We start from the raw sequence: 144,179 nt of genomic DNA on the forward strand, positions 1-144,179 counted from the left end.
GTTTGAAAATACCACTTTTAGAAAGTGAGCATTTTCTTGCTTAAACCATTCTGTGACTCTGCCTTGTTTGTGGATTCCCTGTCTGGGTCAGTTTGACAGTTGGTTGTTTTTCACCTCACACCAGACAGTGACACAAAGGGAGCTGGGGTGTAACCTGCATTTCCTGATTAGGCATCTCTGCTAGGAGGGAGGGGTGGAGTGGTCACTCTCATCTGAAAGGACTGTGCCTGCCTCTAACAATGCCGGCTCCAACCCCCTGGTGTGTGTCTGAGGCCTTGCCTGGGCAAGGCAGGATTTCACAAGTAGGTGTGAGTCCCCTTTGAAGAAAGGTGACTTCAAAGACTAAAATGGGTATAAGAAGGGCACCCAAATCTACAGACTTGAGAAACACTTCTGGAACCAAGAGGAACCTCTGCCTGGAGAAGAGCTGAATAGCTGAGGAAGAAGAGCTGCCCTGCCTGTGACTGTGCTTTGTGGAGCTATCCTGCAGTTGCTGCTTCTGCCAGAGTAAGAGGGCAAAGACTGGACTTTGTGTGCCTTCCATCTTGAGAAGAAATCTTCAAGGGCTTGATCTAGAGCTTGCCTCCTGTTGTTTGAAGTCTCAGGGACAGCAAAGACTTCTCTCTGCCAGCACCTGGAGTCTCTGGAGAGACTCCTGCTCTGCCCTGTGGTGCCCATCCAGTTCCTGGGACCCTGAAAGGAGAAGCTGGCAGCCTAAAGACAAGAAAATCAACGCACAGAGCGCCGTGCGGGGAAAAGATTGACGCGAATCCGATCTGCGGCTGAAAAAACGGCGCCCTGCCGGCTCCGCAGCTGAGAAACGACGCTCGCAGGAAACGCGACCGAAAAATCAACGCACGGAGCCTGAGAAACGACGCGCAGCATCGCTGACGGAGGCTGGGAGATCGCAACCTGGGCGGCGGGATTTTCGGATCATCGTGCGGCTGGATTTTCGACTCGCGTACCGCCGTGCGGAGTTATTTTTGACGCACACCCGCCCGTGCGGGGTTATTTTTGACGCGCACCAGGTACATTTTCACTCTAGCAGCGCTAGTGTGTTTTTAAAACTACTTAAAGACTCTTTTTGATTTTTAATTAATAACTTGACTTGTGTATGGTGGATTTTTGTCGTTTTGGTCTTGTTTTGTTTAGATAAATATTTCCTATTTTTCTAAGCTGGTGTTGTGTCATTTTGTAGTGTTTTCATTAAGTTACTGTGTGTGTTGGTACAAATACTTTACACCTAGCACTCTGAGGTTAAGCCTACTGCTCTGCCAAGCTACCAAGGGGGTAAGCAGGGGTTAGCTGAGGGTGATTCTCTTTTACCCTGACTAGAGTGAGGGTCTTTGCTTGAACAGGGGGTAACCTGACTGTCAACCAAAGACCCCATTTCTAACATTGGTGATCAGCGGTTGGGATTTGGACTTGTATTTGTGCTTGACATACAGTGATTAAGTGTACACTACTGTTTGAGTTCAGACCACTACGTGACCACATACTACTAGTCTTGTGATTTTAGTTTTTTTCTATTTGGACTGTTTTTGCTCTGCATTCAGTTTCTTTTTTCGCTGATCCGGTGATTGACTTTTCTGGAACTTCATTTGCGAACTTGCTTTTCTGCATTTGGAACTTTGCACTCTTTTAACCTTTTATCATGTCTCTACTTGGAGATGCATCAGTTGAAGCTGTTTTTGACCTGAAGCAATTGGATAGTTATAACAAGGCTCAGCTAAAGCAGTTTTGTAAAAAATTTGGTTGTCCCATTAAGAGCTCTTCCAAGAAGGATGAGCTGAAAAAGGCGCTGAGGGCCTGGGTGACAACCAGAAGCACTGGAGGGCACACTGAGGATGAGGAGGAGGATGAGGATGAGGAGGGAGAGCAATCAGTACATAATGGTATAGTGGGGGGACCTGTTATTCCCAGGGAAAGAGTCTCTAGGGCAAGTAGCAGTGTATCCTCCAAGGGTCTGACACCTGAAGAGTTACAGGACAGACAGGCAGAGAGGGAGTACCAATTGGAGCTGAAAAAGCTCAGTCTAGAGATGGAACAGAGAAGGCTGGCCATTGAGGAAAGGAAGTTAGCAATGGCTCATGAGCTCAGTTTAAAAGAGATAGATCAGAGGAGTCAGCCCAGTAGGGATGGTGGCAGCAATCCTACAGTGCAGCCTGAGAGAAGGGTACACATCCCAAAAGACCTTGTGAGAGATTATAAGAGGGATGATGATATCTACTTGTGGTTCAAGGGTTATGAGTCAGCTCTCCACATGAACCTGGTCCCTGAAGCTCATTGGGGGGCAGCCCTGTGGAAGCATTTTGAGGCAGAGGGGAGGGACACACTGACAGCCTTAGGGGATGCTCAGGATCTCACCTACCCTGTCATGAAGGAGGCCTTACTTACCAGGTATGGTCTCACCCCTGAGCAGTACAAGGAGAAGTTTAGATCCTAGAAGAGAAAGGAATCCCAAACATGGTTGGAATGTGTTGATTCTTTTTGCAGGTCACTGGATGGTTGGGTGAAGGGCAGTAAGGTAAACACGTATGAGGGGCTTTACAATTTAATTGCTTGGGAGCACTTGTACAGTTTATGTTTTCCAGAGCTGCGCCAGCACCTCATTGACAGCAAGCTGACTGACCCCAGGAAGCTTGCACAGGAAGCGGACCGCTGGGAGAGCACCAGGGTCCAAAGGAGGTATGGGGGAGACCACGCCAAGGGTGGGCAGGGTCCCTCTCAGAAGAAAGGGGGGGTTAAGGGCAAACAGGGGGAGTTCTCTAAAGGGCCCCAAACTGATTCCCAGGGTAAGGATTCCCAACCCCCCAGTGAAAAGAAGCCATGGTTGTCCAAAGGGAAGCCAGTGGCAGGTGGTCCCCCACGTAAGTGCTATGCATGTGACCAGGTGGGTCATGTGAGGGGGGACCCCAAATGCCCCAAAAGTACACCGGCACCCACTGGTGCACCGTCCCAGGGTTTGGCCAGCGTAGCGCTTGGGGAGGAGTTGGTTTCAGGTGGGTGGGAACCAGCAGAAATGACCCTTGTCTCACTAGGGGACAGTGAGATGGTCCAGAGAAACCTAGTGCCTGATAACACTAAGAAGTACAGGCAATGGGTGACCATCAATGGACAGAGGGTGGAGGCTCTGAGAGACACAGGAGCCAGTGTGACTACAGTGAGGAGTCACCTGGTGTCTGAAGAGCAGATTGATCCCCGGGTACTTCACCAAGTAGTTGCGGTAGACAACTCTGAGCGCCTCTGCAGAGTGGCGCAGGTTCCCTTTGAATGGGAGGGGGGGTCTCAGGTTCCTGGAAAGTAGCTGTGAGTCCAACCATGCCTGTTGATTGTTTGCTAGGTAACGACCTGGAGGATTCCCCTTGGAAGGAGGTGGAACACAGGTCTCACTTGGAGATGTTGGGTCTGCCTGGGTGGGTATGCGTATCCACCCGGTCTATGGCAGCCAATCAGGGTAGTCAAGAGCCCCTGGAGCCTGAAACAGTGGCCCAGGGGACCGCCAAGAAGAGGAAGGGCAGGGGGCGCGGGAAACTGGCCCCTGAGGTTCCCACGGTCCGGGAGGAGGCGGAGCCTGAGGGTGACGCCCCGGAACCTACAGGGGAGCAGGTGGCTGAACTGGGGGAGGTCCCTGAGCTGTCGCACTGGCAGCAGGAAGGGGGACCCACCAGGGAAGCATTCTGCACAGCGCAGAAGGAGTGCCCTACTCTTGAGGGGCTGCGGCAGCAGGCTGCAGCCCAGGCGGCTGGCGAGGCGCCAGGTACTCACCTGATTTATTGGGAGGATGGCCTCCTGTTCAGTGAGCCTAAGGTTCCTGAGCCTGGGTCAGCTCGTATGCTGGTGGTACCCCAGTGCTTCAGGGCCTTCCTACTGGGTTTGGCTCATGATGTGCCTTTGGCAGGACATCTAGGGCAGGACAAGACCTATAAGAGGCTTGTCTCCCACTTTTACTGGCCCTTGATGCACAAGCAGTCAGCTGCTTATTGTAGGTCTTGTCAGACTTGTCAGGCAAGTGGCAAGAGTGGGGGGAAATGCAAAGCTCCCCTCCAACCTTTACCTGTAGTCAGTACTCCCTTTGAAAGGGTAGGAATTGACATTGTGGGGCCTCTGGATCCCAAGACAGCCATGGGCAACAGGCTCATCCTGGTCTTGGTGGACCATGCCACTCGGTACCCAGAAGCCATTCCTCTAAGGACGGTCACTGCCCCCGTGGTGGGACGTGCCTTGATGGGAGTTTTTACCTGCATGGGGTTCCCCAAGGAAGTGGTATCCGATAGAGGTACAAACTTCATATCCACTTATCTGAAGTCTCTGTGGAAGGTGTGTGGGGTAACGTACAAGTTCACCACACCTTACCACCCCCAAAGTAATGGTCTGGTTGAGAGATTCAACCGCACCTTGAAAGGCATGATTCAGGGCCTGTCAGAGCCCTTGAGGCATAAATGGGACGTCCTCTTGCCATGCCTTCTGTTTGCTTACAGGGAGGTGCCTCAAAAGGGACTTGGCTTTAGCCCCTTTGAGCTCATCTATGGCCACCCTGTGAGGGGACCGCTCAGTCTGGTGAAGGAGGCTTTGGAGAAAGCTCCTAGTAAACCACCCCAGGATGTATTTAGCTACATGCTGGCACTAAGAAACCAGACTGCCCGCTTCAGGAGTCTCTTTCAGGAGAACCTGGAAGCAAGCCAGGAGGATATGAAACGGTGGTACGACCAGAATGCCACTCTGGTTGAGTTTCAGCCTGGACAAAAAGTGTGGGTCATGGCACCAGTGGAGCCTAGGGCTCTCCAAGATAAGTGGACTGGGCCTTTTGAGGTGGTGGAAAGAAAGAGCGAGGTCACCTATCTGGTAGATTTGCAATCCCCCAGGAACCCTTTGCGGGTCCTACATGTCAACCGCCTCAAACCACACTTTGAGCGAACTGAGCTATCCATGCTCCTAGCGACAGATGACGGGGTGGAGGGAGAGAGCGAGCCTCTTCCTGACCTCCTGTCTGCAGGAGAGAAAGATGGGTCTGTGGAGGGAGTGATCCTCTCCCCCTCCTTGACTGAGGAACAGCAGAGGGACTGTCGCCACGTGTTGGGACAGTTCGCCTCGCTGTTTTCCCTGATCCCAGGAGTCACACACCTGTGCACACATGATGTGGACACTGGGGACAGTACACCTGTTAAACATAAGGTTTACAGAGTGACTGACAGGGTCAGGGCTTGCATCAAGGAGGAAGTCTCCAAAATGTTAACCCTAAGGCTTATTGAGCACTCCAGCAGTCCTTGGGCCAGCCCAGTGGTATTGGTCCCAAAGGCTGCTGCTCCTGGTGCCACTCCAGAACTTAGGTTCTGTGTGGACTACCGGGGTCTCAATGCGGTCAGCAAGACTGACGCACACCCCATCCCCCGAGCTGATGAGCTCATTGATCGGTTAGGAGCTGCCAAGTACCTCAGTACGTTTGATTTAACATCTGGGTACTGGCAGATTGCCTTAACTGAGGGAACAAAGGAGAGGTCAGCATTCTCTACCCCAGATGGGCACTTCTACTTCAACGTGATGCCCTTTGGGATGAAGAATGCCCCTGCCACCTTTCAGAGCTTGGTCAGCCAGGTGTTGGCAGGACTGGATGAGTTCAGTGCCGCCTACCTGGATGACATTGCTGTGTTTAGTTCCACATGGGAGGAACACCTGCAACACCTCTGGAGAGTGTTAGAGGCCCTGCAGAAGGCAGGCCTCACTATTAAGGCGAGCAAGTGCCAAATAGGGCAGGGTTCTGTGGTGTACTTAGGACACCAGGTGGGGAGTGGCCAGGTGGCACCCCTACAGCCTAAGATTGACACGATTCTGGCTTGGGAGCCTCCCAAGACCCAGACTGAAGTGAGAGCCTTTTTAGGTCTCACAGGATATTACAGGAGGTTTGTTACCCCCTTAACTGAGTTGACTTCTAAGAAGCAACCCAAGAAAGTGATCTGGACAGAGGCTTGCCAGAGCGCTTTTGATGCCCTGAAGGCTGCCATGTGCACAGCACCTGTGCTGAAGGCACCTGACTACTCCAAGGAGTTTGTTGTGCAAACAGACGCCTCAGAGCATGGTATTGTAGCAGTAATGAAGAGGGCCTAGATCAACCCGTAGCCTTCATTAGCAGGAGGTTACTACCCAGGGAACGTAGGTGGAGTGCCATAGAACGTGAAGCGTTTGCTGTGGTCTGGGCACTGAAGAAGCTAAGACCCTACTTGTTTGGGACTCACTTCTGAGTTCAGACCAACCACAGGCCCCTCAGATGGTTAATGCAGATGAGGGGTGAGAATCCGAAACTGTTGAGGTGGTCCATTTCCCTACAGGGGATGGACTTTACGGTGGAACACCGTCCTGGTACAGAGCACGCCAATGCTGATGGTCTGTCCAGGTTCTTCCGCCTTAGTGATGAGAACTCCCATGAGGTTGGGTAGTTGCTCCCCACTTTTAGCTGGGGGGGACACATGTTAGACTTTTCATCCTTGGCGTGGTCTCCCTTAACTTTTTGCCTCTGTTCCCCAGGTTGTTAATGTGTGCTGGACTCTGATTTTACTGTTTTTGTTACTCTGGGCACTTTACCGCTGCTAACCAGTGCTAAAGTGCAAGGGCTCCTGTTTAAAATATGTACATAATTGGTTCTCCATGATTGGCATATTTGTTTTACTGTTAAGTCCCTAGTAAAGTGCACTAGAGGTGCCCAGGGCCTGTAAATCAAATGTTACTGGTGGGCCTGCAGCACTGGTTGTGCCACCCACACAAGTAACCCTGTAATCATGTCTCAGACCTGCCACTGCAGTGTCTGTGTGTGTATTTTTACTCTATAAATTCGAATTGGCAAGTGTACCCACTTGCCAGGCCTAAACCTTCCCTTTTCTTACATGTAAGGCACCCCTAAGGTAGGCCGTAGGTAGCCCCAAGGGCAGGGTGCAGTGTATGGTTAAGGTAGGACATATAGTAATGTGGTTTATATGTCCTGACAGTGAAATATTGTTAAATTTGTTTTTCACTGTTGCAAGGACTGTCTCTCTCATAGGATAATATGGGGGCTACCTTTAAATATGATTAAAGCGTAGATTCCCCTAGAGAGTAGATGGACATGTGGAGTTTGGGGTCCCTGAACTCACAATTTAAAAATACATCTTTTAGTAAAGTTGATTTTCAGCTTGTGCGTTTGAAAATGCCACTTTTAGAAAGTGAGCATTTTCTTGCTTAAACCATTCTGTGACTCTGCCTTGTTTGTGGATTCCCTGTCTGGGTCAGTTTGACAGTTGGTTGTTTTTCACCTCACACCAGACAGTGACACAAAGGGAGCTGGGGTGTAACCTGCATTTCCTGATTAGCCATCTCTGCTAGGAGGGAGGGGTGGAGTGGTCACTCTCATCTGAAAGGACTGTGCCTGCCTCTAACAATGCCAGCTCCAACCCCCTGGTGTGTGTCTGAGGCCTTGCCTTGGCAAGGCAGGATTTCACAAGTAGGTGTGAGTCCCCTTTGAAGAAAGGTGACTTCAAAGACTAAAATGGGTATAAGAAGGGCACCCAAATCTACAGACTTGAGAAACACTTCTGGAACCAAGAGGAACCTCTGCCTTGAGAAGAGCTGAATAGCTGAGGAAGAAGAGCTGCCCTGCCTGTGACTGTGCTTTGTGGAGCTATCCTGCAGTTGCTGCTTCTGCCAGAGTAAGAGGGCAAAGACTGGACTTTTTGTGCCTTCCATCTTGAGAAGAAATCTTCAAGGGCTTGATCTAGAGCTTGCCTCCTGTTGTTTGAAGTCTCAGGGACAGCAAAGACTTCTCTCTGCCAGCACCTGGAGTCTCTGGAGAGACTCCTGCTCTGCCCTGTGGTGCCCATCCAGTTCCTGGGACCCTGAAAGGAGAAGCTGGCAGCCTAAAGACAAGAAAATCCACGCACAGAGCGCCGTGCGGGGAAAAGATTGACGCGAATCCGATCTGCGGCTGAAAAAACGACGCGCCGCCGGCTCCGCAGCTGAGAAACGACGCTCGCAGGAAACGCGACCAAAAAATCAACGCACGGAGCAGGAGAAACGATTTTCGGATCATCGTGCGGCTGGATTTTCGACTCGCGTACCGCCGTGCGGAGTTATTTTTGACGCACACGCGCCCGTGCGGGGTTATTTTTGACGCGCACCAGGTACATTTTCAATCTAGCAGCGCTAGTGTGTTTTTAAAACTACTTAAAGACTCTTTTTGATTTTTAATTAATAACGACTTGTGTATGGTGGATTTTTGTCGTTTTGGTCTTGTTTTGTTTAGATAAATATTTCCTATTGTTCTAAACTGGTGTTGTGTCATTTTCTAGTGTTTTCATTAAGTTACTGTGTGTGTTGATACAAATACTTTACACCTAGCACTCTGAGGTTAAGCCTACTGCTCTGCCAAGCTACCAAGGGGGTAAGCAGGGGTTAGCTGAGGGTGATTCTCTTTTACCCTGACTAGAGTGAGGGTCTTTGCTTGAACAGGGGGTAACCTGACTGTCAACCAAAGACCCCATTTCTAACAATTCTTCTCTAGTACTATACTTTTTCTGAGGGACAATTTGCATTATTCCTGGAGAAAATCATAGAGCTTCTACGCATCCATAGTTTCTGCTTTCTGCACACACACACACTCCCTGCACTGCATCTACCCACAGTTCTGTTCAGAATGATTGTGCCATGTCATATTGTTGCATACGTATTGCATATCCGTGGCATTTATGAAGAGGTACTTTGGTATGACAGAAATACAGAAAAGTAGCAATGCTGAAGGCATAATGTGACTGCTTGTGCAGTTTGCATTGGGCTTCATTAATGAGTGAGAGTGAAAGGAGTATTGTAAGAGTGTGCCTCCAGTTTGTATGTAAAGATAAGTTGGGTGCTGTGAGAAAAAGACTCAACCATGAAAGGATTTGAACCCTCAATCTTCTGATTCGAAGTCAGACGCCTTATCCATTAGGCCACATGGTCACTGACTGTGGTATGTTTGGGTGTTTAGGGTTAGGTGGTATGAATGGATGTGGCACATATCAATTACAGTTGCGCAGGACAGGATCCCATACCGTTCTTCATCTTCTTTCCATCAAAATGAGTTTTTTCAAACAATATCTTGATAATTTCCAAAGTTTCATATCTTATGATGTGCTTTTTTGCAGTTAATCCTCCTTTCTTCTTTTATGGAATACTCTTTTTTATGCTGCAATGGTATTTTTGGATTATTTGAAAAGAGAATGAAACTGCTTTGACAGTAGTTCACACTTCCCATTTCTTGACTTGCTAATTTGCTCCCTTAATTAGCTTATACAAGTGACATGAACAGGGCCTTGACCAAAGCACGTACCTGAAAGCCTGTCACCACCTCTAGAAATAAAATTCACAGCAGCTCAAATCAATCATTTTGAAAGAGAATATTTCAAGTGAGTCCAAGTTTAATTTCAATAAAGAAAGCTGTATAAAATGACACGCTGCACATTTGGTTAACCAGCATGACTCTTTTCAGTGAAGAAGTGGAATGGTTCTGTTGCAATATACTATCACCCTGGTAAGCTGCTACGAGGAAGAGTAAACAATATGATTAGGTTTCAGCAAAAAAGTATTAGTTCAGAGTGTGCACCTCAGATAGACTTAAACTTACACACCCTGGTCTGTGAGAGTAGTGCCCTATCCATTGCGGCATTGAGGGTAATCTGCAAGACAGAGTTCCAAAATCATCCTTTCATCTCAGTTCATGGCCACATAGACTATTTCCGTAGTCATTCGTTTCACTTTTCTGTCTTTAATTAAACAGACCATTTTAAACCTCCACCACCCACCACTTCAATGTTACCGTTTTTATGTTATAGTAGGGCCTGGAACTTTTGGCAAGTGGACAGAAGCAATCAGAGAACCACATGACAATACATACTCCTTTGCCTGATACGTTTCACAAGAAACTGCTCTTGGAAAAAGACGTTAACCGGTCCTTGCTCTCAGACAGACACAGAAAGCCCATCACCACCTCTACTAACATACTTCAACCAAACCAATATATATCATTCAAACAATTATGCCTCTGTATCAATATAACTACAACTCGAGACAGAAAGGAATTTACAAAACAATCTGCCCATTTGAATAACCAGCATGGTTTTAAGGACGTACAAATTGGAATGTGACAATTTCAGAGTTCCTCATTCATAAGAAGTCTGTGAGATAGTATCTCAGAAAGATCTCAAGTTTTTAGAAAAAATGGTTCTAAGGGTAATTTTTACCACACAATTGCAACTAGGTGCCTCAATCTGCAAGAGACCAGTCCTTGACAGATTACACAACTGGGGCAACAGCAAAGGCAGCAATTGTGTCAATCCTTTATGATTCTTCTCTAGTACTATACTTTTTCTGAGGGACAATTTGCATTATTCCTGGAGAAAATCATAGAGCTTCTACGCATGCATAGTTTCTGCTTTCTGCACGCACACACACTCCCTGCACTGAATCTACCCAAAGTTCTGTTCAGAATGATTGTGCCATGTCATATTGTTGCATACGTATTGCAGATCCGTAGCGTTTATGAAGAGGTACTTTGGTATGGCAGAAAGACAGAAAAGTAGCAATGCTGAAGGCATAACGTGACTGATTGTGCAGTTTGCATTGGGCTTTCTTAATGAGTGAGAGTGAAAGGAGTATTGTAAGAGTGTGCCTCCAGTTTGTATGTAAAGATAAGTTGGGTGCTGTGAGAAAAAGGCTCAACCATGAAGGGACTTGAACCCTCAATCTTCTGATTCAAAGTCAGATGCCTTACCCATTAGAACACATGGTCACTGACAAAACTAAAATTGGGTGTTTGGGGTTAGGTGGTATGAATAGATGTGGAACATATCAATTACAGTCGTGCAGGTCAGTATCACATACCGCTCTTCATCTTCTTTCCTGCAAAGGACTTTTTTCAAACAATATCTTCATAATTTCCAAAGTTTCATATCTTATAACGTGCTTTTTTGCCGTTAATCCTCCTTTCTTCTTTTATTGAATACTCTGTTTTATGCCGCAATGGTATTTTTGGATTATTTGAAAAGATAATGAAACTGCTTTGACAGTAGTTCTGAGTTCCCATTTCTTGACTTGCTAATTTGCTCCCTGAATTAGCTTATACAAGTGACATGAACAGGGCCTTGACCTAAGCACGTACCTGAAAGCCTGTCACCACCTTACAGCAAAATTCACAGCAGCTCAAAACATTCATTTTGAAAGAGAATATTTCAAGTGAGTCCAAGTTTAATTTCAATAAAGAAAGCTGTATAAAATGACACGCTGCACATTTGGGTAACCAGCATGACTCTTTTCAGTGAAGAAGTAGAATGGTTCTGTTGCAATATACTATCACCCTGGCAAGCTGCTACGAGGAAGAGTAAACAATATGATTAGGTTTCAGCAAAAATGTATTAGTTCAGGGTGTGCACCTCAGATAGACTTAAACTTACACACCCTGGTCTGTGAGAGTAGTGCCCTATCCATTGCTGCATTGAGGGTAATCGGCAAGACAGAGTTCCAAAATCATCCTTTCATCTCAGTTCATGGCCACATAGAGTATTTCTGCAGTCATTCGTTTCACTTTTCTGTCTTTAATTAAACTGACCATTTTAAACCTCCACCACCCACCACTTCAATGTTACAGTTTTTATGTTATAATAGGGCCTTGGAACTTTTGGCAAGTGGACAGAAGCAGTCAGAGAACCACACGACAATACATACTCCTTTGCCTAATACCTTTCACAACAAACTGCTCTTGGAAAAAGACGTTAACCGGTCCTTGCTCTCAGACAGACACAGAAAGCCTATCACCACATCTACTAACATACTTCAACCAAACCAATATATATCATTCAAACAATTATGCCTCTGTATCAATATAGCTACAACTCGAGACAGAAAGGAATTTACAAAACAATCTGCCCATTTGAATAACCAGCATGGTTTTAAGGACGTACAAATTGGAATTTGACAATTTCAGAGTTCCTCATTCATAAGAAGTCTGTGAGATAGTATCTCAGAAAGATCTCAAGTTTATAGCAAAAATGGTTGTAAGGGTGATTTTTACCACACAATTGCAACTAGGTGCCTCAATCTGCAAGAGACCAGTCCTTGACAGATTGCACAATTGGGGCAACAGCAAAGGCAGCAATTGTGTCAATCCTTTATGATTCTTCTCCAGTACTATATTTTTTCTGAGGGACAATTTGCATTATTCCTGGAGAAAATCATAGAGCTTCTATGCATGCATAGTTTCTGATTACTGCACGCACACATTCCCTGCACTGCATCTACCCACAGTTCTGTTAAGAATGATTGTGCCGTGTCATATTGTTGCATACGTATTGCATATCCGTGGCATTTATGAAGAGGTACTTTGGTATGGCAGAAAGACAGAAAAGTAGCAATGCTGAAGGCATAACGTGACTGATTGTGCAGTTTGTATTGGGCTTTCTTAATGAGTGAGAGTGAAAGGAGTATTGTAAGAGTGTGCCTCCAGTTTGCATGTAAAGATAAAATGGGTGCTGTGAGAAAAAGACTCAACCACGAAGGGACTCGAACCCTGTATCTTCTGATCCAAAGTCAGACGCCTTATCCATTAGGCCACATGGTCACTGACTGCAGTATGTTTGGGTGTTTAGGGTTAGGTGGTATGAATGGATGTGGAACATATCAATTACAGTTGCGCAGGACAGGATCCCATACCGTTCTTCATCTTCTTTCCATCAAAGGAGTTTTTTCAAACAATATCTTGATAATTTCCAAAGTTTCATATCTTATGATGTGCTTTTTTGTCGTTAATCCTCCTTTCTTCTTTTATTGAATACTCTGTTTTATGCTGCAATGGTATTTTTGGATTATTTGAAAAGAGAATGAAACTGCTTTGACAGTAGTTCAGACTTCCCATTTCTTGACTTGCTAATTTGCTCCATGAATTAGCTTATACAAGTGACATGAATAGGGCCTTGACCTAAGCACGTACCTGAAAGCCTGTCACCACCTGTAGAAATAAAATTCACAGCAGCTCAAAACAATCATTTTGATAGAGAATGTTTCAAGTGAGTCTAAGTTTAATTTCAATAAAGAAAGCTGTATAAAATGACACGCTGCACATTTGGGTAACCAGCATGACTCTTTTCAGTGAAGAAGTGGAATGATTCTGTTGCAATATACTATCACCCTGACAAGCTCTTACGAGGAAGAGTAAACAATATGATTAGGTTTCAGCAAAAATGTATTAGTTCATGGTGTGCACCTCAGATAGACTTAAACTTACACACCCTGGTCTGTGAGAGTAGTGCCCTATCCATTGCGGCATTGAGGGTAATCTGCAAAAACAGAGTTCCAAAATCATCCTTTCATCTCAGTTCATGGCCACATAGAGTATTTCTGCAGTCATTTGTTTCACTTTTCTGTCTTTAATTAAACTGACCATTTTAAACCTCCACCACCCACCACTTCAATGTTACAGTTTTTATGTTATAATAGGGCCTTGGAACTTTTGGCAAGTGGACAGAAGCAGTCAGAGAACCACACGACAATACATACTCCTTTGCCTAATACCTTTCACAACAAACTGCTCTTGGAAAAAGACGTTAACCGGTCCTTGCTCTCAGACAGACACAGAAAGCCTATCACCACCTCTACTAACATACTTCAACCAAACCAATATATATCATTCAAACAATTATGCCTCTGTATCAATATAGCTACAACTCGAGACAGAAAGGAATTTACAAAACAATCTGCCCATTTGAATAACCAGCATGATTTTAAGGACGTACAAATTGGAATGTGACAATTTCAGAGTTCCTCATTCATAAGAAGTCTGTGAGATAGTATCTCAGAAAGATCTCAAGTTTATAGCAAAAATGGTTGTAAGGGTGATTTTTACCACACAATTGCAACTAGGTGCCTCAATCTGCAAGAGACTAGTCCTTGACAGATTGCACAATTGGGGCAACAGCAAAGGCAGCAATTGTGTCAATCGTTTATGATTCTTCTCCAGTACTATACTTTTTCTGAGGGACAATTTGCATTATTCCTGGAGAAAATCACAGAGCTTCTACGCATGCATAGTTTCTGATTTCTGTACGCACACACTCCCTGCACTGCATCTACCCACAGTTCTGTTAAGAATGATTGGGCCGTGTCATATTGTTGCATACGTATTGCATATCCGTGGCATTTATGAAGAGGTACTTTGGTATGGCAGAAAGACAGAAAAGTAGCAATGCTGAAGGCATAATGTGACTGATTGTGCAGTTTGCATTGGGCTTTATTAATGAGTGAGAGTGAAACGAATATTGTAAGAGTGTGCCTCCAGTTTGTATGTAAAGATAAGTTGGGTGCTGTGAGAAAAAGACTCAACCATGAAGGGACTTGAACCCTCAATCTTCTGATTTGAAGTCAGATGCCTTACCCATTAGTCCACATGGTCACTGACTGCAGTATGTTTGGGTGTTTAGGGTTAGGTGGTATGATTGGATGTGGAACATTTCAATTACAGGAGTTCAGGACAGGATCCCATACCGTTCTTCATCTTCTTTCCATCAAAGGAGTTTTTTCAAACAATATCTAGATAATTTCCAAAGTTTCATATCTTATGACGTGCATTTTTGCCGTTAATCCTCCTTTCTTCATTTATTGAATACTCTGTTTTATGCTGCAATGGTATTTTTGTATTATTTGAAAAGAGAATGAAACTGCTTTGACAGTAGTTCAGACTTCCCATTTGTTCACTTGCTAATTTGCTCCCTGAATTAGTTTATACAAGTGACATGAACAGGGCCATGACCTAAGCACGTACCTGAAAGCCTGTCACCACCTGTAGAAATAAAATTCACAGCAGCTCAAAACAATCATTTTGATAGAGAATATTTCAAGTGAGTCTAAGTTTAATTTCAATAAAGAAAGCTGTATAAAATGGCACGCTGCACATTTGGGTAACCAGCATGACTCTTTTCAGTGAAGAAGTGGAATGGTTCTGTTGCAATATACTATCACCCTGGCAAGCTCCTACGGGGAAGAGTAAACAATATGATTAGGTTTCAGCAAAAATGTATTAGTTCAGGGTGTGCACCTCAGATAGACTTAAACTTACACACCCTGGTCTGTGAGAGTAGTGCCCTATCCATTGCGGCATTGAGGGTAATCTGCAAGACAGAGTTCCAAACTCATCCTTTCATCTCAGTTCATGGCCACATAGAGTATTTCTGCAGTCATTCGTTTCACTTTTCTGTCTTTAATTAAACTGACCATTTTAAACCTCCACCACCCACCACTTCAATGTTACCGTTTTTATGTTATAATAGGGCCTTGGAACTTTTGGCAAGTGGACAGAAGCAGTCAGAGAACCTCATGACAATACATACTCCTTTGCCTGATACCTTTCACAACAAACTGTTCTTTGAAAAAGACGTTAACCGGTCCTTGCTCTCAGACAGACACAGAAAGCCTATCACCACCTCTACGAACATATTTCAATCAAACCAATATATATCATTCAACAATTATGCCTCTGTATCAATATAACTACAACTCGAGACAGAAAGGAATTTAAAAAACAATCTGCCCATTTGAATAACCAGCATAGTTTTAAGGACGTACAAATTGGAATGTGACAATTTCAGAGTTCCTCATTCATAAGAAGTCTGTGAGATAGTATCTCAGAAAGATCTTAAGTTTATAGCAAAAATGGTTGTAAGGGTGATTTTTACCACACAATTGCAACTAGGTGCTTCAGTCTGCAAGAGACCAGTCTTTGACAGATTACACAACTGGGGCAACAGCAAAGGCAGCAATTGTGTCAATCCTTTATGATTCTTCTCTAGTACTATACTTTTTCTGAGGGACAATTTGCATTATTCCTGGAGAAAATCATAGAGCTTCTACCCATGCATAGTTTCTGCTTTCTGCACGCACACACTCCCTGCACTGAATCTACCCACAGTTCTGTTCGGAATGATTGTGCCATGTCATATTGTTGTATACGTATTGCATATCCGTAGCGTTTATGAAGAGGTACTTTGGTATGGCAGAAAGACAGAAAAGTAGCAATGCTGAAGGCATAACGTGACTGATTGTGCAGTTTGCATTGGGCTTTCTTAATGAGTGAGAGTGAAAGGAGAATTGTAAGAGTGTGTTTCCAGTTTGTATGTAAAGATAAGTTGGGTGCTGTGAGAAAAAGACTCAACCATGAAGACACTCAAACCCTCAATCTTCCGATCCGAAGTCAGACACCTTACCCATTAGGCCAAATGATTACTGACTGCAATATGTTTGGGTGTTTAAGGTTAGGTGGTATGAATGGATGTGGAACATATCAATTACAGTTGCGCAGGACAGGATCCCATACCGTTCTTCATCTTCTTTCCATCAAAGGAGTTTTTTCAAACAATATCTAGATAATTTCCAAAGTTTCATATCTTATAACGTGCTTTTTTGCCGTTAATCCTCCTTTCTTCTTTTATTGAATACTCTGTTTTATGCTGCAATGGTATTTTTGGATTATTTGAAAAGAGAATGAAACTGCTTTGACAGTAGTTCAAACTTCCCATTACTTGACTTGCTAATTTGCTCCCTGAATTAGCTTATACAAGTGACATGAACAGGGCCTTGACCTAAGCACGTACCTGAAAGCCTGTCACCACCTCTAGAAATAAAATTCACAGCAGCTCAAAACATTCATTTTGAAAGAGAATATTTCAAGTGAGTCCAAGTTTAATTTCAATAAAGAAAGCTGTATAAAATGACACGCTGCACATTTGGGTAACCAGCATGACTCTTTTCAGTGAAGAAGTGGAATGGTTCTGTTGCAATATACTATCACCCTGGCAAGCTGCTATGAGGAAGAGTAAACAATATGATTAGGTTTCAGCAAAAATGTATTAGTTCAGGGTGTGCACCTCAGATAGACTTAAACTTACACACCCTGGTCTGTGAGAGTAGTGCCCTATCCATTGCGGCATTGAGGGTAATCTGCAAGACAGAGTTCCAAAATCATCCTTTCATCTCAGTTCATGGCCACATACAGTATTTCTGCAGTCATTCGTTTCACTTTTCTGTCTTTAATTAAACTGACCATTTTAAACCTCCGGCACCCACCACTTCAATCTTACCGTTTTTGTGCTATCATAGGGCCTTGGAACTTTTGGCAAGTGGACAGAAGCAGTCAGAGAACCACATCACAATACATACTCCTTTGCCTGATACCTTTCACAACAAACTGCTCTTGGAAAAAGACGTTAACCGGTCCTTGCTCTCAGACAGACACAGAAAGCCTATCACCACCTCTACGAACATATTTCAATCAAACCAATATATATCATTCAACAATTATGCCTCTGTATCAATATAACTACAACTCGAGACAGAAAGGAATTTAAAAAACAATCTGCCCATTTGAATAACCAGCATAGTTTTAAGGACGTACAAATTGGAATGTGACAATTTCAGAGTTCCTCATTCATAAGAAGTCTGTGAGATAGTATCTCAGAAAGATCTCAAGTTTATAGCAAAAATGGTTGTAAGGGTGATTTTTACCACACAATTGCAACTAGGTGCCTCAATCTGCAAGAGACCAGTCCTTGACAGATTACACAACTGCGGCAACAGCAAAGGCAGCAATTGTGTCAATCCTTTATGATTCTTCTCTAGTACTATACTTTTTCTGAGGGACAATTTGCATTATTCCTGGAGAAAATCATAGAGCTTCTACCCATGCATAGTTTCTGCTTTCTGCACGCACACACTCCCTGCACTGAATCTACCCACAGTTCTGTTCAGAATGATTGTGCCATGTCATATTGTTGTATACGTATTGGATATCCGTGGCATTTATGAAGAGGTACTTTGGTATGGCAGAAAGACAGAAAAGTAGCAATGCTGAAGGTATAACGTGACTGATTGTATTGGGCTTTCTTAATGAGTGAGAGTGAAAGGAGTATTGTAAGAGTGTGCCTCCAGTTTGTATGTAAAGATAAGTTGGGTGCTGTGAGAAAACGACTCAACCACGAAGGGATTCAAACCCTCAATCTTCTGAGCCAAAGTCAGACACCTTATCCATTAGGCGACATGGTCACTGACTGCAATATGTTTGGGTTTTTAGGGTTAGGTGTATGATTGGATGTGGAACATATCAATTACAGGTGCGCAGGACAGGATCCCATACCGTTCTTCATCTTCTTTCCATCAAAGGAGTTTTTTCAAACAATATCTAGATAATTTCCAAAGTTTCATATCTTATGATGTGCTTTTTTGCCGTTAATCCTCCTTTCTTCTTTTATTGAATACTCTGTTTTATGCTGCAATGGTATTTTTGGATTATTTGAAAAGAGAATGAAACTGCTTTGACAGTAGTTCAGACTTCCCATTTCTTGACTTGCTAATTTGCTCCCTGAATTAGCTTATACAAGTGACATGAACAGGGCCTTGACCTAAGCACGTACCTGAAAGCCTGTCACCACCTCTAGAAATAAAATTCACAGCAGCTCAAAACATTCATTTTGAAAGAGAATATTTCAAGTGAGTCCAAGTTTAATTTCAATAAAGAAAGCTGTATAAAATGACACGCTGCACATTTGGGTAACCAGCATGACTCTTTTCAGTGAAGAAGTGGAATGGTTCTGTTGCAATATACTATCACCCTGGCAAGCTGCTACGAGGAAGAGTAAACAATATGATTAGGTTTCAGCAAAAATGTATTAGTTCAGGGTGTGCACCTCAGATAGACTTAAACTTACACACCCTGGTCTGTGAGAGTAGTGCCCTATCCATTGTGGCATTAAGGGAATCTGCAAGACAGAGTTCCAAAATCATCCTTTCATCTCAGTTCATGGCCACATACAGTATTTCTGCAGTCATTCGTTTCACTTTTCTGTCTTTAATTAAACTGACCATTTTAAACCTCCGGCACCCACCACTTCAATCTTACCGTTTTTGTGCTATCATAGGGCCTTGGAACTTTTGGCAAGTGGACAGAAGCAGTCAGAGAACCACATCACAATACATACTCCTTTGCCTGATACCTTTCACAACAAACTGCTCTTGGAAAAAGACGTTAACCGGTCCTTGCTCTCAGACAGACACAGAAAGCCTATCACCACCTCTACGAACATATTTCAATCAAACCAATATATATCATTCAACAATTATGCCTCTGTATCAATATAACTACAACTAGAGACAGAAAGGAATTTAAAAAACAATCTGCCCATTTGAATAACCAGCATAGTTTTAAGGACGTACAAATTGGAATGTGACAATTTCAGAGTTCCTCATTCATAAGAAGTCTGTGAGATAGTATCTCAGAAAGATCTCAAGTTTATAGCAAAAATGGTAGTAAGGGTGATTTATACCACACAATTGCAACTAGGTGCCTCAATCTGCAAGAGACCAGTCCTTGACAGATTACACAATTGGGGCAACAGCAAAGGCAGCAATTGTGTCAATCCTTTATGATTCTTCTCCAGTACTATATTTTTTCTGAGGGACAATTTGCATTATTCCTGGAGAAAATCATAGAGCTTCTAACCATGCATAGTTTCTGCTTTCTGCGCGCACACACTCCCTGCACTGAACCTACCCACAGTTCTGTTCAGAATGATTGTGCCATGTCATATTGTTGTATACATGTTGCATATCCGTGGCATTTATGAAGAGGTACTTTGGTATGGCAGAAAGACAGAAAAGTAGCAATGCTGCAGGCATAACGTGACTGACTGTGCAGTTTGTATTGGGCTTTCTTAATGAGTGAGAGTGAAAGGAGTATTGTAAGAGTGTGTTTCCAGTTTGTATGTGAAGATAAGTTGGGTGCTGTGAGAAAAAGACTCAACCATGAAGGGACTCAAACCCTCAATCTTCTGATCCAAAGTCAGACGCCTTACCCATTAGGCCACATGGTCACTTACTGCAATATGTTTGGGTGTTTAGGGTTAGGTGGCATGAATGGAAGTGGAATTATCATTTACAGGTGCGCAGGACAGGATCCCATACCGTTCTTCATCTTCTTTCCATCAAAGGAGTTTTTTCAAACAATATCTAGATAATTTCCAAAGTTTCATATCTTATGATGTGCTTTTTTGCCGTTAATCCTCCTTTCTTCTTTTATTGAATACTCTGTTTTATGCTGCAATGGTATTTTTGGATTATTTGAAAATAGAATGAAACTGCTTTGACAGTAGTTTAGACTTCCCATTTCTTGACTTGCTAATTTGCTCCCTGAATTAGCTTATACAAGTGACATGAACAGGGCCTTGACCTAAGCACGCACCTGAAAGCCTGTCACCACCTCTAGAAATAAAATTCACAGCAGCTCAAAACATTCATTTTGAAAGAGAATATTTGAAGTGAGTCCAAGTTTAATTTCAATAAAGAAAGCTGTATAAAATGACACGCTGGACATTTGGGTAACCAGCATGACTCTTTTCAGTGAAGAAGTGGAATGGTTCTGTTGCAATATACTATCACCCTGGCAAGCTGCTACGAGGAAGAGTAAACAATATGATTAGGTTTCAGCAAAAATGTATTAGTTCAGGGTGTGCACCTCAGATAGACTTAAACTTACACACCCTGGTCTGTGAGAGTAGTGCCCTATCCATTGCGGCATTGAGGGTAATCTGCAAGACAGAGTTCCAAAATCATCCTTTCATCTCAGTTCATGGCCACATACAGTATTTCTGCAGTCATTCGTTTCACTTTTCTGTCTTTAATTAAACTGACCATTTTAAACCTCCGGCACCCACCACTTCAATCTTACCGTGTTTGTGCTATCATAGGGCCTTGGAACTTTTGGCAAGTGGACAGAAGCAGTCAGAGAACCACATCACAATACATACTCCTTTGCCTGATACCTTTCACAACAAACTGCTCTTGGAAAAAGACGTTAACCGGTCCTTGCTCTCAGACAGACACAGAAAGCCTATCACCACCTCTACGAACATATTTCAATCAAACCAATATATATCATTCAACAATTATGCCTCTGTATCAATATAACTACAACTCGAGACAGAAAGGAATTTAAAAAACAATCTGCCCATTTGAATAACCAGCATAGTTTTAAGGACGTACAAATTGGAATGTGACAATTTCAGAGTTTCTCATTCATAAGAAGTCTGGGAGATAGTATCTCAGAAAGATCTCAAGTTTATAGCAAAAATGGTTGTAAGGGTGATTTTTACCACACAATTGCAACTAGGTGCGTCAATCTACAAGAGACGAGTCCTTGACAGATTACACAACTGGGGCAACAGCAAAGGCAGCAATTGTGTCAATCGTTTATGATTCTTCTCTAGTACTATACTTTTTCTGAGGGACAATTTGCATTATTCCTGGAGAAAATCATAGAGCTTCTACCCATGCATAGTTTCTGCTTTCTGCACGCACACACTCCCTGCACTGAGTCTACCCACAGTTCTGTTCGGAATGATTGTGCCATGGCATATTGTTGTATACGTATTGCATATCCGTGGCATTTATGAAGAGGTACTTTGGTATGGCAGAAAGACAGAAAAGTAGCAATGCTGAAGGTATAACATGACTGATTGTGCAGTTTGCATTGGGCTTTCTTAATGAGTGAGAGTGAAATGAGTATTGTAAGAGTGTATTTCCAGTTTGTATGTAAAGATAAGTTGGGTGCTGTGACAAAAAGACTCAACCATGAAGGGACTCAAACCCTCAATCTTCTGATCCAAAGTCAGACGCCTTATCCATTAGGCCACATGGTCACTCACTGCAATATGTTTGGGTGTTTAGGGCTAGGTGGTATGAATGGATGTGGAACATATCAATTACAGGTGCGCAGGACAGGATCCCATACCGTTCTTCATCTTCTTTCCATCAAAGGAGTTTTTTCAAACAATCTCTAGATAATTTCCAAAGTTTCATATCTTATGATGTGCTTTTTTGCCGTTAATCCTCCTTCTTCTTTTATTGAATACTCTGTTTTATGCTGCAATGGTATTTTTGGATTATTTGAAAAGAGAATGAAACTGCTTTAATAGTAGTTCAGACTTCCCATTTCTTGACTTGCTAATTTGCTCCCTGAATTAGCTTATACAAGTGACATGAACAGGGCCTTGACCTAAGCACGTACCTGAAAGGCTGTCACCACCTCTAGAAATAAAATTCACAGCAGCTCAAAACATTCATTTTGAAAGAGAATATTTCAAGTGAGTCCAAGTTTAATTTCAATAAAGAAAGCTGTATAAAATGACACGCTGCACATTTGGGTAACCAACATGACACTTTTCAGTGAAGAAGTGGAATGGTTCTGTTGCAATATACTATCACCCTGGCAAGCTGCTACGAGGAAGAGTAAACAATATGATTAGGTTTCAGCAAAAATGTATTAGTTCAGGGTGTGCACATCCGATAGACTTAAACTTACACACCCTGGTCTGTGAGAGTAGTGCCCTATCCATTGCGGCATTGAGGGTAATCTGCAAGACAGAGTTCCAAAATCATCCTTTCATCTCAGTTCATGGCCACATAGAGTATTTCTGCAGTCATTCGTTTCACTTTTCTGTCTTTAATTAAACTGACCATTTTAAACCTCCGGCACCCACCACTTCAATCTTACCGTTTTTGTGCTATCATAGGGCCTTGGAACTTTTGGCAAGTGGACAGAAGCAGTCAGAGAACCACATCACAATACATACTCCTTTGTCTGATACCTTTCACAACAAACTGCTCTTGGAAAAATACGTTAACCGGTCCTTGCTCTCAGACAGACACAGAAAGCCTATCACCACCTCTACGAACATATTTCAATCAAACCAATATATATCATTCAACAATTATGCCTCTGTATCAATATAACTACAACTCGAGACAGAAAGGAATTTTAAAAAAAATCTGCCCATTTGAATAACCAGCAGAGTTTTAAGGACGTACAAATTGGAATGTGACAATTTCAGAGTTCCTCATTCATAAGAAGTCTGTGAGATAGTATCTCAGAAAGATCTCAAGTTTATGGCAAAAATGGTTGTAAGGGTGATTTTTACCACACAATTGCAACTAGGTGCCTCAATCTGCAAGAGACCAGTCCTTGACAGATTACACAACTGGGGCAACAGCAAAGGCAGCAATTGTGTCAATCCTTTATGATTCTTCTCTAGTACTATACTTTTTCTGAGGGACAATTTGCATTATTCCTGGAGAAAATCATAGAGCTTCTACCCATGCATAGTTTCTGCTTTCTGCACGCACACACTCCCTGCACTGAGTCCACCCACAGTTCTGTTCGGAATGATTGTGCCATGACATATTGTTGTATACGTATTGCATATCTGTGGCATTTATGAAGAGGTACTTTGGTATGGCAGAAAGACAGAAAAGTAGCAATGCTGAAGGTATAACATGACTGATTGTGCAGTTTGCATTGGGCTTTCTTAATGAGTGAGAGTGAAATGATTATTGTAAGAGTGTATTTCCAGTTTGTATGTAAAGATAAGTTGGGTGCTGAGACAAAAAGACTCAACCATGAAGGGACTCGAACCCTCAATCTTCTGATCCGAAGTCAAACGCCTTATCCATTAGGCCACATGGTCACTGACTGCAATATGTTTGGGTGTTTAGGGTTAGGTGGTATGAATGGATGTGGAACATATCAATTACAGGTGCGCAGGACAGGATCCCATACCGTTCTTCATCTTCTTTCCATCAAAGGAGTTTTTTCAAACAATATCTAGATAATTTCCAAAGTTTCATATCTTATGATGTGCTTTTTTGCCGTTAATCCTCCTTCTTCTTTTATTGAATACTCTGTTTTATGCTGCAATGGTATTTTTGGATTATTTGAAAAGAGAATGAAACTGCTTTGACAGTAGTTCAGACTTCCCATTTATTGACTTGCTAATTTGCTCCCTGAATTAGCTTATACAAGTGACATGAACAGGGCCTTGACCTAAGCACGTACCTGAAAGGCTGTCACCACCTCTGGAAATAAAATTCACAGCAGCTCAAAACATTCATTTTGAAAGAGAATATTTGAAGTGACTCCAAGTTTAATTTCAATAAAGAAAGCTGTATAAAATGACACGCTGCACATTTGGGTAACCAGCATGTCTCTTTTCAGTGAAGAAGTGGAATGGTTCTGTTGCAATATACTATCACCCTGGCAAGCTGCTACGAGGAAGAGTAAACAATATGATTAGGTTTCAGCAAAAATGTATTAGTTCAGGGTGTGCACCTCAGATAGACTTAAACTTACACACCCTGGTCTGTGAGAGTAGTGCCCTATCCATTGCGGCATTGAGGGTAATCTGCAAGACAGAGTTCCAAAATCATCCTTTCATCTCAGTTCATGGCCACATACAGTATTTCTGCAGTCATTCGTTTCACTTTTCTGTCTTTAATTAAACTGACCATTTTAAACCTCCGGCACCCACCACTTCAATCTTACAGTTTTTGTGCTATCATAGGGCCTTGGAACTTTTGGCAAGTGGACAGAAGCAGTCAGAGAACCACATCACAATACATACTCCTTTGCCTGATACCTTTCACAGCAAACTGCTCTTGGAAAAAGACGTTAACCGGTTCTTGCTCGCAGACAGACACAGAAAGCCTATCACCACCTCTACGAACATATTTCAATCAAACCAATATATATCATTCAACAATTATGCCTCTGTATCAATATAACTACAACTCGAGACAGAAAGGAATTTAAAAAACAATCTGCCCATTTGAATAACCAGCATAGTTTTAAGGACGTACAAATTGGAATGTGACAATTTCAGAGTTCCTCATTCATAAGAAGTCTGTGAGATAGTATCTCAGAAAGATCTCAAGTTTATAGCAAAAATGGTTGCAAGGGTGATTTTTACCACACAATTGCAACTAGGTGCCTCAATCTGCAAGAGACCAGTCCTTGACAGATTACACAACTGGGGCAACAGCAAAGGCAGCAATTGTGTCAATCGTTTATGATTCTTCTCTAGTACTATACTTTTTCTGAGGGACAATTTGCATTATTCCTGGAGAAAATCATAGAGCTTCTACCCATGCATAGTTTCTGCTTTCTGCACGCACACACTCCCTGCACTGAGTCTACCCACAGTTCTGTTCGGAATGATTGTGCCATGACATATTGTTGTATACGTATTGCATATCCGTGGCATTTATGAAGAGGTACTTTGGTATGGCAGAAAGACAGAAAAGTAGCAATGCTGAAGGTATAACATGACTGATTGTGCAGTTTGCATTGGGCTTTCTTAATGAGTGAGAGTGAAATGATTATTGTAAGAGTGTATTTCCAGTTTGTATGTAAAGATAAGTTGGGTGCTGTGACAAAAAGACTCAACCATGAAGGGACTCGAACCCTCAATCTTCTGATCCGAAGTCAGACGCCTTATCCATTAGGCCACATGGTCACTGACTGCAATATGTTTGGGTGTTTAGGGTTAGGTGGTATGAATGGATGTGGAACATATCAATTACAGGTGCGCAGGACAGGATCCCATACCGTTCTTCATCTTCTTTCCATCAAAGGAGTTTTTTCAAACAATATCTAGATAATTTCCAAAGTTTCATATCTTATGATGTGCTTTTTGGCCGTTAATCCTCCTTCTTCTTTTATTGAATACTCTGTTTTATGCTGCAATGGTATTTTTGGATTATTTGAAAAGAGAATGAAACTGCTTTGACAGTAGTTCAGACTTCCTATTTATTGACTTGCTAATTTGCTCCCTGAATTAGCTTATACAAGTGACATGAACAGGGCCTTGACCTAAGCACGTACCTGAAAGGCTGTCACCACCTCTGGAAATAAAATTCACAGCAGCTCAAAACATTCATTTTGAAAGAGAATATTTCAAGTGAGTCCAAGTTTCATTTCAATAAAGAAGGCTGTATAAAATGACACGCTGCACATTTGGGTAACCAACATGACACTTTTCAGTGAAGAAGTGGAATGGTTCTGTTGCAATATACTATCACCCTGGCAAGCTGCTACGAGGAAGAGTAAACAATATGATTAGGTTTCAGCAAAAATGTATTAGTTCAGGGTGTGCACCTCAGATAGACTTAAACTTACACACCCTGGTCTGTGAGAGTAGTGCCCTATCCATTGCGGCATTGAGGGTAATCTGCAAGACAGAGTTCCAAAATCATCCTTTCATCTCAGTTCATGGCTACATACAGTATTTCTGCAGTCATTCGTTTCACTTTTCTGTCTTTAATTAAACTGACCATTTTAAACCTCCGGCACCCACCACTTCAATCTTACCGTTTTTGTGCTATCATAGGGCCTTGGAACTTTTGGCAAGTGGACAGAAGCAGTCAGAGAACCACATCACAATACATACTCCTTTGCCTGATACCTTTCACAACAAACTGCTCTTGGAAAAATACGTTAACCGGTCCTTGCTCTCAGACAGACACAGAAAGCCTATCACCACCTCTACGAACATATTTCAATCAAACCAATATATATCATTCAACAATTATGCCTCTGTATCAATATAACTACAACTCGAGACAGAAAGGAATTTAAAAAACAATCTGCCCATTTGAATAACCAGCAGAGTTTTAAGGACGTACAAATTGGAATGTGACAATTTCAGAGTTCCTCATTCATAAGAAGTCTGTGAGATAGTATCTCAGAAAGATCTCAAGTTTATAGCAAAAATGGTTGTAAGGGTGATTTTTACCACACAATTGCAACTAGGTGCCTCAATCTGCAAGAGACCAGTCCTTGACAGATTACACAACTGGGGCAACAGCAAAGGCAGCAATTGTGTCAATCCTTTATGATTCTTCTCTAGTACTATACTTTTTCTGAGGGACAATTTGCATTATTCCTGGAGAAAATCATAGAGCTTCTACCCATGCATAGTTTCTGCTTTCTGCACGCACACACTCCCTGCACTGAGTCCACCCACAGTTCTGTTCGGAATGATTGTGCCATGACATATTGTTGTATACGTATTGCATATCCGTGGCATTTATGAAGAGGTACTTTGGTATGGCAGAAAGACAGAAAAGTAGCAATGCTGAAGGTATAACATGACTGATTGTGCAGTTTGCATTGGGCTTTCTTAATGAGTGAGAGTGAAATGATTATTGTAAGAGTGTATTTCCAGTTTGTATGTAAAGATAAGTTGGGTGCTGTGACAAAAAGACTCAACCATGAAGGGACTCGAACCCTCAATCTTCTGATCCGAAGTCAGACGCCTTATCCATTAGGCCACATGGTCACTGACTGCAATATGTTTGGGTGTTTAGGGTTAGGTGGTATGAATGGATGTGGAACATATCAATTACAGGTGTGCAGGACAGGATCCCATACCGTTCTTCATCTTCTTTCCATCAAAGGAGTTTTTTCAAACAATATCTAGATAATTTCCAAAGTTTAATATCTTATGATGTGCTTTTTTGCCATTAATCCTCCTTTCTTCTTTTATTGAATACTCTGTTTTATGCTGCAATGGTATTTTTGGATTATTTGAAAAGAGAATGAAACTGCTTTGACAGTAGTTCAGACTTCCCATTTCTTGACTTGCTAATTTGCTCCCTGAATTAGCTTATACAAGTGACATGAACAGGGCCTTGACCTAAGCACGTACCTGTCACCACCTCTAGAAATAAAATTCACAGCAGCTCAAAACATTCTTTTTGAAAGAGAATATTTCAAGTGAGTCCAAGTTTAATTTCAATAAAGAAAGCTGTATAAAATGACACGCTGCACATTTGGGTAACCAACATGACACTTTTCAGTGAAGAAGTGGAATGGTTCTGTTGCAATATACTATCACCCTGGCAAGCTGCTACGAGGAAGAGTAAACAATATGATTAGGTTTCAGCAAAAATGTATTAGTTCAGGGTGTGCACCTCCGATAGACTTAAACTTACACACCCTGGTCTGTGAGAGTAGTGCCCTATCCATTGCGGCATTGAGGGTAATCTGCAAGACAGAGTTCCAAAATCATCCTTTCATCTCAGTTCATGGCCACATACAGTATTTCTGCAGTCATTCGTTTCACTTTTCTGTCTTTAATTAAACTGACCATTTTAAACCTCCGGCACCCACCACTTCAATCTTACCGTTTTTGTGCTATCATAGGGCCTTGGAACTTTTGGCAAGTGGACAGAAGCAGTCAGATAACCACATCACAATACATACTCCTTTGCCTGATACCTTTCACAACAAACTGCTCTTGGAAAAATACGTTAACCGGTCCTTGCTCTCAGACAGACACAGAAAGCCTTTCACCACCTCTACGAACATATTTCAATCAAACCAATATATATCATTCAACAATTATGTCTCTGTATCAATATAACTACAACTCGAGACAGAAAGGAATTTAAAAAACAATCTGCCCATTTGAATAACCAGCAGAGTTTTAAGGACGTTCAAATTGGAATGTGACAATTTCAGAGTTCCTCATTCATAAGAAGTCTGTGAGATAGTATCTCAGAAAGATCTCAAGTTTATAGCAAAAATGGTTGTAAGGGTGATTTTTACCACACAATTGCAACTAGGTGCCTCAATCTGCAAGAGACCAGTCCTTGACAGATTACACAACTGGGGCAACAGCAAAGGCAGCAATTGTGTCAATCCTTTATGATTCTTCTCTAGTACTATACTTTTTCTGAGGGACAATTTGCATTATTCCTGGAGAAAATCATAGAGCTTCTACCCATGCATAGTTTCTGCTTTCTGCACGCACACACTCCCTGCACTGAATCTACCCACAGTTCTGTTCAGAATGATTGTGCCATGTCATATTGTTGTATACGTATTGCATATCCGTGGCATTTATGAAGAGGTACTTTGGTATGGCAGAAAGACAGAAAAGTAGCAATGCTGAAGGCATAACGTGACTGATTGTGCAGTTTGTATTGGGCTTTCTTAATGAGTGAGAGTGAAAGTGAAAGGAGTATTGTAAGAGTGTGCCTCCAGTTTGTATGTAAAGATAAGTTGGGTGCTGTGAGAGATAGACTCAACCACGAAGGGGCTCAAGCCCTCAATCTTCTGATCCGAAGTCAGATGCCTTATCCATTAGGCCACATGGTCACTAACTGCAGTATGTTTGGGTGTTTAGGGTTAGGTGGTATGAATGGATGTGGAACATATCAATTACAGGTGCGCAGGACAGGATCCCATACCGTTCTTCATCTTCTTTCCATCAAAGGAGTTTTTTCAAACAATATCTAGATAATTTCCTTATGATGTGCTTTTTTGCCGTTAATCCTCCTTTCTTCTTTTATTGAATACTCTGTTTTATGCTGCAATGGTATTTTTGGATTATTTGAAAAGAGAATGAAACTGCTTTGACAGTAGTTCAGACTTCCCATTTCCTGACTTGCTAATTTGCTCCCTGAATTAGCTTATACAAGTGACATGAACAGGGCCTTGACCTAAGCACATACCTGAAAGCCTGTCACCACCTCTAGAAATAAAATAAACAGCAGCTCAAAACATTCATTTTGAAAGAGAATATTTCAAGTGAGTCCAAGTTTAATTTCAATAAAGAAAGCTGTTGCTGCACATTTGGGTAACCAGCATGACTCTTTTCAGTGAAGAAGTGGAATGGTTCTGTTGCAATATACTATCACCCTGGCAAGCTGCTACGAGGAAGAGTAAACAATATGATTAGGTTTCAACAAAAATGTATTAGTTCAGGGTGTGCACCTCAGATAGACTTAAACTTACACACCCTGGTCTGTGAGAGTAGTGCCCTATCCATTGCGGCATTGAGGGTAATCTGCAAGACAGAGTTCCAAAATCATCCTTTCATCTCAGTTCATGGCCACATACAGTATTTCTGAAGTCATTCGTTTCACTTTTCTGTCTTTAATTAAACTGACCATTTTAAACCTCCGGCACCCACCACTTCAATCTTACAGTTTTTGTGCTATCATAGGGCCTTTGAACTTTTGGCAAGTGGACAGAAGCAGTCAGAGAACCACATCACAATACATACTCCTTTGCCTGATACCTTTCACAACAAACTGCTCTTGGAAAAAGACGTTAACCGGTTCTTGCTCTCAAACAGACACAGAAAGCCTATCACCACCTCTACGAACATATTTCAATCAAACCAATATATATCATTCAACAATTATGCCTCTGTATCAATATAACTACAACTCGAGACAGAAAGGAATTTAAAAAACAATCTGCCCATTTGAATAACCAGCATAGTTTTAAGGACGTACAAATTGGAATGTGACAATTTCAGAGTTCCTCATTCATAAGAAGTCTGTGAGATAGTATCTCAGAAAGATCTCAAGTTTATAGCAAAAATGGTTGTAAGGGTGATTTTTACCACACAATTGCAACTAGGTGCCTCAATCTGCAAGAGACCAGTCCTTGACAGATTACACAACTGGGGCAACAGCAAAGGCAGCAATTGTGTCAATCGTTTATGATTCTTCTCTAGTACTATACTTTTTCTGAGGGACAATTTGCATTATTCCTGGAGAAAATCATAGAGCTTCTACCCATGCATAGTTTCTGCTTTCTGCACGCACACACTCCCTGCACTGAGTCTACCCACAGTTCTGTTCGGAATGATCGTGCCATGACATATTGTTGTATACGTATTGCATATCCGTGGCATTTATGAAGAGGTACTTTGGTATGGCAGAAAGACAGAAAAGTAGCAATGCTGAAGGCATAACATGACTGATTGTGCAGTTTGCATTGGGCTTTCTTAATGAGTGAGAGTGAAATGAGTATTGTAAGAGTGTATTTCCATTTTGTATGTAAAGATAAGTTGGGTGCTGTGACAAAAAGACTCAACCATGAATGGACTCGAACCCTCAATCTTGTGATCCGAAGTCGGACGCCTTATCCATTAGGCCACATGGTCCCTGACTGCAATATGTTTGGGTGTTTAGGGTTAGGTGGTATGAATGGATGTGGAACATATCAATTACAGGTGCGCAGGACAGGATCCCATACCGTTCTTCATCTTCTTTCCATCAAAGGAGTTTTTTCAAACAATATCTAGATAATTTCCAAAGTTTCATATCTTATGATTTGATTTTTTGCCGTTAATCCTCCTTCTTCTTTTATTGAATACTCTGTTTTATGCTGCAATGGTATTTTTGGATTATTTGAAAAGAGAATGAAACTGCTTTGACAGTAGTTCAGACTTCCCATTTATTGACTTGCTAATTTGCTCCCTGAATTAGCTTATACAAGTGACATGAACAGGGCCTTGACCTAAGCACGTACCTGAAAGCCTGTCACCACCTCTAGAAATAAAATTCACAGCAGCTCAAAACATTCATTTTGAAAGAGAATATTTCAAGTGAGTCCAAGTTTAATTTCAATAAAGAAAGTTGTATAAAATGACACGCTGCACATTTGGGTAACCAGCATGACTCTTTTCAGTGAAGAAGTGGAATGGTTCTGTTGCAATATACTATCACCCTGGCAAGCTGCTACGAGGAAGAGTAAACAATATGATTAGGTTTCAGCAAAAATGTATTAGTTCAGGGTGTGCACCTCAGATAGACTTAAACTTACACACCCTGGTCTGTGAGAGTAGTGCCCTATCCATTGCGGCATTGAGGGTAATCTGCAAGGCAGAGTTCCAAAATCATCCTTTCATCTCAGTTCATGGCCACATACAGTATTTCTGCAGTCATTCGTTTCACTTTTCTGTCTTTAATTAAACTGACCATTTTAAACCTTCGGCACCCACCACTTCAATCTTACAGTTTTTGTGCTATCATAGGGCCTTGGAACTTTTGGCAAGTGGACAGAAGCAGTCAGAGAACCACATCACAATACATACTCCTTTGCCTGATACCTTTCACAACAAATTGCTCTTGGAAAAAGACGTTAACCGGTCCTTGCTCTCAGACAGACACAGAAAGCCTATCACCACCTCTACGAACATATTTCAATCAAACCAATATATATCATTCAACAATTATGCCTCTGTATCAATATAACTACAACTCGAGACAGAAAATAATTTAAAAAACAATCTGCCCATTTAAATAACCAGCAGAGTTTTAAGGACGTACAAATTGGAATGTGACAATTTCAGAGTTCCTCATTCATAAGAAGTCTGTGAGATAGTATCTCAGAAAGATCTCAAGTTTATAGCAAAAATGGTTGTAAGGGTGATTTATACCACACAATCGCAACTAGGTGCATCAATCTGCAAGAGACCAGTCCTTGACAGATTACACAACTGGGGCAACAGCAAAGGCAGCAATTGTGTCAATCCTTTATGATTCTTCTCTAGTACTATACTTTTTCTGAGGGACAATTTGCATTATTCCTGGAGAAAATCATAGTGCTTCTACCCATGCATAGTTTCTGCTTTCTGCACGCACACACTCCCTGCACTGAGTCTACCCACAGTTCTGTTCGGAATGATTGTGCCATGACATATTGTTGTATACGTATTGCATATCCGTGGCATTTATGAAGAGGTACTTTGGTATGGCAGAAAGACAGAAAAGTAGCAATGCTGAAGGTATAACATGACTGATTGTGCAGTTTGCATTGGGCTTTCTTAATGAGTGAGAGTGAAATGATTATTGTAAGAGTGTATTTCCAGTTTGTATGTAAAGATAAGTTGGGTGCTGTGACAAAAAGACTCAACCATGAAGGGACTCAAACCCTCAATCTTCTGATCCGAAGTCAGACGCCTTATCCATTAGGCCACATGGTCACTGACTGCAATATGTTTGGGTGTTTAGGGTTAGGTGGTATGAATGGATGTGGAACATATCAATTACAGGTGCGCATGACAGGATCCCATACCGTTCTTCATCTTCTTTCCATCAAAGGAGTTTTTTCAAACAATATCTAGATAATTTCCAAAGTTTCATATCTTATGATGTGCTTTTTTGCCGTTAATCCTCCTTCTTCTTTTATTGAATACTCTGTTTTATGCTGCAATGGTATTTTTGGATTATTTTAAAAGAGAATGAAACTGCTTTGACAGTAGTTCAGACTTCCCATTTATTGACTTGCTAATTTGCTCCCTGAATTAGCTTATACAAGTGACATGAACAGGGCCTTGACCTAAGCACGTACCTGAAAGGCTGTCACCACCTCTGGAAATAAAATTCACAGCAGCTCAAAACATTCATTTTGAAAGAGAATATTTCAAGTGAGTCCAAATTTAATTTCAATAAAGAAAGCTGTATAAAATGACACGCTGCACATTTGGGTAACCAACATGACACTTTTCAGTGAAGAAGTGGAATGGTTCTGTTGCAATATACTATCACCCTGGCAAGCTGCTACGAGGAAGAGTAAACAATATGATTAGGTTTCAGCAAAAATGTATTAGTTCAGGGTGTGCACCTCAGATAGACTTAAACTTACACACCCTGGTCTGTGAGAGTAGTGCCCTATCCATTGCGGCATTGAGGGTAATCTGCAAGACAGAGTTCCAAAATCATCCTTTCATCTCAGTTCATGGCTACATACAGTATTTCTGCAGTCATTCGTTTCTTTTTTCTGTCTTTAATTAAACTGACCATTTTAAACCTCCGGCACCCACCACTTCAATCTTACCGTTTTTGTGCTATCATAGGGCCTTGGAACTTTTGGCAAGTGGACAGAAGCAGTCAGAGAACCACATCACAATACATACTCCTTTGCCTGATACCTTTCACAACAAACTGCTCTTGGAAAAAGACGTTAACCGGTTTTTGCTCTCAGACAGACACAGAGGGCCATATTTATACTCCGTTTGCGCCGAAATTGCGTCGTTTTTTTTGACGCAATTTCGACGCAAAACTAACGCCAACTAACGCCATATTTATACTATGGCGTTAGAGGCGAATAGCGCCAAAGTTCCCGGAATGTGCGTCATTTTTTAGCGTGAACCCCTTCCTTGCGTTAATGATATGCAAGGGAGGCGTTCCCGTCTAAAAAATGACTCCCAGGCCTTTACGTGGTATTTATACTCCCGGGCAAAAGAGACGCCCGGGAGTTGGCGTGGCTAAAAACGGCGCATTTGCGCCACTTTTTAACGCCTGCTCAGGGCAGGCGTTAAGGGGCCTGTGGGCTCAAAATGAGCCCACAGGTGCCCTCCCATGCCCCCAGGGACCCCCCCTGCCACCCTTGCCCACCCCAGGAGGACCCCCAAGGATGGAGGGACCCACCCCAGGGACATTCAGGTAAGTTCAGGTAAGTATAATTTTTTATTTTTTATATTTTTTTTTGGTGGCATAGGGGGGCCTTATTTGTGCCCCCCTACATGCCACTATGCCCAATGACCATGCCCAGGGGACAGAAGTCCCCTGGGCATGGCCATTGGGCAAGGGGGCATGACTCCTATCTTTACAATGATAGGAGTCATGTTGATGGGGGATGGGCGTCGTTAAAAAATGGCGCAAGTCGGGTTAAGACGATTTTTTCGACGTAACCTGACTTGCCCCATTTTAAGACGCCCATGCGCCATTTTCCCCCTACGCCGGCGCTGTCTGGTCTACGTGGTTTTTTCCCACGCAAACCAGGCAGCGCCGGTCTGATTGCGCCGTCTAACGCCATTCCATAAATACGGCGCCCGCATGGCGCTTCAGAATGGCGTTAGACGGCGCAAAACTTTTTGACGCTAAACTGCGTTAGCGCAGTTTAGCGTCAAAAAGTATAAATATGGGCCAGAAAGCCTATCACCACCTCTACGAACATATTTCAATCAAACCAATATATATCATTCAACAATTATGCCTCTGTATCAATATAACTACAACTCGAGACAGAAAGGAATTTTAAAAACAATCTGCCCTTTTGAATAACCAGCATAATTTTAAGGACGTACAAATTGGAATGTGACAATTTCAGAGTTCCTCATTCATAAGAAGTCTGTGAGATAGTATCTCAGAAAGATCCTAAGTTTATAGCAAAAATGGTTGTAAGGGTGATTTTTACCACACAATTGCAACTAGGTGCCTCAATCTGCAAGAGACCAGTCCTTGACAGATTACACAACTGGGGCAACAGCAAAGGCAGCAATTGTGTCAATCGTTTATGATTCTTCTCTAGTACTATACTTTTTCTGAGGGACAATTTGCATTATTCCTGGAGAAAATCATAGAGCTTCTACCCATGCATAGTTTCTGCTTTCTGCACGCACACACTCCCTGCACTGAGTCTACCCACAGTTCTGTTCGGAATGATTGTGCCATGGCATATTGTTGTATACGTATTGCATATCCGTGGCATTTATGAAGAGGTACTTTGGTATGGCAGAAAGACAGAAAAGTAGCAATGCTGAAGGTATAACATGACTGATTGTGCAGTTTGCATTGGGCTTTCTTAATGAGTGAGAGTGAAATGAGTATTGTAAGAGTGTATTTCCAGTTTGTATGTAAAGATAAGTTGGGTGCTGTGACAAAAAGACTCAACCATGAAGGGACTCAAACCCTCAATCTTCTGATCCGAAGTCAGACGCCTTATCCATTAGGCCACATGGTCACTCACTGCAATATGTTTGGGTGTTTAGGGCTAGGTGGTATGAATGGATGTGGAACATATCAATTACAGGTGCGCAGGACAGGATCCCATACCGTTCTAAATCTTCTTTCCATCAAAGGAGTTTTTTCAAACAATCTCTAGATAATTTCCAAAGTTTCATATCTTATGATGTGCTTTTTTGCCGTTAATCCTCCTTCTTCTTTTATTGAATACTCTGTTTTATGCTGCAATGGTATTTTTGGATTATTTGAAAAGAGAATGAAACTGCTTTAATAGTAGTTCAGACTTCCCATTTCTTGACTTGCTAATTTGCTCCCTGAATTAGCTTATACAAGTGACATGAACAGGGCCTTGACCTAAGCACGTACCTGAAAGGCTGTCACCACCTCTAGAAATAAAATTCACAGCAGCTCAAAACATACATTTTGAAAGAGAATATTTCAAGTGAGTCCAAGTTTAATTTCAATAAAGAAAGCTGTATAAAATGACACGCTGCACATTTGGGTAACCAACATGACACTTTTCAGTGAAGAAGTGGAATGGTTCTGTTGCAATATACTATCACCCTGGCAAGCTGCTACGAGGAAGAGTAAACAATATGATTAGGTTTCAGCAAAAATGTATTAGTTCAGGGTGTGCACATCCGATAGACTTAAACTTACACACCCTGGTCTGTGAGAGTAGTGCCCTATCCATTGCGGCATTGAGGGTAATCTGCAAGACAGAGTTCCAAAATCATCCTTTCATCTCAGTTCATGGCCACATAGAGTATTTCTGCAGTCATTCGTTTCACTTTTCTGTCTTTAATTAAACTGACCATTTTAAACCTCCGGCACCCACCACTTCAATCTTACCGTTTTTGTGCTATCATAGGGCCTTGGAACTTTTGGCAAGTGGACAGAAGCAGTCAGAGAACCACATCACAATACATACTCCTTTGTCTGATACCTTTCACAACAAACTGCTCTTGGAAAAATACGTTAACCGGTCCTTGCTCTCAGACAGACACAGAAAGCCTATCACCACCTCTACGAACATATTTCAATCAAACCAATATATATCATTCAACAATTATGCCTCTGTATCAATATAACTACAACTCGAGACAGAAAGGAATTAAAAAAAAAATCTGCCCATTTGAATAACCAGCAGAGTTTTAAGGACGTACAAATTGGAATGTGACAATTTCAGAGTTCCTCATTCATAAGAAGTCTGTGAGATAGTATCTCAGAAAGATCTCAAGTTTATGGCAAAAATGGTTGTAAGGGTGATTTTTACCACACAATTGCAACTAGGTGCCTCAATCTGCAAGAGACCAGTCCTTGACAGATTACACAACTGGGGCAACAGCAAAGGCAGCAATTGTGTCAATCCTTTATGATTCTTCTTTAGTACTATACTTTTTCTGAGGGACAATTTGCATTATTCCTGGAGAAAATCATAGAGCTTCTACCCATGCATAGTTTCTGCTTTCTGCACGCACACACTCCCTGCACTGAGTCCACCCACAGTTCTGTTCGGAATGATTGTGCCATGACATATTGTTGTATACGTATTGCATATCCGTGGCATTTATGAAGAGGTACTTTGGGTTGGCAGAAAGACAGAAAAGTAGCAATGCTGAAGGTATAACATGACTGATTGTGCAGTTTGCATTGGGCTTTCTTAATGAGTGAGAGTGAAATGATTATTGTAAGAGTGTATTTCCAGTTTGTATGTAAAGATAAGTTGGGTGCTGAGACAAAAAGACTCAACCATGAAGGGACTCGAACCCTCAATCTTCTGATCTGAAGTCAAACGCCTTATCCATTAGGCCACATGGTCACTGACTGCAATATGTTTGGGTGTTTAGGGTTAGGTGGTATGAATGGATGTGGAACATATCAATTACAGGTGCGCAGGACAGGATCCCATACCGTTCTTCATCTTCTTTCCATCAAAGGAGTTTTTTCAAACAATATCTAGATAATTTCCAAAGTTTCATATCTTATGATGTGCTTTTTTGCCGTTAATCCTCCTTCTTCTTTTATTGAATACTCTGTTTTATGCTGCAATGGTATTTTTGGATTATTTGAAAAGAGAATGAAACTGCTTTGACAGTAGTTCAGACTTCCCATTTATTGACTTGCTAATTTGCTCCCTGAATTAGCTTATACAAGTGACATGAACAGGGCCTTGACCTAAGCACGTACCTGAAAGGCTGTCACCACCTCTGGAAATAAAATTCACAGCAGCTCAAAACATTCATTTTGAAAGAGAATATTTGAAGTGACTCCAAGTTTAATTTCAATAAAGAAAGCTGTATAAAATGACACGCTGCACATTTGGGTAACCAGCATGACTCTTTTCAGTGAAGAAGTGGAATGGTTCTGTTGCAATATACTATCACCCTGGCAAGCTGCTACGAGGAAGAGTAAACAATATGATTAGGTTTCAGCAAAAATGTATTAGTTCAGGGTGTGCACCTCAGATAGACTTAAACTTACACACCCTGGTCTGTGAGAGTAGTGCCCTATCCATTGCGGCATTGAGGGTAATCTGCAAGACAGAGTTCCAAAATCATCCTTTCATCTCAGTTCATGGCCACATACAGTATTTCTGCAGTCATTCGTTTCACTTTTCTGTCTTTAATTAAACTGACCATTTTAAACCTCCGGCACCCACCACTTCAATCTTACAGTTTTTGTGCTATCATAGGGCCTTGGAACTTTTGGCAAGTGGACAGAAGCAGTCAGAGAACCACATCACAATACATACTCCTTTGCCTGATACCTTTCACAGCAAACTGCTCTTAGAAAAAGACGTTAACCGGTTCTTGCTCGCAGACAGACACAGAAAGCCTATCACCACCTCTACGAACATATTTCAATCAAACCAATATATATCATTCAACAATTATGCCTCTGTACCAATATAACTACAACTTGAGACAGAAAGGAATTTAAAAAACAATCTGCCCATTTGAATAACCAGCATAGTTTTAAGGACGTACAAATTGGAATGTGACAATTTCAGAGTTCCTCATTCATAAGAAGTCTGTGAGATAGTATCTCAGAAAGATCTCAAGTTTATAGCAAAAATGGTTGTAAGGGTGATTTTTACCACACAATTGCAACTAGGTGCCTCAATCTGCAAGAGACCAGTCCTTGACAGATTACACAACTGGGGCAACAGCAAAGGCAGCAATTGTGTCAATCGTTTATGATTCTTCTCTAGTACTATACTTTTTCTGAGGGACAATTTGCATTATTCCTGGAGAAAATCATAGAGCTTCTACCCATGCATAGTTTCTGCTTTCTGCACGCACACACTCCCTGCACTGAGTCTACCCACAGTTCTGTTCGGAATGATCGTGCCATGACATATTGTTGTATACGTATTGCATATCCGTGGCATTTATGAAGAGGTACTTTGGTATGGCAGAAAGACAGAAAAGTAGCAATGCTGAAGGCATAACATGACTGATTGTGCAGTTTGCATTGGGCTTTCTTAATGAGTGAGAGTGAAATGAGTATTGTAAGAGTGTATTTCCATTTTGTATGTAAAGATAAGTTGGGTGCTGTGACAAAAAGACTCAACCATGAATGGACTCGAACCCTCAATCTTGTGATCCGAAGTCAGACGCCTTATCCATTAGGCCACATGGTCCCTGACTGCAATATGTTTGGGTGTTTAGGGTTAGGTGGTATGAATGGATGTGGAACATATCAATTACAGGTGCGCAGGACAGGATCCCATACCGTTCTTCATCTTCTTTCCATCAAAGGAGTTTTTTCAAACAATATCTAGATAATTTCCAAAGTTTCATATCTTATGATGTGATTTTTTGCCGTTAATCCTCCTTCTTCTTTTATTGAATACTCTGTTTTATGCTGCAATGGTATTTTTGGATTATTTGAAAAGAGAATGAAACTGCTTTGACAGTAGTTCAGACTTCCCATTTATTGACTTGCTAATTTGCTCCCTGAATTAGCTTATACAAGTGACATGAACAGGGCCTTGACCTAAGCACGTACCTGAAAGCCTGTCACCACCTCTAGAAATAAAATTCACAGCAGCTCAAAACATTCATTTTGAAAGAGAATATTTCAAGTGAGTCCAAGTTTAATTTCAATAAAGAAAGTTGTATAAAATGACACGCTGCACATTTGGGTAACCAGCATGACTCTTTTCAGTGAAGAAGTGGAATGGTTCTGTTGCAATATACTATCACCCTGGCAAGCTGCTACGAGGAAGAGTAAACAATATGATTAGGTTTCAGCAAAAATGTATTAGTTCAGGGTGTGCACCTCAGATAGACTTAAACTTACACACCCTGGTCTGTGAGAGTAGTGCCCTATCCATTGCGGCATTGAGGGTAATCTGCAAGGCAGAGTTCCAAAATCATCCTTTCATCTCAGTTCATGGCCACATACAGTATTTCTGCAGTCATTCGTTTCACTTTTCTGTCTTTAATTAAACTGACCATTTTAAACCTTCGGCACCCACCACTTCAATCTTACAGTTTTTGTGCTATCATAGGGCCTTGGAACTTTTGGCAAGTGGACAGAAGCAGTCAGAGAACCACATCACAATACATACTCCTTTGCCTGATACCTTTCACAACAAATTGCTCTTGGAAAAAGACGTTAACCGGTCCTTGCTCTCAGACAGACACAGAAAGCCTATCACCACCTCTACGAACATATTTCAATCAAACCAATATATATCATTCAACAATTATGCCTCTGTATCAATATAACTACAACTCGAGACAGAAAATAATTTAAAAAACAATCTGCCCATTTAAATAACCAGCAGAGTTTTAAGGACGTACAAATTGGAATGTGACAATTTCAGAGTTCCTCATTCATAAGAAGTCTGTGAGATAGTATCTCAGAAAGATCTCAAGTTTATAGCAAAAATGGTTGTAAGGGTGATTTATACCACACAATCGCAACTAGGTGCATCAATCTGCAAGAGACCAGTCCTTGACAGATTACACAACTGGGGCAACAGCAAAGGCAGCAATTGTGTCAATCCTTTATGATTCTTCTCTAGTACTATACTTTTTCTGAGGGACAATTTGCATTATTCCTGGAGAAAATCATAGTGCTTCTACCCATGCATAGTTTCTGCTTTCTGCACGCACACACTCCCTGCACTGAGTCTACCCACAGTTCTGTTCGGAATAATTGTGCCATGACATATTGTTGTATACGTATTGCATATCCGTGGCATTTATGAAGAGGTACTTTGGTATGGCAGAAAGACAGAAAAGTAGCAATGCTGAAGGTATAACATGACTGATTGTGCAGTTTGCATTGGGCTTTCTTAATGAGTGAGAGTGAAATGATTATTGTAAGAGTGTATTTCCAGTTTGTATGTAAAGATAAGTTGGGTGCTGTGACAAAAAGACTCAACCATGAAGGGACTCAAACCCTCAATCTTCTGATCCGAAGTCAGACGCCTTATCCATTAGGCCACATGGTCACTGACTGCAATATGTTTGGGTGTTTAGGGTTAGGTGGTATGAATGGATGTGCAACATATCAATTACAGGTGGGCAGGACAGGATCCCATACCGTTCTTCATCTTCTTTCCATCAAAGGAGTTTTTTCAAACAATATCTAGATAATTTCCAAAGTTTCATATCTTATGATGTGCTTTTTTGCCGTTAATCCTCCTTCTTCTTTTATTGAATACTCTGTTTTATGCTGCAATGGTATTTTTGGATTATTTTAAAAGAGAATGAAACTGCTTTGACAGTAGTTCAGACTTCCCATTTATTGACTTGCTAATTTGCTCCCTGAATTAGCTTATACAAGTGACATGAACAGGGCCTTGACCTAAGCACGTACCTGAAAGGCTGTCACCACCTCTGGAAATAAAATTCACAGCAGCTCAAAACATTCATTTTGAAAGAGAATATTTCAAGTGAGTCCAAGTTTAATTTCAATAAAGAAAGCTGTATAAAATGACACGCTGCACATTTGGGTAACCAACATGACACTTTTCAGTGAAGAAGTGGAATGGTTCTGTTGCAATATACTATCACCCTGGCAAGCTGCTACGAGGAAGAGTAAACAATATGATTAGGTTTCAGCAAAAATGTATTAGTTCAGGGTGTGCACCTCAGATAGACTTAAACTTACACACCCTGGTCTGTGAGAGTAGTGCCCTATCCATTGCGGCATTGAGGGTAATCTGCAAGACAGAGTTCCAAAATCATCCTTTCATCTCAGTTCATGGCTACATACAGTATTTCTGCAGTCATTCGTTTCTTTTTTCTGTCTTTAATTAAACTGACCATTTTAAACCTCCGGCACCCACCACTTCAATCTTACCGTTTTTGTGCTATCATAGGGCCTTGGAACTTTTGGCAAGTGGACAGAAGCAGTCAGAGAACCACATCACAATACATACTCCTTTGCCTGATACCTTTCACAACAAACTGCTCTTGGAAAAAGACGTTAACCGGTTCTTGCTCTCAGACAGACACAGAAAGCCTATCACCACCTCTACGAACATATTTCAATCAAACCAATATATATCATTCAACAATTATGCCTCTGTATCAATATAACTACAACTCGAGACAGAAAGGAATTTAAAAAACAATCTGCCCTTTTGAATAACCAGCATAATTTTAAGGACGTACAAATTGGAATGTGACAATTTCAGAGTTCCTCATTCATAAGAAGTCTGTGAGATAGTATCTCAGAAAGATCCTAAGTTTATAGCAAAAATGGTTGTAAGGGTGATTTTTACCACACAATTGCAACTAGGTGCCTCAATCTGCAAGAGACCAGTCCTTGACAGATTACACAACTGGGGCAACAGCAAAGGCAGCAATTGTGTCAATCGTTTATGATTCTTCTCTAGTACTATACTTTTTCTGAGGGACAATTTGCATTATTCCTGGAGAAAATCATAGAGCTTCTACCCATGCATAGTTTCTGCTTTCTGCACGCACACACTCCCTGCACTGAGTCTACCCACAGTTCTGTTCGGAATGATTGTGCCATGGCATATTGTTGTATACGTATTGCATATCCGTGGCATTTATGAAGAGGTACTTTGTTATGGCAGAAAGACAGAAAAGTAGCAATGCTGAAGGCATAACATGACTGATTGTGCAGTTTGCATTGGGCTTTCTTAATGAGTGAGAGTGAAATGAGTATTTGTATGTAAAGATAAGTTGGGTGCTGTGACAAAAAGACTCAACCATGAATGGACTCTAACCCTCAATCTTGTGATCCGAAGTCAGACGCCTTATCCATTAGGCCACATGGTCCCTGACTGCAATATGTTTGGGTGTTTAGGGTTAGGTGGTATGAATGGATGTGGAACATATCAATTACAGGTGCGCAGGACAGGATCCCATACCGTTCTTCATCTTCTTTCCATCAAAGGAGTTTTTTCAAACAATATCTAGATAATTTCCAAAGTTTCATATCTTATGATGTGATTTTTTGCCGTTAATCCTCCTTCTTCTTTTATTGAATACTCTGTTTTATGCTGCAATGGTATTTTTGGATTATTTGAAAAGAGAACGAAACTGCTTTGACAGTAGTTCAGACTTCCCATTTATTGACTTGCTAATTTGCTCCCTGAATTAGCTTATACAAGTGACATGAACAGGGCCTTGACCTAAGCACGTACCTGAAAGCCTGTCACCACCTCTAGAAATAAAATTCACAGCAGCTCAAAACATTCATTTTGAAAGAGAATATTTCAAGTGAGTCCAAGTTTAATTTCAATAAAGAAAGTTGTATAAAATGACACGCTGCACATTTGGGTAACCAGCATGACTCTTTTCAGTGAAGAAGTGGAATGGTTCTGTTGCAATATACTATCACCCTGGCAAGCTGCTACGAGGAAGAGTAAACAATATGATTAGGTTTCAGCAAAAATGTATTAGTTCAGGGTGTGCACCTCAGATAGACTTAAACTTACACACCCTGGTCTGTGAGAGTAGTGCCCTATCCATTGCGGCATTGAGGGTAATCTGCAAGGCAGAGTTCCAAAATCATCCTTTCATCTCAGTTCATGGCCACATACAGTATTTCTGCAGTCATTCGTTTCACTTTTCTGTCTTTAATTAAACTGACCATTTTAAACCTTCGGCACCCACCACTTCAATCTTACAGTTTTTGTGCTATCATAGGGCCTTGGAACTTTTGGCAAGTGGACAGAAGCAGTCAGAGAACCACATCACAATACATACCCCTTTGCCTGATACCTTTCACAACAAATTGCTCTTGGAAAAAGACGTTAACCGGTCCTTGCTCTCAGACAGACACAGAAAGCCTATCACCACCTCTACGAACATATTTCAATCAAACCAATATATATCATTCAACAATTATGCCTCTGTATCAATATAACTACAACTCGAGACAGAAAATAATTTAAAAAACAATCTGCCCATTTAAATAACCAGCAGAGTTTTAAGGACGTACAAATTGGAATGTGACAATTTCAGAGTTCCTCATTCATAAGAAGTCTGTGAGATAGTATCTCAGAAAGATCTCAAGTTTATAGCAAAAATGGTTGTAAGGGTGATTTATACCACACAATCGCAACTAGGTGCATCAATCTGCAAGAGACCAGTCCTTGACAGATTACACAACTGGGGCAACAGCAAAGGCAGCAATTGTGTCAATCCTTTATGATTCTTCTCTAGTACTATACTTTTTCTGAGGGACAATTTGCATTATTCCTGGAGAAAATCATAGTGCTTCTACCCATGCATAGTTTCTGCTTTCTGCACGCACACACTCCCTGCACTGAGTCTACCCACAGTTCTGTTCGGAATGATTGTGCCATGACATATTGTTGTATACGTATTGCATATCCGTGGCATTTATGAAGAGGTACTTTGGTATGGCAGAAAGACAGAAAAGTAGCAATGCTGAAGGTATAACATGACTGATTGTGCAGTTTGCATTGGGCTTTCTTAATGAGTGAGAGTGAAATGATTATTGTAAGAGTGTATTTCCAGTTTGTATGTAAAGATAAGTTGGGTGCTGTGACAAAAAGACTCAACCATGAAGGGACTCAAACCCTCAATCTTCTGATCCGAAGTCAGACGCCTTATCCATTAGGCCACATGGTCACTGACTGCAATATGTTTGGGTGTTTAGGGTTAGGTGGTATGAATGGATGTGGAACATATCAATTACAGGTGCGCAGGACAGGATCCCATACCGTTCTTCATCTTCTTTCCATCAAAGGAGTTTTTTCAAACAATATCTAGATAATTTCCAAAGTTTCATATCTTATGATGTGCTTTTTTGCCGTTAATCCTCCTTCTTCTTTTATTGAATACTCTGTTTTATGCTGCAATGGTATTTTTGGATTATTTTAAAAGAGAATGAAACTGCTTTGACAGTAGTTCAGACTTCCCATTTATTGACTTGCTAATTTGCTCCCTGAATTAGCTTATACAAGTGACATGAACAGGGCCTTGACCTAAGCACGTACCTGAAAGGCTGTCACCACCTCTGGAAATAAAATTCACAGCAGCTCAAAACATTCATTTTGAAAGAGAATATTTCAAGTGAGTCCAAATTTAATTTCAATAAAGAAAGCTGTATAAAATGACACGCTGCACATTTGGGTAACCAACATGACACTTTTCAGTGAAGAAGTGGAATGGTTCTGTTGCAATATACTATCACCCTGGCAAGCTGCTACGAGGAAGAGTAAACAATATGATTAGGTTTCAGCAAAAATGTATTAGTTCAGGGTGTGCACCTCAGATAGACTTAAACTTACACACCCTGGTCTGTGAGAGTAGTGCCCTATCCATTGCGGCATTGAGGGTAATCTGCAAGACAGAGTTCCAAAATCATCCTTTCATCTCAGTTCATGGCTACATACAGTATTTCTGCAGTCATTCGTTTCTTTTTTCTGTCTTTAATTAAACTGACCATTTTAAACCTCCGGCACCCACCACTTCAATCTTACCGTTTTTGTGCTATCATAGGGCCTTGGAACTTTTGGCAAGTGGACAGAAGCAGTCAGAGAACCACATCACAATACATACTCCTTTGCCTGATACCTTTCACAACAAACTGCTCTTGGAAAAAGACGTTAACCGGTTTTTGCTCTCAGACAGACACAGAGGGCCATATTTATACTCCGTTTGCGCCGAAATTGCGTCGTTTTTTTTGACGCAATTTCGACGCAAAACTAACGCCAACTAACGCCATATTTATACTATGGCGTTAGAGGCGAATAGCGCCAAAGTTCCCGGAATGTGCGTCATTTTTTAGCGTGAACCCCTTCCTTGCGTTAATGATATGCAAGGGAGGCGTTCCCGTCTAAAAAATGACTCCCAGGCCTTTACGTGGTATTTATACTCCCGGGCAAAAGAGACGCCCGGGAGTTGGCGTGGCTAAAAACGGCGCATTTGCGCCACTTTTTAACGCCTGCTCAGGGCAGGCGTTAAGGGGCCTGTGGGCTCAAAATGAGCCCACAGGTGCCCTCCCATGCCCCCAGGGACCCCCCCTGCCACCCTTGCCCACCCCAGGAGGACCCCCAAGGATGGAGGGACCCACCCCAGGGACATTCAGGTAAGTTCAGGTAAGTATAATTTTTTATTTTTTATATTTTTTTTTGGTGGCATAGGGGGGCCTTATTTGTGCCCCCCTACATGCCACTATGCCCAATGACCATGCCCAGGGGACAGAAGTCCCCTGGGCATGGCCATTGGGCAAGGGGGCATGACTCCTATCTTTACAATGATAGGAGTCATGTTGATGGGGGATGGGCGTCGTTAAAAAATGGCGCAAGTCGGGTTAAGACGATTTTTTCGACGTAACCTGACTTGCCCCATTTTAAGACGCCCATGCGCCATTTTCCCCCTACGCCGGCGCTGTCTGGTCTACGTGGTTTTTTCCAACGCAAACCAGGCAGCGCCGGTCTGATTGCGCCGTCTAACGCCATTCCATAAATACGGCGCCCGCATGGCGCTTCAGAATGGCGTTAGACGGCGCAAAACTTTTTGACGCTAAACTGCGTTAGCGCAGTTTAGCGTCAAAAAGTATAAATATGGGCCAGAAAGCCTATCACCACCTCTACGAACATATTTCAATCAAACCAATATATATCATTCAACAATTATGCCTCTGTATCAATATAACTACAACTCGAGACAGAAAGGAATTTAAAAAACAATCTGCCCTTTTGAATAACCAGCATAATTTTAAGGACGTACAAATTGGAATGTGACAATTTCAGAGTTCCTCATTCATAAGAAGTCTGTGAGATAGTATCTCAGAAAGATCCTAAGTTTATAGCAAAAATGGTTGTAAGGGTGATTTTTACCACACAATTGCAACTAGGTGCCTCAATCTGCAAGAGACCAGTCCTTGACAGATTACACAACTGGGGCAACAGCAAAGGCAGCAATTGTGTCAATCGTTTATGATTCTTCTCTAGTACTATACTTTTTCTGAGGGACAATTTGCATTATTCCTGGAGAAAATCATAGAGCTTCTACCCATGCATAGTTTCTGCTTTCTGCACGCACACACTCCCTGCACTGAGTCTACCCACAGTTCTGTTCGGAATGATTGTGCCATGGCATATTGTTGTATACGTATTGCATATCCGTGGCATTTATGAAGAGGTACTTTGGTATGGCAGAAAGACAGAAAAGTAGCAATGCTGAAGGTATAACATGACTGATTGTGCAGTTTGCATTGGGCTTTCTTAATGAGTGAGAGTGAAATGAGTATTGTAAGAGTGTATTTCCAGTTTGTATGTAAAGATAAGTTGGGTGCTGTGACAAAAAGACTCAACCATGAAGGGACTCAAACCCTCAATCTTCTGATCCGAAGTCAGACGCCTTATCCATTAGGCCACATGGTCACTCACTGCAATATGTTTGGGTGTTTAGGGCTAGGTGGTATGAATGGATGTGGAACATATCAATTACAGGTGCGCAGGACAGGATCCCATACCGTTCTAAATCTTCTTTCCATCAAAGGAGTTTTTTCAAACAATCTCTAGATAATTTCCAAAGTTTCATATCTTATGATGTGCTTTTTTGCCGTTAATCCTCCTTCTTCTTTTATTGAATACTCTGTTTTATGCTGCAATGGTATTTTTGGATTATTTGAAAAGAGAATGAAACTGCTTTAATAGTAGTTCAGACTTCCCATTTCTTGACTTGCTAATTTGCTCCCTGAATTAGCTTATACAAGTGACATGAACAGGGCCTTGACCTAAGCACGTACCTGAAAGGCTGTCACCACCTCTAGAAATAAAATTCACAGCAGCTCAAAACATACATTTTGAAAGAGAATATTTCAAGTGAGTCCAAGTTTAATTTCAATAAAGAAAGCTGTATAAAATGACACGCTGCACATTTGGGTAACCAACATGACACTTTTCAGTGAAGAAGTGGAATGGTTCTGTTGCAATATACTATCACCCTGGCAAGCTGCTACGAGGAAGAGTAAACAATATGATTAGGTTTCAGCAAAAATGTATTAGTTCAGGGTGTGCACATCCGATAGACTTAAACTTACACACCCTGGTCTGTGAGAGTAGTGCCCTATCCATTGCGGCATTGAGGGTAATCTGCAAGACAGAGTTCCAAAATCATCCTTTCATCTCAGTTCATGGCCACATAGAGTATTTCTGCAGTCATTCGTTTCACTTTTCTGTCTTTAATTAAACTGACCATTTTAAACCTCCGGCACCCACCACTTCAATCTTACCGTTTTTGTGCTATCATAGGGCCTTGGAACTTTTGGCAAGTGGACAGAAGCAGTCAGAGAACCACATCACAATACATACTCCTTTGTCTGATACCTTTCACAACAAACTGCTCTTGGAAAAATACGTTAACCGGTCCTTGCTCTCAGACAGACACAGAAAGCCTATCACCACCTCTACGAACATATTTCAATCAAACCAATATATATCATTCAACAATTATGCCTCTGTATCAATATAACTACAACTCGAGACAGAAAGGAATTTAAAAAAAAATCTGCCCATTTGAATAACCAGCAGAGTTTTAAGGACGTACAAATTGGAATGTGACAATTTCAGAGTTCCTCATTCATAAGAAGTCTGTGAGATAGTATCTCAGAAAGATCTCAAGTTTATGGCAAAAATGGTTGTAAGGGTGATTTTTACCACACAATTGCAACTAGGTGCCTCAATCTGCAAGAGACCAGTCCTTGACAGATTACACAACTGGGGCAACAGCAAAGGCAGCAATTGTGTCAATCCTTTATGATTCTTCTTTAGTACTATACTTTTTCTGAGGGACAATTTGCATTATTCCTGGAGAAAATCATAGAGCTTCTACCCATGCATAGTTTCTGCTTTCTGCACGCACACACTCCCTGCACTGAGTCCACCCACAGTTCTGTTCGGAATGATTGTGCCATGACATATTGTTGTATACGTATTGCATATCCGTGGCATTTATGAAGAGGTACTTTGGTATGGCAGAAAGACAGAAAAGTAGCAATGCTGAAGGTATAACATGACTGATTGTGCAGTTTGCATTGGGCTTTCTTAATGAGTGAGAGTGAAATGATTATTGTAAGAGTGTATTTCCAGTTTGTATGTAAAGATAAGTTGGGTGCTGAGACAAAAAGACTCAACCATGAAGGGACTCGAACCCTCAATCTTCTGATCTGAAGTCAAACGCCTTATCCATTAGGCCACATGGTCACTGACTGCAATATGTTTGGGTGTTTAGGGTTAGGTGGTATGAATGGATGTGGAACATATCAATTACAGGTGCGCAGGACAGGATCCCATACCGTTCTTCATCTTCTTTCCATCAAAGGAGTTTTTTCAAACAATATCTAGATAATTTCCAAAGTTTCATATCTTATGATGTGCTTTTTTGCCGTTAATCCTCCTTCTTCTTTTATTGAATACTCTGTTTTATGCTGCAATGGTATTTTTGGATTATTTGAAAAGAGAATGAAACTGCTTTGACAGTAGTTCAGACTTCCCATTTATTGACTTGCTAATTTGCTCCCTGAATTAGCTTATACAAGTGACATGAACAGGGCCTTGACCTAAGCACGTACCTGAAAGGCTGTCACCACCTCTGGAAATAAAATTCACAGCAGCTCAAAACATTCATTTTGAAAGAGAATATTTGAAGTGACTCCAAGTTTAATTTCAATAAAGAAAGCTGTATAAAATGACACGCTGCACATTTGGGTAACCAGCATGACTCTTTTCAGTGAAGAAGTGGAATGGTTCTGTTGCAATATACTATCACCCTGGCAAGCTGCTACGAGGAAGAGTAAACAATATGATTAGGTTTCAGCAAAAATGTATTAGTTCAGGGTGTGCACCTCAGATAGACTTAAACTTACACACCCTGGTCTGTGAGAGTAGTGCCCTATCCATTGCGGCATTGAGGGTAATCTGCAAGACAGAGTTCCAAAATCATCCTTTCATCTCAGTTCATGGCCACATACAGTATTTCTGCAGTCATTCGTTTCACTTTTCTGTCTTTAATTAAACTGACCATTTTAAACCTCCGGCACCCACCACTTCAATCTTACAGTTTTTGTGCTATCATAGGGCCTTGGAACTTTTGGCAAGTGGACAGAAGCAGTCAGAGAACCACATCACAATACATACTCCTTTGCCTGATACCTTTCACAGCAAACTGCTCTTGGAAAAAGACGTTAACCGGTTCTTGCTCGCAGACAGACACAGAAAGCCTATCACCACCTCTACGAACATATTTCAATCAAACCAATATATATCATTCAACAATTATGCCTCTGTATCAATATAACTACAACTTGAGACAGAAAGGAATTTAAAAAACAATCTGCCCATTTGAATAACCAGCATAGTTTTAAGGACGTACAAATTGGAATGTGACAATTTCAGAGTTCCTCATTCATAAGAAGTCTGTGAGATAGTATCTCAGAAAGATCTCAAGTTTATAGCAAAAATGGTTGCAAGGGTGATTTTTACCACACAATTGCAACTAGGTGCCTCAATCTGCAAGAGACCAGTCCTTGACAGATTACACAACTGGGGCAACAGCAAAGGCAGCAATTGTGTCAATCGTTTATGATTCTTCTCTAGTACTATACTTTTTCTGAGGGACAATTTGCATTATTCCTGGAGAAAATCATAGAGCTTTTACCCATGCATAGTTTCTGCTTTCTGCACGCACACACTCCCTGCACTGAGTCTACCCACAGTTCTGTTCGGAATGATTGTGCCATGACATATTGTTGTATACGTATTGCATATCCGTGGCATTTATGAAGAGGTACTTTGGTATGGCAGAAAGACAGAAAAGTAGCAATGCTGAAGGTATAACATGACTGATTGTGCAGTTTGCATTGGGCTTTCTTAATGAGTGAGAGTGAAATGATTATTGTAAGAGTGTATTTCCAGTTTGTATGTAAAGATAAGTTGGGTGCTGTGACAAAAAGACTCAACCATGAAGGGACTCGAACCCTCAATCTTCTGATCCGAAGTCAGACGCCTTATCCATTAGGCCACATGGTCACTGACTGCAATATGTTTGGGTGTTTAGGGTTAGGTGGTATGAATGGATGTGGAACATATCAATTACAGGTGCGCAGGACAGGATCCCATACCGTTCTTCATCTTCTTTCCATCAAAGTAGTTTTTTCAAACAATATCTAGATAATTTCCAAAGTTTCATATCTTATGATGTGCTTTTTTGCCGTTAATCCTCCTTCTTCTTTTATTGAATACTCTGTTTTATGCTGCAATGGTATTTTTGGATTATTTGAAAAGAGAATGAAACTGCTTTGACAGTAGTTCAGACTTCCCATTTATTGACTTGCTAATTTGCTCCCTGAATTAGCTTATACAAGTGACATGAACAGGGCCTTGACCTAAGCACGTACCTGAAAGGCTGTCACCACCTATGGAAATAAAATTCACAGCAGCTCAAAACATTCATTTTGAAAGAGAATATTTCAAGTGAGTCCAAGTTTCATTTCAATAAAGAAAGCTGTATAAAATGACACGCTGCACATTTGGGTAACCAACATGACACTTTTCAGTGAAGAAGTGGAATGGTTCTGTTGCAATATACTATCACCCTGGCAAGCTGCTACGAGGAAGAGTAAACAATATGATTAGGTTTCAGCAAAAATGTATTAGTTCAGGGTGTGCACCTCAGATAGACTTAAACTTACACACCCTGGTCTGTGAGAGTAGTGCCCTATCCATTGCGGCATTGAGGGTAATCTGCAAGACAGAGTTCCAAAATCATCCTTTCATCTCAGTTCATGGCTACATACAGTATTTCTGCAGTCATTCGTTTCACTTTTCTGTCTTTAATTAAACTGACCATTTTAAACCTCCGGCACCCACCACTTCAATCTTACAGTTTTTGTGCTATCATAGGGCCTTGGAACTTTTGGCAAGTGGACAGAAGCAGTCAGAGAACCACATCACAATACATACTCCTTTGCCTGATACCTTTCACAACAAACTGCTCTTGGAAAAATACGTTAACCGGTCCTTGCTCTCAGACAGACACAGAAAGCCTATCACCACCTCTACGAACATATTTCAATCAAACCAATATATATCATTCAACAATTATGCCTCTGTATCAATATAACTACAACTCGAGACAGAAAGGAATTTAAAAAACAATCTGCCCATTTGAATAACCAGCAGAGTTTTAAGGACGTACAAATTGGAATGTGACAATTTCAGAGTTCCTCATTCATAAGAAGTCTGTGAGATAGTATCTCAGAAAGATCTCAAGTTTATAGCAAAAATGGTTGTAAGGGTGATTTTTACCACACAATTGCAACTAGGTGCCTCAATCTGCAAGAGACCAGTCCTTGACAGATTACACAACTGGGGCAACAGCAAAGGCAGCAATTGTGTCAATCCTTTATGATTCTTCTCTAGTACTATACTTTTTCTGAGGGACAATTTGCATTATTCCTGGAGAAAATCATAGAGCTTCTACCCATGCATAGTTTCTGCTTTCTGCACGCACACACTCCCTGCACTGAGTCCACCCACAGTTCTGTTCGGAATGATTGTGCCATGACATATTGTTGTATACGTATTGCATATCCGTGGCATTTATGAAGAGGTACTTTGGTATGGCAGAAAGACAGAAAAGTAGCAATGCTGAAGGTATAACATGACTGATTGTGCAGTTTGCATTGGGCTTTCTTAATGAGTGAGAGTGAAATGATTATTGTAAGAGTGTATTTCCAGTTTGTATGTATAGATAAGTTGGGTGCTGTGACAAAAAGACTCAACCATGAAGGGACTCGAACCCTCAATCTTCTGATCCGAAGTCAGACGCCTTATCCATTAGGCCACATGGTCACTGACTGCAATATGTTTGGGTGTTTAGGGTTAGGTGGTATGAATGGATGTGGAACATATCAATTACAGGTGCGCAGGACAGGATCCCATACCGTTCTTCATCTTCTTTCCATCAAAGGAGTTTTTTCAAACAATATCTAGATAATTTCCAAAGTTTAATATCTTATGATGTGCTTTTTTGCCATTAATCCTCCTTTCTTCTTTTATTGAATACTCTGTTTTATGCTGCAATGGTATTTTTGGATTATTTGAAAAGAGAATGAAACTGCTTTGACAGTAGTTCAGACTTCCCATTTCTTGACTTGCTAATTTGCTCCCTGAATTAGCTTATACAAGTGACATGAACAGGGCCTTGACCTAAGCACGTACCTGTCACCACCTCTAGAAATAAAATTCACAGCAGCTCAAAACATTCTTTTTGAAAGAGAATATTTCAAGTGAGTCCAAGTTTAATTTCAATAAAGAAAGCTGTATAAAATGACACGCTGCACATTTGGGTAACCAACATGACACTTTTCAGTGAAGAAGTGGAATGGTTCTGTTGCAATATACTATCACCCTGGCAAGCTGCTACGAGGAAGAGTAAACAATATGATTAGGTTTCAGCAAAAATGTATTAGTTCAGGGTGTGCACCTCAGATAGACTTAAACTTACACACCCTGGTCTGTGAGAGTAGTGCCCTATCCATTGCGGCATTGAGGGTAATCTGCAAGACAGAGTTCCAAAATCATCCTTTCATCTCAGTTCATGGCTACATACAGTATTTCTGCAGTCATTCGTTTCACTTTTCTGTCTTTAATTAAACTGACCATTTTAAACCTCCGGCACCCACCACTTCAATCTTACCGTTTTTGTGCTATCATAGGGCCTTGGAACTTTTGGCAAGTGGACAGAAGCAGTCAGAGAACCACATCACAATACATACTCCTTTGCCTGATACCTTTCACAACAAACTGCTCTTGGAAAAATACGTTAACCGGTTCTTGCTCTCAGACAGACACAGAAAGCCTATCACCACCTCTACAAACATATTTCAATCAAACCAATATATATCATTCAACAATTATGCCTCTGTATCAATATAACTACAACTCGAGACAGAAAGGAATTTAAAATACAATCTGCCCTTTTGAATAACCAGCATAATTTTAAGGACGTACAAATTGGAATGTGACAATTTCAGAGTTCCTCATTCATAAGAAGTCTGTGAGATAGTATCTCAGAAAGATCTCAAGTTTATAGCAAAAATGGTTGTAAGGGTGATTTTTACCACACAATTGCAACTAGGTGCCTCAATCTGCAAGAGACCAGTCCTTGACAGATTACACAACTGGGGCAACAGCAAAGGCAGCAATTGTGTCAATCGTTTATGATTCTTCTCTAGTACTATACTTTTTCTGAGGGACAATTTGCATTATTCCTGGAGAAAATCATAGAGCTTCTACCCATGCATAGTTTCTGCTTTCTGCACGCACACACTCCCTGCACTGAGTCTACCCACAGTTCTGTTCGGAATGATTGTGCCATGACATATTGTTGTATACGTATTGCATATCCGTGGCATTTATGAAGAGGTACTTTGGTATGGCAGAAAGACAGAAAAGTAGCAATGCTGAAGGTATAACATGACTGATTGTGCAGTTTGCATTGGGCTTTCTTAATGAGTGAGAGTGAAATGAGTATTGTAAGAGTGTATTTCCAGTTTGTATGTAAAGATAAGTTGGGTGCTGTGACAAAAAGACTCAACCCCTCAATCTTCTGATCCGAAGTCAGACGCTTTATCCATTAGGCCACATGGTCACTGACTGCAATATGTTTGGGTGTTTAGGGTTAGGTGGTATGAATGGATGTGGAACATATCAATTACAGGTGCGCAGGACAGGATCCCATACCGTTCTTCATCTTCTTTCCATCAAAGGAGTTTTTTCAAACAATATCTAGATAATTTCCAAAGTTTCATATCTTATGATGTGCTTTTTTGCCGTTAATCCTCCTTCTTCTTTTATTGAATACTCTGTTTTATGCTGCAATGGTATTTTTGGATTATTTGAAAAGAGAATGAAACTGCTTTAATAGTAGTTCAGACTTCCCATTTCTTGACTTGCTAATTTGCTCCCTGAATTAGCTTATACAAGTGACCTGAACAGGGCCTTGACCTAAGCACGTACCTGAAAGCCTGTCACCACCTCTAGAAATAAAATTCACAGCAGCTCAAAACATTCATTTTGAAAGAGAATATTTCAAGTGAGTCCAAGTTTAATTTCAATAAAGAAAGCTGTATAAAATGACACGCTGCACATTTGGGTAACCAACATGACACTTTTCAGTGAAGAAGTGGAATGGTTCTGTTGCAATATACTATCACCCTGGCAAGCTGCTACGAGGAAGAGTAAACAATATGATTAGGTTTCAGCAAAAATATATTAGTTCAGGGTGTGCACCACCGATAGACTTAAACTTACACACCCTGGTCTGTGAGAGTAGTGCCCTATCCATTGCGGCATTGAGGGTAATCTGCAAGACAGAGTTCCAAAATCATCCTTTCATCTCAGTTCATGGCCACATACAGTATTTCTGCAGTCATTCGTTTCACTTTTCTGTCTTTAATTAAACTGACCATTTTAAACCTCCGGCACCCACCACTTCAATCTTACCGTTTTTGTGCTATCATAGGGCCTTGGAACTTTTGGCAAGTGGACAGAAGCAGTCAGAGAACCACATCACAATACATACTCCTTTGCCTGATACCTTTCACAACAAACTGCTCTTGGAAAAATACGTTAACCGGTCCTTGCTCTCAGACAGACACAGAAAGCCTTTCACCACCTCTACGAACATATTTCAATCAAACCAATATATATCATTCAACAATTATGTCTCTGTATCAATATAACTACAACTCGAGACAGAAAGGAATTTAAAAAACAATCTGCCCATTTGAATAACCAGCATAGTTTTAAGGACGTACAAATTGGAATATGACAATTTCAGAGTTCCTCATTCATAAGAAGTCTGTGAGATAGTATCTCAGAAAGATCTCAAGTTTATAGCAAAAATGGTTGTAAGGGTGATTTTTACCACACAATTGCAACTAGGTGCCTCAATCTGCAAGAGACCAGTCCTTGACAGATTACACAACTGGGGCAACAGCAAAGGCAGCAATTGTGTCAATCCTTTATGATTCTTCTCTAGTACTATACTTTTTCTGAGGGACAATTTGCATTATTCCTGGAGAAAATCATAGAGCTTCTATCCATGCATAGTTTCTGCTTTCTGCACGCACACACTCCCTGCACTGAATCTACCCACAGTTCTGTTCAGAATGATTGTGCCATGTCATATTGTTGTATACGTATTGCATATCCAAGACATTTATGAAGAGGTACTTTGGTATGGCAGAAAGACAGAAAAGTAGCAATGCTGAAGGCATAACGTGACTGATTGTGCAGTTTGCATAGGGCTTTCTTAATGAGTGAGAGTGAAAGGAGTATTGTAAGAGTGTGTTTCCAGTTTGTATGTAAAGATAAGTTGGGTGCTGTGAGAAAAAGACTCAACCATGAAGGGACTCGAACCCTCAATCTTCTGATCCGAAGTCAGACGCCTTTACCATTAGGCCACATGGTCACTGACTGCAATATGTTTGGGTGTTTAGGGTTAGGTGGTATGAATGGATGTGGAACATATCAATTACAGGTGCGCAGGACAGGATCCCATACCGTTCTTCATCTTCTTTCCATCAAAGGAGTTTTTTCAAATAATATCTAGATAATTTCCAAAGTTTCATATCTTATGCTGTGCTTTTTTGCCGTTAATCCTCCTTTCTTCTTTTATTGAATACTCTGTTTTATGCTGCAATGGTATTTTTGGATTATTTGAAAAGAGAATGAAACTGCTTTGACAGTAGTTCAGACTTCCCATTTCTTGACTTGCTAATTTGCTCCCTGAATTAGCTTATACAAGTGACCTGAACAGGGCCTTGACCTAAGCACGTACCTGAAAGCCTGTCACCACCTCTAGAAATAAAATTCACAGCAGCTCAAACATTCATTTTGAAAGAGAATATTTCAAGTGAGTCCAAGTTTAATTTCAATAAAGAAAGCTGTATAAAATGACAAGCTGCATATTTGGGTAACCAGCATGACTCTTTTCAGTGAAGAAGTGGAATGGTTCTGTTGCAATATACTATCACCCTGGCAAGCTGCTACGAGGAAGAGTAAACAATATGATTAGGTTTCAGCAAAAAGGTATTAGTTCAGGTTGTGCACCTCAGATAGACTTAAACTTACACACCCTGGTCTGTGAGAGTAGTGCCCTATCCATTGCGGCATTGAGGGTAATCTGCAAGACAGAGTTCCAAAATCATCCTTTCATCTCAGTTCATGGCCACATACAGTATTTCTGCAGTCATTCGTTTCACTTTTCTGTCTTTAATTAAACTGACCATTTTAAACCTCCGGCTCCCACCACTTCAATCTTACAGTTTTTGTGCTATCATAGGGCCATGGAACTTTTGGCAAGTGGACAGAAGCAGTCAGAGAACCACATCACAATACATACTCATTTGCCTGATACCTTTCACAACAAACTGCTCTTGGAAAAAGACGTTAACCGGTCCTTGCTCTCAGACAGACACAGAAAGCCTATCACCACCTCTATGAACATATTTCAATCAAACCAATATATATCATTCAACAATTATGCCTCTGTATCAATATAACTACAACTAGAGACAGAAAGGAATTTAAAAAACAATCTGCCCATTTGAATAACCAGCATAGTTTTAAGGACGTACAAATTGGAATGTGACAATTTCAGAGTTCCTCATTCATAAGAAGTCTGTGAGATAGTATCTCAGAAAGATCTCAAGTTTATAGCAAAAATGGTTGTAAGGGTGATTTTTACCACACAATTGCAACTAGGTGCCTCAATCTGCAAGAGACCAGTCCTTGACAGATTACACAACTGGGGCAACAGCAAAGGCAGCAATTGTGTCAATCCTTTGATTCTTCTCTAGTACTATACTTTTTCTGAGGGACAATTTGCATTATTCCTGGAGAAAATCATAGAGCTTCTACCCATGCATAGTTTCTGCTTTCTGCACGCACACACTCCCTGCACTGAATCTACCCACAGTTCTGTTCAGAATGATTGTGCCATGTCATATTGTTGTATACGTATTGCATATCCATGGCATTTATGAAGAGGTACTTTGGTATGGCAGAAAGACAGAAAAGTAGCAATGCTGAAGGCATAACGTGACTGATTGTGCAGTTTGCATTGGGCTTTCTTAATGAGTGAGAGTGAAAGGAGTATTGTAAGCGTGTGTTTCCAGTTTGTATGTAAAGATAAGTTGTGTGCTGTGAGAAAAAGACTCAACCATGAAGGGACTCGAACCCTCAATCTTCTGATCCGAAGTCAGACGCCTTATCCATTAGGCCACATGGTGACTGACTGCAACATGTTTGGGTGTTTAGGGTTAGGTGGTATGAATGGATGTGGAACATATCAATTACAGGTGCGCAGGACAGGATCCCATACCGTTCTTCATCTTCTTTCCATCAAAGGAGTTTTTTCAAACAATATCTAGATAATTTCCAAAGTTTCATATCTTATGATGTGCTTTTTTGCTGTTAATCCTCCTTTCTTCTTTTATTGAATACTCTGTTTTATGCTGCAATGGTATATTTGGATTATTTGAAAAGAAAATGAAACTGCTTTCACAGTAGTTCAGACTTCCCATTTCTTGACTTGCTAATTTGCTCCCTGAATTAGCTTCTACAAGTGACATGAACAGGGCCTTGACCTAAGCACGTACCTGAAAGCCTGTCACCACCTCTAGAAATAAAAGTCACAGCAGCTCAAAACATTCATTTTGAAAGAGAATATTTCAAGTGAGTCCAAGTTTAATTTCAATAAAGAAAGCTGTATAAAATTACACGCTGCTCATTTGGGTAACCAGCATGACACTTTTCAGTGAAGAAGTGGAATGGTTCTGTTGCAATATACTATCACCCTGGCAAGCTGCTACGAGGAAGAGTAAACAATATGATTAGGTTTCAGCAAAAATGTATTAGTTCAGGGTGTGCACCTCAGATAGACTTAAACTTACACACCCTGGTCTGTGAGAGTAGTGCCCTATCTATTGCGGCATTGAGGGTAATCTGCAAGACAGAGTTCCAAAATCATCCTTTCATCTCAGTTCATGGCCACATACAGTATTTCTGCAGTCATTCGTTTCACTTTTCTGTCTTTAATTAAACTGACCATTTTAAACCTCCGGCACCCACCACTTCAATCTTACCATTTTTGTGCAATCATAGGGCCTTGGAACTTTTGGCAAGTGGACAGAAGCAGTCAGAGAACCACATCACAATACATACTCCGTTGCCTGATACCTTTCACAATAAACTGCTCTTGGAAAAAGACGTTAACCGGTCCTTGCTCTCAGACAGACACAGAAAGCCTATCACCACCTCTACGAACATATTTCAATCAAACCAATATATATCATTCAACAATTATGCCTATGTATCAATATAACTACAACTTGAGACAGAAAGGAATTTAAAAAACAATCTGCCCATTTGAATAACCAGCATAGTTTTAAGGACGTACAAATTGGAATATGACAATTTCAGAGTTCCTCATTCATAAGAAGTCTGTGAGATAGTATCTCAGAAAGATCTCAAGTTTATAGCAAAAATGGTTGTAAGGGTGATTTTTACCACACAATTGCAACTAGGTGCCTCAATCTGCAAGAGACCAGTCCTTGACAGATTACACAACTGGGGCAACAGCAAAGGCAGCAATTGTGTCAATCCTTTATGATTCTTCTCTAGTACTATACTTTTTCTGAGGGACAATTTGCATTATTCCTGGAGAAAATCATAGAGCTTCTATCCATGCATAGTTTCTGCTTTCTTCACGCACACACTCCCTGCACTGAATCTACCCACAGTTCTGTTCAGAATGATTGTGCCATGTCATATTGTTGTATACGTATTGCATATCCAAGGCATTTATGAAGAGGTACTTTGGTATGGCAGAAAGACAGAAAAGTAGCAATGCTGAAGGCATAACGTGACTGATTGTGCAGTTTGCATTGGGCTTTCTTAATGAGTGAGAGTGAAAGGAGTATTGTAAGAGTGTGTTTCCAGTTTGTATGTAAAGATAAGTTGGGTGCTGTGAGAAAAAGACTCAACCATGAAGGGACTCAAAACCTCAATGTTCTGAGCCAAGGTCAGACGCCTTATCCATTAGGCCACATGGTCACTGACTGCCATATGTTTGGGTGTTTAGGGTTAGGTGGTATGAATGGATGTGGAACATATCAATTACAGGTGCGCAGGACAGGATCCCATACCCTTCTTCATCTTCTTTCCATCAAAGGAGTTTTTTCAAACAATATCTAGATAATTTCCAAAGTTTCATATCTTATGCTGTGCTTTTTTGCCGTTAATCCTCCTTTCTTCTTTTATTGAATACTCTGTTTTATGCTGCAATGGTATTTTTGGATTATTTGAAAAGAGAATGAAACTGCTTTGACAGTAGTTCAGACTTCCCATTTCTTGACTTGCTAATTTGCTCCCTGAATTAGCTTATACAAGTGACATGAACAGGGCCTTGACCTAAGCACGTACCTGAAAGCCTGTCACCACCTCTAGATATAAAATTCACAGCAGCTCAAAGCATTCATTTTGAAATAGAATATTTCAAGTGAGTCCAAGGTTAATTTCAATAAAGAAAGTTGTATAAAATGACACGCTGCACATTTGGGTAACCAGCATGACTCTTTTCAGTGAAGAAGTGGAATGATTCTGTTGCAATATACTATCACCCTGGCAAGCTGCTACGAGGAAGAGTAAACAGTATCATTAGGTTTCAGCAAAAATGTATTAGTTCAGGGTGTGCACCTCAGATAGACTTAAACTTACACACCCTGGTCGGTGAGAGTAGTGCCCTATCCATTGCGGCATTGAGGGTAATCTGCAAGACAGAGTTCCAAAATCATCCTTTCATCTCAGTTCATGGCCACATACAGTATTTCTGCAGTCATTCGTTTCACTTTTCTGTCTTTAATTAAACTGACCATTTTAAACCTCCGGCACCCACCACTTCAATCTTACTGTTTTTGTGCTATCATAGGGCCTTGGAACTTTTGGCAAGTGGACAGAAGCAGTCAGAGAACCACATCACAATACATACTCCTTTGCCTGATACCTTTCACAACAAACTGCTCTTGGAAAAAGACGTTAACCGGTCCTTGCTCTCAGACAGACACAGAAAGCCTATCACCACCTCTACGAACATATTTCAATCAAACCAATATATATCATTCAACAATTATGCCTCTGTATCAATATAACTACAACTCGAGACAGAAAGGAATTTAACAAACAATCTGCCCATTTGAATAACCAGCAGAGTTTTTAAGGACGTACAAATTGGAATGTGAGAATTTCAGAGTTCCTCATTCATAAGAAGTCTGTGAGATAGTATCTCAGAAAGATCTCAAGTTTATAGCAAAAATGGTTGTAAGGGTGATTTTTACCACACAATTGCAACTAGGTGCCTCAATCTGCAAGAGACCAGTCCTTGACAGATTACACAACTGGGGCATCAGCAAAGGCAGCAATTGTGTCAATCCTTTACGATTCTTCTCTAGTACTATACTTTTTCTGAGGGACAATTTGCATTAATCCTGGAGAAAATCATAGAGCCTCTACCCATGCATAGTTTCTGCTTTCTGCACGCACACACTCCCTGCACTGATTCTACCCACAGTTCTGTTCAGAATGATTGTGCCATGTCATATTGTTGTATACGTATTGCATATCCGTGGCATTTATGAAGAGGTACTTTGGTAAGGCAGAAAGACAGAAAAGTAGCAATGCTGAAGGCATAACGTGACTGATTGTGCAGTTTGCATTGGGCTTTCTTAATGAGTGAGAGTGAAAGGAGTATTGTAAGAGTGTATTTCCAGTTTGTATGTAAAGATAAGTTGGGTGCTGTGAGAATAAGACTCAACCATGAAGGGACTCGAACCCACAATCTTCTGATCCAAAGTCAGACGCCTTATCCATTAGGCCACATGGTCACTGACTGCTATATGTTTGGGTGTTTAGGGTTAGGTGGTATGAATGGATGTGGAACATATCAATTACAGGGGCGCAGGACAGGATCCCATACCGTTCTTCATCTTCTTTCCATCAAAGGAGTTTTTTCAAACAATATCTAGATAATTTCCAAAGTTTCATATCTTATGATGTGCTTTTTTGCCGTTAATCCTCCTTTCTTCTTTTATTGAATACTCTGTTTTATGCTGCAATGGTATTTTTGGATTATTTGAAAAGAGAATGAAACTGCTTTGACAGCAGTTCAGACTTCCCATTTTTTGATTTGCTAATTTGCTCCCTGAATTAGCTTATACAAGTGACATGAACAGGGCCTTGACCTAAGCACGTACCTGAAAGCCTGTCACCACCTCTAGAAATAAAATTCACAGCAGCTCAAAACATTCATTTTGAAAGAGAATATTTCAAGTGAGTCCAAGTTTAATTTCAATAAAGAAAGCTGTATAAAATGACACGCTGCACATTTGGGTAACCAGTATGACTCTTTTCAGTGAAGAAGTGGAATGGTTCTGTTGCAATATACTATCACCCTGGCAAGCTGCTACGAGGAAGAGCAAACAATATGATTAGGTTTCAGCAAAAATGTATTAGTTCAGGGTGTGCACCTCAGATAGACTTAAACTTACACACCCTGGTCTGTGAGAGTAGTGCCCTATCCATTGCGGCATTGAGGGTAATCTGCAAGACAGAGTTCCAAAATCATCCTTTCATCTCAGTTCATGGCCACATACAGTATTTCTGCAGTCATTCATTTCACTTTTCTGTCTTTAATTAAACTGACCATTTTAAACCTCCGGCACCCACCACTTCAATCTTACAGTTTTTGTGCCATCATAGGGCCTTGGAACTTTTGGCAAGTGGACAGAAGCAGTCAGAGAACCACATCACAATACATACTCCTTTGCCTGATACCTTTCACAACAAACTGCTCTTGGAAAAAGACGTTAACCGGTCCTTGCTCTCAGACAGACACAGAAAGCCTATCACCACCTCTACGAACATATTTCAATCAAACCAATATATATCATTCAACAATTATGCCTCTGTATCAATATAACTACAACTCGAGACAGAAAGGAATTTAAAAAACAATCTGCCCATTTGAATAACCAGCAGAGTTTTAAGGACGTACAAATTGGAATGTGAGAATTTCAGAGTTCCTCATTCATAAGAAGTCTGTGAGATAGTATCTCAGAAAGATCTCAAGTTTATAGCAAAAATGGTTGTAAGGGTGATTTTTACCACACAATTGCAACTAGGTGCCTCAATCTGCAAGAGACCAGTCCTTGACAGATTACACAACTGGGGCATCAGCAAAGGCAGCAATTGTGTCAATCCTTTATGATTCTTCTCTAGTACTATACTTTTTCTGAGGGTCAATTTGCATTATTCCTGGAGAAAATCATAGAGCCTCTACCCATGCATAGTTTCTGCTTTCTGCACGCACACACTCCCTGCACTGAATCTACCCACAGTTCTGTTCAGAATGATTGTGCCATGTCATATTGTTGTATACGTATTGCATATCCGTGGCATTTATGAAGAGGTACTTTGGTATGGCAGAAAGACAGAAAAGTAGCAATGCTGAAGGCATAACGTGACTGATTGTGCAGTTTGCATTGGGCTTTCTTAATGAGTGAGAGTGAAAGGAGTATTGTAAGAGTGTATTTCCAGTTTGTATGTAAAGATAAGTTGGGTGCTGTGAGAAAAAGACTCAACCATGAAGGGACTCGAACCCACAATCTTCTGATCCAAAGTCAGACGCCTTATCCATTAGGCCACATGGTCACTGACTGCTGTATGTTTGGGTGTTTAGGGTTAGGTGGTATGAATGGATGTGGAACATATCAATTACAGGGGCGCAGGACAGGATCCCATACCGTTCTTCATCTTCTTTCCATCAAAGGACTTTTTTCAAACAATATCTAGATAATTTCCAAAGTTTCATATCTTATGATGTGCTTTTTTGCCGTTAATCCTCCTTTCTTTTTTTATTGAATACTCTGTTTTATGCTGCAATGGTATTTTTGGATTATTTGAAAAGAGAATGAAACTGCTTTGACAGTAGTTCAGACTTCCCATTTCTTGACTTGCTATTTTGCTTCCTGAATTAGTTTATACAAGTGACATGAACAGGGCCTTGACCTAAGCACGTACCTGAAAGCCTATCACCACCTCTAGAAATAAAATTCACAGCAGCTCAAAACATTCATTTTGAAAGAGAATATTTCAAGTGAGTCCAAGTTTAATTTCAATAAAGAAAGCTGTATAAAATGACACGCTGCACATTTGGGTAACCAGTATGACTCTTTTCAGTGAAGAAGTGGAATGGTTCTGTTGCAATATACTATCACCCTGGCAAGCTGCTACGAGGAAGAGTAAACAATATGATTAGGTTTCAGCAAAAATGTATTAGTTCTGGGTGTGCACCTCAGATAGACTTAAACTTACACACCCTGGTCTGTGAGAGTAGTTCCCTATCCATTGCGGCATTGAGGGTAAATCTGCAAGACAGAGTTCCAAAATCATCCTTTCATCTCAGTTCATGGCCACATACAGTATTTCTGCAGTCATTCGTTTCACTTTTCTGTCTTTAATTAAACTGACCATTTTAAACCTCCGGCACCCACCACTTCAATCTTACCGTTTTTGTGCTATCATAGGCTCTTGGAACTTTTGGCAAGTGGACAGAAGCAGTCAGAGAACCACATCACAATACATACTCCTTTGCCTGATACCTTTCACAACAAACTGCTCTTGGAAAAAGACGTTAACCCGTCCTTGCTCTCAGACAGACAAAGAAAGCCTATCACCACCTCTACGAACATATTTCAATCAAACCAATATATATCATTCAACAATTATGCCTCTGTATCAATATAACTACAACTTGAGACAGAAAGGAATTTAAAAAACAATCTGCCCATTTGAATAACCAGCAGAGTTTTAAGGACGTACAAATTGGAATGTGACAATTTCAGAGTTCCTCATTCATAAGAAGTCTGTGAGATAGTATCTCAGAAAGATCTCAAGTTTATAGCAAAAATGGTTGTAAGGGTGATTTTTACCACACAATTGCAACTAGGTGACTCAATCTGCAAGAGACCAGTCCTTGACAGATTACACAACTGGGGCAACAGCAAAGGCAGCAATTGTGTCAATCCTTTATGATTCTTCTCTAGTACTATACTTTTTCTGAGGGACAATTTGCATTATTCCTGGAGAAAATCATAGAGCTTCTACCCATGCATAGTTTCTGCTTTCTGCACGCACACACTCCCTGCACTGAATCTACCCACAGTTCTGTTCAGAATGATTGTGCCATGTCTTATTGTTGTATACGTATTGCATATCCGTGGCATTTATGAAGAGGTACTTTGGTATGGCAGAAAGACAGAAAAGTAGCAATGCTGAAGGCATAACGTGACTGATTGTGCAGTTTGCATTGGGCTTTCTTAATGAGTGAGAGTGAAAGGAGTATTGTAAGAGTGTATTTCCAGTTTGTATGTAAAGATAAGTTGGGTGCTGTGAGAAAAAGACTCAACCATGAAGGGACTCGAACCCACAATCTTCTGATCCAAAGTCAGACGCCTTATCCATTAGGCCACATGGTCACTGACTGCTATATGTTTGGGTGTTTAGGGTTAGGTGGTATGAATGGATGTGGAACATATCAATTACAGGGGCGCAGGACAGGATCCCATACCGTTCTTCATCTTCTTTCCATCAAAGGACTTTTTTCAAACAATATCTAGATAATTTCCAAAGTTTCATATCTTATGATGTGCTTTTTTGCCGTTAATCCTCCTTTCTTTTTTTATTGAATACTCTGTTTTATGCTGCAATGGTATTTTTGGATTATTTGAAAAGAGAATGAAACTGCTTTGACAGTAGTTCAGACTTCCCATTTCTTGACTTGCTAATTTGCTTCCTGAATTAGTTTATACAAGTGACATGAACAGGGCCTTGACCTAAGCACGTACCTGAAAGCCTATCACCACCTCTAGAAATAAAATTCACAGCAGCTCAAAACATTCATTTTGAAAGAGAATATTTCAAGTGAGTCCAAGTTTAATTTCAATAAAGAAAGCTGTATAAAATGACACGCTGCACATTTGGGTAACCAGTATGACTCTTTTCAGTGAAGAAGTGGAATGGTTCTGTTGCAATATACTATCTGTTGGAAAATGGGTTATTGGTAGGGCAGGTAGGTACCTACACCTAGCAACAAGCCACAAACCTCCACAAAAGTACAGTTAGGTCTCAGTAAATTAATCCCAGCTCTACCCTTGGTAGCTTGGCATCGAGCGTCAAGGCTTAACTTAGGAGACAAAGTGTAAAGCATTCAAATATCACACAACAGTAATTAAATAAAACACAGGAAACAGTTTAAAAATCCAAAACCAATTTATAAAAATAGCTTATATTTTTATCTTTAAAATGACACAAAAACGATTAAAATCGGTTCAGGGGAACCGGAGATATGAATTTTTAAAGTATTATTATTTTCTAGCGCATAGAAACAAAAAGCGCCAATCGGGTCATCTGGTTGCACCAGGACCGGGACAAAGTCAAACTTTCAGGCCGACCGCGATGGAGCCCTGCTCGGCTACAGGTCGCGGGAAGCCTCGGTTAAAAAGTTACCTTCTGACTTAGTCTTTATTTTGAAGTTTTTCTTCACCGGGACGAACCTGCCAGTTGGATCCGACCTCCTGGAGCCCTTGTCCGGATACGCGAAGTCGGTTTCCTCGGTGGTGATTTTTACCTTCGGACTTAGTCGTTTTTTCGAGATGAAAATCCTTCGACCGGGGTAAACCTGGATCTTGATCCGACGTCCGTGGAGCCCTTCTCGGATACGATGGCTGGAAGGTCCCGGTCAACTTTTTACGTTCGGACTTAGTCTCTTTTTTGGATGTTTTTCTTTACCAGGACGAACCACGAAGTCAGGCCGGGTCGCGGTTGAGGCAAGCCGGCTAGAATTTCCGCGTCGGGTCGGTCACTTTATGGAGCTTTTTTCCAAAAATTCTCCGATCTTTTCCAAACTTCTGGGGCTTCACCCAGATGTTCTTTTAAGGTTCTTTTGGGGTCCACAGCTCACCCCAAGGGTCCAGAAGTTCTGTGATGGTCCTTGGGAAGTGCGGACTTCAACTCCCAGAATGCACCTGGCGCAAACTCCTTTTTGGCCACTGGACAGTGGTCAGCTGGTCACTTTTTCAGGAGTTGGTGCAGGGGACTCTGGTTAGCAATTTTTCACCTGTAGCAAACAGGGAGTCCCTCCTTGAACCAGTGGAAGCCAGGCAAAGTCCTTCTTGTGGTGAAGCCCAAGTGTGCAGCTGGTGCAGTCTTTCTGAGTGCAGGGTCCAGGTGCAGGCCAGGGGTCCAGCAGGGCAGTCCTTCTTCTCCTTGTAGTTCTTTCTTCTTGAAATTTGGTGGGGATCTGAGGCGTGGGTGCAGGTCTGCCAGTTTTATCCTTGCTCCTGGGTGAAAAGCAGGGGGGCCCTGGTCCTCCAATCAGGGACAGGGTCGTCCCCCTGTGATGACCACTTCCTGGGAAGTGTGGCAAAAATCCATCCCAGAAGGCAACAGTCTCTAAAAATCCAAAATGGATGAATCTGATTTTTAGAGGAGAGATCTGGCTGAGCCCACCCACTGGTGTGGCTAAAAATCATAAACACACCCCTCTCCTGCCCTCTCCTAATCTAATCAAGGGGGCACCTAGCTGTCTGGGGTTGCAGGATGTGGGGGTGTTGCTGGGTGCTCCAGATGTCCTTCTCTGCCTTTGAAGACCAGTTTGGCAGCCCTCCCCCTTCCTGCTTCACCATCTGCTGAGGGGAGATTCTCTCCCCCAAGCACATTCCTTTGTGTGAAGTCAGGCCACTTCACACCTCATTAAAGTAGCCTGGCAGAAGCTGCTGCAGGCTGGCCAATCAGAGCACAGCAGCAAAAACAATGCAGAGCTGAAATTGGCAACTTTTTAGGTAAAGTCTAAACTTTTTACCTGCACTAGTTATATTAAATCCAACAACTGGAAGTTGTGGGATTTATTATAACAATCAATTTGATACCAAATTCTTGGTATGTAACACTTAAGGAGACTTTAAAATTTTAAATAAAGTCTGCCCATTCTAGCCTATGAAGGCCATTTACTTCAATGAGGGAAAAACGAATTTGGCTGTTTTTACCTCACCAGGGCTTATAAATCTATTTTTATAAAGTCCCTGCTTATAGTTACATGGCACCCAGCCCTAGGGGCACATAGGGCACACCTTAGGGGTGACTTATATGTAAAAATAAGGTAGTTTAAGACTTTGGAAGTACCTTTAATTCCAAAGTCGAATTTGCATATATTTTTAATTTAAAAGCAGCCAGCAAGGCAGGCTTGCTTTTAAAATGACACTGGGCACCTCAGCAATGCACCTAGGTGTGCACCACCTATGCTGTGGTCCCTAAACCTACATGCCCTACCATATACTAGGGACTTATAGGTAGGTCTACTTAGCCAATTATAATTAGCCTAATTTGCATATCCATTTTACACAGAGCACAGGCCCTGGGACTGGTTAGCAGTACCCAGGGCACCATCAGAGTCAGGAAAACACCAGCATAAAGTGGAAAATGGGGGCAAAAAGTTATGGGGCCTCTGCAATCAGCCCCAGTTTCTCACACAACCCCCCCCCCAGCCCACACGCCCAGGAGACTCAGCTCAACACTGGGAGAGTCTTCCTGGCTTGTTAGGCGAGGAAGACAGTGAAGAAAACTGGCTGTCCCTTTGCAGGGCCTACTCTGCCTTACATCCCCCTGTCAGGGTCACTCCCTCTGGGTAGTGAAGCCATCCCAACAGTAAAAGGACCCAACTCAAACTGAAACTTCCCTCTAGGGGGGTCTTCCTCCTCTCTCTCTGCCAACTTGGGTAGTGAGGTGCCCACCTCCCCTACTCCAAACTTTGCTAGGGCAACACCTAGCTTACCCAAAGAGGTCACCCAACACTTGAGCAACCCCACCATGACCAATAGGGTCAGGGGGCCTACTTTGCTATTGGCTCTGGGGTCTGCCTCCCAGGCCAAGTACAGTGCTGCCAGGAAGGCTAGCACCCAGCAGAGGCTACTGACAGCTGTCAGTACCCAGAACCACACCCTAAGCTCTCCACTGACAGGTGGCTGAGCTGCTTTAGGGGCATCTTTGGGGTCCTGGCACCCCTCTTGCTGTCTAGAGTGGGGGGCTACCACCTCCTGTGGCAGACACCCTCCTTCCACTCTCCCTTCTGTCAGTGCAGGGGCAACACCTTGCATCTGGACAGCTGCCTGACTACTCAGGACTTCCTTGGGGTCAGGTGAGGCCTCACCAGTGCCAACTCTGGGCTCCCCCCCTACTGGGGCAGAAGGCCTTTGGCTCCCTGGAACTCTCTTTAAGAGTGGCCTACCCTTCCTTTTCTTCTTTCCTTTTCTTGGGGACCCCTGTCTCCTAACTGTAGGGACTGACTCCCCAGGACTTTGGGTTGGGGGGGCGCCCTGGGCGACCACCCCATCTGTGACCAGACTCACCTCTGGGAGGTCATTGCCCAGGATACAATCTAGGGGAAGGTCAGCACTGACTACGACCCTAATCCAGTCAAGGATACCCTCCCTCTCTAAGGGCACTATGGCTACAGGTTTGGAGGTGACCTCCCCTGTGGCTATCCTGACTTTCTTTGTCTTTCCTGGGACATACATGTCTGGGGTCACTAACCGGTCACTCACTACAGTGTGACTGGCACAGGTGTCTCTCAGGCCAGTGGTAGGGATCCCATTCACTTGAATGTGGTGGAAGTGCCTACTCCCACCCTCAGGGATCACCAGCTTACCATCTGGTCCTGTCTCCCAGCACAATGCTAGGAGGACTTCATCATCTGAGGAATCCTCCTCTATGGCTACACTGGACAGCCCAGTGCTAACCACCTTCTTTGGACAGGCTGCATCTCCTCTGAAGTGACCTGTCTGCTGACAGTCAAAGCAAGCCCTACTGTCCAAGAGCTTTTTTAACCCTGGGTCTCCCTGTCTCTGCATGTCAGAGTGGGAGTGGGATTTACTCTCCTCCTTCTTAGGGTTCTGGGGTACAGAGGGAGTCTCTGTGGTGGGCTTACCACCTCCCTCCTTAGGTTTTTGGGGACCTGTCCCCCCCTTCTTGGAGTCTCCCCCCTGGGACTTGACAACCACCCTGGTTCTCAACCACTCATCAGCTGCCTCCCCTAGCTCTCTAGGGTTGGTCAGCTTAGAGTCCACTAGATGCTGGCGTAACCTTTCTTGGATACAATTGGTCAAGATGTGCTCTCTCATGATCAGATTGTATAACCCCTCATAAGTATTTACTTTGTTGCCAATAATCCAGCCCTCTAGTGCCTTTAGTGAGGTGTCCACAAAGTCAACCCAAGACTGGGTACTGACCTTCTGGGTGTCCCTGAACTTCATTCTATATTGCTCTGGGGTCAGACCAAACTTCTTGACTAAGCACCTCTTCATACTAGGGTATGAATCTGCCTCCTCCCCCCTTAAGGTCAGAAGCCTATCCCTCCCTGAGTTGGGAACTAACTCCCAAAGGAGTGAACCCCAGTACTGAGGCTTGACTTTCCTCATCTGGAGGGCCCTCTCAAAGGCCCCCAGCCACTTATCTATGTCATCCCCCTCTACATAAGCAGGAACCACCCCCTTGGGTAATCTGGGGCAAACTCCCCCACCCATGGACACCTCAGCTTCTTTATCGCTGCTTCCACCTCTTTTCTCTTTGTATGCCCACTTTTTCTTTTCTAGGGCCAGCTTCTCTGCTTCCAAAGCTATGTAGGCTAGCTGGGCTTCCAGCTCTCTTTCCCTGATGGATGGGTTCTCTCCTCCTGAAAGGACCCTCTTCCTACCACTAGCTTTGGGTCTGCCCCTAGTGACTGTATCCAGTGAGGACCGTTCCTCCTCTTCCTCACTTGGGGTCTGATGCCTTCCCTCCCCTGAGTGGTTAGAGTTAGCATCTTCCTCTTTTTCTTCCCCCTCTGGAGCTTCCTCTGTCTCTACCTCTTGGGCCTCAGCCCATGCTGTCAGGGATTTAATCAGGATTTGCTTTCTGAGATCAGGGGTTGAAGGCAACCCCCTCTCAATACACAACCCGCTAAGCTGGACTACTGTCAGTGTGGGTAGGCTAGCCAGATCAAGCTCCATGGTTCCCTAGTTTTGTGTCAACAAAAACTTTTTGCAAAAATTGGTAACAAGAATTTAGAAAAATTACAAAAATTCAATAATTGAAATTAATCCAAAAAAATTAAAATTAAAAATTAAAAACAATTTTTGCACTAGGACAATTTAAAGGATTTTTAATTTGTTTTATCTAAAACTGTAACGTGATATTGAACACAAGTACAGGATCCCGTCGCTGCTTCCAATTATGTTGGAAAATGGGTTATTGGTAGGGCAGGTAGGTACCTACACCTAGCAACAAGCCACAAACCTCCACAAAAGTACAGTTAGGTCTCAGTAAATTAATCCCAGCTCTACCCTTGGTAGCTTGGCATCGAGCGTCAAGGCTTAACTTAGGAGACAAAGTGTAAAGCATTCAAATATCACACAACAGTAATTAAATAAAACACAGGAAACAGTTTAAAAATCCAAAACCAATTTATAAAAATAGCTTATATTTTTATCTTTAAAATGACACAAAAACTATTAAAATCGGTTCAGGGGAACCGGAGATATGAATTTTTAAAGTATTATTATTTTCTAGCGCATAGAAACAAAAAGCGCCAATCGGGTCATCTGGTTGCACCAGGACCGGGACAAAGTCAAACTTTCAGGCCGACCGCGATGGAGCCCTGCTCGGCTACAGGTCGCGGGAAGCCTCGGTTAAAAAGTTACCTTCTGACTTAGTCTTTATTTTGAAGTTTTTCTTCACCGGGACGAACCTGCCAGTTGGATCCGACCTCCTGGAGCCCTTGTCCGGATACGCGAAGTCGGTTTCCTCGGTGGTGATTTTTACCTTCGGACTTAGTCGTTTTTTCGAGATGAAAATCCTTCGACCAGGGTAAACCTGGATCTTGATCCGACGTCCGTGGAGCCCTTCTCGGATACGATGGCTGGAAGGTCCCGGTCAACTTTTTACGTTCGGACTTAGTCTCTTTTTTGGATGTTTTTCTTTACCGGGACGAACCACGAAGTCAGGCCGGGTCGCGGTTGAGGCAAGCCGGCTAGAATTTCCGCGTCGGGTCGGTCACTTTATGGAGCTTTTTTCCAAAAATTCTCCAATCTTTTCCAAACTTCTGGGGCTTCACCCAGATGTTCTTTTAAGGTTCTTTTGGGGTCCACAGCTCACCCCAAGGGTCCAGAAGTTCTGTGATGGTCCTTGGGAAGTGCGGACTTCAACTCCCAGAATGCACCTGGCGCAAACTCCTTTTTGGCCACTGGACAGTGGTCAGCTGGTCACTTTTTCAGGAGTTGGTGCAGGGGACTCTGGTTAGCAATTTTTCACCTGTAGCAAACAGGGAGTCCCTCCTTGAACCAGTGGAAGCCAGGCAAAGTCCTTCTTGTGGTGAAGCCCAAGTGTGCAGCTGGTGCAGTCTTTCTGAGTGCAGGGTCCAGGTGCAGGCCAGGGGTCCAGCAGGGCAGTCCTTCTTCTCCTTGTAGTTCTTTCTTCTTGAAATTTGGTGGGGATCTGAAGCGTGGGTGCAGGTCTGCCAGTTTTATCCTTGCTCCTGGGTGAAAAGCAGGGGGGCCCTGGTCCTCCAATCAGGGACAGGGTCGTCCCCCTGTGATGACCACTTCCTGGGAAGTGTGGCAAAAATCCATCCCAGAAGGCAACAGTCTCTAAAAATCCAAAATGGATGAATCTGATTTTTAGAGGAGAGATCTGGCTGAGCCCACCCACTGGTGTGGCTAAAAATCATAAACACACCCCTCTCCTGCCCTCTCCTAATCTAATCAAGGGGGCACCTAGCTGTCTGGGGTTGCAGGATGTGGGGGTGTTGCTGGGTGCTCCAGATGTCCTTCTCTGCCTTTGAAGACCAGTTTGGCAGCCCTCCCCCTTCCTGCTTCACCATCTGCTGAGGGGAGATTCTCTCCCCCAAGCACATTCCTTTGTGTGAAGTCAGGCCACTTCACACCTCATTAAAGTAGCCTGGCAGAAGCTGCTGCAGGCTGGCCAATCAGAGCACAGCAGCAAAAACAATGCAGAGCAGAAATTGGCAACTTTTTAGGTAAAGTCTAAACTTTTTACCTGCACTAGTTATATTAAATCCAACAACTGGAAGTTGTGGGATTTATTATAACAATCAATTTGATACCAAATTCTTGGTATGTAACACTTAAGGAGACTTTAAAATTTTAAATAAAGTCTGCCCATTCTAGCCTATGAAGGCCATTTACTTCAATGAGGGAAAAACGAATTTGGCTGTTTTTACCTCACCAGGGCTTATAAATCTATTTTTATAAAGTCCCTGCTTATAGTTACATGGCACCCAGCCCTAGGGGCACATAGGGCACACCTTAGGGGTGACTTATATGTAAAAATAAGGTAGTTTAAGACTTTGGAAGTACCTTCAATTCCAAAGTCGAATTTGCATATATTTTTAATTTAAAAGCAGCCAGCAAGGCAGGCTTGCTTTTAAAATGACACTGGGCACCTCAGCAATGCACCTAGGTGTGCACCACCTATGCTGTGGTCCCTAAACCTACATGCCCTACCATATACTAGGGACTTATAGGTAGGTTTACTTAGCCAATTATAATTAGCCTAATTTGCATATCCATTTTACACAGAGCACAGGCCCTGGGACTGGTTAGCAGTACCCAGGGCACCATCAGAGTCAGGAAAACACCAGCATAAAGTGGAAAATGGGGGCAAAAAGTTATGGGGCCTCTGCAATCAGCCCCAGTTTCTCACACTATCACCCTGGCAAGCTGCTACGAGGAAGAGTAAACAATATGATTAGGTTTCAGCAAAAATGTATTAGTTCTGGGTGTGCACCTCAGATAGACTTAAACTTACACACCCTGGTCTGTGAGAGTAGTTCCCTATCCATTGCGGCATTGAGGGTAAATCTGCAAGACAGAGTTCCAAAATCATCCTTTCATCTCAGTTCATGGCCACATACAGTATTTCTGCAGTCATTCGTTTCACTTTTCTGTCTTTAATTAAACTGACCATTTTAAACCTCCGGCACCCACCACTTCAATCTTACCGTTTTTGTGCTATCATAGGCTCTTGGAACTTTTGGCAAGTGGACAGAAGCAGTCAGAGAACCACATCACAATACATACTCCTTTGCCTGATACCTTTCACAACAAACTGCTCTTGGAAAAAGACGTTAACCCGTCCTTGCTCTCAGACAGACAAAGAAAGCCTATCACCACCTCTACGAACATATTTCAATCAAACCAATATATATCATTCAACAATTATGCCTCTGTATCAATATAACTACAACTCGAGACAGAAAGGAATTTAAAAAACAATCTGCCCATTTGAATAACCAGCAGAGTTTTAAGGACGTACAAATTGGAATGTGACAATTTCAGAGTTCCTCATTCATAAGAAGTCTGTGAGATAGTATCTCAGAAAGATCTCAAGTTTATAGCAAAAATGGTTGTAAGGGTGATTTTTACCACACAATGGCAACTAGGTGACTCAATCTGCAAGAGACCAGTCCTTGACAGATTACACAACTGGGGCAACAGCAAAGGCAGCAATTGTGTCAATCCTTTATGATTCTTCTCTAGTACTATACTTTTTCTGAGGGACAATTTGCATTATTCCTGGAGAAAATCATAGAGCTTCTACCCATGCATAGTTTCTGCTTTCTGCACGCACACACTCCCTGCACTGAATCTACCCACAGTTCTGTTCAGAATGATTGTGCCATGTCTTATTGTTGTATACGTATTGCATATCCAAGGCATTTATGAAGAGGTACTTTGGTATGGCAGAAAGACAGAAAAGTAGCAATGCTGAAGGAATAACGTGACTGATTGTGCAGTTTGTATTGGGCTTTCTTAATGAGTGAGAGTGAAAGGAGTATTGTAAGAGTGTGCCTCCAGTTTGTATGTAAAGATAAGTTGGGTGCTGTGAGAAAAAGACTCAACCACGAAGGGACTCGAACCCTCAATCTTCTGATCCGAAGTCAGACGCCTTATCCATTAGGCCACATGGTCACTGACTGCTGTATGCTTGGGTGTTTAGGGTTAGGTGGTATGAATGGATGTGGAACATATCAATTACAGGTGCGCAGGACAGGATCCCATACCGTTCTTCATCTTCTTTCCATCAAAGGAGTTTTTTCAAACAATATCTAGATAATTTCCAAAGTTTCATATCTTATGATGTGCTTTTTTGCCGTTAATCCTCCTTTCTTCTTTTATTGAATACTCTGTTTTATGCTGCAATGGTATTTTTGGATTATTTGAAAAGAGAATGAAACTGCTTTGGCAGCAGTTCAGACTTCCCTTTTCTTGACTTGCTAATTTGCTCCCTGAATTAGCTTATACAAGTGACATGAACAGGGCCTTGACCTAAGCACGTACCTGAAAGCCTATCACCACCTCTAGAAATAAAATTCACAGCAGCTCAAAACATTCATTTTGAAAGAGAATATTTCAAGTGAGTCCAAGTTTAATTTCATTAAAGAAAGCTGTATAAAATGACACGCTGCACATTTGGGTAACCAGCATGACACTTTTCAGTGAAGAAGTGGAATGGTTCTGTTGCAATATACTATCACCCTGGCAAGCTGCTACGAGGAAGAGTAAACACTATGATTAGGTTTCAGCAAAAATGTATTAGTTCAGGGTGTGCACCTCAGATAGACTTAAACTTACACACCCTGGTCTGTGAGAGTAGTGCCCTATCCATTGCGGCATTGAGGGTAATCTGCAAGACAGAGTTCCAAAATCATCCTTTCATCTCAGTTCATGGCCACATACAGTATTTCTGCAGTCATTCGTTTCACTTTTCTGTCTTTAATTAAACTGACCATTTTAAACCTCCGGCACCCACCACTTCAATCTTACCGTTTTTGTGCCATCATAGGGCCTTGGAACTTTTGGCAAGTGGACAGAAGCAGTCAGAGAACCACATCACAATACATACTCCTTTGCCTGATACCTTTCACAACAAACTGCTCTTGAAAAAAGACTTTAACCGGTCCTTGCTCTCAGACAGACACAGAAAGCCTATCACCACCTCTACGAACATATTTCAATCAAACCAATATATATAATTCAACAATTATGCCTCTGTATCAATATAACTACAACTCGAGACAGAAAGGAATTTAAAAAACAATCTGCCCATTTGAATAACCAGCATAGTTTTAAGGACGTGCAAATTGGAATGTGACAATTTCAGAGTTCCTCATTCATAAGAAGTCTGTGAGATAGTATCTCAGAAAGATCTCAAGTTTATAGCAAAAATGGTTGTAAGGGTGATTTTTACCACACAATTGCAACTAGGTGCCTCGACCTGCAAGAGACCAGTCGTTGACAGATTACACAACTGGGGCAACAGCAAAGGCAGCAATTGTGTCAATCCTTTATGATTCTTCTCTAGTACTATACTTTTTCTGAGGGACAATTTGCATTATTCCTGGAGAAAATCATAGAGCTTCTACCCATGCATAGTTTCTGCTTTCTGCACGCACACACTCCCTGCACTGAATCTACCCACAGTTCTGTTCAGAATGATTGTGCCATGTCATATTGTTGTATACGTATTGCATATCTGTGGCATTTATGAAGAGGTACTTTGGTATGGCAGAAAGACAGAAAAGTAGCAATGCTGAAGGCATAACGTGACTGATTGTGCAGTTTGTATTGGGCTTTCTTAATGAGTGAGAGTGAAAGGAGTATTGTAAGAGTATGCCTCCAGTTTGTATGTAAAGATAAGTTGGGTGCTGTGAGAAAAAGACTCAACCATGAAGGGACTCGAATCCTCAATCTGCCGATCAGAAATCAAACACCTTATCCATTAGGCCACATGGTCACTAACTAATATGTTTGGGTGTTTAGGGTTAGGTGGTATGAATGGATGTGGAACATATCAATTACAGGTGCGCAGGACAGGATCCCATACCGTTCTTCATCTTCTTTCCATCAAAGGAGTTTTTTCAAACAATATCTAGATAATTTCCAAAGTTTCATATCTTATGCTGTGCTTTTTTGCCGTTAATCCTCCTTTCTTCTTTTATTGAATACTCTGTTTTATGCTGCAATGGTATTTTTGGATTATTTGAAAAGAGAATGAAACTGCTTTGACAGTAGTTCAGACTTCCCATTTCTTGACTTGCTAATTTGCTTCCTGAATTAGTTTATACAAGTGACATGAACAGGGCCTTGACCTAAGCACGTACCTGAAAGCCTATCACCACCTCTAGAAATAAAATTCACAGCAGCTCAAAACATTCATTTTGAAAGAGAATATTTCAAGTGAGTCCAAGTTTAATTTCAATAAAGAAAGCTGTATAAAATGACACGCTGCACATTTGGGTAACCAGCATGACTCTTTTCAGTGAAGAAGTGGAATGGTTCTGTTGCAATATACTATCACCCTGGGAAGCTGCTACGAGGAAGAGTAAACAATATGATTAGGTTTCAGCAAAAATGTATTAGTTCAGGGTGTGCACCTCAGATAGACTTAAACTTACACACCCTGGTCTGTGAGAGTAGTACCCTATCCATTGCGGCATTGAGGGTAATCTGCAAGACAGAGTTCCAAAATCATCCTTTCATCTCAGTTCATGGCCACATACAGTATTTCTGCAGTCATTCGTTTCACTTTTCTGTCTTTAATTAAACTGACCATTTTAAACCTCCGGCACCCACCACTTCAATCTTAAAGTTTTTGTGCTATCATAGGGCCTTGGAACTTTTGGCAAGTGGACAGAAGCAGTCAGAGAACCACATCACAATGCATACTCCTTTGCCTGATACCTTTCACAACAAACTGCTCTTGGAAAAAGACGTTAACCGGTCCTTGCTCTCAGACAGACACAGAAAGCCTATCACCACCTCTACGAACATATTTCAATCAAACCAATATATATCATTCAACAATTATGCCTCTGTATCAATATAACTACAACTCGAGACAGAAAGGAATTTAAAAAACAATCTGCCCATTTGAATAACCAGCAGAGTTATAAGGACATACAAATTGGAATGTGACAATTTCAGAGTTCCTCATTCATAAGAAGTCTGTGAGATAGTATCTCAGAAAGATCTCAAGTTTATAGCAAAAATGGTTGTAAGGGTGATTTTTACCACACAATTGCAACTAGGTGCCTCAATCTGCAAGAGACCAGTCCTTGACAGATTACACAACTGGGGCAACAGCAAAGGCAGCAATTGTGTCAATCCTTTATGATTCTTCTCTAGTACAATACTTTTTCTGAGGGACAATTTGCATTATTCCTGGAGAAAATCATAGAGCTTCTACCCATGCATAGTTTCTGCTTTCTGCACGCACACACTCCCTGCACTGAATCTACCCACAGTTCTGTTCGGAATGATTGTGCCATGTCATATTGTTGTATACGTATTGCATATCCGTGGCATTTATGAAGAGGTACTTTGGTATGGTAGAAAGACAGAAAAGAAGCAATGCTCAAGGCATAACGTGACTGATTGTGCAGTTTGCATTGGGCTTTCTTAATGAGTGAGAGTGAAAGGAGTATTGTAAGAGTGTGTTTCCAGTTTGTATGTAAAGATAAGTTGGGTGCTGTGAGAAAAAGACTCAACCATGAAGGGACTCAAACCCTCAAAGTTGTGATCCGAAGTCAGACGCCTTATCTATTAGGCCACATGGTCACTGACTGCAATATGTTTGGTGTTTAGGGTTAGGTGGTATGAATGGATGTGGAACATATCAATTACAGGTGCGCAGGACAGGATCCCATACCGTTCTTCATCTTCTTTCCATCAAAGGAGTTTTTTCAAACAATATATCTAGATAATTTCCAAAGTGTCATATCTTATGCTGTGCTTTTTTGCCGTTAATCCTCCTTTCTTCTGTTATTGAATACTCTGTTTTATGCTGCAATGGTATTTTTGGATTATTTGAAAAGAGAATGAAACTGCTTTGACAGTAGTTCAGACTTCCCATTTCTTGACTTGCTAATTTGCTCCCTGAATTAGCTTATACAAGTGACATGAACAGGGCCTTGACCTAAGCACGTACCTGAAAGCCTGTCACCACCTCTAGATATAAAATTCACAGCAGCTCAAAGCATTCATTTTGAAATAGAATATTTCAAGTGAGTCCAAGGTTAATTTCAATAAAGAAAGTTGTATAAAATGACACGCTACACATTTGGGTAACCAGCTTGACTCTTTTCAGTGAAGAAGTGGAATGATTCTGTTGCAATATACTATCACCCTGGCAAGCTGCTACGAGGAAGAGTAAACAATATGATTAGGTTTCAGCAAAAATGTATTAGTTCAGTGTGTGCACCTCAGATAGACTTAAACTTACCCACCCTGGTCTGTGAGAGTAGTGCCCTATCCATTGCGGCATTGAGGGTAATCTGCAAGACAGAGTTCCAAAATCATCCTTTCATCTCAGTTCATGGCCACATACAGTATTTCTGCAGTCATTCGTTTCACTTTTCTGTCTTTAATTAAACTGACCATTTTAAACCTCCGGCACCCACCACTTCAATCTTACTGTTTTTGTGCTATCATAGGGCCTTGGAACTTTTGGCAAGTGGACAGAAGCAGTCAGAGAACCACATCACAATACATACTCCTTTGCCTGATACCTTTCACAACAAACTGCTCTTGGAAAAAGACGTTAACCGGTCCTTGCTCTCAGACAGACACAGAAAGCCTATCACCACCTCTACGAACATATTTCAATCAAACCAATATATATCATTCAACAATTATGCCTCTGTATCAATATAACTACAACTCGAGACAGAAAGGAATTTAACAAACAATCTGCCCATTTGAATAACCAGCAGAGTTTTTAAGGACGTACAAATTGGAATGTGAGAATTTCAGAGTTCCTCATTCATAAGAAGTCTGTGAGATAGTATCTCAGAAAGATCTCAAGTTTATAGCAAAAATGGTTGTAAGGGTGATTTTTACCACACAATTGCAACTAGGTGCCTCAATCTGCAAGAGACCAGTCCTTGACAGATTACACAACTGGGGCATCAGCAAAGGCAGCAATTGTGTCAATCCTTTATGATTCTTCTCTAGTACTATACTTTTTCTGAGGGACAATTTGTATTATTCCTGGAGAAAATCATAGAGCCTCTACCCATGCATAGTTTCTGCTTTCTGCACGCACACACTCCCTGCACTGATTCTACCCACAGTTCTGTTCAGAATGATTGTGCCATGTCATATTGTTGTATACGTATTGCATATCCGTGGCATTTATGAAGAGGTACTTTGGTATGGCAGAAAGACAGAAAAGTAGCAATGCTGAAGGCATAACGTGACTGATTGTGCAGTTTGCATTGGCCTTTCTTAATGAGTGAGAGTGAAAGGAGTATTGTAAGAGTGTATTTCCAGTTTGTATGTAAAGATAAGTTGGGTGCTGTGAGAATAAGACTCAACCATGAAGGGACTCGAACCCACAATCTTCTGATCCAAAGTCAGACGCCTTATCCATTAGGCCACATGGTCACTGACTGCTATATGTTTGGGTGTTTAGGGTTAGGTGGTATGAATGGATGTGGAACATATCAATTACAGGGGCGCAGGACAGGATCCCATACCGTTCTTCATCTTCTTTCCATCGAAGGAGTTTTTTCAAACAATATCTAGATAATTTCCAAAGTTTCATATCTTATGATGTGCTTTTTTGCCGTTAATCCTCCTTTCTTCTTTTATTGAATACTCTGTTTTATGCTGCAATGGTATTTTTGGATTATTTGAAAAGAGAATGAAACTGCTTTGACAGCAGTTCAGACTTCCCATTTCTTGACTTGCTAATTTGCTCCCTGAATTAGCTTATACAAGTGACATGAACAGGGCCTTGACCTAAGCACGTACCTGAAAGCCTGTCACCACCTCTAGAAATAAAATTCACAGCAGCTCAAAACATTCATTTTGAAAGAGAATATTTCAAGTGAGTCGAAGTTTAATTTCAATAAAGAAAGCTGTATAAAATGACACGCTGCACATTTGGGTAACCAGTATGACTCTTTTCAGTGAAGAAGTGGAATGGTTCTGTTGCAATATACTATCACCCTGGCAAGCTGCTACGAGGAAGAGCAAACAATATGATTAGGTTTCAGCAAAAATGTATTAGTTCAGGGTGTGCACCTCAGATAGACTTAAACTTACACACCCTGGTCTGTGAGAGTAGTGCCCTATCCATTGCGGCATTGAGGGTAATCTGCAAGACAGAGTTCCAAAATCATCCTTTCATCTCAGTTCATGGCCACATACAGTATTTCTGCAGTCATTCATTTCACTTTTCTGTCTTTAATTAAACTGACCATTTTAAACCTCCGGCACCCACCACTTCAATCTTACAGTTTTTGTGCCATCATAGGGCCTTGGAACTTTTGGCAAGTGGACAGAAGCAGTCAGAGAACCACATCACAATACATACTCCTTTGCCTGATACCTTTCACAACAAACTGCTCTTGGAAAAAGACGTTAACCGGTCCTTGCTCTCAGACAGACACAGAAAGCCTATCACCACCTCTACGAACATATTTCAATCAAACCAATATATATCATTCAACAATTATGCCTCTGTATCAATATAACTACAACTCGAGACAGAAAGGAATTTAAAAAACAATCTGCCCATTTGAATAACCAGCAGAGTTTTAAGGACGTACAAATTGGAATGTGACAATTTCAGAGTTCCTCATTCATAAGAAGTCTGTGAGATAGTATCTCAGAAAGATCTCAAGTTTATAGCAAAAATGGTTGTAAGGGTGATTTTTACCACACAATTGCAACTAGGTGACTCAATCTGCAAGAGACCAGTCCTTGACAGATTACACAACTGGGGCAACAGCAAAGGCAGCAATTGTGTCAATCCTTTATGATTCTTCTCTAGTACTATACTTTTTCTGAGGGACAATTTGCATTATTCCTGGAGAAAATCATAGAGCTTCTACCCATGCATAGTTTCTGCTTTCTGCACGCACACACTCCCTGCACTGAATCTACCCACAGTTCTGTTCAGAATGATTGTGCCATGTCTTATTGTTGTATACGTATTGCATATCCAAGGCATTTATGAAGAGGTACTTTGGTATGGCAGAAAGACAGAAAAGTAGCAATGCTGAAGGAATAACGTGACTGATTGTGCAGTTTGTATTGGGCTTTCTTAATGAGTGAGAGTGAAAGGAGTATTGTAAGAGTGTGCCTCCAGTTTGTATGTAAAGATAAGTTGGGTGCTGTGAGAAAAAGACTCAACCACGAAGGGACTCGAACCCTCAATCTTCTGATCCGAAGTCAGACGCCTTATCCATTAGGCCACATGGTCACTGACTGCTGTATGCTTGGGTGTTTAGGGTTAGGTGGTATGAATGGATGTGGAACATATCAATTACAGGTGCGCAGGACAGGATCCCATACCGTTCTTCATCTTCTTTCCATCAAAGGAGTTTTTTCAAACAATATCTAGATAATTTCCAAAGTTTCATATCTTATGATGTGCTTTTTTGCCGTTAATCCTCCTTTCTTCTTTTATTGAATACTCTGTTTTATGCTGCAATGGTATTTTTGGATTATTTGAAAAGAGAATGAAACTGCTTTGGCAGCAGTTCAGACTTCCCATTTCTTGACTTGCTAATTTGCTCCCTGAATTAGCTTATACAAGTGACATGAACAGGGCCTTGACCTAAGCACGTACCTGAAAGCCTATCACCACCTCTAGAAATAAAATTCACAGCAGCTCAAAACATTCATTTTGAAAGAGAATATTTCAAGTGAGTCCAAGTTTAATTTCATTAAAGAAAGCTGTATAAAATGACACGCTGCACATTTGGGTAACCAGCATGACTCTTTTCAGTGAAGAAGTGGAATGGTTCTGTTGCAATATACTATCACCCTGGCAAGCTGCTACGAGGAAGAGTAAACAATATGATTAGGTTTCAGCAAAAATGTATTAGTTCAGGGTGTGCACCTCAGATAGACTTAAACTTACACACCCTGGTCTGTGAGAGTAGTGCCCTATCCATTGCGGCATTGAGGGTAATCTGCAAGACAGAGTTCCAAAATCATCCTTTCATCTCAGTTCATGGCCACATACAGTATTTCTGCAGTCATTCATTTCACTTTTCTGTCTTTAATTAAACTGACCATTTTAAACCTCCGGCACCCACCACTTCAATCTTACCGTTTTTGTGCCATCATAGGGCCTTGGAACTTTTGGCAAGTGGACAGAAGCAGTCAGAGAACCACATCTGTTAGACTTTTCATCCTTGGCGTGGTCTCCCTTAACTTTTTGCCTCTGTTCCCCAGGTTGTTGATGTGTGCTGGACTCTGATTTTGCTGTTTTTGTTACTCTGGGCACTTTACCACTGCTAACCAGTGCTAAAGTGCAAGTGCTCCTGTTTAAATTATATGTAAGTGGTTCATCCATGATTGGCATATTTGAATTACTAGTAAGTCCCTAGTAATGTGCACTAGAGGTGCCAGGGCCTGTAAATCAAATGCTACTAGTGGGCCTGCAGCACTGGTTGTGCCACCCACATAAGTAGCTCTGTAATCATGTCTCAGACCTGCCACTGCAGTGTCTGTATGTGTATTCTTACACTGTAAATTCGACTTGGCAAGTGTACCCACTTGCCAGGCCTAAACCTTCCCTTTCCTTACATGTAAGGCACCCCTAAGGTATGCCCTAGGTAGCCCCAAGGGCAGGGTGCAGTGTATGGATAAGGTAGGACATATAGTAATGTGGTTTATATGTCCTGACAGTGAAATACTGCCAATTTCGTTTTCACTGTTGCAAGGTCTGTCTCTCTCATAGGATAATATGGGGGCTACCTTTAAATATGATTAAAGTGTAGATTCCCCTAGAGAAGAGATGGACAGGTGGAGTTTGGGATCCCTGAACTCACAATTTAAAAATGCATCTTTTAGTAAAGTTGATTTTGAGATTGTGAGTTTGGAAATGCCACTTTTAGAAAGTGAGCATTTTCTTGCTTAAACCATTCTGTGACTCTGCCTTGTTTGTGGATTCCCTGTCTGGGTCAGTTGACAGTTGGGTTGTTTTTCACCTCACCCCAGACAGTGACACAAAGGGAGCTGGGGTGTGATCTGCATTCCTGATTAGCCATCTCTGCTAGGAGGGAGGGGTGGAGTGGTCACTCTCATCTGAAAGGACTGTGCCTGCCTCTGACAATGCTGTCTCCAGCCCCCTGGTGTGTGTCTGAGGCCTTGCCTGGGCAAGGCAGGATTTCACAAGAAGGTGTGAGTCCCCTTTGAAGAAAGGTGACTTCAAAGACTAAAATGGGTATAAGAAGGGCACCCAAACTTACAAACTTTAGAAACACTTCTGGAATCAAGGGGAACCTCTGCCTGGAGAAGAGCTGATCGCTGAGGAACAAGTGCTGCCCTGCCTGTGACTGTGCTTTGTGGAGCTTTCCTGCAGTGCTGCTTCTGCCAGAGTAAGAGGGCAAAGACTGGACTTTGTGTGCCTTCCATCTTGAAGAAGAAATCTCCAAGGGCTTGATGTAGAGCTTGCCTCCTGTTATTGAAGTCTCAGGGATAGCAAAGACTTCTTCCTGCCAGCACCTGGAGTCTCTGGAGAGACCCCTACTCTGCTCTGTGGTGCCCTTCCAGTTCCTGGGACCCTGAAAGGAGAGGCTGGCAGCCTAAGGACAAAAATACACGCACCGAGCACCGTGCGGAGAAAAGATCGACGCGAATCCGATCGCGGCTGAGAAAACGACGCGACGCCGACTCCGCAGCTGAGAAACGACGCCGCTGGAAACGCGACCGGAGAATCGACGCCCGGAGCAGGAGAAACGACGCGCAGCATCGCTGACGAAGGCTGAGAGATCGCAACCAGCGCCGCGGGACTTCGGACCGTCGCGTGGCTGGCTTTTTCGACGCGCCTCGCCGAGCCGAGCTGTTTTCGACGCATATACCCGTGCAGGGTTATTTTCGACGCACACCGCCCGTGCGGGGTTATTTTTGCCGCAAACCAGGTACATTTACACGCTAGCAGCGCTAGTGTGTTGTTACAACTACCTAAAGACTCTTTTTATTTTAAACCTTTTAAAAATCATAACTTGACTTGTGTATGTTGGATTTTTGTCGTTTTGGTCTTGTTTTGTCTAGATAAATATTTCCTATTTTTCTAAACTGGTGTTGTGTCATTTTGTAGTGTTTTCATTAAGTTACTGTGTGTGTTGGTACAAATACTTTACGCCCAGCACTCTGAGGTTAAGCCTACTGCTCTGCCAAGCTACCAAGGGGGTAAGCAGGGGTTAGCTGAGGGTGATTCTCTTTTATCCTAACTAGAGTGAGGGTCCTTGCTTGAACAGGGGGTAACCTGACTGTCAACCAAAGACCCCATTTCTAACATTGGTGACCAGCGGTCGGGATTTGGACTTGTATTTGTACTTGACATACAGTAATTAAGTGTACACTACTGTTTTGATCTCAGACCACTACGTGACCACATACTACTAGTCTTGTGATTTTTGTTTTTTACTTGGACTGTTTTTCTCTGCATTCAGTTTCTTTTTTTTCGCTGATCCCGGGATTGACTTCGCTGAAACTTCATTTGAGAACTTGCTTTTCTGTTTTTGGAACTGTGCATATTTTCTTTTTAACCTCTCATCATGTCTCAGTCTGGAGATGCCCTAGCTGAAACTGCTTTTGATTTGGAGAAATTGGAGAGCTACAAGGTGGCTCAGTTGAAGCAGTTTTGTAGGAATGTTGGCTGTCCCATTGAGAGCTCATCCAAGAAGGTTGAGCTGCAAAAGGCGCTGAGGGCCTGGGTGGCAGCCAAAGCAGCTGAGGGGCACACAGATGAGGAGCCAGAGGGGGAAGAGGAGTTGCAAGTCACTCACACTGATGTAGTGGGTGGGCCTGCTATGTCTCAAGGGAGAATCTCTAGGGCAGGTAGCAGTGTATCCTCCAAGGGTCTGACACCTGAAGAGTTGCAGGACAGACAGGCAGAAAGGGAGTACCAATTGGAGCAGAGAAGGCTAGCCCTTGAGGAGAAGAAGATAACAATGGCTCATGAGCTTAGCTTGAAAGAGATAGATCATAGAAACCAGTCCAGTAGGGATGGTGGCAGCAATTCTACAGTGCAGCCTGAGAGAAGGGTACACATCCCAAAAGACCTTGTGAGGGATTATAAAAGGGAGGATGATATCTACTTGTGGTTCAAGGGTTATGAGTCAGCTCTCCACATGAACCTGGTCCCTGAAGCTCATTGGGGGGCAGCCCTGTGGAAGCATTTTGAGGCAGAGGGGAGGGACACACTGACGGCCTTAGGGGATGCTCAGAGCCTCACCTACCCTGCCATGAAGGAGGCCTTACTTACCAGGTATGGTCTCACCCCTGAGCAGTACAAAGAGAAGTTTAGATCCTACAAGAGAAAGGAATCCCAAACATGGTTGGAATGTGTTGATTCTTGTTGCAGGTCACTGGATGGTTGGGTGAAGGGCAGTAAGGTAAACACGTATGAGGGGCTTTACAATTTAATTGCTTGGGAGCACTTGTACAGTTTATGTTTTCCAGAGCTGCGCCAGCACCTCATTGACAGCAAGCTGACTGACCCCAGGAAGCTTGCACAGGAAGCGGACCGCTGGGAGAGCACCAGGGTCCAGAAGAGGTATGGGGGAGACCACGCCAAGGGTGGGCAGGGTCCCTCTCAGAAGAAAGGGGGGGGTAAGGGCAAACAGGATGAGTTCTCTAAAGGGCCCCAAACTGATTCCCAGGGTAAGGATTCCCAACCCCCCAGTGAAAAGAGGCCATGGTTCTCCAAAGGGAAGCCAATGGCAGGTGGTCCCCTACGTAAGTGCTATTCATGTGACCAGGTGGGTCATGTGAGGGGGGACCCCAAATGCCCCAAAAGTACACCGGCACCCACTGGTGCACCGTCCCAGGGTTTGGCCAGTGTAGCGCTTGGGCAGGAGTTGGTTTCAGGTGGGTGGGAACCAGCAGAAATGACCCTTGTCTCACTAGGGGACAGTGAGATGGTCCAGAGAAACCTAGTGCCTGATAACACTAAGAAGTACAGGCAATGGGTGACCATCAATGGACAGAGGGTGGAGGCTCTGAGAGACACAGGAGCCAGTGTGACTACAGTGAGGAGTCACCTGGTGTCTGAAGAGCAGATTGATCCCCGGGTACTTCACCAAGTGGTTGCAGTAGACAACTCTGAGCGCCTCTGCAGAGTGGCGCAGGTTCCCTTTGAATGGGGGGGGGTCTCAGGTTCCTGGAAAGTAGCTGTGAGTCCAACCATGCCTGTTGATTGTTTGCTAGGCAACGACCTGGAGGATTCCCCTTGGAAGGAGGTGGAACACAGGTCTCACTTGGAGATGTTGGGTCTGCCTGGGTGGGTATGCGTATCCACCCGGTCTATGGCAGCCAATCAGGGTAGTCAAGAGCCCCTGGAGCCTGAAACAGTGGCCCAGGGGACCGCCAAGAAGAGGAAAGGCAGGAGGCGCGGGAAACCCGCCCCAGAAGTTCCCACGGTCCGGGAGGAGGCAGAGCCTGAGGGTGATGCCCCGGAACCTACAGGGGAACAGGTGGCTGAACTGGGGGAGGTCCCTGAGCTGTCGCAGTGGCAGCAGGAAGGGGGACCCACCAGGGAAGTATTCTGCACAGCGCAGAAGGAATGCCCTACTCTTGAGGGACTGCGGCAGCAGGCTGCAGCCCAGGCGGCTGGCGGGGCGCCAGGTACTCACCTGATTTATTGGGAGGATGGCCTCCTGTATAGTGAGCCTAAGGTTCCTGAGCCGGGGTCAGCTCGTATGCTGGTGGTACCCCAGGGCTTCAGGACCTTCCTACTGGGTTTGGCTCATGATGTGCCTTTGGCAGGACATCTAGGGCAGGACAAGACCTATAAGAGGCTTGTCTCCCACTTTTACTGGCCCTTGATGAACAAGCAGTCAGCTGCTTATTGTAGATCTTGTCAGACTTGTCAGGCAAGTGGCAAGAGTGGGGGGAAATGCAAAGCTCCCCTCCAACCTTTACCGGTAGTCAGTACTCCCTTTGAAAGGGTAGGAATTGACATTGTGGGGCCTCTGGATCCCAAGACAGCCCTGGGCAACAGGTTCATCCTGGTCTTGGTGGACCATGCCACACGGTACCCAGAAGCTATTCCTCTAAGGACGGTCACCGCCCCCGTGGTGGGACGTGCCTTGATGGGGGTTTTTACCCGCATGGGGTTCCCCAAGGAGGTAGTATCTGATAGGGGTACAAACTTCATATCCACTTATATGAAGTCTCTGTGGAAGGTGTGTGGGGTAACCTACAAGTTCACCACCCCTTACCACCCCCAAAGTAATGGTCTGGTTGAGAGATTCAACCGCACCTTGAAAGGCATGATTCAGGGCCTGTCAGAGCCCTTGAGGCGTAAGTGGGACGTCCTCTTGCCATGCCTTCTGTTCGCTTACAGGGAGGTGCCTCAAAAGGGACTTGGCTTTAGCCCCTTTGAGCTCATCTATGGCCACCCTGTGAGGGGACCGCTCAGTCTGGTGAAGGAGGCTTTGGAGAAAGCTCCTAGTAAACCACCCCAGGATGTATTTAGCTACATGCTGGCACTAAGAAACCAGACTGCCCGCTTCAGGCGTCTCGCTCAGGAGAACCTGGAAGCAAGCCAGGAGGACATGAAACGGTGGTACGACCAGAATGCCACTCTGGTTGAGTTTCAGCCTGGACAAAAAGTGTGGGTCATGGCACCAGTAGAGCCTAGGGCTCTCCAAGATAAGTGGACTGGGCCTTTTGAGGTGGTGGAAAGAAAGAGCGAGGTCACCTATCTGGTAGACTTGCAATCCCCCAGGAACCCCTTGAGGGTCCTACATGTCAACCGCCTCAAACCACACTTTGAGCGAACTGAGCTATCCATGCTCCTAGCGACAGATGACGGGGTGGAGGAAGAGAGTGAGCCTCTTCCTGACCTCCTGTCTGCAGGAGAGAAAGATGGGTCTGTGGAGGGAGTGATCCTCTCCCCCTCCCTGACTGAGGAACAGCAGAGGGACTGTCGCCACGTGCTGGGACAGTTCGCCTCACTGTTTTCCCTGATCCCAGGAGTCACACACCTGTGCACACATGATGTGGACACTGGGGACAGTACACCTGTTAAACACAAGGTTTACAGGGTGACTGACAGGGTGAGGGCTTGCATTAAGGAGGAAGTCTCCAAAATGTTAGCCCTAAGGGTTATTGAGCACTCCAGCAGTCCTTGGGCCAGCCCAGTGGTCTTGGTCCCAAAGGCTACTGCTCCTGGTGCCACTCCAGAACTTAGGTTCTGTGTGGACTACCGGGGTCTCAATGCGGTCAGCAAGACTGACGCACACCCCATCCCCCGAGCTGATGAGCTCATTGATCGGTTAGGAGCTGCCAAGTACCTCAGTACGTTTGATTTAACATCTGGGTACTGGCAGATTGCCTTAACTGAAGGGGCAAAGGAGAGGTCAGCATTCTCTACCCCCGATGGGCACTTCCACTTCAATGTGATGCCCTTTGGGATGAAGAATGCCCCTGCCACCTTTCAGAGGTTGGTCAACCAGGTGTTGGCAGGACTGGATGAGTTCAGTGCCGCCTACCTGGATGACATTGCTGTGTTTAGTTCCACATGGGAGGAACACCTGCAACACCTCTGGAGAGTGTTAGAGGCCCTGCAGAAGGCAGGCCTCACTATTAAGGCGAGCAAGTGCCAAATAGGGCAGGGTTCTGTTGTGTACTTAGGACACCAGGTGGGGAGTGGCCAGGTGGCACCCCTACAGCCTAAGATTGACACGATTCTGGCTTGGGAGCCTCCCAAGACCCAGACTGAAGTGAGAGCCTTTTTAGGTCTCACCGGATACTATCGGAGGTTCGTTAAGGGATATGGTACCATTGTTACCCCCTTAACTGAGTTGACTTCTAAGAAGCAACCCAAGAAAGTGATCTGGACAGAGGCTTGCCAGAACGCTTTTGATGCCCTGAAGGCTGCCATGTGCACAGCACCGGTGCTGAAGGCACCTGACTACTCCACGGAGTTTGTTGTACAGACAGACGCCTCAGAGCATGGTATTGGAGCAGTACTCTCACAGCTGAATGAAGAGGGCCTAGATCAACCCGTAGCCTTCATTAGCAGAAGGTTACTACCCAGGGAACGTAGGTGGAGTGCCATAGAACGTGAAGCGTTTGCTGTGGTCTGGGCACTGAAGAAGCTAAGACCCTACTTGTTTGGGACTCACTTCCGAGTTCAGACCGACCACAGACCCCTCAGATGGTTAATGCAGATGAGGGGTGAGAACCCAAAACTGTTGAGGTGGTCCATTTCCCTACAGGGGATGGACTTTACGGTGGAACATCGACCCGGTACAGAGCACGCCAATGCTGATGGTCTGTCCAGGTTCTTCCGCCTTAGTGATGAGAACTCCCATGAGGTTGGGTAGTTGCTCCCCACTTTTAGCTGGGGGGGACACGTGTTAGACTTTCATCCTTGGCGTGGTCTCCCTTAACTTTTTGCCTCTGTTCCCCAGGTTGTTGATGTGTGCTGGACTCTGATTTTGCTGTTTTTGTTACTCTGGGCACTTTACCACTGCTAACCAGTGCTAAAGTGCAAGTGCTCCTGTTTAAATTATATGTAAGTGGTTCATCCATGATTGGCATATTTGAATTACTAGTAAGTCCCTAGTAATGTGCACTAGAGGTGCCAGGGCCTGTAAATCAAATGCTACTAGTGGGCCTGCAGCACTGGTTGTGCCACCCACATAAGTAGCTCTGTAATCATGTCTCAGACCTGCCACTGCAGTGTCTGTATGTGTATTCTTACACTGTAAATTCGACTTGGCAAGTGTACCCACTTGCCAGGCCTAAACCTTCCCTTTCCTTACATGTAAGGCACCCCTAAGGTATGCCCTAGGTAGCCCCAAGGGCAGGGTGCAGTGTATGGATAAGGTAGGACATATAGTAATGTGGTTTATATGTCCTGACAGTGAAAAACTGCCAATTTCGTTTTCACTGTTGCAAGGTCTGTCTCTCTCATAGGATAATATGGGGGCTACCTTTAAATATGATTAAAGTGTAGATTCCCCTAGAGAAGAGATGGACAGGTGGAGTTTGGGATCCCTGAACTCACAATTTAAAAATGCATCTTTTAGTAAAGTTGATTTTGAGATTGTGAGTTTGGAAATGCCACTTTTAGAAAGTGAGCATTTTCTTGCTTAAACCATTCTGTGACTCTGCCTTGTTTGTGGATTCCCTGTCTGGGTCAGTTGACAGTTGGGTTGTTTTTCACCTCACCCCAGACAGTGACACAAAGGGAGCTGGGGTGTGATCTGCATTCCTGATTAGCCATCTCTGCTAGTAGGGAGGGGTGGAGTGGTCACTCTCATCTGAAAGGACTGTGCCTGCCTCTGACAATGCTGTCTCCAGCCCCCTGGTGTGTGTCTGAGGCCTTGCCTGGGCAAGGCAGGATTTCACAAGAAGGTGTGAGTCCCCTTTGAAGAAAGGTGACTTCAAAGACTAAAATGGGTATAAGAAGGGCACCCAAACTTACAAACTTTAGAAACACTTCTGGAATCAAGGGGAACCTCTGCCTGGAGAAGAGCTGATCGCTGAGGAACAAGTGCTGCCCTGCCTGTGACTGTGCTTTGTGGAGCTTTCCTGCAGTGCTGCTTCTGCCAGAGTAAGAGGGCAAAGACTGGACTTTGTGTGCCTTCCATCTTGAAGAAGAAATCTCCAAGGGCTTGATGTAGAGCTTGCCTCCTGTTATTGAAGTCTCAGGGATAGCAAAGACTTCTTCCTGCCAGCACCTGGAGTCTCTGGAGAGACCCCTACTCTGCTCTGTGGTGCCCTTCCAGTTCCTGGGACCCTGAAAGGAGAGGCTGGCAGCCTAAGGACAAAAATACACGCACCGAGCACCGTGCGGAGAAAAGATCGACGCGAATCCGATCGCGGCTGAGAAAACGACGCGACGCCGACTCCGCAGCTGAGAAACGACGCCGCTGGAAACGCGACCGGAGAATCGACGCCCGGAGCAGGAGAAACGACGCGCAGCATCGCTGACGAAGGCTGAGAGATCGCAACCAGCGCCGCGGGACTTCGGACCGTCGCGTGGCTGGCTTTTTCGACGCGCCTCGCCGAGCCGAGCTGTTTTCGACGCATATACCCGTGCAGGGTTATTTTCGACGCACACCGCCCGTGCGGGGTTATTTTTGCCGCAAACCAGGTACATTTACACGCTAGCAGCGCTAGTGTGTTGTTACAACTACCTAAAGACTCTTTTTATTTTAAACCTTTTAAAAATCATAACTTGACTTGTGTATGTTGGATTTTTGTCGTTTTGGTCTTGTTTTGTCTAGATAAATATTTCCTATTTTTCTAAACTGGTGTTGTGTCATTTTGTAGTGTTTTCATTAAGTTACTGTGTGTGTTGGTACAAATACTTTACGCCCAGCACTCTGAGGTTAAGCCTACTGCTCTGCCAAGCTACCAAGGGGGTAAGCAGGGGTTAGCTGAGGGTGATTCTCTTTTATCCTAACTAGAGTGAGGGTCCTTGCTTGAACAGGGGGTAACCTGACTGTCAACCAAAGACCCCATTTCTAACACATCACAATACATACTCCTTTGCCTGATACCTTTCACAACAAACTGCTCTTGAAAAAAGACGTTAACCGGTCCTTGCTCTCAGACAGACACAGAAAGCCTATCACCACCTCTACGAACATATTTCAATCAAACCAATAGATATAATTCAACAATTATGCCTCTGTATCAATATAACTACAACTCGAGACAGAAAGGAATTTAAAAAACAATCTGCCCATTTGAATAACCAGCATAGTTTTAAGGACGTACAAATTGAAATGTGACAATTTCAGAGTTCCTCATTCATAAGAAGTCTGTGAGATAGTATCTCAGAAAGATCTCAAGTTTATAGCAAAAATGGTTGTAAGGGTGATTTTTACCACACAATTGCAACTAGGTGCCTCAACCTGCAAGAGACCAGTCCTTGACAGATTACACAACTGGGGCAACAGCAAAGGCAGCAATTGTGTCAATCCTTTATGATTCTTCTCTAGTACTATACTTTTTCTGAGGGACAATTTGCATTATTCCTGGAGAAAATCATAGAGCTTCTACCCATGCATAGTTTCTGCTTTCTGCACGCACACACTCCCTGCACTGAATCTACCCACAGTTCTGTTCAGAATGATTGTGCCATGTCTTATTGTTGTATACGTATTGCATATCCAAGGCATTTATGAAGAGGTACTTTGGTATGGCAGAAAGACAGAAAAGTAGCAATGCTGAAGGAATAACGTGACTGATTGTGCAGTTTGTATTGGGCTTTCTTAATGAGTGAGAGTGAAAGGAGTATTGTAAGAGTGTGCCTCCAGTTTGTATGTAAAGATAAGTTGGGTGCTGTGAGAAAAAGACTCAACCACGAAGGGACTCGAACCCTCAATCTTCTGATCCGAAGTCAGACGCCTTATCCATTAGGCCACATGGTCACTGACTGCTGTATGCTTGGGTGTTTAGGGTTAGGTGGTATGAATGGATGTGGAACATATCAATTACAGGTGCGCAGGACAGGATCCCATACCGTTCTTCATCTTCTTTCCATCAAAGGAGTTTTTTCAAACAATATCTAGATAATTTCCAAAGTTTCATATCTTATGATGTGCTTTTTTGCCGTTAATCCTCCTTTCTTCTTTTATTGAATACTCTGTTTTATGCTGCAATGGTATTTTTGGATTATTTGAAAAGAGAATGAAACTGCTTTGGCAGCAGTTCAGACTTCCCATTTCTTGACTTGCTAATTTGCTCCCTGAATTAGCTTATACAAGTGACATGAACAGGGCCTTGACCTAAGCACGTACCTGAAAGCCTATCACCACCTCTAGAAATAAAATTCACAGCAGCTCAAAACATTCATTTTGAAAGAGAATATTTCAAGTGAGTCCAAGTTTAATTTCATTAAAGAAAGCTGTATAAAATGACACGCTGCACATTTGGGTAACCAGCATGACTCTTTTCAGTGAAGAAGTGGAATGGTTCTGTTGCAATATACTATCACCCTGGCAAGCTGCTACGAGGAAGAGTAAACAATATGATTAGGTTTCAGCAAAAATGTATTAGTTCAGGGTGTGCACCTCAGATAGACTTAAACTTACACACCCTGGTCTGTGAGAGTAGTGCCCTATCCATTGCGGCATTGAGGGTAATCTGCAAGACAGAGTTCCAAAATCATCCTTTCATCTCAGTTCATGGCCACATACAGTATTTCTGCAGTCATTCATTTCACTTTTCTGTCTTTAATTAAACTGACCATTTTAAACCTCCGGCACCCACCACTTCAATCTTACCGTTTTTGTGCCATCATAGGGCCTTGGAACTTTTGGCAAGTGGACAGAAGCAGTCAGAGAACCACATCTGTTAGACTTTTCATCCTTGGCGTGGTCTCCCTTAACTTTTTGCCTCTGTTCCCCAGGTTGTTGATGTGTGCTGGACTCTGATTTTGCTGTTTTTGTTACTCTGGGCACTTTACCACTGCTAACCAGTGCTAAAGTGCAAGTGCTCCTGTTTAAATTATATGTAAGTGGTTCATCCATGATTGGCATATTTGAATTACTAGTAAGTCCCTAGTAATGTGCACTAGAGGTGCCAGGGCCTGTAAATCAAATGCTACTAGTGGGCCTGCAGCACTGGTTGTGCCACCCACATAAGTAGCTCTGTAATCATGTCTCAGACCTGCCACTGCAGTGTCTGTATGTGTATTCTTACACTGTAAATTCGACTTGGCAAGTGTACCCACTTGCCAGGCCTAAACCTTCCCTTTCCTTACATGTAAGGCACCCCTAAGGTATGCCCTAGGTAGCCCCAAGGGCAGGGTGCAGTGTATGGATAAGGTAGGACATATAGTAATGTGGTTTATATGTCCTGACAGTGAAATACTGCCAATTTCGTTTTCACTGTTGCAAGGTCTGTCTCTCTCATAGGATAATATGGGGGCTACCTTTAAATATGATTAAAGTGTAGATTCCCCTAGAGAAGAGATGGACAGGTGGAGTTTGGGATCCCTGAACTCACAATTTAAAAATGCATCTTTTAGTAAAGTTGATTTTGAGATTGTGAGTTTGGAAATGCCACTTTTAGAAAGTGAGCATTTTCTTGCTTAAACCATTCTGTGACTCTGCCTTGTTTGTGGATTCCCTGTCTGGGTCAGTTGACAGTTGGGTTGTTTTTCACCTCACCCCAGACAGTGACACAAAGGGAGCTGGGGTGTGATCTGCATTCCTGATTAGCCATCTCTGCTAGGAGGGAGGGGTGGAGTGGTCACTCTCATCTGAAAGGACTGTGCCTGCCTCTGACAATGCTGTCTCCAGCCCCCTGGTGTGTGTCTGAGGCCTTGCCTGGGCAAGGCAGGATTTCACAAGAAGGTGTGAGTCCCCTTTGAAGAAAGGTGACTTCAAAGACTAAAATGGGTATAAGAAGGGCACCCAAACTTACAAACTTTAGAAACACTTCTGGAATCAAGGGGAACCTCTGCCTGGAGAAGAGCTGATCGCTGAGGAACAAGTGCTGCCCTGCCTGTGACTGTGCTTTGTGGAGCTTTCCTGCAGTGCTGCTTCTGCCAGAGTAAGAGGGCAAAGACTGGACTTTGTGTGCCTTCCATCTTGAAGAAGAAATCTCCAAGGGCTTGATGTAGAGCTTGCCTCCTGTTATTGAAGTCTCAGGGATAGCAAAGACTTCTTCCTGCCAGCACCTGGAGTCTCTGGAGAGACCCCTACTCTGCTCTGTGGTGCCCTTCCAGTTCCTGGGACCCTGAAAGGAGAGGCTGGCAGCCTAAGGACAAAAATACACGCACCGAGCACCGTGCGGAGAAAAGATCGACGCGAATCCGATCGCGGCTGAGAAAACGACGCGACGCCGACTCCGCAGCTGAGAAACGACGCCGCTGGAAACGCGACCGGAGAATCGACGCCCGGAGCAGGAGAAACGACGCGCAGCATCGCTGACGAAGGCTGAGAGATCGCAACCAGCGCCGCGGGACTTCGGACCGTCGCGTGGCTGGCTTTTTCGACGCGCCTCGCCGAGCCGAGCTGTTTTCGACGCATATACCCGTGCAGGGTTATTTTCGACGCACACCGCCCGTGCGGGGTTATTTTTGCCGCAAACCAGGTACATTTACACGCTAGCAGCGCTAGTGTGTTGTTACAACTACCTAAAGACTCTTTTTATTTTAAACCTTTTAAAAATCATAACTTGACTTGTGTATGTTGGATTTTTGTCGTTTTGGTCTTGTTTTGTCTAGATAAATATTTCCTATTTTTCTAAACTGGTGTTGTGTCATTTTGTAGTGTTTTCATTAAGTTACTGTGTGTGTTGGTACAAATACTTTACGCCCAGCACTCTGAGGTTAAGCCTACTGCTCTGCCAAGCTACCAAGGGGGTAAGCAGGGGTTAGCTGAGGGTGATTCTCTTTTATCCTAACTAGAGTGAGGGTCCTTGCTTGAACAGGGGGTAACCTGACTGTCAACCAAAGACCCCATTTCTAACATTGGTGACCAGCGGTCGGGATTTGGACTTGTATTTGTACTTGACATACAGTAATTAAGTGTACACTACTGTTTTGATCTCAGACCACTACGTGACCACATACTACTAGTCTTGTGATTTTTGTTTTTTACTTGGACTGTTTTTCTCTGCATTCAGTTTCTTTTTTTTCGCTGATCCCGGGATTGACTTCGCTGAAACTTCATTTGAGAACTTGCTTTTCTGTTTTTGGAACTGTGCATATTTTCTTTTTAACCTCTCATCATGTCTCAGTCTGGAGATGCCCTAGCTGAAACTGCTTTTGATTTGGAGAAATTGGAGAGCTACAAGGTGGCTCAGTTGAAGCAGTTTTGTAGGAATGTTGGCTGTCCCATTGAGAGCTCATCCAAGAAGGTTGAGCTGCAAAAGGCGCTGAGGGCCTGGGTGGCAGCCAAAGCAGCTGAGGGGCACACATATGAGGAGCCAGAGGGGGAAGAGGAGTTGCAAGTCACTCACACTGATGTAGTGGGTGGGCCTGCTATGTCTCAAGGGAGAATCTCTAGGGCAGGTAGCAGTGTATCCTCCAAGGGTCTGACACCTGAAGAGTTGCAGGACAGACAGGCAGAAAGGGAGTACCAATTGGAGCAGAGAAGGCTAGCCCTTGAGGAGAAGAAGATAACAATGGCTCATGAGCTTAGCTTGAAAGAGATAGATCATAGAAACCAGTCCAGTAGGGATGGTGGCAGCAATTCTACAGTGCAGCCTGAGAGAAGGGTACACATCCCAAAAGACCTTGTGAGGGATTATAAAAGGGAGGATGATATCTACTTGTGGTTCAAGGGTTATGAGTCAGCTCTCCACATGAACCTGGTCCCTGAAGCTCATTGGGGGGCAGCCCTGTGGAAGCATTTTGAGGCAGAGGGGAGGGACACACTGACGGCCTTAGGGGATGCTCAGAGCCTCACCTACCCTGCCATGAAGGAGGCCTTACTTACCAGGTATGGTCTCACCCCTGAGCAGTACAAAGAGAAGTTTAGATCCTACAAGAGAAAGGAATCCCAAACATGGTTGGAATGTGTTGATTCTTGTTGCAGGTCACTGGATGGTTGGGTGAAGGGCAGTAAGGTAAACACGTATGAGGGGCTTTACAATTTAATTGCTTGGGAGCACTTGTACAGTTTATGTTTTCCAGAGCTGCGCCAGCACCTCATTGACAGCAAGCTGACTGACCCCAGGAAGCTTGCACAGGAAGCGGACCGCTGGGAGAGCACCAGGGTCCAGAAGAGGTATGGGGGAGACCACGCCAAGGGTGGGCAGGGTCCCTCTCAGAAGAAAGGGGGGGGTAAGGGCAAACAGGATGAGTTCTCTAAAGGGCCCCAAACTGATTCCCAGGGTAAGGATTCCCAACCCCCCAGTGAAAAGAGGCCATGGTTCTCCAAAGGGAAGCCAATGGCAGGTGGTCCCCTACGTAAGTGCTATTCATGTGACCAGGTGGGTCATGTGAGGGGGGACCCCAAATGCCCCAAAAGTACACCGGCACCCACTGGTGCACCGTCCCAGGGTTTGGCCAGTGTAGCGCTTGGGCAGGAGTTGGTTTCAGGTGGGTGGGAACCAGCAGAAATGACCCTTGTCTCACTAGGGGACAGTGAGATGGTCCAGAGAAACCTAGTGCCTGATAACACTAAGAAGTACAGGCAATGGGTGACCATCAATGGACAGAGGGTGGAGGCTCTGAGAGACACAGGAGCCAGTGTGACTACAGTGAGGAGTCACCTGGTGTCTGAAGAGCAGATTGATCCCCGGGTACTTCACCAAGTGGTTGCAGTAGACAACTCTGAGCGCCTCTGCAGAGTGGCGCAGGTTCCCTTTGAATGGGGGGGGGTCTCAGGTTCCTGGAAAGTAGCTGTGAGTCCAACCATGCCTGTTGATTGTTTGCTAGGCAACGACCTGGAGGATTCCCCTTGGAAGGAGGTGGAATACAGGTCTCACTTGGAGATGTTGGGTCTGCCTGGGTGGGTATGCGTATCCACCCGGTCTATGGCAGCCAATCAGGGTAGTCAAGAGCCCCTGGAGCCTGAAACAGTGGCCCAGGGGACCGCCAAGAAGAGGAAAGGCAGGAGGCGCGGGAAACCCGCCCCAGAAGTTCCCACGGTCCGGGAGGAGGCAGAGCTTGAGGGTGATGCCCCGGAACCTACAGGGGAACAGGTGGCTGAACTGGGGGAGGTCCCTGAGCTGTCGCAGTGGCAGCAGGAAGGGGGACCCACCAGGGAAGTATTCTGCACAGCGCAGAAGGAATGCCCTACTCTTGAGGGACTGCGGCAGCAGGCTGCAGCCCAGGCGGCTGGCGGGGCGCCAGGTACTCACCTGATTTATTGGGAGGATGGCCTCCTGTATAGTGAGCCTAAGGTTCCTGAGCCGGGGTCAGCTCGTATGCTGGTGGTACCCCAGGGCTTCAGGACCTTCCTACTGGGTTTGGCTCATGATGTGCCTTTGGCAGGACATCTAGGGCAGGACAAGACCTATAAGAGGCTTGTCTCCCACTTTTACTGGCCCTTGATGAACAAGCAGTCAGCTGCTTATTGTAGATCTTGTCAGACTTGTCAGGCAAGTGGCAAGAGTGGGGGGAAATGCAAAGCTCCCCTCCAACCTTTACCGGTAGTCAGTACTCCCTTTGAAAGGGTAGGAATTGACATTGTGGGGCCTCTGGATCCCAAGACAGCCCTGGGCAACAGGTTCATCCTGGTCTTGGTGGACCATGCCACACGGTACCCAGAAGCTATTCCTCTAAGGACGGTCACCGCCCCCGTGGTGGGACGTGCCTTGATGGGGGTTTTTACCCGCATGGGGTTCCCCAAGGAGGTAGTATCTGATAGGGGTACAAACTTCATATCCACTTATATGAAGTCTCTGTGGAAGGTGTGTGGGGTAACCTACAAGTTCACCACCCCTTACCACCCCCAAAGTAATGGTCTGGTTGAGAGATTCAACCGCACCTTGAAAGGCATGATTCAGGGCCTGTCAGAGCCCTTGAGGCGTAAGTGGGACGTCCTCTTGCCATGCCTTCTGTTCGCTTACAGGGAGGTGCCTCAAAAGGGACTTGGCTTTAGCCCCTTTGAGCTCATCTATGGCCACCCTGTGAGGGGACCGCTCAGTCTGGTGAAGGAGGCTTTGGAGAAAGCTCCTAGTAAACCACCCCAGGATGTATTTAGCTACATGCTGGCACTAAGAAACCAGACTGCCCGCTTCAGGCGTCTCGCTCAGGAGAACCTGGAAGCAAGCCAGGAGGACATGAAACGGTGGTACGACCAGAATGCCACTCTGGTTGAGTTTCAGCCTGGACAAAAAGTGTGGGTCATGGCACCAGTAGAGCCTAGGGCTCTCCAAGATAAGTGGACTGGGCCTTTTGAGGTGGTGGAAAGAAAGAGCGAGGTCACCTATCTGGTAGACTTGCAATCCCCCAGGAACCCCTTGAGGGTCCTACATGTCAACCGCCTCAAACCACACTTTGAGCGAACTGAGCTATCCATGCTCCTAGCGACAGATGACGGGGTGGAGGAAGAGAGTGAGCCTCTTCCTGACCTCCTGTCTGCAGGAGAGAAAGATGGGTCTGTGGAGGGAGTGATCCTCTCCCCCTCCCTGACTGAGGAACAGCAGAGGGACTGTCGCCACGTGCTGGGACAGTTCGCCTCACTGTTTTCCCTGATCCCAGGAGTCACACACCTGTGCACACATGATGTGGACACTGGGGACAGTACACCTGTTAAACACAAGGTTTACAGGGTGACTGACAGGGTGAGGGCTTGCATTAAGGAGGAAGTCTCCAAAATGTTAGCCCTAAGGGTTATTGAGCACTCCAGCAGTCCTTGGGCCAGCCCAGTGGTCTTGGTCCCAAAGGCTACTGCTCCTGGTGCCACTCCAGAACTTAGGTTCTGTGTGGACTACCGGGGTCTCAATGCGGTCAGCAAGACTGACGCACACCCCATCCCCCGAGCTGATGAGCTCATTGATCGGTTAGGAGCTGCCAAGTACCTCAGTACGTTTGATTTAACATCTGGGTACTGGCAGATTGCCTTAACTGAAGGGGCAAAGGAGAGGTCAGCATTCTCTACCCCCGATGGGCACTTCCACTTCAATGTGATGCCCTTTGGGATGAAGAATGCCCCTGCCACCTTTCAGAGGTTGGTCAACCAGGTGTTGGCAGGACTGGATGAGTTCAGTGCCGCCTACCTGGATGACATTGCTGTGTTTAGTTCCACATGGGAGGAACACCTGCAACACCTCTGGAGAGTGTTAGAGGCCCTGCAGAAGGCAGGCCTCACTATTAAGGCGAGCAAGTGCCAAATAGGGCAGGGTTCTGTTGTGTACTTAGGACACCAGGTGGGGAGTGGCCAGGTGGCACCCCTACAGCCTAAGATTGACACGATTCTGGCTTGGGAGCCTCCCAAGACCCAGACTGAAGTGAGAGCCTTTTTAGGTCTCACCGGATACTATCGGAGGTTCGTTAAGGGATATGGTACCATTGTTACCCCCTTAACTGAGTTGACTTCTAAGAAGCAACCCAAGAAAGTGATCTGGACAGAGGCTTGCCAGAACGCTTTTGATGCCCTGAAGGCTGCCATGTGCACAGCACCGGTGCTGAAGGCACCTGACTACTCCACGGAGTTTGTTGTACAGACAGACGCCTCAGAGCATGGTATTGGAGCAGTACTCTCACAGCTGAATGAAGAGGGCCTAGATCAACCCGTAGCCTTCATTAGCAGAAGGTTACTACCCAGGGAACGTAGGTGGAGTGCCATAGAACGTGAAGCGTTTGCTGTGGTCTGGGCACTGAAGAAGCTAAGACCCTACTTGTTTGGGACTCACTTCCGAGTTCAGACCGACCACAGACCCCTCAGATGGTTAATGCAGATGAGGGGTGAGAACCCAAAACTGTTGAGGTGGTCCATTTCCCTACAGGGGATGGACTTTACGGTGGAACATCGACCCGGTACAGAGCACGCCAATGCTGATGGTCTGTCCAGGTTCTTCCGCCTTAGTGATGAGAACTCCCATGAGGTTGGGTAGTTGCTCCCCACTTTTAGCTGGGGGGGACACGTGTTAGACTTTCATCCTTGGCGTGGTCTCCCTTAACTTTTTGCCTCTGTTCCCCAGGTTGTTGATGTGTGCTGGACTCTGATTTTGCTGTTTTTGTTACTCTGGGCACTTTACCACTGCTAACCAGTGCTAAAGTGCAAGTGCTCCTGTTTAAATTATATGTAAGTGGTTCATCCATGATTGGCATATTTGAATTACTAGTAAGTCCCTAGTAATGTGCACTAGAGGTGCCAGGGCCTGTAAATCAAATGCTACTAGTGGGCCTGCAGCACTGGTTGTGCCACCCACATAAGTAGCTCTGTAATCATGTCTCAGACCTGCCACTGCAGTGTCTGTATGTGTATTCTTACACTGTAAATTCGACTTGGCAAGTGTACCCACTTGCCAGGCCTAAACCTTCCCTTTCCTTACATGTAAGGCACCCCTAAGGTATGCCCTAGGTAGCCCCAAGGGCAGGGTGCAGTGTATGGATAAGGTAGGACATATAGTAATGTGGTTTATATGTCCTGACAGTGAAAAACTGCCAATTTCGTTTTCACTGTTGCAAGGTCTGTCTCTCTCATAGGATAATATGGGGGCTACCTTTAAATATGATTAAAGTGTAGATTCCCCTAGAGAAGAGATGGACAGGTGGAGTTTGGGATCCCTGAACTCACAATTTAAAAATGCATCTTTTAGTAAAGTTGATTTTGAGATTGTGAGTTTGGAAATGCCACTTTTAGAAAGTGAGCATTTTCTTGCTTAAACCATTCTGTGACTCTGCCTTGTTTGTGGATTCCCTGTCTGGGTCAGTTGACAGTTGGGTTGTTTTTCACCTCACCCCAGACAGTGACACAAAGGGAGCTGGGGTGTGATCTGCATTCCTGATTAGCCATCTCTGCTAGTAGGGAGGGGTGGAGTGGTCACTCTCATCTGAAAGGACTGTGCCTGCCTCTGACAATGCTGTCTCCAGCCCCCTGGTGTGTGTCTGAGGCCTTGCCTGGGCAAGGCAGGATTTCACAAGAAGGTGTGAGTCCCCTTTGAAGAAAGGTGACTTCAAAGACTAAAATGGGTATAAGAAGGGCACCCAAACTTACAAACTTTAGAAACACTTCTGGAATCAAGGGGAACCTCTGCCTGGAGAAGAGCTGATCGCTGAGGAACAAGTGCTGCCCTGCCTGTGACTGTGCTTTGTGGAGCTTTCCTGCAGTGCTGCTTCTGCCAGAGTAAGAGGGCAAAGACTGGACTTTGTGTGCCTTCCATCTTGAAGAAGAAATCTCCAAGGGCTTGATGTAGAGCTTGCCTCCTGTTATTGAAGTCTCAGGGATAGCAAAGACTTCTTCCTGCCAGCACCTGGAGTCTCTGGAGAGACCCCTACTCTGCTCTGTGGTGCCCTTCCAGTTCCTGGGACCCTGAAAGGAGAGGCTGGCAGCCTAAGGACAAAAATACACGCACCGAGCACCGTGCGGAGAAAAGATCGACGCGAATCCGATCGCGGCTGAGAAAACGACGCGACGCCGACTCCGCAGCTGAGAAACGACGCCGCTGGAAACGCGACCGGAGAATCGACGCCCGGAGCAGGAGAAACGACGCGCAGCATCGCTGACGAAGGCTGAGAGATCGCAACCAGCGCCGCGGGACTTCGGACCGTCGCGTGGCTGGCTTTTTCGACGCGCCTCGCCGAGCCGAGCTGTTTTCGACGCATATACCCGTGCAGGGTTATTTTCGACGCACACCGCCCGTGCGGGGTTATTTTTGCCGCAAACCAGGTACATTTACACGCTAGCAGCGCTAGTGTGTTGTTACAACTACCTAAAGACTCTTTTTATTTTAAACCTTTTAAAAATCATAACTTGACTTGTGTATGTTGGATTTTTGTCGTTTTGGTCTTGTTTTGTCTAGATAAATATTTCCTATTTTTCTAAACTGGTGTTGTGTCATTTTGTAGTGTTTTCATTAAGTTACTGTGTGTGTTGGTACAAATACTTTACGCCCAGCACTCTGAGGTTAAGCCTACTGCTCTGCCAAGCTACCAAGGGGGTAAGCAGGGGTTAGCTGAGGGTGATTCTCTTTTATCCTAACTAGAGTGAGGGTCCTTGCTTGAACAGGGGGTAACCTGACTGTCAACCAAAGACCCCATTTCTAACACATCACAATACATACTCCTTTGCCTGATACCTTTCACAACAAACTGCTCTTGAAAAAAGACGTTAACCGGTCCTTGCTCTCAGACAGACACAGAAAGCCTATCACCACCTCTACGAACATATTTCAATCAAACCAATAGATATAATTCAACAATTATGCCTCTGTATCAATATAACTACAACTCGAGACAGAAAGGAATTTAAAAAACAATCTGCCCATTTGAATAACCAGCATAGTTTTAAGGACGTACAAATTGAAATGTGACAATTTCAGAGTTCCTCATTCATAAGAAGTCTGTGAGATAGTATCTCAGAAAGATCTCAAGTTTATAGCAAAAATGGTTGTAAGGGTGATTTTTACCACACAATTGCAACTAGGTGCCTCAACCTGCAAGAGACCAGTCCTTGACAGATTACACAACTGGGGCAACAGCAAAGGCACCAATTGTGTCAATCCTTTATGATTCTTCTCTAGTACTATACTTTTTCTGAGGGACAATTTGCATTATTCCTGGAGAAAATCATAGAGCTTCTACCCATGCATAGTTTCTCCTTTCTGCACGCACACACTCCCTGCACTGAATCTACCCACAGTTCTGTTCAGAATGATTGTGCCATGTCATATTGTTGTATACGTATTGCATATCTGTGGCATTTATGAAGAGGTACTTTGGTATGGCAGAAAGACAGAAAAGTAGCAATGCTGAAGGCATAACGTGACTGATTGTGCAGTTTGTATTGGGCTTTCTTAATGAGTGAGAGTGAAAGGAGTATTGTAAGAGTATGCCTCCAGTTTGAATGTAAAGATAAGTTGGGTGCTGTGAGAAAAAGACTCAACCATGAAGGGACACGAATCCTCAATCTGCCGATCAGAAATCAAACACCTTATCCATTAGGCCACATGGTCACTAACTAATATGTTTGGGTGTTTAGGGTTAGGTGGTATGAATCGATGTGGAACATATCAATTACAGGTGCGCAGGACAGGATCCCATACCGTTCTTCATCTTCTTTCCATCAAAGGAGTTTTTTCAAACAATATCTAGATAATTTCTAAAGTTTCATATCTTATGCTGTGCTTTTTTGCCGTTAATCCTCCTTTCTTCTTTTATTGAATACTCTGTTTTATGCTGCAATGGTATTTTTGGATTATTTGAAAAGAGAATGAAACTGCTTTGACAGTAGTTCAGACTTCCCATTTCTTGACTTGCTAATTTTCTCCCTGAATTAGCTTATACAAGTGACATGAACAGGTCCTTGACCTAAGCACGTACCTGAAAGCCTGTCACCACCTCTAGAAATAAAATTCACAGCAGCTCAAAACATTCATTTTGAAAGAGAATATTTCAAGTGAGTCCAAGTTTAATTTCAATAAAGAAAGCTGTATAAAATGACACGCTGCACATTTGGGTAACCAGCATGACTCTTTTCAGTGAAGAAGTGGAATGGTTCTGTTGCAATATACTATCACCCTGGGAAGCTGCTACGAGGAAGAGTAAACAATATGATTAGGTTTCAGCAAAAATGTATTAGTTCAGGGTGTGCACCTCAGATAGACTTAAACTTACACACCCTGGTCTGTGAGAGTAGTACCCTATCCATTGCAGCATTGAGGGTAATCTGCAAGACAGAGTTCCAAAATCATCCTTTCATCTCAGTTCATGGCCACATACAGTATTTCTGCAGTCATTCGTTTCACTTTTCTGTCTTTAATTAAACTGACCATTTTAAACCTCCGGCACCCACCACTTCAATCTTAAAGTTTTTCTGCTATCATAGGGCCTTGGAACTTTTGGCAAGTGGACAGAAGCAGTCAGAGAACCACATCACAATGCATACTCCTTTGCCTGATACCTTTCACAACAAACTGCTCTTGGAAAAAGACGTTAACCGGTCCTTGCTCTCAGACAGACACAGAAAGCCTATCACCACCTCTACGAACATATTTCAATCAAACCAATATATATAATTCAACAATTATGCCTCTGTATCAATATAACTACAACTCGAGACAGAAAGGAATTTAAAAAACAATCTGCCCATTTGAATAACCAGCAGAGTTTTAAGAACGTACAAATTGGAATGTGACAATTTCAGAGTTCCTCATCCATAAGAAGTCTGTGAGATAGTATCTCAGAAAGATCTCAAGTGTATAGCAAAAATGGTTGTAAGGGTGATTTTTACCACACAATTGCAACTAGGTGCCTCAATCTGCAAGAGACCTGTCCTTGACAGATTACACAACTGGGGCAACAGCAAAGGCAGCAATTGTGTCAATCCTTTATGATTCTTCTCTAGTACTATACTTTTTCTGAGGGACAATTTGCATTATTCCTGGAGAAAATCATAGAGCTTCTACCTATGCATAGTTTCTGCTTTCTGCACGCACACACTCCCTGCACTGAATCTACCCACAGTTCTGTTCGGAATGATTGTGCCATGTCATATTGTTTTATACGTATTGCATATCCGTGGCATTTATGAAGAGGTACTTTGGTATGGCAGAAAGACAGAAAAGTAGCAATGCTGAAGGAATAACGTGACTGATTGTGCAGTTTGCATTGGGCTTTCTTAATGAGTGAGAGTGAAAGGAGTATTGTAAGAGTGTATTTCCAGTTTGTATGTAAAGATAAGTTGGGTGCTGTGAGAAAAAGACTCAACCATGAAGGGACTCAAACCCTCAATCTTCTGATCCAATGTCAGACGCCTTATCCATTAGGCCACATGGTCACTGACTGCAACATGTTTGGGTGTTTAGGGTTAGGTGGTATGAATGGATGTGGAACATATCAATTACAGGTGCGCAGGACAGGATCCCATACCGTTCTTCATCTTCTTTCCATCAAAGGAGTTTTTTCAAACAATATCTAGATAATTTCCAAAGTTTCATATCTTATGCTGTGCTTTTTTGCCGTTAATCCTCCTTTCTTCTTTTATTGAGTACTCTGTTTTATGCTGCAATGGTATTTTTGGATTATTTGAAAAGAGAATGAAACTGCTTTGACAGTAGTTCAGACTTCCCATTTCTTGACTTGCTAATTTGCTCCCTGAATTAGCTTATTCAAGTGACATGAACAGGGCCTTGACCTAAGCACGTACCTGAAAGCCTGTCACCACCTCTAGAAATACAATTCACAGCAGCTCAAAACATTCATTTTGAAAGAGAATATTTCAAGTGAGTCCAAGTTTAATTTCAATAAAGAAAGCTGTATAAAATGACACGCTGCACATTTGGGTAACCAGCATGACTCTTTTCAGTGAAGAAGTGGAATGGTTCTTTTGCAATATTCTATCACCCTGGTAAGCTGCTACGAGGAAGAGTAAACAATATGATTAGGTTTCAGCAATAAAGTATTAGTTCAGGGTGTGCACCTCAGATAGACTTAAACTTACACACCCTGGTCTGTGAGAGTAGTGCCCTATCCATTGCGGCATTGAGGGTAATCTGCAAGACAGAGTTCCAAAATCATCCTTTCATCTCAGTTCATGGCCACATACAGTATTTCCGTAGTCATTCGTTTCACTTTTCTGTCTTTAATTAAACTGACCATTTTAAACCTCCACCACCCACCACTTCAATGTTACAGTTTTTATGTTATAATATTGCCTTGGAACTTTTGGCAAGTGGACAGAAGCAATCAGAGAACCACATGACAATACATACTCCTTTGCCTGATACCTTTCACAACAAACTGCTCTTGGAAAAAGACGTCAACCGGTCCTTGCTCTCAGACAGACACAGAAAGCCTATCACCACCTCTACTAACATACTTCAACCAAACCAATATATATCATTCAAACAATTATGCCTCTGTATCAATATAGCTACAACTCGAGGCAGAAAGGAATTTACAAAACAATCTGCCCATTTGAATAACCAGCATGGTTTTTAGGACGTACAAATTGGAATGTGACAATTTCAGAGTTCCTCATTCATAAGAAGTCTGTGAGATAGTATCTCAGAAAGATCTCAAGTTTATAGGAAAAATGGCTGTAAGGGTAATTTTTACCACACAATTGCAACTAGGTGCCTCAATCTGCAAGAGACCAGTCCTTGACAGATTACACAACTGGGGCAACAGCAAAGGAAGCAATTGTGTCAATCCTTTATGATTCTTCTCTAGTACTATACTTTTTCTGAGGGACAATTTGCATTATTCCTGGAGAAAATCATAGAGCTTCTGCGCATCCATAGTTTCTGCTTTCTGCACGCACACACACACTCCTTGCACTGCATCTACCCACAGTTCTGTTCAGAATGATTGTGCCATGTCATATTGTTGCATACGTATTGCATATCCGTGGAATTTATGAAGAGGTACTTTGGTATGACAGAAAGACAGAAAAGCAGCAATGCTGAAGGCATAATTTGACTGATTGTGCAGTTTGCATTGGGCTTCATTAATGAGTGAGAGTGAAACGAGTATTGTAAGAGTGTGCCTCCAGTTTGTATGAAAAGATAAGTTGGGTGCTGTGAGAAAATGACTCAACCATGAAGGGTTTCAAACCCTCAATCTTCTGATTCGAAGTCAGACACCTTATCCATTAGGCCACATGGTCACTGACTGCTGTATTTTTGGGTGTTTAGGGTTAGGTGGTATGAATGGATTTGGAACATATCAATTACAGTTGCGCAGGTCAGGATCCCATACCGTTCTTCATCTTCTTTCCATCAAAGGAGTTTTTTCAAACAATATCTTGATAATTTCCAAAGTTTCATATCTTATAAAGTGCTTTTTTGCCGTTAATCCTACTTTCTTCTTTTATTTAATACTCTCTTTCATGCTGCAATGGGATTTTTGGATTATTTGAAAAGAGAATGAAACTGCTTTGACAGTAGTTCTGAGTTCCCAGTTCTTGACTTGCTAATTTGCTCCCTGAATTAGCTTATACAAGTGACATGAACAGGGCCTTGACCTAAGCACGTACCTGAAGGCCTGTCACCACCTCTAGAAATAAAATTCACAGCAGCTCAAAACAATCATTTTGAAAGAGAATATTTTAAGTGAGTCCATGTTTAATTTCAATAAAGAAAGCTGTATAAAATGACACGCTGCACATTTGGGTAACCAGCATGACTCTTTTCAGTGAAGAAGTGGAATGGTTCTGTTGCAATATACTATCACCCTGGCAAGCTGCTACGAGGAAGAGTAAACAATATGATTAGGTTTCAGCAAAAATTTATTAGTTCAGGGTGTGCACCTCAGATAGACTTAAACTTACACACCCTGGTCTGTGAGAGTAGTGCCCTATCCATTGCAGCATTGAGAGTAATCTGCAAGACTGAGTTCCAAAATCATCCTTTCATCTCAGTTCATGGCCACATACAGTATTTCTGCAGTCATTCGTTTCACTTTTCTGTCTTTAACTAAACTGACCATTTTAAACCTCCACCACCCACCACTTCAAAGTTACTGTTTTTATGTTATAATAGGGCCTTGGAACTTTTGGCAAGTGGACAGAAGCAATCAGAGAACCACATGACAATTCATACTCCTTTGCCTGATACCTTTCACAACAAACTGCTCTTGGAAAAAGACGTTAACCGGTCCTTGCTCTCAGACAGACACAGAAAGACTATCACCACCTCTAACATACTTCAACCAAACCAATATATATCATTCAAACAGTTATGCCTCTGTATCAATATAGCTGCAACTCGAGACAGAAAGGAATTTACAAATCAATCTGCCCTTTTGAATAACCAGCATGGTTTTAAGGACGTACAAATTGGAATGCGACAATTTCAGAGTTCCTCATTCATAAGAAGTCTGTGAGATAGTATCTCAGAAAGATCTCAAGTTTATAGAAAAAATGGTTGTAAGGTTGATTTGTACCACACAATTGCAACTAGGTGCCTCAATCTGCAAGAGACCAGTCCTTGACAGATTACACAACTGTGGCAACAGCAAAGGCAGCAATTGTGTCAATCCTTTATGATTCTTGTTAGACTTTTCATCCTTGGCGCGGTCTCCCTTAACTTTTTGCCTCTGTTCCCCAGGTTGTTGATGTGTGCTGGACTCTGATTTTACTGTTTTTGTTACTCTGGGCACTTTACCGCTGCTAACCAGTGCTAAAGTGCAAGGGCTCCTGTTTAAAATATGTACGTAATTGGTTCTCCATGATTGGCATATTTGTTTTACTGTTAAGTCCCTAGTAAAGTGCACTAGAGGTGCCCAGGGCCTGTAAATCAAATGTTACTGGTGGGCCTGCAGCACTGGTTGTGCCACCCACACAAGTAACCCTGTAATCATGTCTCAGACCTGCCACTGCAGTGTCTGTGTGTGTATTTTTACTCTGTAAATTCGAATTGGCAAGTGTACTCACTTGCCAGCCCTAAACCTTCCCTTTTCTTACATATAAGGCACCCCTAAGGTAGGCTGTAGGTAGCCCCAAGGGCAGGGTGCAGTGTATGGTTAAGGTAGGACATATAGTAATGTGGTTTATATGTCCTGACAGTGAAATATTGTTAAATTCGTTTTTCACTGTTGCAAGGACTGTCTCTCTCATAGGATAATATGGGGGCTACCTTTAAATATGATTAAAGCGTAGATTCCCCTAGAGAGTAGATGGACATGTGGAGTTTGGGGTCCCTGAACTCACAATTTAAAAATACATCTTTTAGTAAAGTTGATTTTAAGATTGTGCGTTTGAAAATACCACTTTTAGAAAGTGAGCATTTTCTTGCTTAAACCATTCTGTGACTCTGCCTTGTTTGTGGATTCCCTGTCTGGGTCAGTTTGACAGTTGGTTGTTTTTCACCTCACACCAGACAGTGACACAAAGGGAGCTGGGGTGTAACCTGCATTTCCTGATTAGCCATCTCTGCTAGGAGGGAGGGGTGGAGTGGTCACTCTCATCTGAAAGGACTGTGCCTGCCTCTAACAATGCCGGCTCCAACCCCCTGGTGTGTGTCTGAGGCCTTGCCTGGGCAAGGCAGGATTTCACAAGTAGGTGTGAGTCCCCTTTGAAGAAAGGTGACTTCAAAGACTAAAATGGGTATAAGAAGGGCACCCAAATCTACAGACTTGAGAAACACTTCTGGAACCAAGAGGAACCTCTGCCTGGAGAAGAGCTGAATAGCTGAGGAAGAAGAGCTGCCCTGCCTGTGACTGTGCTTTGTGGAGCTATCCTGCAGTTGCTGCTTCTGCCAGAGTAAGAGGGCAAAGACTGGACTTTGTGTGCCTTCCATCTTGAGAAGAAATCTTCAAGGGCTTGATCTAGAGCTTGCCTCCTGTTGTTTGAAGTCTCAGGGACAGCAAAGACTTCTCTCTGCCAGCACCTGGAGTCTCTGGAGAGACTCCTGCTCTGCCCTGTGGTGCCCATCCAGTTCCTGGGACCCTGAAAGGAGAAGCTGGCAGCCTAAAGACAAGAAAATCAACGCACAGAGCGCCGTGAGGGGAAAAGATTGACGCGAATCCGATCTGCGGCTGAAAAAACGGCGCCCTGCCGGCTCCGCAGCTGAGAAACGACGCTCGCAGGAAACGCGACCGAAAAAACAACGCACGGAGCAGGAGAAACGACGCGCAGCATCGCTGACGGAGGCTGGGAGATCGCAACCTGCGCGGCGGGATTTTCGGATCATCGTGCGGCTGGATTTTCGACTCGCGTACCGCCGTGCAGAGTTATTTTTGACGCACACCCGCCCGTGCGGGGTTATTTTTGACGCGCACCAGGTACATTTTCACTCTAGCAGCGCTAGTGTGTTTTTAAAACTACTTAAAGACTCTTTTTGATTTTTAATTAATAACTTGACTTGTGTATGGTGGATTTTTGTTGTTTTGGTCTTGTTTTGTTTAGATAAATATTTCCTATTTTTCTAAGCTGGTGTTGTGTCATTTTGTAGTGTTTTCATTAAGTTACTGTGTGTGTTGGTACAAATACTTTACACCTAGCACTCTGAGGTTAAGCCTACTGCTCTGCCAAGCTACCAAGGGGGTAAGCAGGGGTTAGCTGAGGGTGATTCTCTTTTACCCTGACTAGAGTGAGGGTCTTTGCTTGAACAGGGGGTAACCTGACTGTCAACCAAAGACCCCATTTCTAACATTGGTGATCAGCGGTTGGGATTTGGACTTGTATTTGTGCTTGACATACAGTGATTAAGTGTACACTACTGTTTGAGTTCAGACCACTACGTGACCACATACTACTAGTCTTGTGATTTTTGTTTTTTTCTATTTGGACTGTTTTTGCTCTGCATTCAGTTTCTTTTTTCGCTGATCCGGTGATTGACTTTTCTGGAACTTCATTTGAGAACTTGCTTTTCTGCATTTGGAACTTTGCACTCTTTTAACCTTTTATCATGTCTCTACTTGGAGATGCATCAGTTGAAGCTGTTTTTGACCTGAAGCAATTGGATAGTTATAACAAGGCTCAGCTAAAGCAGTTTTGTAAAAATTTTGGTTGTCCCATTAAGAGCTCTTCCAAGAAGGATGAGCTGAAAAAGGCGCTGAGGGCCTGGGTGACAACCAGAAGCACTGGAGGGCACACTGAGGATGAGGAGGAGGATGAGGATGAGGAGGGAGAGCAATCAGTACATAATGGTATAGTGGGGGGACCTATTATTCCCAGGGAAAGAGTCTCTAGGGCAAGTAGCAGTGTATCCTCCAAGGGTCTGACACCTGAAGAGTTACAGGACAGACAGGCAGAGAGGGAGTACCAATTGGAGCTGAAAAAGCTCAGTCTAGAGATGGAACAGAGAAGGCTGGCCATTGAGGAAAGGAAGTTAGCAATGGCTCATGAGCTCAGTTTAAAAGAGATAGATCAGAGGAGTCAGCCCAGTAGGGATGGTGGCAGCAATCCTACAGTGCAGCCTGAGAGAAGGGTACACATCCCAAAAGACCTTGTGAGAGATTATAAGAGGGATGATGATATCTACTTGTGGTTCAAGGGTTATGAGTCAGCTCTCCACATGAACCTGGTCCCTGAAGCTCATTGGGGGGCAGCCCTGTGGAAGCATTTTGAGGCAGAGGGGAGGGACACACTGACAGCCTTAGGGGATGCTCAGGATCTCACCTACCCTGTCATGAAGGAGGCCTTACTTACCAGGTATGGTCTCACCCCTGAGCAGTACAAGGAGAAGTTTAGATCCTAGAAGAGAAAGGAATCCCAAACATGGTTGGAATGTGTTGATTCTTTTTGCAGGTCACTGGATGGTTGGGTGAAGGGCAGTAAGGTAAACACGTATGAGGGGCTTTACAATTTAATTGCTTGGGAGCACTTGTACAGTTTATGTTTTCCAGAGCTGCGCCAGCACCTCATTGACAGCAAGCTGACTGACCCCAGGAAGCTTGCACAGGAAGCGGACCGCTGGGAGAGCACCAGGGTCCAAAGGAGGTATGGGGGAGACCACGCCAAGGGTGGGCAGGGTCCCTCTCAGAAGAAAGGGGGGGGTAAGGGCAAACAGGGGGAGTTCTCTAAAGGGCCCCAAACTGATTCCCAGGGTAAGGATTCCCAACCCCCCAGTGAAAAGAAGCCATGGTTGTCCAAAGGGAAGCCAGTGGCAGGTGGTCCCCCACGTAAGTGCTATGCATGTGACCAGGTGGGTCATGTGAGGGGGGACCCCAAATGCCCCAAAAGTACACCGGCACCCACTGGTGCACCGTCCCAGGGTTTGGCCAGCGTAGCGCTTGGGGAGGAGTTGGTTTCAGGTGGGTGGGAACCAGCAGAAATGACCCTTGTCTCACTAGGGGACAGTGAGATGGTCCAGAGAAACCTAGTGTCTGATAACACTAAGAAGTACAGGCAATGGGTGACCATCAATGGACAGAGGGTGGAGGCTCTGAGAGACACAGGAGCCAGTGTGACTACAGTGAGGAGTCACCTGGTGTCTGAAGAGCAGATTGATCCCCGGGTACTTCACCAAGTAGTTGCGGTAGACAACTCTGAGCGCCTCTGCAGAGTGGCGCAGGTTCCCTTTGAATGGGGGGGGGGGGTCTCAGGTTCCTGGAAAGTAGCTGTGAGTCCAACCATGCCTGTTGATTGTTTGCTAGGTAACGACCTGGAGGATTCCCCTTGGAAGGAGGTGGAACACAGGTCTCACTTGGAGATGTTGGGTCTGCCTGGGTGGGTATGCGTATCCACCCGGTCTATGGCAGCCAATCAGGGTAGTCAAGAGCCCCTGGAGCCTGAAACAGTGGCCCAGGGGACCGCCAAGAAGAGGAAGGGCAGGGGGCGCGGGAAACCGGCCCCTGAGGTTCCCACGGTCCGGGAGGAGGCGGAGCCTGAGGGTGACGCCCCGGAACCTACAGGGGAGCAGGTGGCTGAACTGGGGGAGGTCCCTGAGCTGTCGCAGTGGCAGCAGGAAGGGGGACCCACCAGGGAAGCATTCTGCACAGCGCAGAAGGAGTGCCCTACTCTTGAGGGGCTGCGGCAGCAGGCTGCAGCCCAGGCGGCTGGCGAGGTGCCAGGTACTCACCCGATTTATTGGGAGGATGGCCTCCTGTACAGTGAGCCTAAGGTTCCTGAGCCTGGGTCAGCTCGTATGCTGGTGGTACCCCAGTGCTTCAGGGCCTTCCTACTGGGTTTGGCTCATGATGTGCCTTTGGCAGGACATCTAGGGCAGGACAAGACCTATAAGAGGCTTGTCTCCCACTTTTACTGGCCCTTGATGCACAAGCAGTCAGCTGCTTATTGTAGGTCTTGTCAGACTTGTCAGGCAAGTGGCAAGAGTGGGGGGAAATGCAAAGCTCCCCTCCAACCTTTACCTGTAGTCAGTACTCCCTTTGAAAGGGTAGGAATTGACATTGTGGGGCCTCTGGATCCCAAGACAGCCATGGGCAACAGGCTCATCCTGGTCTTGGTGGACCATGCCACTCGGTACCCAGAAGCCATTCCTCTAAGGACGGTCACTGCCCCCGTGGTGGGACGTGCCTTGATGGGAGTTTTTACCTGCATGGGGTTCCCCAAGGAAGTGGTATCCGATAGAGGTACAAACTTCATATCCACTTATCTGAAGTCTCTGTGGAAGGTGTGTGGGGTAACGTACAAGTTCACCACACCTTACCACCCCCAAAGTAATGGTCTGGTTGAGAGATTCAACCGCACCTTGAAAGGCATGATTCAGGGCCTGTCAGAGCCCTTGAGGCATAAATGGGACGTCCTCTTGCCATGCCTTCTGTTCGCTTACAGGGAGGTGCCTCAAAAGGGACTTGGCTTTAGCCCCTTTGAGCTCATCTATGGCCACCCTGTGAGGGGACCGCTCAGTCTGGTGAAGGAGGCTTTGGAGAAAGCTCCTAGTAAACCACCCCAGGATGTATTTAGCTACATGCTGGCACTAAGAAACCAGACTGCCCGCTTCAGGAGTCTCGTTCAGGAGAACCTGGAAGCAAGCCAGGAGGATATGAAACGGTGGTACGACCAGAATGCCACTCTGGTTGAGTTTCAGCCTGGACAAAAAGTGTGGGTCATGGCACCAGTGGAGCCTAGGGCTCTCCAAGATAAGTGGACTGGGCCTTTTGAGGTGGTGGAAAGAAAGAGCGAGGTCACCTATCTGGTAGATTTGCAATCCCCCAGGAACCCTTTGCGGGTCCTTCATGTCAACCGCCTCAAACCACACTTTGAGCGAACTGAGCTATCCATGCTCCTAGCGACAGATGACGGGGTGGAGGGAGAGAGCGAGCCTCTTCCTGACCTCCTGTCTGCAGGAGAGAAAGATGGGTCTGTGGAGGGAGTGATCCTCTCCCCCTCCCTGACTGAGGAACAGCAGAGGGACTGTCGCCACGTGTTGGGACAGTTCGCCTCGCTGTTTTCCATGATCCCAGGAGTCACACACCTGTGCACACATGATGTGGACACTGGGGACAGTACACCTGTTAAACATAAGGTTTACAGAGTGACTGACAGGGTCAGGGCTTGCATCAAGGAGGAAGTCTCCAAAATGTTAACCCTAAGGGTTATTGAGCACTCCAGCAGTCCTTGGGCCAGCCCAGTGGTATTGGTCCCAAAGGCTGCTGCTCCTGGTGCCACTCCAGAACTTAGGTTCTGTGTGGACTACCGGGGTCTCAATGCGGTCAGCAAGACTGACGCACACCCCATCCCCCGAGCTGATGAGCTCATTGATCGGTTAGGAGCTGCCAAGTACCTCAGTACGTTTGATTTAACATCTGGGTACTGGCAGATTGCCTTAACTGAGGGAACAAAGGAGAGGTCAGCATTCTCTACCCCAGATGGGCACTTCTACTTCAACGTGATGCCCTTTGGGATGAAGAATGCCCCTGCCACCTTTCAGAGCTTGGTCAGCCAGGTGTTGGCAGGACTGGATGAGTTCAGTGCCGCCTACCTGGATGACATTGCTGTGTTTAGTTCCACATGGGAGGAACACCTGCAACACCTCTGGAGAGTGTTAGAGGCCCTGCAGAAGGCAGGCCTCACTATTAAGGCGAGCAAGTGCCAAATAGGGCAGGGTTCTGTGGTGTACTTAGGACACCAGGTGGGGAGTGGCCAGGTGGCACCCCTACAGCCTAAGATTGACACGATTCTGGCTTGGGAGCCTCCCAAGACCCAGACTGAAGTGAGAGCCTTTTTAGGTCTCACAGGATATTACAGGAGGTTTGTTAAGGGATATGGTACCATTGTTACCCCCTTAACTGAGTTGACTTCTAAGAAGCAACCCAAGAAAGTGATCTGGACAGAGGCTTGCCAGAGCGCTTTTGATGCCCTGAAGGCTGCCATGTGCACAGCACCTGTGCTGAAGGCACCTGACTACTCCAAGGAGTTTGTTGTGCAAACAGACGCCTCAGAGCATGGTATTGTAGCAGTAATGAAGAGGGCCTAGATCAACCCGTAGCCTTCATTAGCAGGAGGTTACTACCCAGGGAACGTAGGTGGAGTGCCATAGAACGTGAAGCGTTTGCTGTGGTCTGGGCACTGAAGAAGCTAAGACCCTACTTGTTTGGGACTCACTTCTGAGTTCAGACCAACCACAGGCCCCTCAGATGGTTAATGCAGATGAGGGGTGAGAATCCGAAACTGTTGAGGTGGTCCATTTCCCTACAGGGGATGGACTTTACGGTGGAACACCGTCCTGGTACAGAGCACGCCAATGCTGATGGTCTGTCCAGGTTCTTCCGCCTTAGTGATGAGAACTCCCATGAGGTTGGGTAGTTGCTCCCCACTTTTAGCTGGGGGGGACACATGTTAGACTTTTCATCCTTGGCGTGGTCTCCCTTAACTTTTTGCCTCTGTTCCCCAGGTTGTTGATGTGTGCTGGACTCTGATTTTACTGTTTTTGTTACTTTGGGCACTTTACCGCTGCTAACCAGTGCTAAAGTGCAAGGGCTCCTGTTTAAAATATGTACGTAATTGGTTCTCCATGATTGGCATATTTGTTTTACTGTTAAGTCCCTAGTAAAGTGCACTAGAGGTGCCCAGGGCCTGTAAATCAAATGTTACTGGTGGGCCTGCAGCACTGGTTGTGCCACCCACACAAGTAACCCTGTAATCATGTCTCAGACCTGCCACTGCAGTGTCTGTGTGTGTATTTTTACTCTGTAAATTCGAATTGGCAAGTGTACCCACTTGCCAGGCCTAAACCTTCCCTTTTCTTACATGTAAGGCACCCCTAAGGTAGGCCGTAGGTAGCCCCAAGGGCAGGGTGCAGTGTATGGTTAAGGTAGGACATATAGTAATGTGGTTTATATGTCCTGACAGTGAAATATTGTTAAATTTGTTTTTCACTGTTGCAAGGACTGTCTCTCTCATAGGATAATATGGGGGCTACCTTTAAATATGATTAAAGCGTAGATTCCCCTAGAGAGTAGATGGACATGTGGAGTTTGGGGTCCCTGAACTCACAATTTAAAAATACATCTTTTAGTAAAGTTGATTTTAAGCTTGTGCGTTTGAAAATGCCACTTTTAGAAAGTGAGCATTTTCTTGCTTAAACCATTCTGTGACTCTGCCTTGTTTGTGGATTCCCTGTCTGGGTCAGTTTGACAGTTGGTTGTTTTTCACCTCACACCAGACAGTGACACAAAGGGAGCTGGGGTGTAACCTGCATTTCCTGATTAGCCATCTCTGCTAGGAGGGAGGGGTGGAGTGGTCACTCTCATCTGAAAGGACTGTGCCTGCCTCTAACAATGCCAGCTCCAACCCCCTGGTGTGTGTCTGAGGCCTTGCCTTGGCAAGGCAGGATTTCACAAGTAGGTGTGAGTCCCCTTTGAAGAAAGGTGACTTCAAAGACTAAAATGGGTATAAGAAGGGCACCCAAATCTACAGACTTGAGAAACACTTCTGGAACCAAGAGGAACCTCTGCCTGGAGAAGAGCTGAATAGCTGAGGAAGAAGAGCTGCCCTGCCTGTGACTGTGCTTTGTGGAGCTATCCTGCAGTTGCTGCTTCTGCCAGAGTAAGAGGGCAAAGACTGGACTTTTTGTGCCTTCCATCTTGAGAAGAAATCTTCAAGGGCTTGATCTAGAGCTTGCCTCCTGTTGTTTGAAGTCTCAGGGACAGCAAAGACATCTCTCTGCCAGCACCTGGAGTCTCTGGAGAGACTCCTGCTCTGCCCTGTGGTGCCCATCCAGTTCCTGGGACCCTGAAAGGAGAAGCTGGCAGCCTAAAGACAAGAAAATCCACGCACAGAGCGCCGTGCGGGGAAAAGATTGACGCGAATCCGATCTGCGACTGAAAAAACGACGCGCCGCCGGCTCCGCAGCTGAGAAACGACGCTCGCAGGAAACGCGACCAAAAAATCAACGCACGGAGCAGGAGAAACGATTTTCGGATCATCGTGCGGCTGGATTTTCGACTCGCGTACCGCCGTGCGGAGTTATTTTTGACGCACACCCGCCCGTGCGGGGTTATTTTTGACGCGCACCAGGTACATTTTCAATCTAGCAGCGCTAGTGTGTTTTTAAAACTACTTAAAGACTCTTTTTGATTTTTAATTAATAACTTGACTTGTGTATGGTGGATTTTTGTCGTTTTGGTCTTGTTTTGTTTAGATAAATATTTCCTATTTTTCTAAACTGGTGTTGTGTCATTTTCTAGTGTTTTCATTAAGTTACTGTGTGTGTTGATACAAATACTTTACACCTAGCACTCTGAGGTTAAGCCTACTGCTCTGCCAAGCTACCAAGGGGGTAAGCAGGGGTTAGCTGAGGGTGATTCTCTTTTACCCTGACTAGAGTGAGGGTCTTTGCTTGAACAGGGGGTAACCTGACTGTCAACCAAAGACCCCATTTCTAACAATTCTTCTCTAGTACTATACTTTTTCTGAGGGACAATTTGCATTATTCCTGGAGAAAATCATAGAGCTTCTACGCATCCATAGTTTCTGCTTTCTGCACACACACACACTCCCTGCACTGCATCTACCCACAGTTCTGTTCAGAATGATTGTGCCATGTCATATTGTTGCATACGTATTGCATATCCGTGGCATTTATGAAGAGGTACTTTGGTATGACAGAAATACAGAAAAGTAGCAAAGCTGAAGGCATAATGTGACTGCTTGTGCAGTTTGCATTGGGCTTCATTAATGAGTGAGAGTGAAAGGAGTATTGTAAGAGTGTGCCTCCAGTTTGTATGTAAAGATAAGTTGGGTGCTGTGAGAAAAAGACTCAACCATGAAAGGATTTGAACCCTCAATCTTCTGATTCGAAGTCAGACGCCTTAGCCATTAGGCCACATGGTCACTGACTGCAGTATGTTTGGGTGTTTAGGGTTAGGTGGTATGAATGGATGTGGCACATATCAATTACAGTTGCGCAGGACAGGATCCCATACCGTTCTTCATCTTCTTTCCATCAAAAGGAGTTTTTTCAAACAATATCTTGATAATTTCCAAAGTTTCATATCTTATGATGTGCTTTTTTGCAGTTAATCCTCCTTTCTTCTTTTATTGAATACTCTTTTTTATGCTGCAATGGTATTTTTGGATTATTTGAAAAGAGAATGAAACTGCTTTGACAGTAGTTCAGACTTCCCATTTCTTGACTTGCTAATTTGCTCCCTTAATTAGCTTATACAAGTGACATGAACAGGGCCTTGACCAAAGCACGTACCTGAAAGCCTGTCACCACCTCTAGAAATAAAATTCACAGCAGCTCAAATCAATCATTTTGAAAGAGAATATTTCAAGTGAGTCCAAGTTTAATTTCAATAAAGAAAGCTGTATAAAATGACACGCTGCACATTTGGTTAACCAGCATGACTCTTTTCAGTGAAGAAGTGGAATGGTTCTGTTGCAATATACTATCACCCTGGTAAGCTGCTACGAGGAAGAGTAAACAATATGATTAGGTTTCAGCAAAAAAGTATTAGTTCAGAGTGTGCACCTCAGATAGACTTAAACTTACACACCCTGGTCTGTGAGAGTAGTGCCCTATCCATTGCGGCATTGAGGGTAATCTGCAAGACAGAGTTCCAAAATCATCCTTTCATCTCAGTTCATGGCCACATAGACTATTTCCGTAGTCATTCGTTTCACTTTTCTGTCTTTAATTAAACAGACCATTTTAAACCTCCACCACCCACCACTTCAATGTTACAGTTTTTATGTTATAATAGGGCCTGGAACTTTTGGCAAGTGGACAGAAGCAATCAGAGAACCACATGACAATACATACTCCTTTGCCTGATACGTTTCACAAGAAACTGCTCTTGGAAAAAGACGTTAACCGGTCCTTGCTCTCAGACAGACACAGAAAGCCCATCACCACCTCTACTAACATACTTCAACCAAACCAATATATATCATTCAAACAATTATGCCTCTGTATCAATATAACTACAACTCGAGACAGAAAGGAATTTACAAAGCAATCTGCCCATTTGAATAACCAGCATGGTTTTAAGGATGTACAAATTGGAATGTGACAATTTCAGAGTTCCTCATTCATAAGAAGTCTGTGAGATAGTATCTCAGAAAGATCTCAAGTTTTTAGAAAAAATGGTTCTAAGGGTAATTTTTACCACACAATTGCAACTAGGTGCCTCAATCTGCAAGAGACCAGTCCTTGACAGATTATACAACTGGGGCAACAGCACAGGCAGCAATTGTGTCAATCCTTTATGATTCTTCTCTAGTACTATACTTTTTCTGAGGGACAATTTGCATTATTCCTGGAGAAAATCATAGAGCTTCTACGCATGCATAGTTTCTGCTTTCTGCACGCACACACACTCCTGCACTGAATCTACCAAAGTTCTGTTCAGAATGATTGTGCCATGTCATATTGTTGCATACGTATTGCATATCCGTAGCGTTTATGAAGAGGTACTTTGGTATGGCAGAAAGACAGAAAAGTAGCAATGCTGAAGGCATAACGTGACTGATTGTGCAGTTTGCATTGGGCTTTCTTAATGAGTGAGAGTGAAAGGAGTATTGTAAGAGTGTGCCTCCAGTTTGTATGTAAAGATAAGTTGGGTGCTGTGAGAAAAAGGCTCAACCATGAAGGGACTTGAACCCTCAATCTTCTGATTCAAAGTCAGATGCCTTACCCATAAGGACACATGGTCACTGACAAAACTAAAATTGGATGTTTGGGGTTAGGTGGTATGAATAGATGTGGAACATATCAATTACAGTCGTGCAGGTCAGTATCACATACCGTTCTTCATCTTCTTTCCAGCAAAGGACTTTTTTCAAACAATATCTTCATAATTTCCAAAGTTTCATATCTTATAACGTGCTTTTTTGCCGGTAATCCTCCTTTCTTCTTTTATTGAATACTCTGTTTTATGCCGCAATGGTAATTTTGGATTATTTGAAAAGATAATGAAACTGCTTTGACAGTAGTTCTGAGTTCCCATTTCTTGACTTGCTAATTTGCTCCCTGAATTAGCTTATACAAGTGACATGAACAGGGCCTTGACCTAAGCACGTACCTGAAAGCCTGTCAGCACCTTACAGCAAAATTCACAGCAGCTCAAAACATTCATTTTGAAAGAGAATATTTCAAGTGAGTCCAAGTTTAATTTCAATAAAGAAAGCTGTATGAAATGACACGCTGCACATTTGGGTAACCAGCATGACTCTTTTCAGTGAAGAAGTGGAATGGTTCTGTTGCAATATACTATCACCCTGGCAAGCTGCTACGAGGAAGAGTAAACAATATGATTAGGTTTCAGCAAAAATGTATTAGTTCAGGGTGTGCACCTCAGATAGACTTAAACTTACACACCCTGGTCTGTGAGAGTAGTGCCCTATCCATTGCTGCATTGAGGGTAATCTGCAAGACAGAGTTCCAAAATCATCCTTTCATCTCAGTTCATGGCCACATACAGTATTTCTGCAGTCATTCGTTTCACTTTTCTGTCTTTTAATTAAACTGACCATTTTAAACCTCCGGCACCCACCACTTCAATCTTACCGTTTTTGTGCTATCATAGGGCCTTGGAACTTTTGGCAAGTGGACAGAAGCAGTCAGAGAACCACATCACAATACATACTCCTTTGCCTGATACCTTTCACAACAAACTGCTCTTGGAAAAAGACGTTAACCGGTCCTTGCTCTCAGACAGACACAGAAAGCCTATCACCACCTCTACGAACATATTTCAATCAAACCAATATATATCATTCAACAATTATGCCTCTGTATCAATATAACTACAACTCGAGACAGAAAGGATTTTAAAAACAATCTGCCCATTTGAATAACCAGCATAGTTTTAAGGGACGTACAAATTGGAATGTGACAATTTCAGAGTTCCTCATTCATAAGAAGTCTGTGAGATAGTATCTCAGAAAGATCTCAAGTTTATAGCAAAAATGGTTGTAAGGGTGATTTTTACCACACAATTGCAACTAGGTGCCTCAATCTGCAAGAGACCAGTCCTTGACAGATTACACAACTGGGGCAACAGCAAAGGCAGCAATTGTGTCAATCCTTTATGATTCTTCTCTAGTACTATACTTTTTCTGAGGGACAATTTGCATTATTCCTGGAGAAAATCATAGAGTTTCTACGCATGCATAGTTTCTGCTTTCTGCACGCACACACTCCCTGCACTGAATCTACCCACAGTTCTGTTAAGAATGATTGTGCCATGTCATATTGTTGTATACGTATTGCATATCCGTGGCATTTATGAAGAGGTACTTTGGTATGGCAGAAAGACAGAAAAGTAGCAATGCTGAAGGCATAACGTGACTGATTGTGCAGTTTGCATTGGGCTTTCTTAATGAGTGAGAGTGAAAGGAGTATTGTAAGAGTGTGTTTCCAGTTTGTATGTAAAGATAAGTTGGGTGCTGTGAGAAAAAGATTCAACCACGAAGGGACTCAAACCCTCAATCTTATGATCCGAAGTCAGATGCCTTATCCATTGGGCCACATGGTCACTGACTGCAATATGTTTGGGTGTTTAGGGTTAGGTGGTATGAAAGGATGTGGAACATATCAATTACAGTTGCGCAGGTCAGGATCCCATACCGTTCTTCATCTTCTTTCCATCAAAGGAGTTTTTTCAAACAATATCTAGATAATTTCCAAAGTTTCATATCTTATGATGTGCTTTTTTGCCGTTAATCCTCCTTTCTTCTTTTATTGAATACTCTGTTTTATGCTGCAATGGTATTTTTGGATTATTTGAAAAGAGAATGAAACTGCTTTGACAGTAGTTCAGACTTCCCATTTCTTGACTTGCTAATTTGCTCCCTGAATTAGCTTATACAAGTGACATGAACAGGGCCTTGACCTAAGCACGTACCTGAAAGCCTGTCACCACCTCTAGAAATAAAATTCACAGCAGCTCAAAACATTCATTTTGAAAGAGAATATTTCAAGTGAGTCCAAGTTTAATTTCAATAAATAAAGCTGTATAAAATGACACGCTGCACATTTGGGTAACCAGCATGACTCTTTTCAGTGAAGAAGTGGAATGGTTCTGTTGCAATATACTATCACCCTGGCAAGCTGCTACGAGGAAGAGTAAACAATATGACTAGGTTTCAGCAAAAATGTATTAGTTCAGGGTGTGCACCTCAGATAGACTTAAACTTACACACCCTGGTCTGTGAGAGTAGTGCCCTATCAATTGCGGCATTGAGGGTAATCTGCAAGACAGAGTTCCAAAATCATCCTTTCATCTCAGTTCATGGCCACATACAGTATTTCTGCAGTCATTCTTTTCACTTTTCTGTCTTTAATTACACTGACCATTTTAAACCTCCGGCACCCACCACTTCAATCCTCCCGTTTTTGTGCTATCATAGGGCCTTGGAACTTTTGGCAAGTGGACAGAATCAGTCAGAGAACCACATCACAATACATACTCCTTTGCCTGATACCTTTCACAACAAACTGCTCTTGGAAAAAGACGTTAACCGGTCCTTGCTCTCAGACAGACACAGAAAGCCTATCACCACCTGTACGATCATATTTCAATCAAACCAATATATATCATTCAACAATTATGCCTCTGTATCAATATAACTACAACTCGAGACAGAAAGGAATTTAAAAAACAATCTGCCCATTTGAATAACCAGCATAGTTTTAAGGACGTACAAATTGGAATGTGACAATTTCAGAGTTCCTCATTCATAAGAAGTCTGTGAGATAGTATCTCAGAAAGATCTCAAGTTTATAGCAAAAATGGTTGTAAGGGTGATTTTTACCACACAATTGCAACTAGGTGCCTCAATCTGCAAGAGACCAGTCCTTGACAGATTACACAACTGGGGCAACAGCAAAGGCAGCAATTGTGTCAATCCTTTATGATTCCTTTCTAGTACTATACTTTTTCTGAGGGACAATTTGCATTATTCCTGGAGAAAATCATAGAGTTTCTACGCATGGATAGTTTCTGCTTTCTGCACGCACACACTCCCTGCACTGAATCTACCCACAGTTCTGTTAAGAATGATTGTGCCATGTCATATTGTTGTATACGTATTGCATATCCGTGGCATTTATGAAGAGGTACTTTGGTATGGCAGAAAGAAAGAAAAGTAGCAATGCTGAAGGCATAACGTGACTGATTGTGCAGTTTGCATTGGGCTTTCTTAACGAGTGAGAGTGAAAGGAGTATTGTAAGAGTGTGTTTCCAGTTTGTATGTAAGGATAAGTTGGGTGCTGTGAGAAAAAGATTCAACCACGAAGGGACTTGAACCCTCAATCTTATGATCCGAAGTCAGACGTCTTATCCATTAGGCCACATGGTGACTGACTGCAATATGTTTGTGTGTTTAGGGTTAGGTGTATGATTGTATGTGGAACATATCAATTACAGGTGTGCAGGACAGGATCCCATACCGTTCTTCATCTTCTTTCCATCAAAGGAGTTTTTTCAAACAATATCTAGATAATTTCCAAAGTTTCATATCTTATGATGTGCTTTTTTGCCGTTAATCCTCCTTTCTTCTTTTATTGAATACTCTGTTTTATGCTGCAATGGTATTTTTGGATTATTTGAAAAGAGAATGAAACTGCTTTGACAGTAGTTCAGACTTCCCATTTCTTGACTTGCTAATTTGCTCCCTGAATTAGCTTATACAAGTGACATGAACAGGGCCTTGACCTAAGCACGTACCTGAAAGCCTGTCACCACCTCTAGAAATAAAATTCACAGCAGCTCAAAACATTCATTTTGAAAGAGAATATTTCAAGTCAGTCCAAGTTTAATTTCAATAAAGAAATATATATAAATTGACACGCTGCACATTTGGGTAACCAGCATGACTCTTTTCAGTGAAGAAGTGGAATGGTTCTGTTGCAATATACTATCACCCTGGCAAGCTGCTACGAGGAAGAGTAAACAATATGATTAGGTTTCAGCAAAAATGTATTAGTTCAGGGTGTGCACCTCAGATAGACTTAAACTTACACACCCTGGTCTGTGAGAGTAGTGCCCTATCCATTGCGGCATTGAGGGTAATCTGCAAGACAGAGTTCCAAAATCATCCTTTCATCTCAGTTCATGGCCACATACAGTATTTCTGCAGTCATTCGTTTCACTTTTCTGTCTTTAATTAAACTGACCATTTTAAACCTCCGGCACCCACCACTTCAATCTTACCGTTTTTGTGCTATCATAGGGCCTTGGAACTTTTGGCAAGTGGACAGAAGCAGTCAGAGAACCACATCACAATACATACTCCTTTGCCTGATACCTGTCACAACAAACTGCTCTTGGAAAAAGACGTTAACCGGTCCTTGCTCTCAGACAGACACAGAAAGCCTATCACCACCTCTACGAACATATTTCAATCAAACCAATATATATCATTCAACAATTATGCCTCTGTATCAATATAACTACAACTCGAGACAGAAAGGATTTTAAAAACAATCTGCCCATTTGAATAAACAGCATAGTTTTAAGGACGTACAAATTGGAATGTGACAATTTCAGAGTTCCTCATTCATAAGAAGTCTGTGAGATAGTATCTCAGAAAGCTCTCAAGTTTATAGCAAAAATGGTTGTAAGGGTGATTTTTACCACACAATTGCAACTAGGTGCCTCAATCTGCACGAGACCAGTCCTTGACAGATTACACAACTGGGGCAACAGCAAAGGCAGCAATTGTTTCAATCCTTTATGATTCTTCTCTAGTACTATACTTTTTCTGAGGGACAATTTGCATTATTCCTTGAGAAAATCATAGAGCTTCTACCCATGCATAGTTTCTGCTTTCTGCACGCACACACTCCCTGCACTGCATCTACCCACAGTTCTGTTAAGAATGATTGTGCCGTGTCATATTGTTGCATACGTATTGCATATCCATGGCATTTATGAAGAGGTACTTTGGTATGGCAGAAAGACAGAAAAGTAGCAATGCTGAAGGCATAACGTGACTGATTGTGCAGTTTGCATTGGGCTTTCTTAATGAGTGAGAGTGAAAGGAGTATTGTAAGATTGTGTTTCCAGTTTGTAAGTAAAGATTAGTTGGGTGCTGTGAGAAAAAGACTCAATCATGAAGGGACTCGAAACCTCAATCTTCTGATCCGAAGTCAGACGCCTTATCCATTAGGCCACATGGTCACTGACTGTTTTATGTTTGGGTGTTTAGGGTTAGGTGGTATGAATGGATGTGGAACATATCAATTACAGGTGCGCAGGACAGGATCCCATACCGTTCTTCATCTTCTTTCCATCAAAGGAGTTTTTTCAAACAATATCTAGATAATTTCCAAAGTTTCATATCTTATAATGTGCTTTTTTGCCGTTAATCCTCCTTTCTTCTTTTATTGAATACTCTGTTTTATGCTGCAATGGTATTTTTGGATTATTGGAAAATAGAGTGAAACTGCTTTGACAGTAGTTCAGACTTCCCATTTCTTGACTTTGCTAATTTGCTCCCTGAATTAGCTTATACAAGTGAAATGAACAGGGCCTTGACCTAAGCACGTACCTGAAAGCCTGTCACCACCTCACAGCAAAATTCACAGCAGCTCAAAACATTCATTTTGAAAGAGAATATTTCAAGTGAGTCCAAGTTTAATTTCTATAAAGAAAGCTGTATAAAATGACACGTTGCACATTTGGGTAACCAGCATGACTCTTTTCAGTGAAGAAGTGGAATGGTTCTGTTGCAATATACTATCACCCTGGCAAGCTGCTACGAGGAAGAGTAAACAATATGATTAGGTTTCAGCAAAAATGAATTAGTTCAGGGTGTGCACCTTAGATAGACTTAAACTTACACACCCTGGTCTGTGAGAGTAGTGCCCTATCCATTGCGGCATTGAGGGTAATCTGCAAGACAGAGTTCCAAAATCATCTTTTCATCTCAGTTCATGGCCACATACAGTATTTCTGCAGTCATTCGTTTCACTTTTCTGTGTTTAATTAAACTGACCATTTTAAACCTCCGGCACCCACCACTTCAATCTTACAGTTTTTGTGTTATCATAGGGCCTTGGAACTTTTGGCAAGTGGACAGAAGCAGTCAGAGAACCACATGACAATACATACTCCTTTGCCTGATACCTTTCACAACAAACTGCTCTTGGAAAAAGACGTTAACCGGTCCTTGCTCTCAGACAGACACAGAAAGCCTATCACCACCTCTACGAACATATTTCAATCAAACCAATATATATCATTCAACAATTATGCCACTGTAGCAATATAACTACAACTAGAGACAGAAAGGAATTTAAAAAACAATCTGCCCATTTGAATAACCAGCAGAGTTTTAAGGACGTACAAACTGGAATGTGACAATTTCAGAGTTCCTCATTCATAAGAAGTCTGTGAGATAGTATCTCAGAAAGATCTCAAGATTATAGCAAAAATGGTTGTAAGGGTGATTTATACCACACAATTGCAACTAGGTGCCTCAATCTGGAAGAGACCAGTCCTTGACAGATTACACAATTTGGGCAACAGCAAAGGCAGCAATTGTGTCAATCGTTTATGATTCTTCTCCAGTACTATATTTTTTCTGAGGGACAATTAGCATTATTCCTGGAGAAATTCATAGAGCTTCTACGCATGCATAGTTTCTGCTTTCTGCACGCACACACTCTCTGCACTGCATCTACCCACAGTTCTGTTAAGAATGATTGTGCCGTGTCATATTGTTGCACACGTATTGCATATCCGTGGCATTTATGAAGAGGTACTTTGGTATGGCAGAAAGACAGAAAAGTAGCAATGCTGAAGGCATAACGTGACTGATTGTGCAGTTTGCATTGGGCTTTCTTAATGAGTGAGAGTGAAAGGAGTATTGTAAGAGTGTGTTTCCAGTTTGTATGTAAAGATAAGTTGGGTGCTGTGAGAAAAAGACTCAACCATGAAGGGACTCGAACCCTCAATCTTCTGATCTAAAGTTTGATGCCTTATCCATTAGGCCACATGGTCCCTGACTGCAATGGGTTTGGGTGTTTAGAGTTAGGTGGTATGAATGGATGTGGAACATATCAATTACAGGTGCGCAGGACAGGATCCCATACCGTTCTTCATCTTCTTTCCATCAAAGGAGTTTTTTCAAACAATATCTAGATAATTTCCAAAGTTTCATCTCTTATGATGTGCTTTTTTGCCGTTAATCCTCCTTTCTTCTTTTATTGAATACTCTGTTTTATGCTGCAATGGTATTTTTGGATTATTTGAAAGGAGAATGAAACTGCTTTGACAGTAGTTCTGTCTTCCCATTTCTTGACTTGCTAATTTGCTCCCTGAATTAGCTTATACAAGTGACATGAACAGGGCCTTGACCTAAGCACGTACCTGAAAGCCTGTCACCACCTCTAGAAATAAAATTCACAGCAGCTCAAAACATTCATTTTGAAAGAGAATATTTCAAGTGAGTCCAAGTTTAATTTCAATAAAGAAAGCTGTATAAAATGACACGCTGCACATTTGGGTAACCAGCATGACTCTTTTCAGTGAGGAAGTGGAATGGTTCTGTTGCAATATACTATCACCCTGGCAAGCTGCTACGAGGAAGAGTAAACAATATGATTAGGTTTCAGCAAAAATGTATTAGTTCAGGGTGTGCACCTCAGATAGACTTAAACTTACACCCCCTGGTCTGTGAGAGTAGTGCCCTATCCATTGCGGCATTGAGGGTAATCTGCAAGACAGAGTTCCAAAATCATCCTTTCATCTCAGTTCATGGCAACATACAGTATTTCTGCAGTCATTCGTTTCACTTTTCTGTCTTTAATTAAACTGACCATTTTAAACCTCCGGCACCCACCACTTCAATCTTACCGTTTTTGTGCTATCATAGGGCTTTGGAACTTTTGGCAAGTGGACAGAAGCAGTCAGAGAACCACATCACAATACATACTCCTTTGCCTGATACCTTTCACAACAAACTGCTCTTGGAAAAAGACGTTAACCGGTCCTTGCTCTCAGACAGACACAGAAAGCCTATCACCACCTCTACGAACATATTTCAATCAAACCAATATATATCATTCAACAATTATGCCTCTGTATCAATATAACTACAACTCGAGACAGAAAGGAATTTAAAAAACAATCTACCCATTTGAATAACCAGCATAGTTTTCAGGACGTACAAATTGGAATGTGACAATTTCAGAGTTCCTCATTCATAAGAAGTCTGTGAGATAGTATCTCAGAAAGATCTCAAGTTTATAGCAAAAATGGTTGTAAGGGTGATTTTTACCACACAATTGCAACTAGGTGCCTCAATCTGCAAGAGACCAGTCCTTGACAGATTACACAACTGGGGCAACAGCAAAGGCAGCAATTGTGTCAATCCTTTATGATTCTTCTCTAGTACTATACTTTTTCTGAGGGACAATTTGCATTATTCCTGGAGAAAATCATAGACCTTCTACCCATGCATAGTTTCTGCTTTCTGCACGCACACACTCCCTGCACTGAATCTACCCACAGTTCTGTTCAGAATGATTGTGCCATGTCATATTGTTGTATACGTATTGCATATCCGTTGCATTTATGAAGAGGTACTTTGGTATGGCAGAAAGACAGAAAAGTAGCAATGCTGAAGGCATAACGTGACTGATTGTGCAGTTTGCATTGGGCTTTCTTAATGAGTGAGAGTGAAAGGAGTATTGTAAGAGTGTTTTTCCAGTTTGTATGTAAAGATAAGTTGGGTGCTGTAAGAAAAAGACTCAACCATGAAGGGACTCGAACCCTCAATCTTCTAATCCGAAGTCAGACGCCTTATCCATTAGGCCACATGGTCTCTGACTGCAATATGTTTGGGTGTTTAGGGCTAGGTGGTATGAATGGATGTGGAACATATCAATTACAGGTGCGCAGGACAGGATCCCATACCGTTCTTCATCTTCTTTCCATCAAAGGAGTTTTTTCAAACAATATCTAGATAATTTCCAAAGTTTCATATCTTATGATGTGCTTTTTTGCCGTTAATCCTCCTTTCTTCTTTTATTGAATACTCTGTTTTATGCTGCAATGGTATTTTTGGATTATATGAAAAGAGAATGAAACTGCTTTGACAGTAGTTCAGACTTCCCATTTCTTGACTTGCTAATTTCCTCCCTGAATTAGCTTATACAAGTGACATGAACAGGGCCTTGACCTTAGCACGTACCTGAAAGCCTGTCACCACCTCTAGAAATAAAATTCACAGCAGCTCAAAACATTCATTTTGAAAGAGAATATTTCAAGTGAGTCCAAGTTTAATTTCAATAATGAAAGCTGTATAAAATGACACTCTGCACATTTGGGTAACCAGCATGACTCTTTTCAGTGAGGAAGTGGAATGGTTCTGTTGCAATATACTATCACCCTGGCAAGCTGCTACGAGGAAGAGTAAACAATATGATTAGGTTTCAGCAAAAATTTATTAGTTCAGGGTGTGCACCTCAGATAGACTTAAAATTACACACCCTGGTCTGTGAGAGTAGTGCCCGATCCATTGCGGCATTGAGGGTAATCTGCAAGACAGAGCTCCAAAATCATCCTTTCATCTCAGTTCATGGCCACATACAGTATTTCTGCAGTCATTCGTTTCACTTTTCTGTCTTTAATTAAACTGACCATTTTAAACCTCCGGCACCCACCACTTCAATCTTACAGTTTTTGTGCTATCATAGGGCCTTGGAACTTTTGGCAAGAGGACAGAAGCAGTCAGAGAACCACATCACAATACATACTCCTTTGCCTGATACCTTTCACAACAAACTGCTCTTGGAAAAATACGTTAACCGGTCCTTGCTCTCAGACAGACACAGAAAGCCTATCACCACCTCTAAGAACATATTTCAATCAAACCAATATATATCATTCAACAATTATACGTCTGTATCAATATAACTACAACTCGAGACAGAAAGGAATTTAAAAAACAATCTGCCCATTTGAATAACCAGCAGAGTTTTAAGGACGTACAAATTTGAATGTGACAATTTCAGAGTTCCTCATTCATAAGAAGTCTGTGAGATAGTATCTCAGAAAGATCTCAAGTTTATAGCAAAAATGGTTGTAAGGGTGATTTATACCACACCATTGCAACTAGGTGCCTCAATCTGCAAGAGACCAGTCCTTGACAGATTACACAATTGTGGCAACAGCAAAGGCAGCAATTGTGTCAATCCTTTATGATTCTTCTCCAGTACTATATTTTTTCTGAGGGACAATTTGCATTATTCCTGGAGAAAATCATAGAGCTTCTACGCATGCATAGTTTCTGCTTTCTGCACGCACACACTCCCTGCACTGCATCTACCCACAGTTCTGTTAAGAATGATTGTGCCGTGTCATATTGTTGCATACGTATTGCATATCCGTGGCATTTACGAAGAGGTTCTTTGGTATGGCACAAAGACAGAAAAGTAGCAATGCTGAAGGCATAACGTGACTGATTGTGCAGTTTGCATTGGGCTTTCTTAATGAGTGAGAGTGAAAGGAGTATTGTAAGAGTGTGTTTCCAGTTTGTATGTAAAGATAAGTTGGGTGCTGTGAGAAAAAGACTCAACCATGAAGGGACTCGAACCCTCAATCTTCTGATCCAAACTTTGACGCCTTATTCATTAGGCCACATGGTCCCTGACTGCAATGGGTTTGGGTGTTTAGAGTTAGGTGGTATGAATGGATGTGGAACATATCAATTACAGGTGCGCAGGACAGGATCCCATACCGTTCTTCATCTTCTTTCCATCAAAGGAGTTTTTTCAAACAATATCTAGATAATTTCCAAAGTTTCATCTCTTATGATGTGCTTTTTTGCCGTTAATCCTCCTTTCTTCTTTTATTGAATACTCTGTTTTATGCTGCAATGGTATTTTTGGATTATTTGAAAAGAGAATGAAACTGCTTTGACAGTAGTTCTGTCTTCCCATTTCTTGACTTGCTAATTTGCTCCCTGAATTAGCTTATACAAGTGACATAAACAGGGCCTTGACCTAAGCACGTACCTGAAAGCCTGTCACCACCTTTAGAAATAAAATTCACAGCAGCTCAAAACATTCATTTTGAAAGAGAATATTTCAAGTGAGTCCAAGTTTAATTTCAATAAAGAAAGCTGTATAAAATGACACGCTGCACATTTGGGTAACCAGCATGACTCTTTTCAGTGAAGAAGTGGAATGGTTCTGTTGCAATATACTATCACCCTGGCAAGCTGCTACGAGGAAGAGTAAACAATATGATAAGGTTTCAGCAAAAATGTATTAGTTCAGTGTGTGCACCTCAGATAGACTTAAACGTACACACCCTGGTCTGTGAGAGTAGTGCCCTATCCATTGCGGCATTGAGGGTAATCTGCAAGACAGAGTTCCAAAATCATCCTTTCATCTCAGTTCATGGCCACATACAGTATTTCTGCAGTCATTCTTTTCACTTTTCTGTCTTTAATTAAACTGACCATTTTAAACCTCCGGCACCCACCACTTCAATCTTACCGTTTTTGTGCTATCATAGGGCCTTGGAACTTTTGGCAAGTGGACAGAAGCAGTCAGAGAACCACATCACAATACATACTCCTTTGCCTGATACCTTTCACAACAAACTGCTCTTGGAAAAAGACGTTAACCAGTCCTTGCTCTCAGACAGACACAGAAAGCCTATCACCACCGCTACTAACATACTTCAACCAAACCAATATATATCATTCAAACAATTATGCCTCTGTATGAATATAGCTACAACTCGAGACAGAAATGAATTTACAAAACAATCTGCCCATTTGAATAACCACCATGGTTTTAAGGACTTACAAATTGGAATGTGACAATTTCAGAGTTCCTCATTCATAAGAAGTCTGTGAGATAGTATCTCAGAAAGATCTCAAGTTTATAGCAAAAATGGTTGTAAGGGTGATTTTTACCACACAATTGCAACTAGGTGGCTCAATCTGCAAGAGACCAGTCCTTGACAGATTACACAACTGGGGCAACAGCAAAGGCTAGCAATTGTGTCAATCCTTTATTATTATTCTCCAGTACTATACTTTTTCTGAGGGACAATTTGCATTATTCCTGGATAAAATCATAGAGCTTCTCCGCGTCCATAGTTTCTGCTTTCTGCACGCACACACACTCCCTGTACTGAATCTACCCACAGTTCTGTTCAGAATGATTGTGCCATGTCATATTGTTGTATACGTATTGCATATCCGTGGCATTTATGAAGAGGTACTTTGGTATGGCAGAAAGACAGAAAAGTAGCAATGCTGAAGGCATAATGTGACTGATTGTGCAGTTTGCATTGGGCTTTCTTAATGAGTGAGAGTGAATGGAGTATTGTAAGAGTGTGTTTCCAGTTTGTATGTAAAGATAAGTTGGGTGCTGTGAGAAAAAGACTCACCCATGAAGGGACTCAAACCCTCAATCTTCTGATCCAAAGTCAGACGCCTTATCCATTAGGCCACATGGTCACTGTCTGCAATATGTTTGGGTGTTTAGGGTTAGGTGGTATGAATTGATGTGGAACATATCAATTACAGGTGCTCAGGACAGGATCCCATACCGTTCTTCATCTTCTTTCCATCAAAGGAGTTTTTTCAAACAATATCTTGATAATTTTCCAAAGTTTCATATCTTATGATGTGCTTTTTTGCCTTTATTCCTCCTTTCTTCTTTTATTGAATACTCTGTTTTATGCTGCAATGGTATTTTTGGATTATTTGAAAAGAGAATGAAACTGCTTTGACAGTAGTTCAGACTTCCCATTTCTTGACTTGCTAATTTGCTCCCTGAATTAGCTTATACAAGTGACATGAACAGGGCCTTGACCTAAGCACGTACCTGAAAGCCTGTCACCACCTCTAGAAATAAAATTCACAGCAGCTCAAAACATTAATTTTGAAAGAGAATATTTCAAGTGAGTCCAAGTTTAATTTCAATAAAGAAAGCTGTATAAAATGACACGCTGCACATTTGGGTAACCAGCATGACTCTTTTCAGTGAAGAAGTGGAATGGTTCTGTTGCAATATACTATCACCCTGGCAAGCTGCTACGAGGAAGAGTAAAAAATATGATTAGGTTTCAGCAAAAATGTATTAGTTCAGGGTGTGCACCTCAGATAGACTTAAACTTACACACCCTGGTCTGTGAGAGTAGTGCCCTATCCATTGCGGCATTGAGGGTAATTTCCAAAATCATCCTTTCATCTCAGTTCATGGCCACATACAGTATTTCTGCAGTCATTCGTTTCACTTTTCTGTCTTTAATTAAACTGACCATTTTAAACCTCCGGCACCCACCACTTCAATCTTACCGTTTTTGTGCTATCATAGGGCCTTGGAACTTTTGGCAAGTGGACAGAAGCAGTCAGAGAACCACATCACAATACATACTCCTTTGCCTGATACCTTTCACAACAAACTGCTCTTGAAAAAAGACGTTAACCGGTCCTTGCTCTCAGACAGACACAGAAAGCCTATCACCACCTCTACGAACATATTTCAATCAAACCAATATATATCATTCAACAATTATGCCTCTGTATCAATATAACTACAACTCGAGACGGAAAGGAATTTAAAAAACAATCTGCCCATTTGAATAACCAGCATAGTTTTAAGGACGTACAAATTGGAATGTGACAATTTCAGAGTTCCTCATTCATAAGAAGTCTGTGAGATAGTATTTCAGAGAGATCTCAAGTTTATAGCAAAAATGGTTGTAAGGGTGATTTTTACCACACAATTGCAACTAGGTGCCTCAATCTGCAAGAGACCAGTCCTTGACAGATTACACAACTGGGGCAACATCAAAGGCAGCAATTGTGTCAATCCTTTATGATTCTTCTCCAGTACTATATTTTTTCTGAGGGACAATTTGCATTATTCCTGGAGAAAATCATAGAGCTTCTACCCATGCATAGTTTCTGCTTTCTGCACGCACACACTCCCTGCACTGCATCTACCCACAGTTCTCTTAAGAATGATTGTGCCGTGTCATATTGTTGTATACGTATTGCATATCCGTGGCATTTATTAAGAGGTACTTTGGTATGGCAGAAAGACAGAAAAGTAGCAATGCTGAAGGAATAACATGACTGATTGTGCAGTTTGCATTGGGCTTTCTTAATGAGTGAGAGTGAATGGAGTATTGTAAGAGTGTGTTTACAGTTTGTATGTAAAGATAAGTTGGGTGCTGTGAGAAAAAGACTCAACCATGAAGGGACTTGAACCCTCAATCTTCTGATCTGAAGTAAGTCGCCTTATCCATTAGGCCACATGGTCACTGACTCCAACATGTTTGGGTGTTTAGGGTTAGGTGGTATGAATGGATTTGGAACATGTCAATTACAGGTGCGCAGGACAGGATCCCATACCGTTCTTCATCTTCTTTCCATCAAAGGAGTTTTTTCAAACAATATCTAGATAATTTCCAAAGTTTCATATCTTATGATGTGCTTTTTTGCCGTTAATCCTCCTTTCTTCTTTTATTGAATACTCTGTTTTATGCTGCAATTGTATTTTTGGATTATTTGAAAAGAGAATGAAACTGCTTTGACAGTAGTTCAGACTTCCCATTTCTTGACTTGCTAATTTGCTGCCTGAATGAGCTTATACAACTGACATGAACAGGGCCTTGACCTTAGCACGTACCTGAAAGCCTGTCACCACCTCTAGAAATAAAATTCACAGCAGCTCAAAACATTCATTTTGAAAGAGAATATTTCAAGTGAGTCCAAGTTTAATTTCAATAAAGAAAGCTGTATAAAATGACACGCTGCACATTTGGGTAACCAGCATGACTCTTTTCAGTGAAGAAGTGGAATGGTTCTGTTGCAATATACTATCACCCTGGCAAGCTGCTACGAGGAAGAGTAAACAATATGATTAGGTTTCAGCAAAAATGTATTAGTTCAGGGTGTGCACCTCAGATAGACTTAAAATTACACACCCTGGTCTGTGAGAGTAGTGCCCGATCCATTGCGGCATTGAGGGTAATCTGCAAGACAGAGTTCCAAAATCATCCTTTCATCTCAGTTCATGGCCACATACAGTATTTCTGCAGTCATTCGTTTCACTTTTCTGTCTTTAATTAAACTGACCATTTTAAACCTCTGGCACCCACCACTTCAATCTTACCGTTTTTGTGCTATCATAGGGCCTTGGAACTTTTGGCAAGTGGACAGAAGCAGTCAGAGAACCACATCACAATACATACTCCTTTGCCTGATACCTTTCACAACAAACTGCTCTTGGAAAAAGACGTTAACCGGTCCTTGCTCTCAGACAGACACGGAAAGCCTATCACCACCTCTACGAACATATTTCAATCAAACCAATATATATCATTCAACAATTATGCCTCTGTATCAATATAACTACAACTCGAGACAGAAAGGAATTTAAAAAACAATCTGCCCATTTGACTAACCAGCATAGTTTTAAGGACGTACAAATTGGAATGTGACAATTTCAGAGTTCCTCATTCATAAGAAGTCTGTGAGATAGTATTTCAGAAAGATCTCAAGTTTATAGCAAAAATGGTTGTAAGGGTGATTTTTACCACACAATTGCAACTAGGTGCCTGAATCTGCAAGAGACCAGTCCTTGACAGATTACACAACTGGGGCAACAGCAAAGGCAGCAATTGTGTCAATCCTTTATGATTCTTCTCCAGTACTATACTTTTTCTGAGGGACAATTTGCATTATTCCTGGAGAAAATCATAGAGTTTCTACGCATGCATAGTTTCTGCTTTCTGCACGCACACACTCCCTGCACTGCATCTACCCACAGTTCTGTTAAGAATGATTGTGCCGTGTCATATTGTTGCATACGTATTGCATATCCGTGGCATTTATGAAGAGGTACTTTGGTATGGCAGAAAGACAGAAAAGTAGCAATGCTGAAGGCATAACGTGACTGATTGTGCAGTTTGTATTGGGATTTCTTAATGAGTGAGAGTAAAAGGAGTATTGTAAGAGTGTGTTTCCAGTTTGTATGTAAAGATAAGTTGGGTGCTGTGAGAAAAAGACTCATCCATGAAAGGACTCGACCCCTCAGTCATCCGATCCAAAGTCAGTCGCCTTATCCATTAGGCCACATGGTCACTGACTGCAAAATGTTTGGGTGTTGAGGGTTAGGTGGTATGATTGGAAGTGGAACATATCAATTACAGTTGCGCAGGACAGGATCCCATACCGTTCTTCATCTTCTATCCATCAAAGGAGTTTTTTCAAACAATATCTAGATAATTTCCAAAGTTTCATATCTTATGATGTGCTTTTTTGCCGTTAATCCTCCTTTCTTCTTTTATTGAATACTCTGTTTTATGCTGCAATGGTATTTTTGGATTATTTGAAAAGAGAATGAAACTGCTTTGACAGTAGTTCTGTCTTCCCATTTCTTGACTTGCTAATTTGCTCCCTGAATTAGCTTATACAAGTGACATGAACAGGGCCTTGACCTAAGCACGTACCTGAAAGCCTGTCACCACCTCTAGAAATAAAATTCACAGCAGCTCAAAACATTCATTTTGAAAGAGAATATTTCAAGTGAGTCCAAGTTTAATTTCAATAAAGAAAGCTGTATAAAATGACACGCTGCACATTTGGGTAACCAGCATGACACTTTTCAGTGAAGAAGTGGAATGGTTCTGTTGCAATATACTATCACCCTGGCAAGCTGCTACGAGGAAGAGTAAACAATATGATAAGGTTTCAGCAAAAATGTATTAGTTCAGTGTGTGCACCTCAGATAGACTTAAATGTACACACCCTGGTCTGTGAGAGTAGTGCCCTATCCATTGCGGCATTGAGGGTAATCTGCAAGACAGAGTTCCAAAATCATCCTTTCATCTCAGTTCATGGCCACATACAGTATTTCTGCAGTCATTCTTTTCACTTTTCTGTCTTTAATTAAACTGACCATTTTAAACCTCCGGCACCCACCACTTCAATCTTACCGTTTTTGTGCTATCATAGGACCTTGGAAGTTTTGGCAAGTGGACAGAAGCAGTCAGAGAACCACATCACAATACATACTCCTTTGCCTGATACCTTTCACAACAAACTGCTCTTGGAAAAAGACGTTAACCGGTCCTTGCTCTCAGACAGACACAGAAAGCCTATCACCACCGCTACTAACATACTTCAACCAAACCAATATATATCATTCAAACAATTATGCCTCTGTATCAATATAGCTACAACTCGAGACAGAAATGAATTTACAAAACAATCTGCCCATTTGAATAACCACCATGGTTTTAAGGACTTACAAATTGGAATGTGACAATTTCAGAGTTCCTCATTCATAAGAAGTCTGTGAGATAGTATCTCAGAAAGATCTCAAGTTTATAGCAAAAATGGTTGTAAGGGTGATTTTTACCACACAATTGCAACTAGGTGGCTCAATCTGCAAGAGACCAGTCCTTGACAGATTACACAACTGGGGCAACAGCAAAGGCTAGGAATTGTGTCAATCCTTTATTATTCTTCTCTAGTACTATACTTTTTCTGAGGGACAGTTTGCATTATTCCTGGATAAAATCATAGAGCTTCTCCGCGTCCATAGTTTCTGCTTTCTGCACGCACACACACTCCCTGCACTGAATCTACCCACAGTTCTGTTCAGAATGATTGTGCCATGTCATATTGTTGTATACGTATTGCATATCCGTGGCATTTATGAAGAGGTACTTTGGTATGGCAGAAAGACAGAAAAGTAGCAATGCTGAAGGCATAATGTGACTGATTGTGCAGTTTGCATTGGGCTTTCTTAATGAGTGAGAGTGAATGGAGTATTGTAAGAGTGTGTTTCCAGTTTGTATGTAAAGATAAGTTGGGTGCTGTGAGAAAAAGACTCACCAATGAAGGGACTCAAACCCTCAATCTTCTGATCCAAAGTCAGATGCCTTATCCATTAGGCCACATGGTCACTGTCTGCAATATGTTTGGGTGTTTAGGGTTAGGTGGTATGAATGGATGTGGAACATATCAATTACAGGTGCGCAGGACAGGATCCCATACCGTTCTTCATCTTCTTTCCATCAAAGGAGTTTTTTCAAACAATATCTTGATAATTTTCCAAAGTTTCATATCTTATGATGTGCTTTTTTGCCGTTAATCCTCCTTTCTTCTTTTATTGAATACTCTGTTTTATGCTGCAATGGTATTTTTGGATTATTTGAAAAGAGAATGAAACTGCTTTGACAGTAGTTCAGACTTCCCATTTCTTGACTTGCTAATTTGCTCCCTGAATTAGCTTATACAAGTGACATGAACAGGGCCTTGACCTAAGCACGTACCTGAAAGCCTGTCACCACCTCTAGAAATAAAATTCACAGCAGCTCAAAACATTCATTTTGAAAGAGAATATTTCAAGTGAGTCCAAGTTTAATTTCAATAAAGAAAGCTGTATAAAATGACACGCTGCACATTTGGGTAACCAGCATGACTCTTTTCAGTGAAGAAGTGGAATGGTTCTGTTGCAATATACTATCACCCTGGCAAGCTGCTACGAGGAAGAGTAAAAAATATGATTAGGTTTCAGCAAAAATGTATTAGTTCAGGGTGTGCACCTCAGATAGACTTAAACTTACACACCCTGGTCTGTGAGAGTAGTGCCCTATCCATTGCGGCATTGAGGGTAATTTCCAAAATCATCCTTTCATCTCAGTTCATGGCCACATACAGTATTTCTGCAGTCATTCGTTTCACTTTTCTGTCTTTAATTAAACTGACCATTTTAAACCTCCGGCACCCACCACTTCAATCTTACCGTGTTTGTGCTATCATAGTGCCTTGGAACTTTTGGCAAGTGGACAGAAGCAGTCAGAGAACCACATCACAATACATACTCCTTTGCCTGATACCTTTCACAACAAACTGCTCTTGGAAAAATACGTTAACCGGTCCTTGCTCTCAGACAGACACAGAAAGCCTATCACCACCTCTACGAACATATTTCAATCAAACCAATATATATCATTCAACAATTATGCCTCTGTATCAATATAACTACAACTCGAGACGGAAAGGAATTTAAAAAACAATCTGCCCATTTGAATAACCAGCATAGTTTTAAGGACGTACAAATTGAAATGTGACAATTTCAGAGTTCCTCATTCATAAGAAGTCTGTGAGATAGTATTTCAGAAAGATCTCAAGTTTATAGCAAAAATGGTTGTAAGGGTGATTTTTACCACACAATTGCAACTAGGTGCCTCAATCTGCAAGAGACCAGTCCTTGACAGATTACACAACTGGGGCAACATCAAAGGCAGCAATTGTGTCAATCCTTTATGATTCTTCTCCAGTACTATATTTTTTCTGAGGGACAATTTGCATTATTCCTGGGGAAAATGATAGAGCTTCTACGCATGCATAGTTTCTGCTTTCTGCACGCACACACTCCCTGCACTGCATCTACCCACAGTTCTCTTAAGAATGATTGTGCCGTGTCATATTGTTGTATACGTATTGCATATCCGTGGCATTTATTAAGAGGTACTTTGGTATGGCAGAAAGACAGAAAAGTAGCAATGCTGAAGGAATAACATGACTGATTGTGCAGTTTGCATTGGGCTTTCTTAATGAGTGAGAGTGAATGGAGTATTGTAAGAGTGTGTTTACAGTTTGTATGTAAAGATAAGTTGGGTGCTGTGAGAAAACGACTCAACCATGAAGGGACTTGAACCCTCAATCTTCTGATCTGAAGTCAGTTGCCTTATCCATTAGGCCACATGGTCACTGACTCCAACATGTTTGGGTGTTTAGGGTTAGGTGGTATGAATGGATGTGGAACATGTCAATTACAGGTGCGCAGGACAGGATCCCATACCGTTCTTCATCTTCTTTCCATCAAAGGAGTTTTTTCAAACAATATCTAGATAATTTCCAAAGTTTCATATCTTATGATGTGCTTTTTTGCCGTTAATCCTTCTTTCTTCTTTTATTGAATACTCTGTTTTATGCTGCAATTGTATTTTTGGATTATTTGAAAAGAGAATGAAACTGCTTTGACAGTAGTTCAGACTTCCCATTTCTTGACTTGCTAATTTGCTGCCTGAATGAGCTTATACAACTGACATGAACAGGGCCTTGACATAAGCACGTACCTGAAAGCCTGTCACCACCTCTAGAAATAAAATTCACAGCAGCTCAAAACATTCATTTTGAAAGAGAATATTTCAAGTGAGTCCAAGTTTAATTTCAATAAAGAAAGCTGTATAAAATGACACGCTGCACATTTGGGTAACCAGCATGACTCTTTTCAGTGAAGAAGTGGAATGGTTCTGTTGCAATATACTATCACCCTGGCAAGCTGCTACGAGGAAGAGTAAACAATATGATTAGGTTTCAGCAAAAATGTATTAGTTCAGGGTGTGCACCTCAGATAGACTTAAAATTACACACCCTGGTCTGTGAGAGTAGTGCCCGATCCATTGCGGCATTGAGGGTAATCTGCAAGACAGAGTTCCAAAATCATCCTTTCATCTCAGTTCATGGCCACATACAGTATTTCTGCAGTCATTCGTTTCACTTTTCTGTCTTTAATTAAACTGACCGTTTTAAACCTCCGGCGCCCACCACTTCAATCTTACCGTTTTTGTGCTATCATAGGGCCTTGGAACTTTTGGCAAGTGGACAGAAGCAGTCAGAGAACCACATCACAATACATATTCCTTTCCCTGATACCTTTCACAACAAACTGCTCTTGGAAAAAGACGTTAACCGGTCCTTGCTCTCAGACAGACACAGAAAGCCTATCACCACCGCTACTAACATACTTCAACCAAACCAATATATATCATTCAAACAATTATGCCTCTGTATCAATATAGCTACAACTCGAGACAGAAATGAATTTACAAAACCATCTGCCCATTTGAATAACCACCATGGTTTTAAGGACTTACAAATTGGAATGTGACAATTTCAGAGTTCCTCATTCATAAGAAGTCTGTGAGATAGTATCTCAGAAAGATCTCAAGTTTATATCAAAAATGGTTGTAAGGGTGATTTTTACCACACAATTGCAACTAGGTGGCTCAATCTGCAAGAGACCAGTCCTTGACAGATTACACAACTGGGGCAACAGCAAAGGCAGCAATTGTGTCAATCCTTTATTATTCTTCTCTAGTACTATACTTTTTCTGAGGGACAATTTGCATTATTCCTGGATAAAATCATAGAGCTTCTCCGCATCCATAGTTTCTGCTTTCTGCACGCACACACACTCCCTGCACTGAATTTCCCCACAGTTCTGTTCAGAATGATTGTGCCATGTCATATTGTTGTATACGTATTGCATATCCGTGGCATTTATGAAGAGGTACTTTGGTATGGCAGAAAGACAGAAAAGTAGCAATGCTGAAGGTATAACGTGACTGATTGTGCAGTTTGTATTGGGCTTTCTTAATGAGTGAGAGTGAAAGGAGTATTGTAAGAGTGTGCCTCCAGTTTGTATGTAAAGATAAGTTGGGTGCTGTGAGAAAACGACTCAACCACGAAGGGATTCGAACCCTCAATCTTCTGAGCCAAAGTCAGACACCTTATCCATTAGGCCACATGGTCACTGACTGCAATATGTTTGGGTTTTTAGGGTTAGGTGTATGATTGGATGTGGAACATATCAATTACAGGTGCGCAGGACAGGATCCCATACCGTTCTTCATCTTCTTTCCATCAAAGGAGTTTTTTCAAACAATATCTAGATAATTTCCAAAGTTTCATATCTTATGATGTGCTTTTTTGCCTTTAATCCTCCTTTCTTCTTTTATTGAATACTCTGTTTTATGCTGCAATGGTATTTTTGGATTATTTGAAAAGAGAATGAAACTGCTTTGACAGTAGTTCAGACTTCCCATTTCTTGACTTGCTAATTTGCTCCCTGAATTAGCTTATACAAGTGACATGAACAGGGCCTTGACCTAAGCACGTACCTGAAAGCCTGTCACCACCTCTAGAAATAAAATTCACAGCAGCTCAAAACATTCATTTTGAAAGAGAATATTTCAAGTGAGTCCAAGTTTAATTTCAATAAAGAAAGCTGTATAAAATGACACGCTGCACATTTGGGTAACCAGCATGACTCTTTTCAGTGAAGAAGTGGAATGGTTCTGTTGCAATATACTATCACCCTGGCAAGCTGCTACGAGGAAGAGTAAACAATATGATTAGGTTTCAGCAAAAATGTATTAGTTCAGGGTGTGCACCTCAGATAGACTTAAACTTACACACCCTGGTCTGTGAGAGTAGTGCCCTATCCATTGCGGCATTGAGGGTAATCTGCAAGACAGAGTTCCAAAATCATCCTTTCATCTCAGTTCATGGCCACATACAGTATTTCTGCAGTCATTCGTTTCACTTTTCTGTCTTTAATTAAACTGACCATTTTAACCTGTTCTGTGCCTTGGACGAGATGATCTCGTCCAAGGCTACAGTTCCCCTGTGCCTTGGACGAGATCATCTCGTCCATGGCACAGGGGAACTTGGGGGCGCGCTAGCGCGCCCCCCGTGCACCCCCCTTCCCCCCCCAGGCGGGGATGGAAGGGGAAGACCTTCCCCTTCCACCCCCGCCCCCCCCCACGGCAATCCGATGACGTCAGCGCGCGCTCAGCGCGCTGACGTCATCGAGTGTTGCCGGCGCGCTGGAAGCTATTTGCTTCCAGCGCGTCT

The 144,179-nt window shown here is 42.8% G+C and overlaps 26 non-coding genes across 26 annotated transcripts; all 26 read right to left on the reverse strand.

Annotated features, from left to right (window-relative positions):
* Nucleotides 1-8,888: 8,888 nt before the first annotated feature.
* TRNAR-UCG (transfer RNA arginine (anticodon UCG)) lies at nt 8,889-8,961 on the reverse strand. Its single transcript has one exon. It is a non-coding gene; the product is annotated as a tRNA-Arg (tRNA).
* A 3,579-nt stretch (nt 8,962-12,540) lies between these two features.
* On the reverse strand, nt 12,541-12,613 carry TRNAQ-UUG (transfer RNA glutamine (anticodon UUG)). Its single transcript has one exon. It is a non-coding gene; the product is annotated as a tRNA-Gln (tRNA).
* A 7,218-nt stretch (nt 12,614-19,831) lies between these two features.
* Nucleotides 19,832-19,904, reverse strand: TRNAQ-UUG (transfer RNA glutamine (anticodon UUG)). Its single transcript has one exon. It is a non-coding gene; the product is annotated as a tRNA-Gln (tRNA).
* A 1,751-nt stretch (nt 19,905-21,655) lies between these two features.
* Nucleotides 21,656-21,728, reverse strand: TRNAQ-UUG (transfer RNA glutamine (anticodon UUG)). The gene has a single exon. It is a non-coding gene; the product is annotated as a tRNA-Gln (tRNA).
* Nucleotides 21,729-23,479: 1,751 nt separating this feature from the next.
* Nucleotides 23,480-23,552, reverse strand: TRNAR-UCG (transfer RNA arginine (anticodon UCG)). The gene has a single exon. It is a non-coding gene; the product is annotated as a tRNA-Arg (tRNA).
* A 1,751-nt stretch (nt 23,553-25,303) lies between these two features.
* TRNAR-UCG (transfer RNA arginine (anticodon UCG)) lies at nt 25,304-25,376 on the reverse strand. The gene has a single exon. It is a non-coding gene; the product is annotated as a tRNA-Arg (tRNA).
* Nucleotides 25,377-27,127: 1,751 nt separating this feature from the next.
* TRNAR-UCG (transfer RNA arginine (anticodon UCG)) lies at nt 27,128-27,200 on the reverse strand. Its single transcript has one exon. It is a non-coding gene; the product is annotated as a tRNA-Arg (tRNA).
* Nucleotides 27,201-32,575: 5,375 nt separating this feature from the next.
* On the reverse strand, nt 32,576-32,648 carry TRNAR-UCG (transfer RNA arginine (anticodon UCG)). Its single transcript has one exon. It is a non-coding gene; the product is annotated as a tRNA-Arg (tRNA).
* A 2,689-nt stretch (nt 32,649-35,337) lies between these two features.
* TRNAR-UCG (transfer RNA arginine (anticodon UCG)) lies at nt 35,338-35,410 on the reverse strand. The gene has a single exon. It is a non-coding gene; the product is annotated as a tRNA-Arg (tRNA).
* Nucleotides 35,411-40,809: 5,399 nt separating this feature from the next.
* On the reverse strand, nt 40,810-40,882 carry TRNAR-UCG (transfer RNA arginine (anticodon UCG)). The gene has a single exon. It is a non-coding gene; the product is annotated as a tRNA-Arg (tRNA).
* A 3,555-nt stretch (nt 40,883-44,437) lies between these two features.
* TRNAR-UCG (transfer RNA arginine (anticodon UCG)) lies at nt 44,438-44,510 on the reverse strand. The gene has a single exon. It is a non-coding gene; the product is annotated as a tRNA-Arg (tRNA).
* Nucleotides 44,511-47,199: 2,689 nt separating this feature from the next.
* TRNAR-UCG (transfer RNA arginine (anticodon UCG)) lies at nt 47,200-47,272 on the reverse strand. The gene has a single exon. It is a non-coding gene; the product is annotated as a tRNA-Arg (tRNA).
* Nucleotides 47,273-50,847: 3,575 nt separating this feature from the next.
* TRNAR-UCG (transfer RNA arginine (anticodon UCG)) lies at nt 50,848-50,920 on the reverse strand. Its single transcript has one exon. It is a non-coding gene; the product is annotated as a tRNA-Arg (tRNA).
* A 1,751-nt stretch (nt 50,921-52,671) lies between these two features.
* On the reverse strand, nt 52,672-52,744 carry TRNAR-UCG (transfer RNA arginine (anticodon UCG)). Its single transcript has one exon. It is a non-coding gene; the product is annotated as a tRNA-Arg (tRNA).
* Nucleotides 52,745-56,296: 3,552 nt separating this feature from the next.
* TRNAR-UCG (transfer RNA arginine (anticodon UCG)) lies at nt 56,297-56,369 on the reverse strand. Its single transcript has one exon. It is a non-coding gene; the product is annotated as a tRNA-Arg (tRNA).
* Nucleotides 56,370-58,117: 1,748 nt separating this feature from the next.
* Nucleotides 58,118-58,191, reverse strand: TRNAR-UCG (transfer RNA arginine (anticodon UCG)). Its single transcript has one exon. It is a non-coding gene; the product is annotated as a tRNA-Arg (tRNA).
* A 3,578-nt stretch (nt 58,192-61,769) lies between these two features.
* TRNAQ-UUG (transfer RNA glutamine (anticodon UUG)) lies at nt 61,770-61,842 on the reverse strand. Its single transcript has one exon. It is a non-coding gene; the product is annotated as a tRNA-Gln (tRNA).
* Nucleotides 61,843-63,594: 1,752 nt separating this feature from the next.
* TRNAQ-UUG (transfer RNA glutamine (anticodon UUG)) lies at nt 63,595-63,667 on the reverse strand. The gene has a single exon. It is a non-coding gene; the product is annotated as a tRNA-Gln (tRNA).
* A 1,753-nt stretch (nt 63,668-65,420) lies between these two features.
* TRNAQ-UUG (transfer RNA glutamine (anticodon UUG)) lies at nt 65,421-65,493 on the reverse strand. The gene has a single exon. It is a non-coding gene; the product is annotated as a tRNA-Gln (tRNA).
* A 9,470-nt stretch (nt 65,494-74,963) lies between these two features.
* TRNAR-UCG (transfer RNA arginine (anticodon UCG)) lies at nt 74,964-75,036 on the reverse strand. The gene has a single exon. It is a non-coding gene; the product is annotated as a tRNA-Arg (tRNA).
* A 5,402-nt stretch (nt 75,037-80,438) lies between these two features.
* Nucleotides 80,439-80,511, reverse strand: TRNAQ-UUG (transfer RNA glutamine (anticodon UUG)). The gene has a single exon. It is a non-coding gene; the product is annotated as a tRNA-Gln (tRNA).
* Nucleotides 80,512-82,263: 1,752 nt separating this feature from the next.
* TRNAR-UCG (transfer RNA arginine (anticodon UCG)) lies at nt 82,264-82,336 on the reverse strand. Its single transcript has one exon. It is a non-coding gene; the product is annotated as a tRNA-Arg (tRNA).
* An 11,079-nt stretch (nt 82,337-93,415) lies between these two features.
* Nucleotides 93,416-93,488, reverse strand: TRNAR-UCG (transfer RNA arginine (anticodon UCG)). Its single transcript has one exon. It is a non-coding gene; the product is annotated as a tRNA-Arg (tRNA).
* A 25,805-nt stretch (nt 93,489-119,293) lies between these two features.
* On the reverse strand, nt 119,294-119,366 carry TRNAR-UCG (transfer RNA arginine (anticodon UCG)). The gene has a single exon. It is a non-coding gene; the product is annotated as a tRNA-Arg (tRNA).
* Nucleotides 119,367-130,240: 10,874 nt separating this feature from the next.
* On the reverse strand, nt 130,241-130,313 carry TRNAR-UCG (transfer RNA arginine (anticodon UCG)). Its single transcript has one exon. It is a non-coding gene; the product is annotated as a tRNA-Arg (tRNA).
* Nucleotides 130,314-143,002: 12,689 nt separating this feature from the next.
* Nucleotides 143,003-143,075, reverse strand: TRNAQ-UUG (transfer RNA glutamine (anticodon UUG)). Its single transcript has one exon. It is a non-coding gene; the product is annotated as a tRNA-Gln (tRNA).
* Nucleotides 143,076-144,179: the final 1,104 nt, after the last annotated feature.

The sequence above is a fragment of the Pleurodeles waltl genome, chromosome 4_1 (assembly GCF_031143425.1).
Source record: "Pleurodeles waltl isolate 20211129_DDA chromosome 4_1, aPleWal1.hap1.20221129, whole genome shotgun sequence".
Classification (NCBI taxonomy): Eukaryota; Metazoa; Chordata; class Amphibia; order Caudata; family Salamandridae; genus Pleurodeles; species Pleurodeles waltl.